Source organism: Molossus molossus, unplaced genomic scaffold (assembly GCF_014108415.1).
Source record: "Molossus molossus isolate mMolMol1 unplaced genomic scaffold, mMolMol1.p scaffold_m16_p_21, whole genome shotgun sequence".
NCBI classification, from domain to species: domain Eukaryota; kingdom Metazoa; phylum Chordata; class Mammalia; order Chiroptera; family Molossidae; genus Molossus; species Molossus molossus.
In genome coordinates this window covers 5,909,640-6,011,414 of record NW_023425357.1, presented here as the reverse complement: position 1 = coordinate 6,011,414, position 101,775 = coordinate 5,909,640, and the positions used below count along the sequence as shown (strand labels likewise).

At 52.2% G+C, this 101,775-nt stretch overlaps 8 protein-coding genes and 4 non-coding genes across 17 annotated transcripts in view; 3 read left to right on the top strand and 9 right to left on the bottom strand.

The window, feature by feature from the left end:
* The first annotated feature begins 1,005 nt into the window (after positions 1–1,005).
* On the top strand, positions 1,006–2,040 carry LOC118638861 (formyl peptide receptor-related sequence 4-like). The gene has a single exon (XM_036274990.1). The coding sequence runs from the start codon at positions 1,006–1,008 to the stop codon at positions 2,038–2,040; it is 1,035 nt and encodes a 344-aa protein (XP_036130883.1).
* A 9,359-nt stretch (positions 2,041–11,399) lies between these two features.
* Positions 11,400–15,414, top strand: ACP4 (acid phosphatase 4). Its single transcript, XM_036274057.1, has 11 exons — positions 11,400–11,501; positions 11,572–11,676; positions 11,750–11,836; positions 12,682–12,828; positions 13,091–13,189; positions 13,259–13,354; positions 13,967–14,099; positions 14,180–14,262; positions 14,674–14,804; positions 15,047–15,225; positions 15,299–15,414. Exons 1-11 carry the CDS (start codon positions 11,400–11,402, stop codon positions 15,412–15,414), a joined length of 1,278 nt encoding a protein of 425 aa, XP_036129950.1.
* A 1,760-nt stretch (positions 15,415–17,174) lies between these two features.
* On the bottom strand, positions 17,175–23,576 carry CUNH19orf48 (chromosome unknown C19orf48 homolog). 5 transcript variants are annotated; one of them, XM_036274079.1, is made up of 5 exons: positions 23,566–23,576; positions 21,643–21,913; positions 19,646–19,685; positions 18,801–18,839; positions 17,175–18,427 (listed from the first exon to the last, which is right to left on the bottom strand). In XM_036274079.1, the coding sequence occupies exon 5, from the start codon at positions 18,383–18,385 to the stop codon at positions 17,516–17,518; it is 870 nt and encodes a 289-aa protein (XP_036129972.1). In that variant the 5' UTR covers positions 18,386–18,427; positions 18,801–18,839; positions 19,646–19,685; positions 21,643–21,913; positions 23,566–23,576; the 3' UTR covers positions 17,175–17,515. The 5 variants fall into 5 exon arrangements, with proteins under 5 accessions (XP_036129972.1, XP_036129971.1, XP_036129974.1 ...); XM_036274078.1 differs by lacking the exon at positions 23,566–23,576 and having other exon boundaries at positions 21,870–21,914; XM_036274081.1 differs by lacking the exon at positions 23,566–23,576 and adding an exon at positions 20,128–20,319 and having other exon boundaries at positions 18,801–19,685; positions 21,870–21,912.
* LOC118639681 lies at positions 18,500–18,590 on the bottom strand. The gene has a single exon (XR_004961253.1). It is a non-coding gene; the product is annotated as a small nucleolar RNA SNORD88 (small nucleolar RNA).
* On the bottom strand, positions 18,911–19,001 carry LOC118639679. The gene has a single exon (XR_004961252.1). It is a non-coding gene; the product is annotated as a small nucleolar RNA SNORD88 (small nucleolar RNA).
* LOC118639682 lies at positions 19,772–19,861 on the bottom strand. Its single transcript, XR_004961254.1, has one exon. It is a non-coding gene; the product is annotated as a small nucleolar RNA SNORD88 (small nucleolar RNA).
* LOC118639683 lies at positions 21,983–22,073 on the bottom strand. Its single transcript, XR_004961255.1, has one exon. It is a non-coding gene; the product is annotated as a small nucleolar RNA SNORD88 (small nucleolar RNA).
* A 7,782-nt stretch (positions 23,577–31,358) lies between the features above and the next one.
* LOC118638859 lies at positions 31,359–39,407 on the top strand. The gene is made up of 5 exons (XM_036274988.1): positions 31,359–31,386; positions 34,862–35,062; positions 38,322–38,468; positions 38,818–38,935; positions 39,134–39,407. The coding sequence occupies exons 1-5, from the start codon at positions 31,359–31,361 to the stop codon at positions 39,405–39,407; spliced, it is 768 nt and encodes a 255-aa protein (XP_036130881.1).
* A 777-nt stretch (positions 39,408–40,184) lies between these two features.
* On the bottom strand, positions 40,185–45,418 carry KLK1 (kallikrein 1). Its single transcript, XM_036274097.1, has 5 exons — positions 45,373–45,418; positions 43,507–43,663; positions 41,910–42,196; positions 40,877–41,013; positions 40,185–40,340 (listed from the first exon to the last, which is right to left on the bottom strand). The coding sequence occupies exons 1-5, from the start codon at positions 45,416–45,418 to the stop codon at positions 40,185–40,187; spliced, it is 783 nt and encodes a 260-aa protein (XP_036129990.1).
* Positions 45,419–48,155: 2,737 nt separating this feature from the next.
* On the bottom strand, positions 48,156–52,809 carry KLK15 (kallikrein related peptidase 15). The gene is made up of 5 exons (XM_036274106.1): positions 52,770–52,809; positions 50,011–50,164; positions 49,452–49,735; positions 48,885–49,021; positions 48,156–48,308 (listed from the first exon to the last, which is right to left on the bottom strand). The coding sequence occupies exons 1-5, from the start codon at positions 52,807–52,809 to the stop codon at positions 48,156–48,158; spliced, it is 768 nt and encodes a 255-aa protein (XP_036129999.1).
* Positions 52,810–79,785: 26,976 nt separating this feature from the next.
* On the bottom strand, positions 79,786–88,401 carry LOC118638331 (kallikrein-5-like). The gene is made up of 5 exons (XM_036274071.1): positions 88,318–88,401; positions 86,356–86,614; positions 85,386–85,642; positions 84,410–84,543; positions 79,786–79,941 (listed from the first exon to the last, which is right to left on the bottom strand). Exons 1-5 carry the CDS (start codon positions 88,388–88,390, stop codon positions 79,786–79,788), a joined length of 879 nt encoding a protein of 292 aa, XP_036129964.1. The 5' UTR covers positions 88,391–88,401.
* A 6,838-nt stretch (positions 88,402–95,239) lies between these two features.
* LOC118638350 (kallikrein-6-like) overlaps positions 95,240–101,775 on the bottom strand; it is a 7,517-nt gene continuing 981 nt past the window's right edge. Inside the window, exons 3-8 of one of the 2 annotated variants that reach the window (XM_036274099.1) lie at positions 101,532–101,579; positions 101,022–101,178; positions 97,949–98,196; positions 96,667–96,803; positions 95,708–95,833; positions 95,240–95,558 (exon numbers count right to left, since the gene is read on the bottom strand). In XM_036274099.1, coding sequence (XP_036129992.1) covers positions 95,529–95,558; positions 95,708–95,833; positions 96,667–96,803; positions 97,949–98,196; positions 101,022–101,178; positions 101,532–101,571 — 738 coding nt within the window. In that variant the 5' untranslated portion in view covers positions 101,572–101,579 and the 3' untranslated portion in view covers positions 95,240–95,528. Of the gene's footprint in view, positions 95,834–96,666; positions 96,804–97,948; positions 98,197–101,021; positions 101,179–101,531; positions 101,580–101,775 lie in introns of both variants that reach the window. The other variant, XM_036274100.1, reaches the window with a different exon arrangement.

Sequence of the window (101,775 nt, the reverse complement as noted above, 5' to 3'; positions counted from 1 at the left end):
TGAATGTAGGAAACCATGTGCTTGTTTTAGGAACTCCAGAGTAGAAGGAAGGGAAGTGGTTAGCTATGAGGCTGGTGGTGTGGGCGGGGCCACAACAGATGAGGTTGCAAATGCCAGGCTGAGGGGCTCAGACCTCGACCTGGAGCGATGGGAAGAGAGCACCCAGGTGTACAAAGGAATCCTTCAGGTCACAGGTGGGGAAACTGAGGCTCACGCAAAGACCCTGCGTGGTGGCCCCTCTGATTTCCAGCAGGGTCCCGGCTCCCACTTCCCCTTCTTCCTACCTGTGAGCTGCCCCCTCCTTCCCACCCCAGGTCCACAAGGGAACACCCAGCTGCCAGCTCCTGCTCAGACACCCTGGCAGACACCTGCCCCCCAACTTCTGGTGAGCTCAGGACAACAAAGGAACAGCGTGGGTAAACGGAGGCCCACAGACAAAGCAGGACCTCTGTGTGGATCCCCTGAGTTAACATCCAGGCCTCTGAGGTCACACAGATGTGAGTTCAAATCCAGCTGGGTCTCTGCTTTGTCCGTTTTGATTTTGAGCACGTGAATCTCCCTCCCAAGCCTGTTTCCCTACCTGAGAGGTGGAGCTGGACTTGGCACAGCCAGGCTCCTGCAGTCCTTGAGGGTATAGGTCTCCTGAGGGAACCGAGAAGGACAAGTTCAAGGACAGATGGGGCTGCAGAGGAGGGGAGGGCCGGACCACCCAGGGTTCCACTCGCGGTGGACGGGCTGGGACTTCGTCCAGGAGTACTGGGGAGCCATGGGAGGTCTGTGAGCAGGGGAAAGGCAGCTCTTGAGTTATGCAGCAGCCAGGCTGGAGGTGGAGACTGGAAGTAGGGAGGCTGGGGTGGAGGCTGAGCTGGGCCAGGGCAAGGGGGGCAGAGAGACTCAGAGGAAGACAGTAGTGAGGGGAAGACAGGGAGAGGAGAGCACCTCGGGTTTGGTGGACAGGGAGGCTGTCCCTGAGATGGGGAACCTGGGGAAGTTTGGGGAGGACGCATGTGGAACATGCTAACGTGGAGGCCTGTGGGTCCCCACAGCACCAACCAGCCCATGGAGGACCCTCCAGAGACCCCACAACCGGCACCCCTTGGAGTCCTGTGCCCACCGGAGGCTGCTCTCTTCCTCCTCTACTCCCTGGCCACCCTGGCCTCCTGCCTGCTGGAGGCGGCCAGCCACGGCCTGGTGATCCAAGCAGCGGGGCCCTGCCTGCCTCCCCCACTGTCAGCTGCCTGGTTCGGGCACCAGGCTGTGACCGATGTCGCCTTCATGGTCCTCCTGCCTTTGATCCTCACCTGGACATGTTCCGGCTGGCCCTGGGGTGGTGCCTTCTGCCACCTGGACCCCGGCCTCGACTTTCTGGCCTTCTACGCCAGTGGCCGCCTGCTGACCCGGGCGGCCGCCGACTGCTGCGCCGGGCTGCTCTGGCCGGCCTGGGCGCTGGCCCACCGAGGAGCCCGCCGGGCGGCTTTCTGGGCCGGTGCGTTCTGGCTCTTTCTGCTGGTCGTGCGCGTGTGGGCCCTGCGAGCCCCGTGGGGCTGGAGGAACCGGGCCGAGCCTTATAACAGGACGTCCACCTGGGAGTCGCCCCACTTCTCCTCCAACCTGGCGCTGAATCAGCTGGTGTTTGGCTTTGGGGTGCCTCTGGGGGTCCTGAGTGCCCTTCACAGCCTCCTGAGGGCCAAGCTGTACCTGGCACGGCTCACGGGGAGGCCCCCGCTGCTGGGGGTGCCCTGGGCTTCGGGGTCCATGTTATTTCTCTGCTGGTTCCCCTTCCACCTGCTGCTTCTGGTGAAGCTGGTGGGGACGAGGAAGGCCCCGCTGGACATGGCAGAGGTCTGGGTGCTGCTCAGACCTCTGGGGCTCACCCTGGTGGGGGCCAGCGGCTGCCTCAACCCTCTGCTCTATGCGTGCGGGGACCAGGCCTTCAGGCAGCGGCTGTGGGGGGCCCTCTGGTCTGGTTGGGCAACGCAGATAGAGACCCAACCTTCCTGCCAGGAACTGAGGGAAATTTCTGAGGGGCTGGGACAGTGAGCAGGAGGGAGAGGGGGAGGGAGGGGTCCTGCCATCTGTTCAGTCTCTGGAGAATGTGAGAGATGGTGAGGTGAGCCCTGGCCGATTTGGCTCAGTGGTTAGAGCGTCTGCCTGAGGACCAATGAGTCGTGGGTTTGATTCTGGTCAAGGGCACGTACCTCGGTTATGGTTGGTCCCTGGCCCTGGTCGGGTTGTGCGGGAGGCAACCAGTCCATGTGGCTCTATCACATCGATGTTTCTCTCTGTCTCGCTCCTTCCGGAGCTCCTACTCTATCTGATGATAAATAGAAAAATATCCTCGGGTGAGGAATTAAAAATAAATAAATAAAAATAAAAGAGGGATGGTGAGGTGAATGGGGGGTAGGGGATAGAGACCCACATGGAAAGGGACAGAGACCCAGATATAGGGAGACAGGGACCCAGATGGAAGGAGACAGAGACCCAGAGACAAAGCAGGCGAAGTGGAAGAAGAGATACTGAGGGAGCAACCGGCACGATGCAGACACGATGGGCTCTTGTCGTGTCGTCACAGAGGCCAAGGCAGGAAGAGGAGGCGAGAGACAGGTCAGGCTGCTGGGAGGGACCAGGTGGGAGATGAGACAGAAAAGATATGGAGACACAGACCCAAAGAGACACAGAAACATTGTCTGGCCGGTGTGGCTCAGTGGTTGAGCATCATCCCAGGCACCAAGAGGTCACCGGTTCAATTCCTGGTCAGGGCACATGTCCAGGTTGTGGGCCCGATCCCCAGTGGGGGGCATGCAGGAAGCGGCCAGTCGATGTTCTCTCTCATCGATGTTTCTCTCTCTCTCTCTCCCTCTCCCTTCCTCTCTCTAAAATAAATAAAGAGAAAAAAAGAAAGAGAGAGAGAGAGACAGAAACAAGAAGAGCTCTGGGAACACCCAGAAGCGGAGCTGGCATTGGAGGGAAGGAGCGGCAAATGCGCGGGGAGAGAGGGGCAGGGACAGAGCCCAGTGAGACAGACGTGGGCCTGGACCTGAAGATGGAAATATACGCACAGGGTAGGAATGTGGAACTAGAGTCCCAAGCAATCCCGGGACAGCACAACTCCCGGATGTGGGGCCTTCAGGCCTGAAACAAAGACCCACGCACACCGGGACGCCCTGGTCCCCAAGGTGGACGGGGTAACACGGGCCAGCACTGGGCCTCCAGATCTCCCGGGTCCGCTGGGTCTTAGCTTCCACCTTCTCCTGAAATACGTGCACCTCCTAACCGGCCCTGCCCTGCGAACCATATTGTTTGTCTTCTTTTTTTTTTTGTATCCTCACCCGAGGACATTTTTGCATTTATCTTCAGGTAGAGCAGGAGGGAGAGAGGGAGGAAGAGAGAGAGAGAAACATCCATGTGAGAGAGACACATTGAGTGGCTGCCACCCACATGACCCCAACCGGGGCTGGGGACAAACTGCAACCGAAGTTCGCTGCCCTTAGCGGGAACCGAACCCGGAATTCTCTGGTCCACGGGCCAACGATCTAACTGCTGAGCCCAAACAGCGAGGGCATTGTTTGCCTTCTTTTGTGTTCAGACTCCCCAGTGTTTCCACACTAAGGGTTACTTTTTGTCTGTGGTCCGAGTCCCCTGACGTGTCCATGGAGCGACCTCAGAATTGCACTGGGCTCCAGGGGAGAGTCTCTCTCTGTCTTTGGAAACGCATCTCAGGGACGCCTCTGGACCGTGTCTGTGTGTTAGAATCTCCCAGGGAGCTTTTACAATCCAATCGATGGCCAGGCCCCATCCCCAGGTGTTGTGGTTTTAGCGGGCCAGGGCGGGGCTGGGCTCTGGGAGGTTCAAAAGCTCCCCAGGGCAACCCACGGGCCGCTGGGCTGAGCCCCATGCATCTCCAGTCTGTGTGGCTGCGCAAATGCAATCCCAATAGCTCCCAGGGGCCCGGGAAACCCAGCACTAAGTGGTGGAGAAGCCTGGGGGATGCGGACCAAGTTCTTTGTCAATAAATTGTTTTACAAACACGGACAGCCAAGACTCACACCAGTGGTCCAGCAGGAGTCTGATTCTATTCTGGGTGCCTCCTCCCTCAAGCTCCCAGTTATAGCCACCAAGGATGGGAGGGGAGATAATTGGGGGTGGGAAGGGGAAAGGCAGACAAACTCACACTGATAGGGAGGGATATCCAGGAAGCCATCTGGAAGGGCTGACTCAAAACAGATGGGAGAGGACAGGCCAAGAAGAGGGCACAGCATGTGTAAAGGCCCTGGGGCATGGCATTAAACAAAACAAACACCTCTGAGTTATATGTGGTTAAGGATATGCCATGGAGGGGGCTGGAGGGGGCTTAGGAGGTAGACACATTTTTTAAAATTTATTTTAAAAATATGTTTTTTAGAGGGAGAGATAGAAACATAGATCAGCTGCCTCCTGCAAGCCCCCCACTGGGGATTGAGCCCGCAATCCCCCTGGACATGTGCCCTGACCGGGAATGGAACCGGGACCTCTTGGTGCACGGGATGTCACTCAACCACACTGAGCCACACTGGCTGGGCAGGAGGTGGATGAATGTTTCTTTACAAAAGGAAGACTGGAGGAAGCCAGGTCACACAGCCTTCAATGCCAGGCTGAGGGGCTGTGACTCTTGTCTCAAGGGGACTGGGGAGCCATGGGAGGGCTGTGAGCAGGGAGGGAGAGGGTCAACTTTGGGTGTAGAAGCCGCCTGTGAGGGGTGGAGGAGAGATAGGGGGCTGGATCGAGGGGTTCGAGGTAGCCCAGGCAGGGAGGTGTGGGGGTGAGGTGGTGGAAGCATCAAGGACCCCCCCCCCCAATACTGGTTTTGCGAAACCCACTTCTCTCTAGGAACTGGACTCACTGCTGGCTGGGAAAACAGGCCAACACTGCCCCTATGTGGTGATTCCGAGCATTGCAAGCAAGGCCTCCTATAAGTAAGACTGTCCGAACCAGGAAGCTGGAGAATTCAAGAGCCAGGATTACCGAGTCTGCGGGAACTGGCCAAAGGATGGGTAACCCCTCCGCCGGAAGGGCAGTGAAACTAGGGTTCCAGCTCTCATCAGACTTTGCTGGGCCTTTCCTGGGAAACCCAGAATGTTTGGAGAGCCTATTAAGAACCACCTTCTCGGACAGACGGTCCTGGGAGGCTGGACGCTTCTGTAGGAAGGGGCATTGACAGGGGGTATGGAAGGTGGAATAGAAGTTTGCTAAGAAAAGAGAAAGATCTATTGCTGTGACAAAAAAGATGATAACTACGGGCTGTTTGCTGCTTGCAACTTCCATTCTTGTCTTGGATCTCAGGCTGTCCTTGCTGTGGCCTTCTGGGGCCCAGGGGACAAAGATTTCTTTATCTTTGTCTGATAAGAAAACCAGGACTCAGAGAAAAGGAACGACATATGGTGTACAGAGCCGTCTGTGTTGGTACCAGGTGGTGAATTGGCCCTACTATTTCTCTCCTCTGTGTTCTTGCACCCCAAGTTGGAATACCCTTCTCCCTCTCTAAGTACTTCTGACAGACTCCTGCTCATCCCTCAAAACCCAGATCAAATTCTGGGTCACTCACCGCAAACCTGAGAGTATGGGTCCTCAGCCCTTCCTTTCTCAGACCCAGGAGTCCAGGCCCTCAGCCCCTCCTCCCTCAGACCCAGGAGTCCAGGCCCCCAGCCCCTCCTCCCTCAGACCCAGGAGTCCAGGCCCCCAGCCCCTCCTCCCTCAGACCCAGGAGTCCAGGCCCCCTGCCCTCCTCCCTCAGACCCAGGAGTCCAGGCCCCCAGCCCCTCCTCCCTCAGACCCAGGAGCCCAGGCCCCCAGCCCCTCCTCCCTCAGACCCAGGAGCCCAGGCCCCCAGCCCCTCCTCCCTTAGACCCAGGAGTCCAGGCCCCCAGCCCCTCCTCCCTCAGACCCAGGAGTCCAGGCCCCCAGCCCCTCCTCCCTCAGACCCAGGAGTCCAGGCCCCCAGCCCCTCCTCCCCAGACCAGGAGTCCAGGCCCCCAGCCCCTCCTCCCTCAGACCAGGAGTCCAGGCCCCCAGCCCCTCCTCCCTCAGACCCAGGAGTCCAGGCTCCCAGCCCCTCCTCCCTCAGACCCAGGAGTCCAGGCCCCCAGCCCCTCCTCCCTCAGACCCAGGAGTCCAGGCCCCCTGCCCCTCCTCCCTCAGACCCAGGAGTCCAGGCCCCCTGCCCCTCCTTCCTCAGACCCAGGAGTCCAGGCCCCAGCCCCTCCTCCCTCAGACCCAGGAGTCCAGGCCCCAGCCCCTCCTCCCTCAGACCCAGGAGTCCGAGTCCCCAGCCCTCCTCCCTCAGACCCAGGAGTCCAGGCCCCAGCCCTTCTCCCTCCCACAGAGCCAGCCCAAGGTGGTGGGATGAAGCTGTTTGTGCTGATTCAGTCACATTTATTTGGTCTCAGAGGACAGAGTTATGGTGGGGGCAGAGGCATGGCTCTTGGATTAAGCTGTCCTGTTTCTTCTCATCGCTGAGCCTAAGAGAGGAGGAGAGACAGAGTCACAAAGAGAGTGGGAGAGGAGAGGCCAAGACAATAGCACGGGGACCAGACTGACGGAGATCCGGCCGCCACCTCGCCCTCTGCCAGCTCACCTTGTTGAAGAAGTAGATGGAGGCCAAGATGGTGAACACAGCAATGGCCAGTGTCACGTTCTGTGGGGAGGGCGTCAGAGGTCAGGACCCAGGCCCTCCCTCCCCTGCCCAGACCTCCCTTTTCGCACCCCACCCGATGGGTCCTCACTTCTTGAAAGTTCATGGCCATGGGTCCTCCGCTGTACAGTCGCTTCTCTACCCTCTGTTTTCTTGGGCCTCTGAGACAGAGAGGGGAGCTCGGCCACCAGAACCTCAGGGGGGTTGTCTAGGAGACCAGAATGGTGGCCATGGTGATGCAGAAGGGCATTCTGGGTAGAGGGGACATGGGGGCAGAGGCTTGGGAGACCTGGGGATGTGGGTGCGGAATGTCCTATGGAATCTCTGACCTTGGAATGAGGACATTTGAGACAAGAGAGCCCAGAGCCCCAACCCCACACTGAGGAGTTTGTTTCCCTTCACCGGAGGGTGCTGGGGAGCCATGGGAGGGCTGTGGGCAGGGAGGCACGGGGTCAGCTCTGGTGGCCGGACGGATCCGGGAGGAGCTGGGACAGGGCGCGCAGGAGAGGTGGCCCCGTGCTGTCTCCCCGGCAGTGTCTGAGGGTCACCGGGTTTGAGGGTGAGAGCGGCCATTATAACGATGGAAATCATGAGGGTGGCAGCAGCTTCTCCACCTCGGGGCCACAGGGACAGGGACGCATCTGTGGCTCCCACAGCCCACCGGCCATCCTGACTAGCGCGCTGCCAGCCCTCCTGTTACATTTTAAAAAATACATGTTTTATTGATTTTTAGAGAGAGAGGAAAGGAGAGAGAGATAAAAACATCGATGTGAGAGAGAAACATCTATCGGCTGCCTCCTGCACACCCCCCACTGGGGATCGAGCCCACAACCCAGGCATGTGCCCTCACCTGGGAATCAAACAAGGACCCCTCAGTCCACGGGACGACTCTCAGTCCACTGAGCCACACAGGAGGGGCTCCTGCTGCCTTTGTAGACGCTTAACTCTCTTCATGTTCATCATGGCTTTAGAACTGACCTCCAGGTTACTGGAAACACAGAGGAGAGAGAAACAAGGGCAGTCAACCCTCCTCACCCACGGAGCCCATCTTTGTGAATTCACCTACCCATTAAGAGTTATTTCTAACCCTCCGGTCGGTGTGGCTCAGTGGTTGAGCATCCACCCATGCACCAAGAGGTCACCAGTTCAATTCCCGGTCAGGGCACATGCCCAGGTTGTGGGCCAAATCCCCAGTGGGGGGCATGCAGGAGGTGGCTCACTGATGTTCTCTCATGGATGTTTCTATCTCCCTCTACCTCTCTCTCTAAAATAAATAAGTAAATAAACAAACAAATAAATAAATGAAGAAAAGTGTTCAATTGGAGAGTGCAATGCAGTTGCCCTGCTCAGAGCGGGCAGGAGGGGGCAGTGCCCCCGCTTAGCAAAGTGGGGAGCTGCTACCCCCCTGTCGGTGGTTGAATTGATGCCCCCAGAAAGATCTGTTCAAATGCTCACCCCGGGACCTGTGAATGTGACTTTATTTGGAAATAGGGTCTTTGCAGATCAACCAAGTTAAAACAAGGTCATAACTGGCGTCCTTGTAAGGAGAGCCACAGACAGACATGGAGACCCCCACGTGGTGACAGAGACAGAGACCAGAGTCACTCTACAGGTTCAGGTCCGGCAAGGATTGGCAGCAATGCCTGACGCCAGGGACAGGCCTGCGACCAACCCTACCTGGCAGCCCTCAGGGGGAACCAACTCTGCTTACACGTTTTTTTTTTTTTCATTTATCTTCAGACAGAGCAGGCGGGAGAGAGGGGGAGAGAGAGAGAGAGAGGGAGAGGGAGAGGGAGAGAGAGAGAGAGAGAGAGAGAGAGAGAGAGAGAGGGAGATGAGAGGGAGAGAGAGAGAGATGAGAGAGACACATCAACTGGTTGTCACCCATATAACCCCAACCAGGGCCGGGGACAAACTGCAACCAAGGTTCGTGCCCTTCGTGGGAACAGAACCCAGGACTCTCTGGTCCACGGGCCGACACTAACCGCTGAGCCAAACTGGCCAGGGCTCTACACTTTGATTTGGGATGTTTGGCCTCTAGAACTGAGAGAACACATTTCTGGGGTCTAAGCTGCCCGGTTTGTGGACATTTCTTACGGCAGCCCTGGCAAACTAATTCATACACAAGTCCAGGGAGTCAAGGGCGGGAGAGAGATCTGTGTGGCCCAAGCCTCAAGAGACAGGGGCCGAGACAGCCAGCACTGCATGTCCCTAAATGGCAGGTCCCAGGCAGAATACAGTGGGCAGGGGTCAGGAGAGTCCTGCCTGGGGGGCAGAAAGTGGCTGGGAGGGGTGGGTGGGCCTGGGGGGAGAACCCAGCCGGTTTCCTGTATTTCCCTCGGTGGGGGGCTGAATCATGTCCCTAAAATGCCCACTGATCCCACAGCCTGTGAATATGTTTCCTCATCTGGAGAAAGGGACTTTGCAGAGGCGATTCTGTTAAGCATCTTGAGATGTGGTCTGTCTTTTTAATTTTTTTTTCCCCTGTGTTGATTTTAGAGAGGGAGAGAGAGACAGAAACATCGATTGGCTGTCTCCTGCATGCCCCCCACAGGGGATCAGGCCTACAACCTGGGCATGTGTCCTGACCCAGAATCGAACCAGCAACCTCCTGGTGCATGGGTCGATGCTCAACCACTCAGCCACACTGGCTGGACATATCTTCTTTTTTATTTTTAATCCTCACCTAAGGATTTCCACTGATTTTTAGAGTCGGGGAGGGGGAGAGAAACACTGATGTGAGAGAGGCACATTGATTGGTTGCCTCCCGCATGCACCCTGACTGGGGTACGTAACCCAGGTATGTGCCCTTGACCGGGAATCAAACTCGTGGCCCTTGGGTGGGAGAACCGATGTTCTAACCACTGCACCACGCTGGCCAGGGCAGGGGCCTATCTTTCTTTATTCAGGCTGCTATAACAGAATACCATAGACTTGGGGCTTATAAACAACACACATTTATTTCTGCTAGTTCTGGAGGCTGGAAGTCCAAGTTCAAAGTGCTGGCTGATGAGGGGTCTGATGAGAGCCTGCTTTCTGGTCCACGGACGGCTAGCCTCTCGCTTTGTCCTCACGCGGTGGAAGGCGTGAGGGAGCCCTGTGCGGTCTCCTTCCTGAGGGCACTGATCCCATTCAGGAGGGCTCCACCCTCATCACCGAACCCCTTCCCAAAGGCCCCACCTCCTCACACTATCACCTTGTGGGGGGTGGTTAGGATGTCAACATGTGCATCTTTTTTTTTGTTGTTCAGATAGAATGGGAGGGAGAGAGAGAGAGAGAGAAACATCGATGTGAAAGGGACACATCGAGTGGCTGCCACCCGCACGACCAACCAGGGCCGGGGACAAACTGCAACCGAGGTACGTGCCCTTAGCGGGAACCGAACCCGGGTCTCTCCGGACCGCAGGCCGACACTCTAACCGCTGAGCCAAACCGGCCAGGGCAACATGTGCACCTTGAGGAGACACAGGAAGTGGGCTGACGAGGCATCTTTATGTATTTAAAAAGTTGACGAAGGAGCTAGCCTTCAGGATGTCACAGTGACCCCCACCGGGAGTTCAGCCCCATGTAATGACCCCGCTTCTGCCCTCATTGAATAGGACCTGCCTGTGCAAATGATAGATGAAGGCAAAATGGTGAGGACGACTTCTGAGGCTGAAGAGACATTGCAGTCTCTTGAGTCATCAGTCTGGGAGAAGCTGAGAAGCTGGCCATGTTGTGAGGAAGCTCGAGAAGGCCCGTGGAGAGGCCCATGTGGTGAGGAGCTGAGGCCTCCCACCAACAGCCATGCCACTGAGCTTCTAAGCGGCTCTTCCAGCCTCGGTCAAGTTTCCAAGGACTGCAGCCCTGGCCAACAGCTTGACTGCAACCTCTTGAGAGACCCCGAGCTAGAATCACCAGCTAAGCCACTCCCAGACTCCCGGCCCACAAACACTGAAAGAAAATAAATGGCTATTGTCTTGAGCCACTAAATTGTAGGGTCACTTGTTACAAAGCAATAACTAACGTTATTTAGTAGCTACTGCACACGACCCTGTTCTAACGTGCTGAAGGTATTGGAACACGTTGACTCCTCAAAGCAACTTTCAGAGGAACATTATGCTCTTTCTCAGTTTATGGATGAGGAAACAAAGGCACAGAGAGGCGTAGTAACTTGCCCAAAGTCACACAGCTTGCAAATGGTGAAATTAGGGTTTGTATCCAGCCTGTCCAACTCTAGGGTGGCTTTGGCCAGCTGATTCTTCACCAGAAAAAGGAAATCTCCATGAAGCCCAAGAGATCCTCAAAGAGCCCAAACATTTAAGGGGTGAAAAAAGAACAGACTGGGGTGCAGGGCCTGAGAGGAGAGCAGAGACCATGAGCCTGGAATGTGGGGTGGGGGTGGAGGTTTCCTTGCCTCTGTGCCCAGGTTATGCACACCTGGGTTCAAATCCCACCTTTGTCTGCCACTCACCAGCCGTGTTCCCTCAGTCAAACCCCTTAGCCCTTCCATGCCTCAGTTTCCCCATGTGCACAGTGGAGATGGTGATAGCCGTGTCAGCACTTCCTGGGGCTGTGGCGCAGATGAAATGGGCTAGTCCACGGGTTAATGAGGCTGGCGAAGGTCCCAGGGCAGCCGGCTCCCAGGAGGCATGCCGTGACCTGCTCTGGGGGGGTGCTGGGGGAGGTAATAGGCAGGTGGGGCTGTGGCAGAGACAGCGGCGGGCTGAGCTCAGCGTCTGGCTGCGTGGACATGGCCGGCCCAGGGTTTCGGGGCCACCCCGCCGGACCTCTCTTGCTCCTGCTGCTCCTGCCCCAGGCCCTGCCGGAAGGACCGCTGGTGTTCGTGGCTGTGGTGAGGTGCCCCGACCCCGGCCTGGGCCCTCGCCTCCCCCAGGCCGGCCCTGACCTGGTCCCCTCCCCAGGTGTTCCGCCATGGTGACCGGGCCCCGCTGGCCTCTTACCCCACTGACCCGCACAAGGAGGCAGTTCCTACCCTGTGGCCGAGAGGCCTGGGCCAGCTGACCTCGGTGAGAAGCTAGGGGTGGGCGCGAGGGGTGGGGCTGGGCAGGGAGGGGTCTGCTGAGCCTGCTCTGTCCCCAGGAGGGGGTCCGCCAGCAGCTGGAACTGGGCCGCTTCCTGAGGAGTCGCTATGAGGCCTTTCTGAGCCCGGAGTACCGGCGGGAAGAGGTACTGCCATGTTGACCTTCATCTGGCCTCCTGACCTTCCACCTCTGACCCCTACTGACTCCAATGCTCTGTTTGGGCCTCCACCTCTGGCCTTTGGTCCCCATCAACCTGATCTGCACTCTGTGTGATCTCTGAGCCCGAATCATGGACTAACCCACCTGACCTCTGACCCCATCCCAATCGGAATCACACCTTGACCTCTGACCTCTGACCTCCATCAATTCTGGCTTTATTTTCCGGCCTTCACCTCTGTCTTCTCACTTTCACTGACACCAAGCAGATCCTCTGACCTCTACCCTCTTCCTCCAAAACTTGATCAGTTCTGTCCTCGACCTTCATTGAGTCAACTTGCCCTTCTAATTCCAACATTTGACCTCTACCTTCGTCAAATCTGAACTTTCTTCTTCTATCTCCTCTACTGTCTTCTGACACCCCCCAGTTAGGGCCATTCCTCCTGACCTCTGACCTGTGACCCCTGATAGACAGGAACTGAACTCTGACCCATGTCCTCCATCCCGCTCTCCTAACCTTGGCCCCAGCCCCAGCCAGCATCCATTCTGATCTTCCTTTTCTACTTTCATGGGCTGAACTGACCCTCTCAATCCTACAAGCTCACCCGCCTTCTGACCTCCAACTGCTCCTGCCACTGACCTCTGACCCTTGATCCCAACTTCCAACCTCGAAGCTCAGACACTCAAATCTGCCCTGATAGTTTGACTCCTGACACCTGACCTTCGAGTCCAAGGTGAATGCAAAGCTTTGGCTTTGCCACTGCAGCCGACCTCTGACCGTGACCGTGGTCCCCATGTGACTGTCGCCCCTTCGCCTGCCCTCTCCCGCCCCAGGTGTACGTTCGCAGCACAGACTTTGACCGGACACTGGAGAGCGCTCAGGCCAACCTGGCCGGGCTGTTCCCCGAGGCTGCCCCGGGGCGCCCCGAGACCGCCTGGAGGCCCATCCCTGTGCACACCGTGCCCGTCACTGAGGACAAGGTCAGGGGACTGGACAGGGTCGGGGTGGGCGGGAGCACAGAAAAGGCAGAGAGCCCGAGGAGATGGCCAGAGGCTCGGCGAGGAGGAGCCAAGCTTGTTAGGGTGGCTCCCGGGAGCCTGAGTCCCCTGGGGCCCAGTTGTCCTGATGGGTTGAGCCATGGTTCCCAAGCCATGTGGACGGGCCCAAGAGAGACAGGGCCACACAGCCCCGACCCCTCCCTGAGCCACGCGGCTGTCCTCGCTGAGCCTCAGTTTCCCCTAGCTGCTGAGGTTCCCCATGCGCAGCTGTCCCCGGTACCGTGAGCTGCTGCACGAGACCACCGAGGCCGTGGAGTACCAGACAGCGCTGGAGGGCTGGGCGGTGAGCGGCGGCGGGCCGGGCGGGGGCGGCGGGGGAGGGCTGTGGCCTCACCGGGCCCTGTCCATGCAGGACTTCCTGATGTACCTGGAGAACTGCACGGGGCTGTCGCTGGTCGGGGAGCCGCTCCGCAGGGCCTGGAAGGTTCTAGACACACTGATGTGCCAGGTGAGCCCCTGCCTCCCCCCCAGCCAAGTGGTTCAGGGCACCTGGGTTCAAATCCCAGCTCCTTAGTGCCTTGGTTCCCCCATGTGCGCAGTTGGTGCCCGTGTGAACACCACCGGGGTTGCTCTGAGGATCGAAGTGGGTTAATCCACACAGTGCGCTGAGAGGGTTCCAGGCTGCACGTCTGCAGTCCCTCCTCTGTGGTTCTAAAAAGTGCCCCAACCCAAACCTGGCAACAGGGCCGACCGGCGCGATGCCTGGCACCCCCCACCCCCCGTGGGACCGTCTCTGATGGCAACGTGTGTGATCCAGGGCGGCCCCAGACCCTGCTGGCATTGGCACCATCCCAGGGTCTGAATCCTGAAGCGCCGCTGGCCCCAAGGGTCTCGCTGGAGGGCTTCTGGTCTGTGGAAGGACAGCCATTACTATTGATAGTTGTTACTGCCGAGCCTCAGCTTCCCGACCAGCCCCAGCCCGCAGGGGTTCCGGTGGGGATGGGGTGGAGAAAGGATGGAAGGTACTGCGGACAAGCACAGATATTGGGAAGGTGGGAGGGGACCGTGAAGAGCTCAGGACACCCCGGTCACGTTGTCCTCTCTCCCTGTCTCTCCCCAGCAAGCCCATGGTCTCCCCCTCCCATCCTGGGCCTCCCCGGATGTCCTGCGGACGCTAGCCCAGATGTCGGCTTTGGATATTGGGGCCCATGTGGGTCCACCCCGGGCGGCAGAGAAGGCCCAGCTGACAGGGGGTGAGGTGTGGGGTGGGGCAGCTGGGAGGCTGGGGCACCTGCCTCTGGAGGTTCTCAGCACCCCGTTCTTACACCCTCAGGGATCCTGCTGGAGGCCATTCTCGCTAACTTCTCCCGGGTCCAGCGCCTGGGGCTGCCCCTCAAGATGGTCATGTACTCGGCTGTGAGTCTTTGGGAAGGGAGGCAGCAAGTGCCCCGTGGGGGCCGGGACGAGGGGGATGGCAGTTTGGCTGAGGAAGAGCCGGGGGTCTGGATGGAGCCTCAGCCCACTGCCTTGGGTAACTCGTAGCTGCAGATGTATCACTAGAGGTGTAGTGTCTGGAAGGAGGGAGGAGACGGAGTTCTGAGAGAAAGAATGGCGCTCTTCTAGGACAGGCGGTTTATTGAGCTGTTGTGCATCCGTCTGCACATCTTTGATTGCCTGTAACTGTGGGCCTGCCTCTAGGGTGGGCAGATTTGGGGGGTGGGCTTCTAAGGGGTCTGGGGACATCTGGGAGGCAGCTGGGTGCGGGAGTCTAGAGCGCAGGGAAAGAGGACCTGGGGCGAGGAGCCGGCCCATCCTGATCTGCCGCAGCACGACAGCACCCTGCTGGCCCTCCAGGGGGCCCTGGGCCTCTATGATGGGCACACCCCGCCCTACGCTGCCTGCCTGGGCTTCGAGTTCCGGAGGCACCTCGGGGACCTGGACCCGGACGAAGATGCAGGGTGAGGAGGGAGGCGCCTGGGAATGGGTGGGGCGGAGCCCTCAGGAGGAAGGACGGGTGGCAGGCAGGGAACACAGCCTTGGCACCGGCCTGGAGAGGGAATTGGCCAGGGACGCCATCAGGAGGTGGACAGGTAGGAGTCAGGAGCTCGGTTCCTCCATCTAGATGCTCTTCTCTGGGTTTGAGGGCAGTGGTGGGGAGGTGGGAGGGGCCTGGGTGCCACCGCCTCCTCTCTCCCTGCAGGAATGTCACCATCTCCCTCTTCTACCGAAACAACTCTGCTGGCCTGCCCCTGAGCCTCGGCCTCCCCGGGTGCCCATCCCCCTGCCCGCTAGGCCACTTCCGACAGCTGACGGCGGCAGCCCGGCCTCCGGCTCTCGGGGTCCCCTGCCGCGGCTCCCGCGAGCCGGCCACCCCCACGGGTGAGGCCCTCAGCGTTGGGCTGGGCGTGGGCGGGGTGAAGTCCCAGCCTCACCTCTCCTGTCCTCCCTGCAGCCGCCGTGGTGCCCCTGCTGGCTGGGGCCGTGGCCGTGCTGGCGGCGCTCAGCCTAGGGCTGGGCCTGCTGGCCTGGAGACCCGGCTGCCTGCGGGCCTGGGGAGACCCCGTGTGAGCCTCGGAACTGGGCACCCCTTCCCACTGCTGACCCCGAATCCCAACATGTGTGCTCACCCGCTGCGCTGGTCTCCGTGACTTACTGTGCGCCTGTGCCCGGGGGGACTCGGAGGCTCCTGGGCCTGGAAGCCACGAGCAGTAGTGTGGGAGTGCGCACGAGTGTGCATCCGTGTGCACAGGCATGTACATGTACGGGGCCTGTGCACATACTTGTGGTTTGCGTGTAGATGTTGGTTTGAATGTTTCTGCACTCATGTGCGTGCAGCTGTCTGCATGTGTCGGTGCATTTATGCGTGACAGGTCCCTGTGCACACACGTGCAAGCCTGTGTTGGTACGTGTGTATGTGCCTTTGTGGGCATGTTTCCCTACAGGCACGATGGCATGTGAGCACACGTGGGAATGTTCCTTGTAGGTCCGGCACATGTGGTGAGCACACGCGATGCTGTGCATGTGTAACAAGGCTGAGCCTTCTCGGCCAGCCTGCTGGCCCAGTGCCCTGGAGATGGCACCACGAGGCCTCTGCTCCAGGGTTGGAGGTCAGGCCTGTCCCAAGGCTGGTCAGCACTGAACCTGAGGCTGTTACCCTGGGCAAGTGACTGGCCCTCTGTGCCCACATCCCATTTGGCAGAGCCAAGGCTCCCAACTCATCAGACCTCACGGCCTCTGAATCTAACCTCCAGGGACCAGCAGAGCAGGTGCAGCTGGGACCGTCCTCAGGGCCGCCACATGGCCATTTCAGTGAAATGTCAGACTTCAGGTCCCAGCCACACTGGTCAATTTCAGTTGCTCATCGGCCACACGTGGCTGGTGTGCTGGGCAGTGCATAACGCTCCCGGAAGGCCGAGAGGAAGCCAGCAGGCCCCGTGCAGCCCAGCCCTGTGCTCCCGCGTCAACCCCTCCCACCACGGGCTGGTACCAGGCTGTCTGGTGAGGTTTCCCTCTGCTGTGGCCTTACTCCACGTGCGGTACCATCGGGCAAATGTGTGAACACCCCAGATTGGAACACTGGGGCTAGTGTTGGTGCGTACACACCCGGTGCCCATTACAAGTGGTAGAGTCGGATGGTCAGAGGTGGGGAGGGCGGTGGTTGGGCGCCACTCCCAGCTACCAGGACCCCCTGGACTGTGAGGAAGAGGCCGGGGCCTACCCACTGCCCAGCATTGTGGGCAGATCATGCCCTGGGCTCTGAACATAGCCTTGTCAGGAGCACTCATCCCTGGGGAGCCCCCAGACACCCCACCATCCCACCCATCATTGCCCCTGGAGGTCACGGGCCTTAGAAGTGAAAGGCAGCCACAGCCCAGAAGGCCCTCTGCGCTTCTTGGTCCTGGGAAGACCCAACTGAGTTCTCTGAGGTTCCCTGCCCTGCTGAGCTGGGGCCCACGGCTGCTGGGCGGGCCTCCTGCCACGTCCAGACCCCTCCACCCGCCCCTCAAGGGTTCTGGATTTGGCTTCACACGGGGCCTCACCCACCACAGTCCACATGCGGTGATGTGCTACTTCAACCCCTACCGCCCCCTCGCTCCCAGTGGGGCTCTTGGCCCCAACATCCTCACCCAGACACTGGCCAGAGACCACCCCCGTGAGCAAACAGCAAGTCAGCTTTCAACGGGAAAGGCATCACAAAATCAAGAGAAAATCACGACAAAAAGAGCATCCTTAAGACCAAAGTGCTGTATATGCTTAAAGTATTAAATAACAATGATGAAAGAAAATAATAAAAACGGCATACACCTCATGCCGTGGGCCGTCCCCACTGGGCCTGTAGTGCTCTGGGGGCCCAGGGGGCAGAGGGGTGTTCACCCACTCTGCCATTTGGGCTGAAATGTGAGGCCTGCCAGGGTGTCTATGGAGCCACTGCGTGCCCGGTCAGCTTGCTCCCCTCCACCAGCTCTGGCCAATGATACCCATGGGGTGTCTAGGGGCAAGGACACCTTCTTCTTCTGGGCTCCTCAAAAACTATGCGGGGGTGGCCTGCCCACAGGATTGAGAGCAGGTGGGTATCCCTCCATCCATCCCGAACCGCTCAGGGGGCTTCGCGCTTCCCCCCAAGGTCCCAGCTCCCCTGGAAGCTGCGGGCTCCCGGGCTCCTAGGCTCCTAGCCAGGGCGCACAGGCGGCTCCTCCCCGCAGGCTTGGTCAGAGTACGGGGGCGGCGGGGGCTGCTCCTCCCCCAGTGCGCAGGCCGGGTGGTTGCGGCTGCGCGTGGCCTCTTTGACATAGAGCTCCAGGAGGACCTTGGTGGGCTGCTTGTCCACCTTCTCCTTGGGCACGCCATGGCTCAGGAGCCAGCCCAGGAGGTCCTTGCGAGTCGGGTTGGGCCCCAGCATGAAGCTGGCGCGGCCCGGCTGCCTGTGGCGCCAGAGCAGGCCGGAGTCTGCGATGGTCTGGATCTCCAGCACCGCCTCCAGCACCGTCATGCCCCTGACCAGCAGGCTGACCAGCGAGAACCGCAGCTCGGAGGGCGCAGCCGTCAGCAGGCGCCGCTGCAGGCCCTGTGTTAAGGGCACGTCCTCAGGTGCGGGCCATGGCGCCTGCTCGGATTCGGGGGGCGAGGTGGGCTCCCGGTAAATCCAGTCCAGCATGCCCAGCTCGCGCACCAGCTGGATGCCCTCCTCCACAGCGGTCCAGGGCCGGAAGGGCAGCTCGGTGGCCTCGAAGTGCACGAAGGACTCCCAGCGCTGGCGCCAGGCCTGCAGCAGCCAGGCGAGCAGCGTCTTGCAGCTGCCCCGCAGGCCCTTGCAGCGGTAGTTGAAGACGGCGTCGCGGGTCAGGTCGCCCAGCAGTGCCAGCTCCCGGGAATTCAGGGCCAGGGCTGAGCCGCCCTGGTCATACACCCTCAGGATCCAGGTGACCATGAGCTCGCCGGGGTTCTGCCTGAAGCGCCTTGAGATGGCCAGGAGCTCAGTGTACGTGTAGTAGCGCCCCCCCAGTGCCATCTGCGTAGGCGCCAGCGTGCTCTCAGCCATGGTCCCGCCGCCCTACAGGGGAGCAGCAGGGTGCCCAAAGAGCTGCGGACAGGGACACAGAGGTGTCAGGTAGGGGAAACAGTTACAGCCCCCCTGGGCTGGTGCATGGAGCTGGGGCCCCTCAGACCCCTGGGTGTCAAAGGTCCCAGGGGGCACAGTGTCCTCATGGGAGGTCGGAGCCCAGTGCTGGACATCATAGGGGCCCCCAAGCACAGCCTGACACAGAATGTCCCCCTGCAATGCCCCCAGCCCCTCCTTTACAAATCTCCCCTCCCCCGCTCCATAGAGTGACTGAAGATTTAACGATCGAGTGCTTAGAAGCATGCCTGGCTCAGCTTAGCTGCTCGGCACTGGCCTCGACACTGTCAGCATCGTCTCCACACTGTAAGTATAAACGGGGTGCTTCTGTTCTTACCGAGGGAGGGCCCGGCCCTTCAGCTCCTACAGGGACCACCTGCAGAAGGGGGAGGGGAGATCAGTAGGGTGCAGGGCACCATGCCCCCCATCCACCCTTCCCCAGAGCTGGGGCCCCTCAGACCCCTGGGTGTCAAAGGTCCCAGAGGGCACTGTGTCCTCAGGGGAGGTCAGAGCCCAGTGCTGGACATCATGGGGGCCCCAAGCAGCCCCCCTCCCAGCATATTTCTAATCTAATCCCAACTGCTCCGGCATGGACCTCCTTACACCCCCCCCCCACACCCCATGCCTGTACTGTGGAGGCCATAGAACTCAGGTGTGCAAGAATTTCAGGGGTTGCAGGGCCGAGTGTTAATGATCCCAGCCTGCCACCTCCCTGGGGACCCTCAGCACCATCAGCGGGGCACCCACTCTGGAGTCTCCACCTCAGCCAGGCAGACAGGTCACAAAGGACCACTCAGGTCAACGTGGCAGAGTAAGGATCAAAACCAACCTCCTTGGTTCTGCAGCCCTAGCTTCAGGGAAGAGGGGAACAGAGAGCACCCCAATGTGCAGAGATTACAGGAACGAGCCCCCTCCATAAGGAGAGGGGTGTGGGGAAACCAGAGCCTCTTTGTGCTCGCAGGTCCTCAGCTGCGGCCCAGGGACAAACCGCCCAGCTCACAGGGTTACTGAGGACTGAACCGACTGGCGCTCGGCACTGTCTGGCTCAGAGCGGGCGCTCAGCAGCTCTCTCTCATGATCAGTCACCACCATCTATAAATCTTATTCACTGGACCCTTTTAACATTAGAAACGTAACATGATGATTACGGTGTCAATGAGAGGGTGCCTCTTCTGTTCTTACCAAAAGGGGTGGTGGAGCTGTTGACTCCTGGACGAACCATCTGCAGACAGGAAGGAGTGGGGGAGGGGAAGAGGTCAGTGGGGCACAGGGCAACCACAGTCCCCCATGCACCCCTCCCCAGAGCCAAGGCCCCTCAGATCCCTGGGTGTCAAAGGTCCCAGGGGCACTGTGTCCTCAGGGGAGGTCAGAGCCCAGTGCTGGACATCATGGGGGCCCCATTGCCCTAGTCGCCCTTGTCATCCAGGTCCCAGAGCCACTTGCCTACAGCTCTAAGGGGATGACACAGACAAGAGCTCAAAGATCCAGACAGGAAAAACGACCAATATCTGGTCCCCAAGGTGCCAAGAAGAGGTAACCCCCACCACCCTCCTGATACCATACCTCCCACTGCCACCTCTCGGTGGCTTATCCCTGGGTGCCACTTCTTGTAGGACCTGCAGCAGCTGACCCAGCCCCACCGCTGAAAATGGGAATAGATTCACCTTGCAGACAGGCCACGGAATCCAGTGTGATGAAGGGGCGCCCCTTTGGCTGGCTCCAAGGCGGGCCAGATAAGCACACCCCTGCACCCGCTCTGCTTGTACTCAGGCCCGCTCTCCAAGCCCCAGCTCTGGTGAGCCCTGCATCGCTATTCCTTGCTCTGTAACCCAGGGAAGCAGCTGCACCAGAACCTTCTGAGAAACAGGGAAAGGTTACATGCCTGTTATCAGGACCCGAGGAGGATCTGGCGAATTAATCCTCAAAAGTACTTAAAACACGCCCTGGCTGGTTTTGCTCAGTGGTTAGAGCGTCAGCCTGAGGTCCAGAGACCCGGGTTCGGTTCCTGCTAAGGGCACGTACCTCAGTTGCAGTTTGTCCCTGGCCCTGGTTGGGTCGTGCGGGAGGCAGCCACTCGATGTGTCCCTTTCACATCAATGTTTCTCTCTCTCTCTCCCTTCCACTCTATCTGAACAAAAAATGGGAAAATGTCCTCAGGTGAGGATTTAAAAAAAAAAAAAAAAAAAGTACTTAAAACACAGCACATGCTCCCTAGTGTGAGCTACTATTTAGCAAGCAAAAATGCTTGCATCAAGGTTTTGTGCAGAAATACGCTGTCCAGAAGACAGAGACACTATTTAAATTTACATAAAACGTAAAAACCTAGCTCCCGGTTGCACCAGGCGCGTTTCAGGTACTCAAGATCACACACGGCCAGTGGCTATGGGACCGGACAACACAGAATAGAGCAGTTCTGTCTGACCAGGCTGCCTTAGAAATCAAGACATGTTCCATGACCCTCAGATCTTCCCAGGCCAGCTGTGGACCTTCTGCCTTCTTCTCCCCCCACCCTCCCCGCACCAGCTGGCACATCCTGTCCTCCACTTTCCCAGAAATTTCCTCTGGGAGGGTAATGATCCTGCAGAGAACACCTAAGGCGGGGAGCACCAGCCCTTCAGAAAGACAATTATATGATCTGGAACCTGAGCTCACCACAGTCTCCTCCCTAAAAGGTCAGCAAGAGTGGGAACCCGAACATACTTTCTGTCCTATTTCACCACAGCCAGTGATCCCTCCTGCTCCTGACATCCAGGGAACAGAGGCAAAACTCCCCTAGAGGGAGAACTTGCATCTCTTTGGATAACATGTATCTAGGCCTATTTTATGATCTAGGTCTTTGAAACACTTGTGAAACATTTGCCAGATACATCGTGTCACTTGAACAATGGCTGCTGTGTCAGTGAAGGGTAGCTGTAGAAACTGTATCAGTTTATGTGCACATTCCTGGGAAGGCAGCTCAATGGCTGATACACTGTATCGAGTCTAGACACAGCAGTGACTGTTAATGCTGGGAGCCATTCTGTTTCTTTTCTTCTGCTAAGTTTGAAAATTGGACTTCTGATTAGTCCCTCCTCTCAAACCCGAATACATGTATATTTCTTCCTTTCACAGCCTGTTCTTTCCTTTGAAGGCAGGATACATCGTGCCTCCTCACCCCAACAGTGAGAGGACAGACTTACCTACTCTTGACATGTGTCCGCTTCTACAAACACAGAAACTGAGGCGCAGGAGTCCAGTCACCTGACACCTCAAATCCACCAAAAGCAGAAGCTGGGATTTGTATGTCAATACTGGGCATGACTGTTAGCATATAAATTAGGTCCTAGGGATATCTGACGTGAAGTCACCCAAAACACAGGTGATTTTAGACCTGGGTGGGTCAGGGGGTGAGGGCAAGAGTTCTTACCAAGACGGGGTGGTGGCGGGTGGCCCCTCAGCTTGAAGAGACACCTGTAACACAGGAAAGACTTGGTAAGGGTAGGCAAAGAAACACTGGGTATCTAAAAAACATCAACACTAGGGCTCCTCAGACCCTCAAGAGTCAAAAGTCATGGGGGGCACTGTGTCCTCAGGGGTGATCAGAGCCCAGTGCTGAACATCATGGGAGCCCCAATCCCTCTGCAACCAGGCCCTGAGGCCACTCACCTTCAGGGACAGAGACCATGGTAACAGCAGTTAGAGATTGGGAAACATTAAGGGCGACAATGGCATTGTCATTAAGTACAAAATGTTATTTCGGGAACGCAAGTGGTAACTATTTTGGATGAAATAAAAAATTTACTTTCTGGGGCCTTGGCCTCGCTCAGCAGAAAGGAAACCCATATCTAAGACCATAAGGACCAATTAGCCCAGAACTAATGTTTAACTACTTGGGGTGGCTGTGTTAAAGTGGTTCCTGAAGGTGAACAAAGTCATTTGTTTTCTCTTGTTACCAGAAAAGGGACCTAATCCTGAGTGGGTCTACCTAGGGCCAGACTGGTAGTGTGTGGGTTCCTGACTCCATGCAGAAAAAGTTTCACAACACGAGTCCCAGTGAAAAGGGGGCCCTGGGGACAGGTTCAGGGGGTTTGCCTGAGGTGAACTGCCACTGCCCATTGCTGCCCTCCTTGCAAGCCTCCTGGGGTCCCTTGGAGTTTAGAAGATGCATGTCTGTGGGGAAAGAAAAGGAAAGGGTGGGCACCGGCCTCCTGGGAACAGAAGAGCTGGAACTTGAGGCTTTTATGTCTCTTGCAGGTGGGAATCTTAGGGAAGGGTTTCAACAGAATATTCCTTAATTTTCTAGGTATGCTCTTTGAGGGTCATGGTCTTCATTGACTGGTCAGTGTCAGGGAAGGGGGTTATCAGTCATTACAGCCGGTCCTGGTGTCACCAGCCTGGTCTTGCTGCTCTTCTGGATCTGGAGCTGAAATACAGCTGATGCCTAGAGGTTTCTAGGGAGGTGACCTTCTGTATCCGCTGTAAACTGCTCTATCACTTTGTTCAGCTGCCTCAGTTTCCCCATCCCACCTGTCCTGGCTTACTGGTCTGTCTCCTTAACACCATTCCTACCTGCTTCTCTGAAACAAACCAGTAATTCACTTAGAGACCCCATTCCCCTTTTTTCTTTGTCACTTCTGGGATCCTACTTCCCTGTCTTTGTTCCAGGTTGCAAAAAAAAAAAAATGCCGGCCACCTGGGATTAGAAAAAACGAGAGCGCTGCCCCAAGGAAAACACCTGTGGAAAACCTCAGAAGAACTCCAGGTCACACGCGCCCCCCGGCCCCCAAGAAAGACGGACAAGATGGCGCAGGCCTGCAACGTGGGCCGCAGAGATGGCGCAGCCAACCTGCGCTGCAGACGAAGCGGGGGCGCCAAGTGCCCCCCCACAGCGAGCGCCCCCAAAGAGCCACCACCGTCTCCTGATGCCCTCGTCCACCCAGCGGGGAACCCCCGGGCTCGCCTCTGAACGCGCTCGGGGCCACGACAAAGGCCGTGACCCCAACCCCGCGACGACGTGACCATCCCGCCGCAGCCCTGGGCACCTCCTGACACGCGAGGCCCAGATCCCAAAGCCCCCCGCGCAGGCAGAAAGAAGCCAAAACCTCAGAAGAAACTCACCCAACTCTTACTTCCGCCATAAACGTGCGCGGGCTGCCACGCGTCCCGCTTTATACTGCGCGCCGCTCGCGAGGTCCGCCCCGCGCCAGCCTGGGCTCCGCCCCGAGGCGTCTAGTTTACGCGCCGGTGCCGGAAACCCCACTTTGGTGCGTGGGGAAGGGACAGGTCCTGTTCCCATTAGAATCTTCTGGAACGGGACATAAGACTTCGTCCCTGGGGGCGGAGAATAAGAAGCAAGGAAATATCGCTGCCTGTTGTCCTGTCGTGGTCGTCAGGCAACTCTGTGGATGGCCTCAAGGGAGGGGCGTAAAGGGGAAGGACCCCGAGTGGGGGCGGGGCCAGAAGGGGAAGCAACTGGCATTGCCAGCGCGACAGCTGTGGCTGAAGGGGCGGGGCCGACCCAGATGAAGTCCCAGCCGCAGAGTGGGAGGCGGGTCCAGAGCTGAGATTGACAGAGGGCAGTTCTGAGAAAGCGCGCGAGTGGCGCAGAATGAGAGGCTGAGCCTGGGCACCCCGATCCGAGGCTTGGACTCTGGTTCGGACGGAGAAGGGGCTGGAGTCGTAGTCTCTCCGGTCTGAGAGAGGAGGGGCTGGGGACAGGACTCGGGGGCCCAGGCTGGAAGGGTTTGGGGCTCGCTTCCCGGTGTTTACATCGTCGAAGACCTGGAGGCTTGGATTCTTGGTAGGGTTGGGGATCCAAGGCGTGTCTTTCCACAGACGTGATTGTAAAACATGTTTTCAAAGATAAAAAATGAAACTAACGTATACCAAACCCATGCACCGGAGGTTGCCACTGTCAACAATTTGGTGTGGACTCTTTATGGCAACACACACACAAACACACACACACACACACACACACACACACACACACACGTATTCCTTTGTGTGAATAGAACACATTTTGTTTAGCTGATTCCCCTCGTCAAAATTTGTTTTCTTCCTTCTAGTTGGGAGACGCCTTCCATGAAGTCTGTAGTCCGAAGGGAAAGGAAGGGATGCAAACTCTTTTAGCAAAACGAGGCATTTCCTACCCTGTCCTCACGCAGAGTTAAGCAAAATCCTCACCGTGGCCACAAGATGGGCAGCGATCTGGCCCCTGGCCCCTCTGCGCTCGTCTCCTTCCTCTCCCTCTCTTGCCCAGGCTGCACTAGCACATTGGTTTCCCTGGTCTTAGAATCTGCAAGGACATTTGTACCTCAGGACCTTTGCATTTGCTGTTCCACACGCTGCCTACAACTCTTTCTCTCAATCTAACCTCATTGCTCTCTTCCTCTCTTGAGCTGGGATTCTGCTCAGGTGTCACCTTAGCATAGAGCCCCACCCCTTTGCTCTATATAACAGACCCCCTTCTTCCCAGACTGGTTTCCCTTACACTTTCTCTGTCCCCTAATATACCTAACTGTTGGTGGTCATATTATTTTGCTTCCCAGGTGAAATGTCAGTTCCATAAAAACAAGGATTTGTGTCCAGTTTGATCACTGCCATGGATCCAGTGTCTGACACATAGTTACAGCTCAGTCTGTGTTAAAACAAACAAATTTGAGCCCTGGCAGGGTAGTTCTGTTGATTGGAGTGTCATCCTGAACACCAAAAGGTTGTGGGTTTGATCCCAAGTCAGGATGCAATCAGTGAATGCATAAATACAAGTTGCAACCAGAGAATGCATAAATAAGTAGAATAACAAATTCTCTCTCTCTCAAATCAATCAATAAAATAACTATTGAAAAACAACACATTTGAAAGCTTTTTGTGGGAGACAAGAGGAAGGACTATGGTAGCAACACTTACAGGCCCATACTATGGACCAGGTGTGATGTTAGACTCTGCCTACCTTGAAGTACTATCATTATCCCCAGACAAGGACATTGAGACCCAAATGGCTTCAACACTTTGCCACAGGTCACAGAGCTAGTAAGTGGTTGATCTTAGACTCAAAAGCTGGCCGCTTAACCACTGTGTGAGAGGGAAATGGGGGGTTTCCATGATGGAACTATGCAGAGGGACCCAGGTAACGATATAACTCTGTACTTGAGTTTGAACCCTACCCTGTTCAGTAAATGACTCTCCATTAGCCCCAAACCATCTACAAAAGTCTGCTACATACAACAGCCTTAAAAATAAATAAAATAAAATAAATTAGGGAAAGAATGGGATCCTATAGGGGGAAAAAAAAAAAAACACTTTAAAAAAGAATAGCCTTGTGTTGGGGGGTTTGAGAAGAAGAAAGAGGAGGTGGTGGCAGGTAAGGGTTAGAGGTGAAGTGTAGGTGCAGGGAGAATTTGCCTCAGGAGGGGCAAATTATTAGGGAGTCTCAAAAGTAAAAGATGAAGCTCAAAGGGCTTGGGAAGAATCAGCTATTCAATGAACAGGGATTGAGCACTGTCTGTATGCCAGGAACCAACCATTGGACCAATTCTTTGCTAACCTTGTGCCTCAAATCTCTTTCTCTTGAGTTCCTGTCCTCACCTCTGCCCTTCAGTCCCATCTTCTAACCCAGAGGGCCTAAGGGATAGCCCCAGGGAGGGATGGCAATTCCACGAAACACTTACAAGGTACTAAGCCAAAAGGATATTCTGGGCAAAAATATAGATTTAAAAATACTGATTAGTAATTCGAGTGGGGGAGACTCAGAGGGGACTGAAAAGGGACAAGAGTCTTGGTGGGTGTGGGGGCCAGAGAGCAGGGCTTTTGGTGACTTGGCAGGGATCTGTGGGAGCAGGCCAGAAGTAGGGTCATTCCCATGTCCTAAGTCCAGATGGCCTGGTTTGCTAGGATGGACCAGAAATTTATGTAGTTCAGGTAGAAAAAAAAACCTGGGGGAGGAAGAAAGCAAAGGGAATGAGATATAGAGTTCATCAGCTCAACCTTGACCCCAGTCCTCTCCCCAAGCCCAATTACACCCCCTACCCTGTCCCCAAACCCATCCCTAAACCCAATCTCAACCCCATTTCCTACGCTGTCCCTAAACCATTTCCAAATCCAATCCCATCCCCAATTCCATCTCATCCCCTACCCTGTTCCCAAGCCCACCCCTAAATTAAAACTCAACCCCTTCACTTACGCTTTCCCGAATCTCCACCTTCAAACCCAAACCTAAACTATCCCCTACTCTACCCCCAATCCATTTCCTAACCCAAACCCAACCCCATCCTCATCCCAAACTCTTTCCCACCCAGTCCCTATCTGTGTCCCCGAACCCATGCCCAAATCCAACCCCATCCCAGCCAAGACCAGTCATCAGGAAGCAGAAGCTGCCAATCCATGCCAGGTAGAAGCTGCACCCCAGCCTGTAGGTCATGCCTTCCTGCAGGTATTCATGGGCCTGCATCAGGTAGAACAGGATACCCAATATCATGTTGGCCCCTGCATGAGTACAGGTGTTAGGAGGCAGGGCAGCAGGTGTGTGAAGACCCCTGCCCATAGTTTTGTAGCTGCCTGGCTCTTGCTCATTATTTTCCTACTTTCTTTTGCTTCCCTTTACCTCTGCTCACAAGCAGGATAATAGGCTCCTGACAATGTCATGGTAGACAACACTGAAAGTGCAAATCTTGGTCTTTTAGTTGGCAGTGGGGATGTCGAAGACCACAGACTTTGGGACCAACTGACTGGAGTTCTTAGCCTCTGCCTCCCACCTTAGGGATGCACTCCATTTCCCTGAGCCTTATTGCTCCCATCTGTAAAGGACATAATCACAGGGACCATCTCCTTGTTGTCATGAAGAGTTATTGAGATTGACACATTTGCTGGCACACAGTGAAATAAATTATTATCATTACACTGGGTCTTTAATTTGGGGCTTCTGAGATATTGGATAAGGAACTCTGTCATTCTGGATATGTTAGCTGCATTTTGAAATGACATGAATTAAAGAAAATTTATGAAAAGAAAAGTTTTCTTTTTTAGGTAGTGGATGGAATACTGGATACTTTCTTATATATTAATTTTTAGAGAAAGAGGGAGGGAGAGAGAGATCAGTTTGTTGTTCCACTTAATTATGCATGCACGTGTTCATTGATTGATTCTTGTATGTGCTCTGACTGGGGACTGAACACACAACCTTGATGTATCAAGATGATGCTCTAACCAACTGAGCTACCTTGCTAGGGCCTGAGTAATTTTTTCTTTATGCTATTGAAAAAAATATAGGAAATAATTTCCATTTAATTAAAAAGTGGAAATGGGCGGAAATGATTTTCTTATAGAAAAATGTCCTCATTTAGATGACATACAACAGGTGTTTTCCATCCTATGTACCTTATATTTAAACAATTGGGAAGAGCTAATAGACCAACTAGACAAATAACATTTGCTAACAAGGAAATGGGAAGTTGAGTGGTCTCCCTTCTTGGCCTGACTATCACTCTCCAAAAATGTTCTCCTGATGCAACTGAAAGTTGTGGTCAATTACTAGAAAAATTTCCAAATGAAAGTGCTCCCCACGGCCTCCTTTTCTAAAAAGTGTGATTTGGCATGCAAGTGAAACTCAACTATTCTAATAGGAATATACATTTTGAGCGGGTGGGAGATAAGGACATGTACAACAGCTATCATTGAGTACTGACATTTTCTAATTCAGTCCTCATGACATCTCCACATGGTATAAAATGTTAGCCCCACCCTACAGATGAGCAAACTGTGGCTCAGAAAGGTTAAGTAGCTTGAACAAAATCACAGAGCTGGTGGTCGTGGGGAGATGGGATTTGGCATGGGGCTGGAGCTGGAAATGAAGTTGGGTACTGGGCAGAAGTTGAAGTTGGAGTGATAAGGATGGAGGTTGAGATTGAGGCTAGCGTGACTGGAGCTAAGGATGGATTGGAGTTTAGTAAAACGATGGAGTTGGGAATGGGTTAGGCCGCGTTTGAGAGTGAGGTTCACGAGTTATTGGGATGGGTTGCAGTTGGATGTTGAGATTTGTAAAGGGTTTGAGGATGGCTTGGATATTGGAGAGAAAATGGAGTTGGAATGGGTGTGGAGATGCACCTGGACATCATGGAAGGAAGGTAGGTAAGTCTGAGATTTGTTGGTGATGGAGATGGGAAGTAAAGTGGGGACTGGTATTGGGGCTGGAGAGGGGGTTGGGTTGAAAGTTGATATATATATTTTTTTATTGGGATGGATTGGAATATAGAATTTGGATGGGGTTGAAGGAGAGAATGGGGGTGGGTTGGAGGGTGGTGGGGAGAGTTTGGGTATCGTGGTAGTCAGTGGGCAAGGTACACTTTGTCTTGGTGTCCCTAAAGGAAGGACCTCAGAGCCATGCCTGTCAGGATGCTGATAACGATGCCGGAGAAGTCCAGAATGGACAAGTTAGAGCTGGTGAAGAAGATGGTGTCTATGAGTACAAAGCAGACGCAGAAGCCGGTGATGGTGGCAATGAGGAGGAAGGCCCAGGCAAAGTCCAACAAGTCTGGGGAAAGAAAAGAATCAGGAACACCAGGATGAGTATCATGTAGGTGAGGATGAGCACAAGGCAGTGAGGATGGTCTTGGGACAGCGAGGACCATCCCAGAGGACAAGCCAGGGGCAGTAAGGATCATCCCAGAGGAGGCAGAAAGGGGTCCCTGGGACAGAGGAGAAATTAGACCCAGGAATGGTGTGTCTAGGGCAGGCCTTACAAGCATTCTTGTCGTGCTCTTTCCGGCAGGAGATGTCAGAACACCGCACAAAGAAGATGGTGTTGATGGGCATGGTCAGGGGGCCAGCAGGGTCCCCAGGGGGTGTCAGTGGCACCTGGAAGTGCATCCAAGGCTGGCCCAGAGTAATGAGGCTGATGATCATCATGCCAGCTAGGCTCAGCACCAGGCTCAGCTGGCGGCTGATCTTCTTGGCCTCATGCAGAAGCCGCCTGCCTAGGGGCAGCTGGGATTGCCTGCGTCTATGCCCATCCTGAAACCTGCAGTAGATCACCCACCACCAGCGTCAGCACTGAGTCCAGCCACCCAGCCCAGCCACCCTAGGTCCAGCTGCCAGACTGTCCCACCCAGTCTAGCCTTCAGACTCCATCTTCCCTATGTTCATCCTCTATTCCCTGTATCCCCCAGGTCCTGTCTCCAGGCTACCTTGCCTCCAGATCTAGCTTCCAGGCTACGCCACCCCCAAATTCAGTCTCTAGATGGAGTCACAGGTCCAGCCTCTGTGCCATGCGCTACCCAAGGCCCACCTTCAGGTCCAGCTTCTAAGCCCCGCCACACCTAGGTCCAACCACCAGTCTCTGAAACACCCACCATGTTTCTGGTCCCTGACCTTTGACTTCTGCTCCTCGCCTCAAATTCTAACCCGGAACCTGGCCTTTTGCCTGGACTTCTGCCCTCACCCGTAAAAACTGGTCTCCGTGGAGCTGTTTGTCGGTATGTTGTCTAGAGAACTTCCTCTGAATTGGAATTTGTACAACGAGTCTTTGAAATTCTCCTGGGAGTTCCAGAGAATTGATTCCATGCTTTCGATACTAGCCTCTGGGCTGTAAGTAATTGAAGGGGGAACATCCACATTGGCCCGAACTGGTAACTTGGAGCCTTGAAGACCTGAGTGGTGACTCTCGGTTGATGACAGGTCATCTTGGAAATTGATGTTACTACTGTAGGCAACGGATTCTATACTGGTCAAGGGGACGTGGGTAAGTAGACAAGGCTTCTGGGCACTTAAGCGGCGAGTTTGGAAACCTAATGGAATATCTTGGTTATTGGAAGAGGAACCGTAGGAAGCTGGCTGTGTGTCTTGGCTAATTATTTGGCTACTAACACCAAAGGATGGCATCTCTTCGATACTGACCAGGGGAGTGTGGACAAAGGATGGAGGTTCTTGGATGCTGACCCGGCGAGTGTGGATAATGGGTGAAGGTTCTTGGATGCTGACCCGGCGAGTGAGGCTACTGGCTGGAGGTTCTTGGATGCTGACCCGGCGAGTGAGGGTACTGGCTGGAGGTTCTTGGATGCTGGCTCGGTTTGTGAGGGTACTGGCTGGAGGTTCTTGGATGCTGACCCGGCGAGTGAGGCTACTGGCTGAAGGTTCTTGGATGCTGACCCGGCGAGTGAGGCTACTGGCTGGAGGTTCTTGGATGCTGACCCGGCGAGTGAGGCTACTGGCTGGAGGTTCTTGGATGCTGACCCGGCGAGTGAGGCTACTGGCTGGAGGTTCTTGGGTGCTGACCCGGCGAGTGAGGATACTGGCTGGAGGTTCTTGGGTGCTGACCCGGCGAGTGAGGATACCAGCTGGAGGTTCTTGGATGCTGGTTCGGCGAGTGTGGACAGAGGGTGGATGTTCTTGGATGCTGACCAGGTGAGTGTGGACAGTGGGTGGATGTTCTTGGATGCTGATTCGGCGAGTATGGGCAGTGGGTAGAGGTTCTTGGATGCTGACCCGGCGAGTGCAGATGATGGATGGAAGGTCTTGGACACTTTCCATGGGACTGTGGGTAACTGATGAAGGGTCTTGGGTCTCATCTTGGGTGTTGTTGGGATCTTCTGGAAGGAGATCTGACTGGCTGGTCTGTTGGCTAGATTGGGGCTTCTGGGACATGTGGAGGTGCCGGGCAACAGTCCCCAGCTGCACTCAACAGCCTGCCAACTGCCTCAGCTCTTCTTTCCAGGCACCTCTATGGCTACCTGGAAGCTTGTTGGTCTCTCCTGGGGTTCAGGCGTTGTCTCTTGAGGTTTGAATATCTTTGTCCCTTCTTCAGTGCTTCTTGGTCTCCCCTATTGTTCAAGGCAGGCCGCAGGGCTTCAGTCTGGCCTGTAACTGGGGGTGGGGGGAGGTTCCATGACAGTTGGAGGGGTTCCAGGAAGTGAGGACACTGGCCATGGACTCATCCATCACGTTAGACCTGTGTGAGTGACATGGGGTCTGGGCAGGGTCAGGATTGGGTCACGAAGAGGTCAAAGCTGGATTAGAGAGGTGTCAGGACAGGGCAAGGGTGGACTGGGGGCAAGGGAGCAATCTTAGGGTGGAGACAGCAGGGTGAGAGAAGGGTTAGAATGGGGTCAGGACTAGGTAGGGCTGGGTCAGCAGTATCTCTGAGATCAGTTCTTACAGTCTCTAGAGACCCTAAGGTCTGAAGTTACAAGTCCCTTTCCTACCTGCCCCACCCTGCACCCCTTCCAGGGCCGTCTCTGAATCCGTTTCATACCTTTATTTAACGCCTCTCCTTTTCCCTGTCTCTCCTGGCTCCCTTTCTTTCTTTGTCTCTGTCTCTCATCACCTTTCCCTAAGGCCTCAGGGACCCAGAGAAGATGGGGCTGTTCCCTCCCCTCGAAGTCCTACAATTCACAGCTTAAGAAGGGCTGGAGAGGGGCCCCCGGGGGTGCAGGTGCCCCAACTCGTACGTGCAGCCTTTCCCGTCAGGAGTGAGGAAATTGTTGCAAACTGTTTCCTTCATCCTTTCCTTTGTGATGATCTTTTGAAAAACAGGAATGGGCCAAAAAGGTGAAGGGATTAAGAAGTGCAAATTGGTTGTTACAGAATAGTCAAGGGAATGTAAAGTACAGTATAGGGAATATAGTCAATAATATTTTAATAACTATATATGGTGTCAGATAGGTGCAAGATTTATTGGGATGATCACTTATTAAGTTATGTGACGTCTAGCTAGTCACTGGGGTGTACATCTGAAACTAATATAATAATGTGTATCAACTGTGATTAAAAATAAAAAATGATGGAAAAAAAGAACCAACCAACCACAATAATAAAAATTAAAAAAAAAAACCTGTTCTGGCTGGTTTTGCTCAGCGGTTAGAGCGTCGAGCCGCGGACCACAGAGTCCCGGGTTCAGTTCCCGCTAAGGGCATGTACTTCTGCTGCAGTTTGTCCTCGGCCCCGGTTAGGGTCTTGTGGGTGGCAACAACTCCATGTGTCTCTCTCAGATCGATGTTTCTCTCTCTCTCTCCCCCCCCTTCCACTCTATCTGAAGATAAATGTACAGGTGTCCTCGGGTGAGGATAACAAAACAAAACAAAACAACCCTATCAACCTTTATATCTTTAATTACATGACTACCCATTTAACAACTCTATACCTCTGTTTCTTTATCAGTCAATGGATTTGTTATGAGAGTGAAACAGGTTAATAGCATGTAAAAGCACTTAGAATTCATTGTGATAAAAATCTGTTGGTTTTTGTTGTTAATCCTCACCAGAGGGGAGATATATATATTCTCACCCGAGGACATTTCCTCGTTTTTTTGTTCAAATAGGGTGGGAGGGAGAGAGAGGAAGAGAGAGAGAGAGAAACATCGACGTGAAAGGGACACATCGAGTGGCTGCCACCCACACGACCAACCAGGGCCGGGGACAAACTGCAACCGAGGTACGTGCCCTTAGCGGGAACCGAACCGGGGTCTCTCTGGACCGCAGGCCGACGCTCTAACCGCTGAGCAAAACCAGCCAGGGCCTGAGGATATTCTTTTGCATTCATTTTTAGAGTGGAAGAGAGGAAGGGGGGGAGAGAGAGAAAGAAAGAGAGAGAAAGTGAGAGAGAGAGAGAGAGAGAGAGAGAAATATGGATTGGTTGCCTCCCACACACACCCCAACCAGGGTCAGGATTGAACCTATAACCAGGTACGTGACCTTGATGGAGAATGGAACCCATGACCCTCTAGTCCTTGGGCCGACACTCTAACCACTGAGCACGCTGGCCAGGGTAAAAAAACTGTTGATTTTTTTACTCTTTACAGATATTGATTTTGATTCTAAAAGCTTCTTTTCCTATCCCCCGAACACCTCCCTGAGTTCCTGACCCGTGTGCCCAGCTTCCTCTGAGGTCCACATTGAGATGTACCATCGAAGAAGAGAAAGGAGTGGCTATTACTGGGCCCCATTAATGTCCCCGTCCACCTGTTTCTTCACACATTCATGCACGACTCCTTTTACGTGAAAATAGCAAAGGCTGTGTACCAGGCGATGGGGGTACAGCAGGGAACACTAAAGATTTGTCCTCTGTCCTCATGGAGGTCTGTCCAGGAAGACTGGTAGGAAAAAAACCCCAGTAATATAACGAATGACAAGGCCGTGAAGAATTGCACATTGGCCCTGGTAAGAGTTGCTCAGTGGGTGGGCCATCAACCCCCGCACTGAAGAATCACAGGTTTGATTCCCAGTCATGGGCACATACATGAATTGCGGGTTTGATCCCCATCCTGTTGGGAGCATGTGCAGGAGGCAACTAATCGATGTGTCTCTCTCACATCAATGTTCCTCTGTCTCTCCCCTTCCCTCCCTTCTACTTTCTCTTAAAAAATTTTCTTTTCTTTATTGATTTTTAGAGGGAAAGGGAGAGAGAGATGGAAACATCAATGAGAGAGAACATTGATTAGCTGCCTCCTGTATGCTCCCCACTGGGGATCGGGCCCACAACCTGGGTATGTGCCCTGACCGGGAATTGAACTGGCGACCTTCTGGTGGGTCACCACTCAACTACTGAGCTACACTGGCCGGGCCCTTCCACTTTCTCTAAAAATCAATGGAAAAAGTATCCTTCAGTGAGGATTAAAAAGAAAAAAAAAAGGAATTTCCCATTGTACTCTAACAGCTGGGTGTAACTGAGGCTGGGTATGGGGGCGTGTCAGGAAAGGAGATGAGGAGGAAGTGAGTGGAGGAAGTGACACTGGAGCTGAGGGTGAGTCGGGCAGTCTGGGCAAAGGTGGAAGGGGAGAGTCCCGGAGAGAAGAAACAGCCAGAACTGTGTGGAGGTGCCCAGGTAGGAAAACTCTTGGTGTTTGGAGGAAACTTGTGAAGTCTAGTATGACCAGAGGTAAGTGAGCGGGGGGGGGGGGGGGGGGGGGCAGGTTGGCAGGATCACAGGGCCTTGGTGAATATGGGGTGCAACCCGTGTTCACTCTTTTTGATACCGTGGGTCTTGTCCTCGTGAACATACTTTAGAACCCGTGTCACTGTTGTGGGTGTCCTGGGTTGGGATTTGCGACAGCGAAGGAGGTAACGGGATAAGGTTGAGAGTGGGGATGGTTCTAGGGTTTGGGGAATAGGAACTGGAGGATGGGGTTGAGCTTGAAATGGGGTTTCGGGTGGGGGATGAAGTGGGCATGAGAGTGAGAGTCAGGAATGGGGTTGTGTTTGGGGTTAAGGACAGAGAATATTGCGGATGGCACTGGGCCGTGAATGGTGCTGGATGAGTCAGGAACAGAGATGGGGATGAGGTTGGGATCAGGTTTGGGTGGAAGGGGTTTGAGAACGGGGTGAAAGGTGAGGTTTGGGTAGGGATGGAGGATGGCTGTGGTTGGGGTGAACCCTAGGATGCAACAGAGAGATGCAGGCTGATCCCAATCCCCAGAACTCGATTCTTCCCCAGTGGACCCAGACTATTTCTGGGAAGAGGACAGAAAGTTCATCCTGCGGGGCTGGTCCCTCGTCTTCAGCATCCTTGCCACCCTGATGACGTTCAGCATAGTGGATGGGCGTATGGTGTACCTGACAGGCTCCTACACCGGCTACGTGGGACTCTGGACCAACTGCAGGAGGCACCAGTGTCCCAGCTTTGGCGAAGTCACTGGTCAGTGGGGCCATGAACAGGCATGGGGCATTCTGGAGGGGGCTCTCTGGAGATTGTCAGGGGCAGGGATCTTTAGGCGTCCTCCGGGGGAAATCTTTACCATCCTGAGAAAAGGTCTCTTTTGGAGAGTCTCTGAAGGCCTTGTGAGGGGGTCTCCTGGAGTTTTTTTTTTTTTAATCACCACTGAAGAGAGAAAAGAGCTGATACATTTCAAAAAAACTTTTCCCTTTATTGATTTTAGAGAGAGTGGAAGTGAGAAGGAGAGAAAGATAGAAACATCAATGAGAGAGAACATTGATTGGCTGCCTCCTGCATGCCCCCCACTGGGGATTTGGCCCACAACCTGGGCATGTGCCCTGATGGGGAATCGAATCGGCGACCTCTTGGTGCATGACTTGATGCTCAACCACGGAGCCACACTGGCCGGGTTAGTTCTCTTTTTAAAAGCAAATCACCATTTATTGAATGCTAATATGAATGTACATAGCTTTATGGTTGGCATCTAAAACAACAACAACAATAAAAACCCAAAAAAACAAAACAGATTACAAAGGTGTTTGCTTTTTATTTTATGATGAAGAAATTCAGCATTTTTAGGGAGTTTAATTTCTCCCCTTTGCCTCTGTGACTTTACTGACTGCTTCTCAGCTCCAGGAAGCTCTTCTCCCTCTAGATTTTGGGTGAACATGCAATTCTGATTTTGGGGGTGGGGGTGTTTGCAATTTTGGTGGGTGGTATGCAGGCAGCACAGGTCTCTCCACAGGTCTGTGAGAAGCCTGTGGAGGAACCCATGAATTAATCAAGCATCTTCAGGTCACAAGGGACAGAAACTAACTTGAACTAGCTTGAGTGAAAAACCGATGCCCCCTCCCCCCAACTGCCAAAGGCTGGGAGATGGAATGTTCTCAGGCATGGCTGAATTCAGGGGTCCAAGTGATCACATCAGGCATCACTGTCTGTTTCCAGGCTACTTGGATTGGCTTTATTCTCAAAGCTTCATGGAGTGGCAGCCGGGATGTAGTGAGGAAAAGAAATCATTCTAGATGCGTCAGAGGAAAGTAACTCTGGATAACTGGTTTCATGGGTAACAGAAGAACTGAGAAGCCAAGTAGGGAACGGTGAGGCAAAGCAGGAATTAGCAACTCAGGAAATGACTGCACCCCTAGAGCAGGACAGAGAGGAGGTGGTATTAACAGGGCTCAGAGGCTGGAGCCATCTGGAGGGTATAGCGGTGGCCACTATCACAGAAGACATGCGGTGGCTGCTGAGGCAGAGAGACAGGTGGGGGATACATATCCTGGCTTGTCCCCTCCTCCCAGAATGATGCTTCTGCCATTGCCTCCTGTTAGCCAAAGCTGACAAGCCAGTGAACAAAGGAGGCTGGGCAATGTAGCCCTTGCAGTGCAGAACAGGGAAGGGTGGGGAATGGAGCTGAATGCAGACCAACTAATAACTGGCAGAACTGCTAACAACTTGGGTCTCAAGTCCAGCAGGAAAGAAATGCAAAAAGTTCCCGTAAAAGCCCTGGCTGGATGGCACCCACACCCCCAAGCGAGCCTGGTGGGCCAGAGCAATGCAATGCACTGATTGGCTTATAAAAGGGGCTGAGAGTGGGGAACAGGTAGGAGGGTGAAATGCATGGTGGGAAGGTAAGCCCTAAATGTCCACTCTGTCTGAACAAACACAGAATGGGCTGGTCTCTGGGATGATGACAGCCAGTGTCACCTCAACTCTCCTTCTCTGTCTGCCTTTCTTTTTTAGTTTTAGTCTCTCAGGTCTCTCATCCCACCAAGGAGGCTGGGAGCGTGGCTCAGGCAGCTCCAGGCTCATACTGCTATAGACTAGGAGGGAGAGCTGTCCCCGACAACTTCTTTTAGAAAATGTCTCAGGCCCGGCCGGTGTGGCTCAGTGGTTGAGCATTGACCCATGCACCAAGAGGTTGCCAGTTCGATTCCCAGTCAGGGCACATGCCCAGGTTGTGGGCCAGATCCCCACTGCGGGGTGTGCAGGAGGCAGCCAATCGATGTTCCCTCTCATCGATGTTTCTATCTCTCTCTCTTTCTCCCTTTCTCTCGCTCTCAAATCAATAAAGAAAAAAAAAAATTTAGAAAATGTCCCAGGGCAGAGCTGTGAACATGTGCTCACTTTTGGGCCAATCAACCCCTTCTGGGGCATGGGGCACTATGATTGGCTCAACTGGAGTCACATGACAACCTCTGAGGCCCACCCAGAGCACAAGGTCTGTCTTGAGAAGCCCTCAAGGTAGATTATGTGATTGATTCAGAGATCACCATTGCTATCCTGTATACAGGAGTAAACTTTTGCTTGCTGGTTAGGTGTTAGGGGCGGAGAGTTTGCCAGAAACAGAGCACATGGAGTCTTAGCTCATTTGGCTGCAACAGTCTTGCACTGTTCAAAGGCAGGCAAAGTAGGAAGGGGCTAAGAGGAGAGATGTAATTCTCAGAAGGAGCCGAAAGCCTTATTGAAACTGTGGTTCTGCAGTGAGTGTGATGACATCTTTCAGGTACACTAATTTTAGAGTATTGTTAAGTTCTTTTTTTTTTCTCTTGGTGTGTGTACATCTGTGTGTGTGCTCTAGGGGATGTGGGCAGTGATGTGGAGAATGGGGTGACATTGGGGAGGTTCTGGGGTGTGAACGGGGTCACCGGGGGACCTAGGAGTGTGAGTTGGAGAGAAGTAGAAGGACCCTGAGATGATTCGAGTGTCTTGGATAACTTTGAGGGTGCTTTTGGATGTGTCTGGGGAGTGATACTGAGGATATTGCAAGTTGCTGTGGGACATCTTTTGGGAGTGTGAGTAGGGTGACTTTAGAGGTGTCTGTGGGGGTGACTCTAGAAATGATTGAGATGATTCTGTGGAGTGACCTTGAGAATGTGCCTGGAGGTGATTCAGGGATCATCTGTGGGGTGACCTTGGTGGTATGATTATGAGGGTGTCTGGGGTTGACTTTGGGGTGAATGGGGGTTGATTTGGGACAACTTTGAGGGTGTGAGTGGGGATGATTTTAAATTTACAGGTGCCCAGGTGCCTTTGTGAGTGGCAGTGGGTCATTCTGGGATTTCTAGGAGGTGACTTTGGCGATGAGAGTGGGCGTGACTTTGAGGGTGTCTGTAGTCAAACCGTGGGGGTCCTTTGAGGGTGCTGTTCATGGGTGTCAGTGGGGCTGCATTTGGAGGTTGACCTTGGAGAGTGTCCGGGGATGACTCTGGGACAATCCTCCTCCTGCCCCCACCCCCAGTTCTCATCCACATGAGCATGGGCTTCATGATGTTGGCCCTGCTCCTGTATGTCATCCTCCTCCCCGTCATGGGCCTCTCCTTCCGGCCAGTCTTCCGCCGCCTTAGCAAGACTGACCTTGTCTTCAGTGTTCTCAGCCTCAGCACTGGTAAGTGTTGGCTTGGGGGAAGGGGTGCCCTCCCCATCCCGGCGTCTGTCCCTGGGGCCTAGGAGTGTGAGTGGGGGTGAGTTTTTGTCCTGCAGGCTGCCATCTTTGTCCTGCGCCTGGGTCTGTCTTTGAAAGTTTCTTGTGATCTCTGCCTACTCTCACGGTTCTCCGTTCTCTGCCTTTCTCAGTTGGGGTCAGTGGGTGGAGGATCTTCCAGGTATCCCTGTCGTGTGTGTGTGTGTGTGTGGGGGGGGGGGGGGCTCGTGAGAGGTTGTCCTGTCTCCTCTTTTTGGGGGTTCCAGGGTACCTGTCTAGTCTTGTGTCCATCTCTGGCCCCACCCAAATGCAGGGCTCCTGATTATTCTCAGCATGACGCTCTTTGTAGTCAACTTGCGGATGCTGCACCCCAGGCCACAGATATCCTACCTGGTGACCACCTACCTATGCTGGGGCGCCGGCGTCTTGATGCTATGGACCGGTGAGGGCGGGGCCTCGGAAAGAAGGGGCGTGGCCTAGGCAGGGCAAGGGGCGGAGCCCGGGAAGAACCCTAGGCTGGGCCTCGGGTTGGATGGGGGCGGACCCAAGGGGAGGTCGGCCTAGAGGAACGGGGCGGGGCCTATGGCGGGGCTCGGAGTCCAGTGGCCCACCTAGCCCCTCCTCCCCAGGAATCCTGAACTACTTAAACCACGTCGGCCTGTGGAGCCGCGCGTCGGAGTCCTGGCATCGGCAGATGAGCTATCGCCGGAGGGCCACGCGGCTCAGCTCCCTGGGGCTCATGAGCAGACAGCAATCAGACGCAAATCCCAAGCTAAAGATGAACCAGCCCGGTTTACTCCGGCACGAGGGGACCCCCGCCCAGCCTCTCTAAGCACTTGTTTCTCAGACACTGCGGGGCTCGCCCCCCTCACAGTGGTCACGCGGAAATCAGACCTAGGTTGAGGGCCCACTCCCTAGGAACATGCCACGCCCTCCCAGGACTGTTGACAAAGCCCGGACCCTCAAGCTTGGGCCCACCCTTTGCGACTCTGTTCCGGTCCACTGAGTCCTCACCCTGCCCCCACCCCATGAATCAGACGGCTCTCCCTCTGGTTATGCATAGCCGGTGGGAAGGGTCCTGTGGGTGTGGCCCCGCCTTCATCCGAGCTAGGCCACGCCCCTACCCTAGCTAGGTCACGCCCCTGACGTCCAGCCCTCGCAAGCCCCGCCCCAAAAGCCACGCGTCATCGTCCTAACTCCTCCCCCTTCGGAGGGCCAGCCCAGTCCCTGGAGGTCTATTCCTGTCTACTGGTGAACAGGACCCTACTCAGCTTTTGATGTAGCCCCACCCCAGGAAGGTGTGGCTTGCAATAGCACCTCTCTGCCCCTTTCCTGGCTACCCCGCCACAATAAAGAGTGGGCTCCACCCAGGCTCTCTGAGTCCGAACTTCCATTGCATCCTCTCCCTTGGGGCAGGGTCAGGCCCAACTTGTGCAAACCAATCCGGAGTCCCTGCCTCCGTTCTCTGCCTGTTTGTCTACACCTGTCTCTGCCCGTCCTTCCCCTGTCCATTACTGCATGCCCCCCTCCGTGAGACTGGGGGGGCTGTGCAGGCTCCAGCCTGGCCCTGGTGGGTCCTGGCCCAGGTGCTCAGGGTCTGGGAGGTCAGATGACACCCAAACATGATGCAAATTTGATGCACATTTAGTTTTAATGGGGGCAGGGACAGGGCAGAGACATTCAGGAGTGGGCTGCCATGGTGTCCTTGATCCAATCAAGGAGGGCTATTAGTTTGGTGAAGACACCAGGCTTATCGGGCCGGGCACAGGGTGTGTGGCCCCATGACGTGATTCCTTGAAGCATGCCATCGCAGATCAGCGGGCCGCCTGAGTCACCCTGCAGCAGGGAGAGAGGAACACGGTGAGGTCCGCTGAGGCTTCAGGTTCTGCCGGCAGACCTGTGCCCAGCTCTAGGGAAAAACAATTGTCTCCGGAGTCCACTCCCAGAAGAAGGTGGGCAGGATTCCAATAGAGGGGACAGCGGGTTGAGTTCTAGACAATGAGGGTGGGACGTCAGAGTCCAGGTTCTGTATGGGGGGTAGGACCCAGGAGTACGGTCCCTGCAGGGAGGAGAAGTGGGATCCATCTACAGGACCCTCCCACCACAGGGCTCATCTCAGATATCACCTCTCAAGCAGCTTTCTCTGGCTGGACTGTGAATATGTGTTAGGAGGAAGGAGATGCATGGGACACCCGGACGGGTGTGTGGGAAGGAAAGGGTGTGGGAGGGAGGGAGCTGGAGCAGTGTGGGGGGGGGACTGTGCTATATCTGGGCAGCCTTGGAGACAGCTGCTTGGAGAGCTCTCAACCCCAGGCCAGAATCTGAGTCCCCTCCCCCAGCACTCTGAGGCCCAGGGGAACAGGTTGGCTCACCGAGCAGGTGTCCTTGCCACCCTTCAGGTGTCCAGCACACAGCATGACATCTGTCACCTTCTCGGGATGGGCTTTGGCACACTTTTCGTTGGGCAGGAGTTCGAGGTCCACACACTGGAGGTTATCTGGGAACTTGACTACAGGCCAGGAAGAAACCTGACTGCAGCCTATACCACCTGGCTCCTCGGCCCTCCTCCCCCAGACCAGGAGTCCAGGCCCCCAGCACCTCCTCCCTCAGACCCAGGAGTCCAGGCCCCCAGCCCCTCCTCCCTCAGACCCAGGGGTCCAGGCCCCCAACCCCTCCTCCCTCAGACCCAGGAGTCCAGGTCCCCAGCCCTCCTCCCTCAGACCAGGGGTCCAGGCCCCCAGCCCTCCTCCCTCAGACCAGGAGTCCAGGCCCCCAGCCCCTCCTCCATCGGACCCAGGAGTCCAGGCCCCCAGCCCCTCCTCCCCCAGACCCAGGAGTCCAGGCCCCCAGCCCCTCCTCCCCCAGACCCAGGAGTCCAGGCCCCCAGCCCCTCCTCCCTCAGACCCAGGAGTCCAGGCCCCCAGCCCCTCCTCCCTCAGACCCAGGAGTCCAGGCCCCCAGCCCCTCCTCCCTCAGACCCAGGGGTCCAGGCCCCCAGCCCCTCCTCCCTCAGACCCAGGAGTCCAGGTCCCCAGCCCCTCCTCCCTCAGACCCAGGGGTCCAGGCCCCCAGCCCCTCCTCCCTCAGACCCAGGAGTCCAGGCCCCCAGCCCCTCCTCCCTCAGACCCAGGAGTCCAGGCCCCCAGCCCCTCCTCCCTCAGACCCAGGGGTCCAGGCCCCCAGCCCCTCCTCCCTCAGACCCAGGAGTCCAGGCCCCCAGCCCCTCCTCCCTCAGACCCAGGGGTCCAGGCCCCCAGCCCTCCTCCCTCAGACCCAGGAGTCCAGGTCCCCAGCCCTCCTCCCTCAGACCAGGGGTCCAGGCCCCCAGCCCTCCTCCCTCAGACCAGGAGTCCAGGCCCCCAGCCCTCCTCCGCCCCCAGGTGTCTGGGCTCCGGGCTGGCATACATGGATATGGTTCAATGCTGCCCCAGCCAGAGGCATAGCAGGTGCTCCCCAGTTGGGGCGCCTCGGTGGGCAGGTCCAGGACCTTCACGGCGTCTGTTATCTGGGCGGGCTTTGTCAGGCGGAGCAGCATGATGTCGTAGCTGTAGTCTTCTCCTGGGTAGGTGGTGTGGTTCTTCAGGAAGCTCAGGTTGAACTGAGGGTGTGGGAAGCTCTCACTGACCTGGACGTACTGTGCTGTGTCTTCATGGTCAAACAGGTTGTGGCGACCCAGCCAGAGCTGGTAATTGCTGGGGAGAGAGGGGGATGAAGGGGATGAGCAGAGAGGAGGGGGAAAGGGAGATGGGGCAAGGCAGCATGGGGGTGAGTCCCAAAAGAGAGAAAAGAGAAACAAGAGGAGAAACAGAGAGAACGTGAAAGATTCAGAATCGTGGGGAAAGAGACGGCGAGAAAACCACAGGATGCGACAGTGTGGAAGCCTTATCCAGGGGCAAAGAGAAAGGGAGTGAAGAAGAGAACTTAAGAAGGTACAGGCAACGGCGCAGAGAGGGAGACAGAGAAGGAGGGAGCAGCAAGGAGGCACGATGAGGAAGAGACAGAGTCGGAGAGAAACAGACGAACCGAAGAAGCAGGAGCGGAAGAACAGAGGGAGGGAGGAGAAGGGGAGACAGACCAAGGGAGGAAGGGCTGGAGGAAGTGAAGAGATAAATGAGAAATGGGAGCAGAGGAGGCCAGAGGGTGACAGAGCCTGAGGGACCCAAGGGAGTGAGGACAGGAGGGGGCGGGGCTGGGGGAGGGGCCTGTGGCCAGCTCAGCAGCAGCTGGGGCTGTGGGGCCGGTTCCCCAGCAGGCGGGGGGCCTGGCCCCCAGCCCAAGGTCAGCGGCCCCCTTCCCTTCCAGCACCCTTTCCTTCCTCTTGTCAAGTCCTCCCTCCTCCAGGGCGCTCACCCAGCTCCAGCTGCAACCAGCCCTTCCCTGTGTGCCCCGGGGGAGGATGGATTGTCCTGGAGGGTGGGGCTGAGTATGTGAGAAGCCCCCACACATGTTGGGGACAACCCTTTCTTTCCTCTGGGGCTCCCCTTCAGTCCCATTCTGGGTCGGGGTACACAGTAGTGATGGGGAGAGGGAGTAAGGCAGACACACACACACACACACACACGCGCACAGACAGAGCAGAGAGCTGGAGGGTGAGCCACACAGGGACAGAGATGGCAGCAGAGTAACCCGGAGATAGACAGAGTCAGGGAGAGACACAGAGACATGGAGACAGAAAAGAGAGGGAGCCAGAGACAAAAATCACAGTCACAGAGATACACAGCAGAGCCAGTTACCACGAGACAGACAGGACCGAGGAAGACAGAGAGACAGTCATAGGAGGAGAGACAGAGACAGACTCAGGCAGCCGTGGGAGGGTTCCCTGGGGTCGCCCTCTCCCAGCCCTGCTTCTCTCCTGTGACCCTGGACCACGACCTTCCTTTCTGCCTTAGGTCCCCTACCTCCCTTGAGGTTGTCTGAGGGGACAGTGCTAGCTGCCGGTCCTGTGGCAGCACAGACGCCCCTGCCCCAGACCCCGCTGCCCCAGTCCCCCACCCCTACTCACTCGTTTATGCAGTGGGCAGCTGTGAGCACCCACTGGGGGTGCACCAGGACGCCCCCGCACTGGAACTGGCTGTAGTGATACAGCGCCGCCTGCCAGGGTTGGGGATCCTTACACTCCCAGCCCCCTACAACCCGGGACTGGATGGGGGGCGCGGCGCCTGTGGAGAGGGGTTGAGTCAGGGTGGTTAGAGGGGCCAGCAGGCCTGGATGAGGAGAGGGAGCTGGGCTAGGGACACACAGGGACAAGGGGACCGAGGACCAGGGTCTGAGGACATGGGCAAGGGGTGTTGGGAAGTGCCCAGAATTCTGAAGGCTCGGAGCCGGTGGGTTGGTGGCTGGTCCCAGGTGGGGAGCCCTTACGGTGAGAGCAGAGCCAACACCATCAGGTGTGGGGCGTGGGCTTTGTGGGTGGTTTGGGGTCTTGGACGGCGGGGGGACAAGAGGCTGTGGGTTTTGAGAGGGGAAGCCAATGTTAAAGGTCTCAAGAGAGCAGCTCAGAGGCTGGGGAGAAAGGCGGAGGGTCCAGGGGCGTCCAGTCTGATGAAATGGTTTGGGGCTGGGTTCTCAGGCCTTCTGGAAAGGGTGTGGATTTGGGGAGTCAGGTCTAAGAGGCTAAGAAGCGCACCTGAGAATTGAGGCTGATGGGGGTTCCAGGTTGGGAGAATTCTGGGTTCCGGGCCAAAGAGGAGCAAAAAGGGTACAGCTGGGAGAGGGAGCCTGTAGGGTTTGTGATGCTGGAAACGGGATGGCGTTCTAGGAGGGGGGGGCCCTGGGACAGGGTGGGGGCCAGGCCTGGGAGGGGGTCTAAAGGAGGGAGAGCCTGTGATAGTCATTCTGGGATCAGGTGGTTCTATAAAGACGGGGTCCCAGTCAGCGGGTACTGGGGGACCTGGGGTGCCTTGGGAGCAACGCCAGGACAGGAATGAAGAAAGAGGCATACCAGGGGCCACGCAGCTGTGGGAGGACAGGGAGGACCCACGTGGGGTTTCTGAACCCCACGTTGGGGTACTTGGGTGAGCTGGGAAGGCATTGGGGATCCTGGGGAGGGGTTGTCCCTGAAAACCAGGGCTGTGCAGCGGCACAGGGGGGAGGCAGGTGGAGGGGGGTGCAGCTGGGGAAGGATGGACATTCTACAAGGAAGCAGCTCTGGATGTGGGGGTTCTGGGTGCTTCTCCCGGAGGAGAAGGCTGGGGCTGCTGGATGGTGGTCCCTGGGCAAAGCATCAGGGAAGAAAGATGTTTACAGAACCCCCATAGCAGGATGGACTGCCCACCTGGTCATGGACCAGAAAGTTTGTTTTGGAAGAAGCAGAGGTGCCTGATGGAATCTGGGGGGTGTCCTGGAAGGATTGGGGAGACCAGATGCCAGAGACTGGAGGATCCGGTTGAGAGCAGACAGCTGGATGGGAAACATCTCCAGGGAGGGGTAGGATCTGGGGACTCAGGTGCCCGACTATTGGGCCAGAGAGATCTGGAGGGATAATTAGGGGTGATCAGGGTCCAAGGGTCTGGTGATATTGGGGGGCTCTTTGGAAGAGTTGGAATCCCCCAAAGAGAGACTGAGGTGGCCCAGGATGCCCCCTTGGTAACGGGGCTCAGGTGGGATCTGGGTGGGGAAGAGTAGAGTGTTCTGGGGGTTCCTGGGAGGTGGCAGGACCTTGAGGGGGAGTGAGGACTGTGGGGAAGGTAAGGAGGAAGAGGGGCTGGGAGAGAGAGGGAAGAGCCTGGTGCCCTGAGGGTTGGAGGGGCACAAGCTGGGGTGCTGGTGGGAGGGAAAGGACTGATTATGATATTATATGGGGGGTGGGGGTGAAGGCAGCATGAGCGTCAGGGCCGGCTCCCCTCCCACATCTTCCCTGCTGTCTTACCAGTACGGGCCAGGAACAGGGCAGAGCTCAGGACCAGGAACCACATGGTGGAAGAGCTGTCCTGGGGCCGGCAGGTGGTGAGCCTTTAAAAGCCCCTAGGGCCCCGCCCCCGCCCTGCTGGCCCCTTTCCTGCCGCCTGGGGGCTGGACACCTCCTCCCACCCCAGGGCTGCGGCGGGATGGGAGAATGAGCACCTGTTGTCCCATAGGCCCTCGACTGGGCTTGCGCGGTCAGACAAGCCGTCCTGGGGCCCAAGCCAGTCAGGGCCAGGAGCTCCTGGGGCTTGTTCTTGGGGACAGAGCCAGTAACGATGTGATAGGCAGTTAGACAGACATAAGCAGGGCAAGGACAACGGGCCAGGTGCAGAAGGTCACCCCCGGTGTAGCCTTTTTATCTCTTCTCCCCTAGCAGATCGCTGGTCATGAGGTTCGACCCCCTGAACTTTTCCTCCCTGGAGAGAACATCTAGGCCTCAGTTATGTGTCAGCTCCAGGACCAGAAAAGCAGCAAAACCAGAGAAGTGATGCTCTGGCTCACGTCGGGACCAGCTGCATTGACTAATGACCCCCTGCCCCGCTGCTGAGCAGTCCGTGAAGACTATGACCCTGAAAGGACACACCTGGGAAACTGATGACTATGCTGCCGAAACTCTCCCCCAAGACCTCGCCTAAGATTCCCCACCTGCAGAGAGGGAAAAAAAAAGCCCTTAGGATGGGGGACTCAGCCCTGTGCTGTCCCTCTGGGGAGCACATCCTGCGCCTTCCCCTTCCTTCTCTTCTTCCCTCTCGGGCCTGCCTCTCCTAAACTCTGAGGGGCCCTGCAAGACTTGCAACCAGGGGAGCGATAGGCAGCGGCAGCTCATCCCGGGCTGACCCCCTGCACCTGTCTCCAAAGCCCCCTTTTCTCTGACTTCCCAGTGAGCTAGGCAGTACAACCTAGGCTCTCCTGTTGCTTCTTCTATGCTAAGCCCTCCCTGTCTCATGTCCACAGCTTTATTATTATTATTATTTTTTATCATCCTCACCCGAGGACATTTTTCCATTTTTTGTTCAGATAGAGCAGGAGGGAGAGAGAGGAAGAGAGAGAAACATCGACGTGAAAGGGACACATCGAGTGGTTGCCACCCGCACAACCAACCAGGGCCGGGGACAAACTGCAACCAAGGTACGTGCCCTTGGCGGGAACCGAACCCGGGTCCCTCCAGACCACAGGCCGATGCTCTAACCGCTGAGCCAAACCGGCCAGGGCTCATGTCCCCAGCTTTAATGAACGTCCCGTCCGAGTGTGCTTTTGCTGCGGCCAATAAATTCTTACTGGCTTTGCTGCGCTTTGTCTTTTGACTGACACCTTAGCCGAGGTCTCGTCGTCTTGCCGGTAACAAGGGTAGGTGGGGGAGTGAGTGGGAGCAGAAACAGGAGTGGAGAAATCACTGACCCCTCAATACAAAGCCTGATATTTCTGAACCCCAAGTAAGGCCGCATACCCCAAGACCCAGTGCACCTTCAAACACCAACGTTGGGGCTCTGATTTCCTTCTCCCCGCACTGCTTGGAGCCAACACGCCAACTTCTCAGCTTCCAGATGCCCTCGAAATACACGCTTTGGCTTTCAGACCGCCCAGATCCTGCATTCCCAGACCCAGGATCCAGGTCCCCAAATCTAGTGTCCTCTCATAAAATCTTGGGGTACCCATTTCAATTCTAGCACCCCCTGATCCAGGAATACAGAGTTTCAGTGGTCTCCCTGAATGTATTCCCTGGCATTTCAAAATTCATTGTTCCCCCAAGCAATGTTGGGAACCCATTACCCCTCCCCCGACTCCTTGTTCCCCAGATCTGGAGGCTCAAGGTCATGTCCTCCAAAGTCTCAGGAATCCCGGACTACCTGCCTTCCAAGGGTAAGGGCATCCTCGTCACAAATTCCAATGTCCCCTCTCCCGACAGAATCGATAGGTCTCAGGGGCCAGAGTTATGTACTTCAACATTTAGCAACCTTGAAAATCGCATTTTGGGGATCTCTGAAGAGAATACAAAACTAGATTCCTGCAGCCTCCATGGTAAACCCATAGGTCTGACATGTTCTCTTGGCTCTTCAGCAAAATCAAAGCAGCTCTCGGGGTCTTAGCCTCTGCTGTAGGTCGGCAACCTGCCTGTGGAAAGGAGAATATTTGCCATGGCTACCAGGAGGCCCCAAACTAAACCTTGAAGAAAAAAAAAATGAAGCCATTCTTGATCATCTAGTGCATGCTGGGTCCTTTCACTGGGGTCCAGAGATATAGGGGTCCAGTGCCAGGCCCTGTGTGAATTAGTTCACGTGGATTTCCTCATTTAACCCTATGAGGTGAGCAATACGAGGATCCCTGGTTCCCAGATGGGGAAACCGAGGCTGAGCGAGGTTGAGTCTTTTGCTCAGGGTCACACCCCTGACCCCATGTGTTGAGTGAATGGAGCCCTGCTTCAGGCTCTTTCTCTTCCCCCAGGGACCAGGGCAGGAGGTGCACAACAACCGTGCACATTGGATCTGGGCCCCCCACCCAGTCTCTGGTTCCCAGGTCCCTTCTTCCCCAGAAGAAAGTCACAGAAACTTTTTCAGAGGAACGTGCGTCAGTGCTGTTATCTTGGTGCCGAACAGGTAACCTTGAGCACCTCAGACAGGACAAGCCCTTGGCTAACATCGGGGCCCTGGGCAAATGGGGTCTTTGGGGGATGACTCAATTCTGTCCCGCGTGAGGATGGAGTGGCCCAGGAGAGTCTGCTCAGTCTGAGACACAGGGGTAGGCCAACAGTCAGTTCCTCTTCATGGTGTTTCTGATCCACTCCAGGTAGCTGCACACTTTGGTATAGACACCGGGCTTGGTGGTAGTGTCGCAAGGGACATCACCCCAGGACACAATGCCTTGCAGGATGCCTCCACAGACCAGGGGTCCCCCGGAGTCACCCTGCGGGGAGAAGGGGAAGCTTGAGCGAGAAGCTTCAGATCTAGTGTTCCCTACCCCCATCTAATCACCACTCACAGTCTCGGTCAAAACCCACCCCCACCCCATCTCAACTCAACACAACCCAGTTGAACCCAAACCAACCCAACCCCAACTCAACACAACTCAGCTAACCCACGTCCAACCCCAACCCGACTCTACCTCTTTCCCATTAAAAATCAAACCAGACCCACATCCATTGCCATGTCTTTTGCGCCCTAAATAAAGTTTACCCCGTCCCCAATTCAACTTCAACATATTTCCTATCTAACGTCAAACAAACCCATTCCCATTCTCAACTCCAGCTCATGCCATCCCAACCCGACCACCTCATCGTCCACCCCAAACTCAACCCCAACCCCAACCCACCACCCTCTTTAACTCCAACCTCACCCCCATTCTAACTCCATCTTCCTGCTCCATCCCCAGACCTGTCCCCAGTATCTTCTCTGGGTCAAAGCGAGCAAGCACACCTGACCCTAGCCCAACTCCCAAACCTGTCCCCTGTTGGTTTGGGCATGGTCCCCTCTTGACTCTGACCTCACAGGAGTCCGTGCCTCCGCCTTCCACACCTGCACACACCATGGTGCTCATCAGGTGCCCTGGATAGTCCTTGTTACAAGATGCGGTTGAGATGATGCTGATGTTGGCGCAATGCAATGTGTCCGGGAGATCCACTGGGGAGGACAGTGAATGTGGAGAGAACACATACATTTTCAAGCCCCGTGCTCTGGCCGGCATAGCTCAGTGGTTAGAGCATCTGCTTGTGCACCAGATGGTCTGGAGTTCTATTTCAGTCAAGGGCATGTACCTGGGTTGCAGGTTAAATCCCGGGATCCCCAGCCCTGGTTGGGGGCATGGGGAAGGCAACCAATCCATGTGTCTCTCTCACATCAATGTTTCTCTCTCTCTCTCCCTCTCTCTCTCTCCTCCTTCTTCCTCCCCTCCACTCTCTCTAAAAATTACTTGAAAAAAATATCTTCAGGGGAGGATTCACAACCACCACAAAACCAAACAAAACATGTTAGGCCTTTTTTTCCTCCTCCCAAGAGCCCTGGAGGATAGGGTCCCTGGAGGCCCGACATCCAGCTCCAACCTTTCACGCACCTTGTGACTGGGAGCTTCCTGTGCTCCCAGACTCATAATTAGACACCAGGCCCCAGCCGGACACCACGCAGGACTCGCCAGGTTGGGGGCAGCGCATGGGCAGCGACACGGGGCGCACTTGCCGGGAGAGGCGCGCGGGCCGCGTTAGCCGCAGCAGCATCAGGTCGTGGAGATGGGTGCGAGCCACGTAGCCCGGGTGCGAGACGACGCGGGAGACTGTCCGCAGCTGCTCTCTGCCGTCGCTTTTGCGGAGGTTGTGCTCCCCCAGCCGCACCCTCAAGTTGCTGAGCGGGCTGGGATCATCCGCGAGTGGAGGGAGGAGCAGACGGAAGAATCAACCAGCGGGCAACCTGGGGCCCCTTGACGCTTCGCAGATCTAGATGCCCCGTTAGCCTGGCCTCAGAGCTCCTGCCTTCCAGGGACCCAAGTGTCCCTAGGCACCCCACAGGCGGAACTCGGTCCTCAGGCTCCAGCTCTTTCCTCCCCAGGGTCCGAGCTTCTCAGCTCCCCAGACCCTTCCCTCCGCGCCCCCGCAGCCCCCGGAGCCCTGCCTTCATACCGGGTCTGGCAGTGGGCTGCGGTCAGCACCCAGTAAGGGGAGACGAGGGAAGCACCGCAGTTGAAGCGTCCACGGTCGAACAGGGCCACTTGCCAAGGCTGGGAGTGGGGCTCACACTCCTCACCCTTCAGCACCTTGCCATTGTTCTGCGCCGCTGGGAGGGGAGACGGGGGGGGGGGGGCGGGTGTCAGAGTCCTTTTCCTAGCACCCCACACCTCCCCTGCACCCTGCCCTCACTATGTAGTTTTCACCTGCGCCTCCCCAACTTCTTACAGATTTTTACGCACTGCCTTCTCTCTCGCTTTCACGACTTTTTCTTATTTTCTCCAGAACGGTGCCCCTGTCCCCGGCCCCCGTGCATTTCCCACAGGACTCTGGGAGACAGAGGACAGGGAAGGGACCAAAGGGCAAGAAGTCCCCTGTCATTGAGAGTGGAGACAAGGACACTGGGTACAGTCTGGACAGGTGGTCACTCCACTCAAAGTCACGAGCTGTCACAGACCTCAAATGGATGACACACAGTCTTGGCTGCAGAGCCTGGACATCTCAGCCAAATGCAGTGTGTCATACATACAAGGTCACAGACATGACCACGCAAGGTCACGGGCAAGCAAACCGGCATGTGGCTCTTCCACAGGTGGGAGCGGACACGGGCAGCACTTGAAGCCGGAACACACTTGCGCACATGTGAGTTGCAGCTTCGCGAATCACAGTGTAAGGGGTTCATATGTGGGTAGGAATATGGACAATTAAGACGTGGGCACGTGTGTGAGTGCAAACACACACACGTTCACAGACACAGGTTTGCAAACAGAAGACCCAGACTGGGTCTTCTTGCACATGGGATCTGGACATACAAGGTGGGGTCTTTCATAAAGGTACATGTGGAGACACACTGATATGTACTCAGCATCCCCCCTCCCCCCCCGGCAAAACTTGTCCACAGACATGGGTCTATAGAACCGTGGTTAAATTCCGAGTGATAGAGTAGCCCCCACCCCCACCCCCACTCCCACTCCGCATCCAAGCATATTCTCTGTGAGACTCTGAGCAAATCATTTGACGTCTGTGCCTCTGTTTCCTCATCTGTAAAATGAAATTGTTATCAGAACTGAACAGGTGTGTGTGTGTGAGAGATGCCTGACATATTGTGACTGCTTCATAAATATTAGTTACTTTAAACAAAGGACTCGCAGACTTATTTATGCAGACATAACGTGTGGATGTTCAGATTGTGGACGTGAATTTAGCCAAAATAAGTCAAATGTATGACTGGACCCAGATAAAGATAGTCAAGGTCAAAACTGGGACTCATCCCCAAGGCACTGTGTGGAGATTCAAACACTCAGATGTGGACCCACTAGGTCATCTAAACAGGGCAACATCTGGACATGGGTCTGGGTATTCAAGGTCAAGGACATATAGCCGGGGACACAGGCAACCAGGACAGGACATATTTATCCATCTCTAGATCAGCACCCATGTCAGTTGCTTGGTGTTCAAAGTCACTCATCAGGATGTGGACACACAGAGCCTTGGACCCCCCCCCCCCCCATAGCACCATGCACAAGGGCATCAACAAAGATGTTTCAAGGTAACAGGACCACGACCCCCTACATTGGGCACATGGATATGTCCCCTCAAGGTCACAGCCAGGCACACAGTTACACTCACACTGGGGCAGGGTTTCACAGCCAAGACCAAGTGCCCACACTCTGCCCACTAGGGTTGGGAACCAGGCCAAGAGCCCTGGCAAGGTAGGGAGAACTCAGATGAGGTGGACAAGGGGCTTAACAAGGGGAGGGTGGGGTTGTCCTTCAGAGAAGGGCAGAGGGTGCCGGCTGAACAGCTGGGCACCGAGGCCGCACCTGGTCAGTCCAAGCCGGAGGAGGGCGGAGGCCCAGCCGGGTGCAGCAGGCAGGCGGGAGGAGGGGAGGAGAGAGCACGGACAGAGCCCAAGGGGACGCTGGCAGCAGGGGTGAGGGGAGGTTGTAGGGGCCCCCAGGGGCGAGAGGGGTCATGTGTGTGTGGGAGTTAATGAAAGTCCACCCTCGACTCCTCCAGGGTAGAGGCATCAGGTTACAATTAATTTCTTCATGGGTGGTAGATGAATATGTTCTGGAGTTTCTCCTGCCACCTTGGGTCACCTTGACCTAGTGGCTGCGCCCGTCTGAGTCGCAGCCCCCTGCTCTGTCGAATGAGGCCAGTAGCCCACTGCACAGTGCTGTTTCCTGGGTCAGAGGAGCGTCCCTAGTGCTGAGCGCCGTGCCTGGCCTGGCCTGGGCACCAGGCAAAGCCGGCACACCCTGCAGGGCACTCCCCTGGGCCGGCTCCTCCGAGCACCCACACATCTGTTGTTACCTCCACGGGACACTTTGGTTACCTGTCGCAGAGGCATTATGTGACTAGAAAGTGGCAGGGCCTAGAGAGGTGAAGCCATTTCCTCAAGGTCACACAGCCGGAAAGGGGCCCCCTCAGAACTCAAACTCAGGTCTGTGACACCGCAGGGCTGTGTCTGTTGTCATGGGCTGTGAGGGGCTCCACGGGGCATGGACACTGACAGCTGTCGCCCGTGGAGTGAGGACTCAGAGGTATCGCCAGGTGGCCGAGGTGGGGCGGAGGTGAGAGAGGAATCATCAGATGGTCTCTGGGTAAGGGAGGGGCTGGCGGATTGCGGGGGCCCGGATATGCTCGGGATGGGGGAGGGCTAGGGGGCACCCCACTCCCACGGCCCCCCACCTGACCTGGGCCCTCCTCACCTGCCGAGGTCAGCAGGAAGGAGAAGATGAGGAACCGCATTGTGCAGGAAGGACCAGGGCTCTGCCGAAGTCTGGCGAGGGGAGAGAGTAAGTAACCCGGGTGAGGCTGCACCCTCTTGCCCCCATCTGGAGCCCTCCAGACACAAACTGATCCTACCAGCTGCTTAAGAAACTTCTTCTCTCGCCCTGGCCGGTTTGGCTCAGCGGTTAGAGCGTCGACCTGCGGTCCAGAGAGACCCGGGTTCGGTTCCCACTAAGGGCATGTACCTCGGCTGCAGTTTGTCCCCGGCCCTGGTCGGTCGTGCGGGTGGCAGCCACTCGATGTGTCCCTTTCACGTCGATGTTTCCCTCTCTCTCTCTTCCTCTCTCTCCCTCCCACTCTACCTGAACAAAAAAATGGGAAAATGTCCTCGGGTGAGGATAAAAAAATAAAATAAAAATAAATAAAATAAAATAAAAAAAAAGAAACTTCTTCTCATCATCCTCGTTCCCCACCCCCATCCCCAGCCTGCTCTTTCTCCCGGCCGGTGTCCAAAGAATCTGCTGTTCCTCCAGGCATCAGGCACCAGGCATCAGTCACCAGGAAAAACTCCCAGGTGCCCTTCTAAGCCTGTCAGACCCCAGCACTGTTCTACCCGCCCCTCGATCTCTCTCCATCTCCAAGGCTCTGGCTCAGGCACATTCTCTCTCCAGACCCTGTATCCAGCTTCTTGGGTTCTCCGCAATCCGCCCTCCCCCTGCCTCAAGTTTGTCCTTCCGCTGAAGTTCCCAGCCTACATGATCCCACAGGGTCTTTCTGCACCTTGAGTTGACCATGTCCACTCCTGCTCACAGCTCTCATGAATCTTAGTGTCCCCAGGATAAAGTCCCAGGCCCCCAGCCTCACTTTTGAGGACATGGGTGCCTCCTCACATTGCAGCCTTTCTGGTTGGGTCTCTCATGACCCAACCCTCTAGACACAGAAGCGGATCCTTCCATTTTCCTTCCTGCAATTCCATGCCTCCGTGCCTTTGCTTGGGCTGTTCCTCCTTCTAGGTGTGCCCTTCCCCTCAAGGGCCACTGCCTCCCTGAGGCCTTTTCTGACCCCCCTCCCTGTCAGTGGTGTCTGCCTCCCCCACCAGACTTAGAACTCCCTGAGGGGGCCACCAGCTCTGCCCAGCAACCTTCCGAATTCATCCCCCAAATTCATATTTCCCTCTGAGGCTCAGCCCCTTCTTCAGGAAGGCCTTGATGTCTAACCCTTGTCGCTTCGGAGCCTCACAGCCCAGATCCCCAGGAATGCTCAGGGTGGGTTCTCCTTGTGTCCCCTGCTCTGCCCAGCCTGGGGCCTGGCACATGACATGCCTCAGGGAGTTGCTGAGTTGACCTGAACCTGTGATAACTCCTGACTCTGTTCTTGGCTTTGGTTCAAGGACTTTCAGGGACATCCTCCGGATTCACCCCATCTCCCTCCCCTGCACCCCTCCCTCCGCAGGTCTTTCTTGCGTCTCCAGGACATTTTCTTGGTTCAGGTTCAACTTGGGATCCCAGTAAAGGACACATGGACCTGCCCGGGTGTCCTTGACACTCAAGTCCGTCAGGGTAGTCCATGTGTCTCTCTCAGAGCAGACTGTGTCTCCCCTCATCCCCCTGACTCCTGTCCCAAAGACCTTACCCCCTCCAGATCCTCCAGCAGCAGCTGGGGCAGCTTGGATGCCACGAGAAGGGGAGCAGGCACCCGAACGCCTGAATTTATAAGCTTGTAGCCCCACCTGGGTCCGGGGAGGTTGGGGAGGGTGGGGTTGGAGGCGGCTGAGACTCAGCTTTACGGGCTGGACGCCTAGGTGGCTGGTGGGGTGGGGGGTGAGGCCAAATAAACATTTATTAGGCTGAAACTTTGGTCTGAGTCTACAAGGAGGAATTTCCCCACCAGGAACTGCTTCTCAAGGGGGAGGAGGAGGCAGGATGCAAGAGTTGAAAGTTGGAGATCACAATGTAGAGCCAGGATTCCAGAGTCTGTAATCTGGAGTTGAGATCTGGAGTGTAGAAACTGGAGTCTCGAGTCATACTTCTTTTTTTTTTTATTCTCACCCGAGGACATTTTTCCATCTTTTGTTCAGATAGAGTGGGAGGGAGAGAGAAGAAGAAGAGAGAGAGAGAAACATCGACGTGAAAGGGACACATCGAGTGGCTGCCACCCGCACGACTAACCAGGGCCGGGGACAAACTGCAACCGAGGTGCATCCCCTTAGTGGGAACCGAACCTGGGTCTCTCTGGACCGCAGGCCGATGCTCTAACCGCTGAGCCAAACTGGCCAGGGTTCGAGTCATACTTCTTGTGCCTGGAGTAGGGCTCTGAATCTTGAATTTTGGACCTGGATCTGGAGTCCCAACTTGGATGCCCCAGTTCGGAATTCTGAACCCCCAATTCGGAATCCTGCATCTTTGATTTCTGATGCTAGGTTCTGGTTCTGGGTCTGGGTCTCTAATTCTGGATCTTGGATTTCGAATCCAGATCCCCAATTCTGGACCTGGAAGTCTAGACCTCTCAATTCTGGGTTCTGGGTCTTCGATTCTGGACCTGGACCTCTGGCTCTAGATTCTGGACCCAGCTTTCTGATTGTGGGTCTTTGATTCCGGTCCTCCAGTTCTGAACTCTGAATTTTGGGATCTGGAGCTGGGGATTCATGCCCTGAGGTCTGGAGTGTGAATTCTGGAGCAGTTTGTGTTCTGGGGTTTGGGTCTGGAATCTGGATTCTGGAGTTGGGCCTTTGAGTGACAAGTCTTAGCGTTGGGTTCTAGATCCTGGGCCTTCGAACCTAGTATCCAAACTAGAAGTCTGGAGTCTAGCATTTGCGATCTAAGACTTGAGGTCAGAAACCTTCATAACTGCTGTGTGAAGGCCGGAACCTGGAGTATGAGTGGTAGGTTTTGGGTTTTGGAGTTTTGGAGCCTGGATCCTAGAGTCTAGGTCTGGATTCTGAGATTTCATTGGGTTCCCTTTGGAATGTGAAGTTTGGAGTTTTCAAGCCACATGGTCTATTTAAGAGGCGAGACATGGGCCTTGGATGCTATGATTCCCAGACTCGTAGACTCTTGACTCTGGAGTATGAATTTATCAACCAAAAGACTGGCGTCTTTATTCTGGATTCTGCAGTCTTGACTCTGGGTTTTGAGGCTTGAAATGTGGATTCTGCTTTCAGGAGGCTGGAGATCATCACTAAGGAGACACAAGGCTTTGAGAATGTGAAGTCATCTCACAGTGTCTCGGAACCCTAAGCAACTGGGCCCTGAGCAACTGTCTAGAGGCTGGTTTAGCTCATTGAGAAGGCACAGAGAGCGGGAGGGACCGACCTCCGATCACCCAAGGATGGGACGCATAAGCTCGGTCCCTCTCCATGTCTGGAAAGCCATCACCTTTCTGGGAAGGTGCTGCAAGATGGGGGCTTGCTGTTTAGATCAGTGGCCAATGTCTAGGGGTCCCCGGCCCTTGATTTCCCCACAGATAACATGGGAGAAGGATGGCATCTAAATCCCCATGTACAGCGGAGGCTGACATCAAGAGTTTGCTGGGCAGCTCACTGGGAGGGCGCCCACCCCCCCCAGCGGTGAGGTCTGCGCCCCTCTTCCCTCCCATTCTGCTGAGTCAGACCTGGGTGATGGTGTCCCTCCAGGACATCTCCCCATATGTTCTTCACCTTAACCACAGCCCAAGCCCCGCCCTGTACCCTGCACCTCCTCCTCTCTGGAGTCTTTTGTCAACTTTGGTGGTTCAGTCACCAACCAGGCAGGTCTCCTCCATTTGACCCTGAACTCCGCCTGCCTAGGGTAGCCACCTGATCCTGGGAGGCCCCTCTCACTCACTGTGCCCTAACTCATTTCTCTTTCTCCCCCAAACTTTCCTTCCATGTCCCCCATCTTAGGGACAGCCCCACTGTCCACCAAGTCATGTTGCGACCTCCGCCCCAGCCGCCCCATTCTTCCCTCGTGCCTATAGCCCAAGGCTCCCCAGCCTTGGTCCCTCCTGCCCCTGCTTCTTTTTCTCCTCTCTGTCCCCTTGGCCTAGCTGCAGCTCAAGTGTCTTCCTATGCCTCTGAACCCGCATCCCGGCCTCCTCCTCGACCTCTCACCTTCCCGTCCATTCCCTCCATCCATCACCAGGTGGCCTCAGAGAGCTGTCTACACTCAGAGCTGACCCCGCCCCTCCGTGGTGACTCCTCACCGGCCCGGACAGGTCCCTACCATCAGCCTGCCATTTGAGGTCCTTGGAGATCCCCCTGTCAGGACAAGTCATATCTTGAGCCCTCTTCCTCCAGAGAGACAATCCCTGGAGGGGATGGGGGCCCAAACTCCCGGGTCAGAGGGAGGAGAGGTGAGGAATCTCTCCTGCCTGGTTTCCAGCCTAGTCTGGTCTGCAGACTACGGCTGGTGTGTGGACCTGGAACTCCTGCCCTACGTCTTGTGTGTCTGAACCGAGTCCCAAGAGAGCAAAGAGGTCAGTTATGCTGTGCCCTGGGGACTGAGGGGCCCGGGAGCTGGGAGCAGTGCTGAGCAGAAACAGCATGGGGTCTAACTGGTGTGCTCACAGGCTCCCTCTGGCGGTGGTGTGGGGCAGACTGCAGAGGTGGCTTGGTGGTGGGTGGGAACGGTATTAATCAGGTTGGGGGGAGGGAGGCGGGGAGAGGGTTCTACTCCCAATTCCTCTAAAGCGAGCCGGCAGGATTTGCTGACCGAGAGCAGGCGGGACTGAGAGGCAGCAAGGAGTCAAGGATGATCCTGAGTTTTCACCTGAGTGATAGCCGAGTAGCTACATTCTACCCAGCCCTACCCCACTACGTTCACAGGGGCCCCCACCTCCATCCTCACCAAGTCCACTTGAGCCCAGAGTGTTCACTGATCTGCTTCTCTTCCATCGCAGGGTTCCCCAGTCTTCCAGTCATTCAGCCTTCCTCTACTCTCCCTCATCAACCCTCCCCACACCTGGTGTCTCCTGTGCCCTGACCCTCACTGACGTCCCTTCCATCCTCCTGCTCCAACTCCAGCAAACCCTCAGCATAGCCTTCTTCACAGCCTAGCAGTAGAGTCCTCCTCTCCGCTAGAGGGCCATCTGCCAGATTGTGCTCCATGTCGTTAATGAGGCTTTTGCTGTCATTGGTCTGGACTCCTGGAGGCGGAGTCAGAGCACAGAGGGGAGGAGTCAGGGCTCAGTGAGTGGGGTCAGAGCTCAGGGGCGGGGTCAGGACCAAGAAAGTTTCAGAAAGCTGAGGCATGGACAGTCTCCAGCTAAAAGAGTGATCACTTGAGCTCTGGCTGGGTAGCTCAGTTGATTAGAGCATCATCCCCATATAACCTAGGTTATGGGTTTGATTCCCAGTCAGGGCACATACAAGAAGCAACCAATGAATGCATCAGTAAGTGGAACAACAAATTGATGTTTCCCTCTCCCTTTCTCTCTAAATCAATAAATAAAAAATTTAAAAATTGTTTACAAAAAAAGAGTGACCACTGGGGACCCTTCTCCCCCCACCTCATCTCTTCCCACACTCAGACACAGAATTTCAAAACTCACCCAAGTGTGTACATAAGACAGAAAGCAACAAACAAACAAACAAACTCATAAACACAGAAAACAGTATGGTGGTCACCAGAAAAGAAGGGGCTTGGGAAGTTGAAGAGGGTAAAGGGGGTCAATTATATGTTGATGGCAGGAGACTAGACTTTGGGTGGTGAGCACACAATGCAATATACAGATGATGTATTATGAAGGTGATGTATTATGGAATTGTATACATGAAAGTTATATAATGTTATTAACCAATGTCACCCCAATAAATTTAATTAAAAAATAACTTGCCCAAATGCATACATCATCTCACATTCATATTCTTTTCCGCTCCAGACTGGTCCTCTTGGTTCATGCAAGAGTGATGAGCAGTCTGCCGGCCCATGGGGTCCTCCTGTGGATCTGGGGATGTTAGCCTGGGTCTGTCCTACCTCCTCCTCACTCCTTCTTCCACTGTCTCCTAGGTGATGTGTGAGCAGGAAAGGGCTGCAGAAAGCCCACCTCATTCTCAGCTCTGAGATTCTGCCCCTGAGACACAGAGACAGTCAGGAGGAGAAGACAGAACGTATCAGCAGCAGTTAAGAATAGTGGCAGCAGTGGGAAGATGGAGTGACGGTGACAAAATAAATCAGAGAGAAAGAAAGACTGAGTGAGATTCAGGAACACGGAGACTAGGGTAGGGAGGAAGAGAGAGAAGGAGGGAGGGAGGGAGGGGGAGAGAGAGAGAGAGAGAGAGAGAGAGAGAGAGAGCGCGCGCCAGGCAGGAGCAGATGATGGAGAGTCAGCAGGAGGAGAGAGGAATGTGGATGGATGCTGAAGATACCAAGGGAGAGAGGACAGAGAAAGAGAGATTACTGAGCCAGGGAGAGGCAGGCTCGCAGGCTCGAAGGTGAACACATGGAAAGACAGAGACATCAGAATCTCAGAAGGTGAGTTGTGGGCCAGAAAGACACAGGCTCCCCCATCACTCACTCACCTGGCTGATCTGGGCTGGGCTGAGCTCCAATTTTCTGTCACATCCTGAAGCCAAGAGATGCTTACAAGCATCTCTTTCCAGGGATGGTGGACACATGTATTGGGCGTCAGATGCTGCAATATTTCTGCAATATTTCATTGCACACAATTCCTATCCACCTCCTAGACCCCATCAGGGCGCTCAGAACATGGCTTGGAGACAGACATTTGGAGCGTGACTTCTGACCCAGAGCCCTAGGCTGCCCTCACTTTCAGCCAACACTGAATTTTTCATTTTTGGGGGTCTCCCCACCTCCTTTGTTTTAGGCTTATGCTGTTATTTTTTGTTTAATAGCTTGATTTGTTTATGTTCACTTATTCTTCTTTTCACACATAATCATTTGAAGCTAGAAATCTGCTGCTTCCCACACATTTGGCTATGTCATATTTTTATTTACCTTTCACTTCTAAGTATTTTAAAATTTCCATTATAAAATTTTCATCCATTTTCCCCCTATTATAATTTCATTTTCATCATGAATTATTTAGGCAAGTGGTTGCATTTTTAACTTCTGAGAGTGTGGGTATCATGTCTACATGCTTATTAAAATTTTATTTATTTTAATTTTTATTGTATGCATCGGGTAATACAATTATACAGGCTTCGGGTATGCAATTCTACAACACATCATCTGCATATTGTAGTCTGTGCTTACCACCCCAAGTCAAGTCTCCTTCCATCACCATTTATTCCCCCCCCACACCCTTTTCTATCTTCCCCAACCCCCCCTTTCCTCTGGCAGTCACCATACTGTTGTCTGTGTCCATTATTATTTTTTTCTTTCTTTCTTTTTATTTTTTATTTTATTTTATTTTTTAATCCTCACCCGAGGACATTTTTCGATATTTTGTTCAGATAGAGTGAGAGGGGGAGAGAGAGAGAGAAACATCGACGTGAAAGGGACGCATCAAGTGGCTGCCACCCACACGACCCAACCAGGGCCGGGGACAAACTGCAACCAAGGTACATGCCCTTAGCGGGAACCAAACCCGGGTCTCTCCGGACCGCAGGCCGACGCTCTAACCGCTGAGCCAAACCGGCCAGGGCTCTTTCTTTCTTTTTAAAAATCATCACATGAGGATATGTTTTTATTGATTTTTAGAGACGAGAGAGAGAGAGAGAGAGAGAGAGAGAGAGAGAGAGAGAGATGAGAGAGAAACATCAATCACTTGCCTCCTGAATGTATCCCAACCACAGATCGAACCCAACACCTGGGTATGTGCCCTGACGAGGAATCAAACAAACCCTCAGCTTTTTGGTGTATTGGACGACGCTCCAACCAACCGAGTCACAGCGGCCAGGGTTCTTTGCTTCTCTTAATTCCAGTGTCTCAATGTTTCTTCCAGTCTTTCCCCTCGTCACTACTGTCCTGTGTCCCCGTTTCTCACAGTGTGTCCCTGTGTGTCTCTCCCCCTCCCTTCTCTCTCTCTCTCTCTCTCTCTCTCTTTCTCTCTCTCTCCCAGGATCGCACCCTCCCACCGCCTCCCTCATCTCTCTCAAAGCAGGAGTCCCTTCTGTCCTGTCCGCCAGCACAGAACTTGCCGGGTGGTTGTCGCGGGGCACAGGTGGCATTGCAGACGGCAGACACACCACCGAGGCACTGGCGCGTCGGAGCCCTATGGACAGGCTGCCTGGACTGCAGAGCGCGGGTCAGCCCCCCGGGATGGGCGGGAAGCCCCTAGAGAAGGCAGACACACTCACATGCATGAGCTCGCCATCCGGCAGCTGACCCCAGCCGGACACTGGACGCAAGACTGCCCAGGGCCCCGGCACTGGGAGGCAGGCGACGCTGATGTCCTGCGCGGTGTCAGATACGGGCACTGGTTTTCTGCAACGTGATGAGCATGACGTCGCCGGCCTTAGATTTCTCGTGCTCTGGGTGTTTTATGATGAAGTTGAACACGATCATCGGGCTATCTGGTTCTCTGTGAGCCTTAAGACTGTGTGGGCACAGCCGGATGGTGAAGGAACTGAGGGCCACCGGGGACAGGGGAGTTTTGTGGCAACTGTACTATTATCTTTATTCTCGCCCTCAACCCCAACCCTTACTCAACCCCATCCTCCTCGTTAAGAGCTATTTAACCGTGATCTCAAATCCTCATTCACAATGAATAATCCGGGCACAAGAATTGGCCTTAGTGCACCAGCGACTGAGCAGCTGAGCTGAGATTTCAGCCCAGGGTTAGGGTTTTCCAAAGCCACAGCTCCCGCCTCCCTCGCAGAGCCTGATATTAGGCCCCTCCCTTCAGCTAACTTGACCTCCTAGTCCCCCCAGGAACTGTCCCCTCTCCCATGCCACCCCGCACCCACCCTAGAAACTGTGTGTGCTACAGAGCCGGTTGAGGAGGCACCGAGACGCCCCGCAGCTCAGCTGACTTCTGGAACAGCGCCGCCTGCCGGGGCTGCGAGTGCGGAGCGCGGGCGAGCTGGATAAGACCTCCTGGGGGCGGGGTCTCGAAGCAGGGGGCGTGGTCAGAGTGGGGGAGAGGCCACCGGGTAGTGGGCGTGGTCAGAGCCTCAGGGGTGGAGTCAGGGATTCTGAGGTCAGAGTCAAAGCTCTGGGGTCTAGAATGGGGAGGCGGGCTCAGGAGAAGGACCAGCTCTCCTGGGGCGCCGGGTCCCTGTGCAAGATTTTAAAAAATGGCAGGGTTGGGTTCCTTGGGGGTGGGTTAGGGCTCATGAGGTTAAAATTGGGGTGCAGGAGGCAGTAGGGGCACTTGTCAGGAGGAGGGTTTCAGCTTTGTGTCTGTCACACCAAACCCTGGACTCACATGCCGAGACACACACACACACACACACACACACACACACACACACACACACGCACACACACACACTCCCCCCGGCGTGCCAGGCTCCTGCACTGCTCACCCCAGGTGGCAAAGGCAGGGGTAACACAGCCAGACGCTCAAGGAGGTAGTGTCACTCTCAGGGACGCTGGAGTCTTGCCTTCCCCAGCTCAGCCTCCTCCACGGTGGCACCAGCTTGGCACCAGCAACAAGCCAGCCCCCACACAAACACCGTCCTATTGTCCTGGGGCATGGGCCCCTAAGGGGTCGAAGGATTGATGACCCAGGAAGCAGGCACGGATTTCCAGCAGGGGGTGACGACCCTAAAAGCACAATCTCCCTTTTAGTGGCACCCTGAACTCCCCCATCCTCACAGAGAACTAGAGAGACACTCCTAATTAGAAAGCGAGAGACCTGCATGGGGAGGAGACGCGGACGCACAAGCTCCAGAGACTGAGCGTCACAGTGATGAGGAGCTGAAGGGAGCGCCCATCACAAGACTGCCCAGCTCTTAGAAGTGGTGGACGGGGACCACAGGATGCGGGGCTGGCTGGCGGGCTGCCTCTGGGCTTCTGGATTCTGTGCTGGCTGGGCTCCTGCTGCTGCCTCTCTCAGGAGCCCCTAGGGCCTATAAGCATCCCTAGCTGAGCTGGTCTGGCCCCCACGGCCATATTCCTGGGCTCAGGTGTTGCAAGCTTCCAGCTCAGTGCTCCTGTGCTGCTAGAGAAGGCAGGAGTAGGAACCCAGACAGGAGACTCCGGACCCCCTTCTTTCTTGGTTATCTATCTATCATCTATCTATCTATCTATCTATCTATCTATCTATCTATCTATCTATCTATCTATCATCTATCTATCTATCTATCTATCTATCATCTATCTATTATCTATCTATCTATCTATCTATCTATCTATCTATCTATCTATCTATCATCTATTATCTGTCTATCTATCTATCATCTATTATCTATCTATCATCTATTATCTATCTATCTATCTATCTATCTATCTATCTATCTATCATCTATCTATTATCTATCATCTATTATCTATCATCTATTATCTATCACCTATTATCTATCTATCTATCATCTATCTATCTATTATCTATCATCTATCTATCTATCTATCTATCTATCTATCTATCTATCATCTATCTATCTATCCATCCATCTATCATCCATCTCTCTCTCAATCTCTATCTCCTGATCTCTTGATTTTTATTTCTCTCCCTTATCTACTCTCTCATCTCATGTTTTATCTCTCTCATTTTCTCTCTCTCACCCCTGGTTCTCCCCTCTTCCCCTTCAGTAAATGTTTATTAAATACCTATTGTATTTAGGCATCAGGGCAGAGATCTGACTTTCAAGGAGGAAGTGGTACATAGAACATTCCCTGCCCTTTTATTTCTCTAAATACTAGAATTTCTGCTTCCAGGAGAACCAAATCCAAGGTAGTATAAGCAATGATGGCAAAGGCTACGTTTAGTGCTTCCTAGTTCCTGTCCCGGTGCCCATGCACAGGTATATGAGTAAGCCTGCCATGGGTTCCTGACCATACATGGAACATTACATTTTTTTTTTAGTTGACACACAACAGTATGTTATTTTCAGGTGTACAACCCAGTGGTTAGACATTATGTAACTTACCAAGTGATCACTCCGGTAAATCTAGTACCCACCTGGCACCATGCATAGTTATTACAGTGTTATTTTTAAAAGATATTTGTTTTTTTATTGATTTTAGAGAGAGAGGAATGGAGAGAGAGAGAGAGAGAGAGAGAGAGATAGAAACATCAATGAGAGAGAACATTGATTGGCCACCTCCTGCATGCCCCACACTGGGGATCGGGCCCACAACCTGGGCATGTGCCCTGACTGGGAATAGAACCGGCGACCTCTTGGTGCATGGGTCAATGCTCAACCATTGAGCCACACTGGCCGGGCGACAGTGTTATTGACTATATTCCCTATTCTGTACTTTACATTCCTTTGACTATGTTGTAACCACCAATATGTACTTCTTAGTCCCTTCAACTTTTTCACTCCCCCCACCCTCCTCCCATCTGGCAACCATCAATTTGTTCTCGGTATCTATGAGTTTGTTTCTGTTTTGTTTGTTCATTTATTTTAATTTTTTAGAATCCACATATAAGTGAAATCATATGATATTTGTCTTTGCCTGTCTATTTCACTTTACATAACACCTTCTAGGTCCATCCATGTTATCATAAGTGGTAAGATTTCCTTTTTCTTTTTTTTATGGCCGAGTAATATTCCATTGTATATATGGACCACATCTTCTTTATCAATTTATCTACTGATGGACACTTAGGTTGCTTCCATATCTTGGCTACCGTAAATAACACTGCAATGAATATAAGGGTGCATATATCTTTTTGAATTAGTGTTTTGGATTTCTTTAGATAGATAAGTCAGTTCTATTTTTAAATTTGTCCTGAGTTTTTTATTTCTTGAAAATAACCACCTTAAAATAATATCTCCAAAAAGACATATTTTGGGGGTGGAAAAACCCCGTTTTTCCTCAGTCCTGCCTTAGAAACTTTGAATAACAAGTTTTCCTTTCCAGGAGCTAAGTTAGTAGCTTGCTCCATTTTCCATAGAACCAATCATGCCGTTTTGAGAAAAGGTCAGTTCAGTTAAATAGTTGTGTCTCATTTGAGGAGGTGGTGATTCAACTGGACTCTCAAAGTTAGCTCTAAATTGTGTACGCAAGGGATCAAGTGTTTAATAAGAGGCATTTCTGTGGAAACAAAAGGAAAACAAAGGCTAATGATTGGAGCAAACCAAGTTTCTGAGTCTAGGCAGCTGCCAGTCAAGATTTCTAGGTATTAGGCTCAACGCTTCTTTTGCTGTTTGAAATGTCACAGATAATGTCACTGGGCATTCAGACAAACGTTGTTAGTGGCTCACACAACATTAGGCATGGAGATTGCTGAAGCATGAGCTATTGGGGTGACTTCTCTAATGTTCACATCAAGTCATCTAGCCACAGTTTGCAGGGGTTCAGGAAAAAAGGCCAGTTGTAGTTCTCCTCTCTCTCTCTTTTATTTTTGTGTTGCAAGCACTTTATTATTTATTTATTTATTTATTTATTTATTTATTTATTTATTTACTGTGGTACGTGCCCCTAGCGGGAACCGAGCCTGGGACTCTCTGGTCCACAGGCTGATGCTCATCTGCCGAGTCATACTGGCCGGGGCCAGTTGTAGTTCTCAATGACTCTGTCAAATGTGGGAGAAAAATTGGAAACACTAGTTTTAAGAGGTACAGCCAAATATTTTAGGAAACTAGGAGAATTCGGGACCCTGTCCAATTTACAGATGATACAAAACCTCAAAGACAATGAACTGAATGAGACGCTAATATCCACAAGTATGTATTATAGTTTCTAATGAAACATAATTTTCCTCTCCAAAATCAACCTCAGTTTTACCAAAGATAGCCAAATTAAGACTTTATTTGCAAAATGAGTCTAGTTCCAATAAACGTGGCCTATTTATTTCTACAAGTACAACAGGAACAGTAATTGGTCATACAATTTTTATTTTTCAATGACAATTTACATTCAATATTATTAAAGCTTCTTTGCTGGAATTTTTTGTAAGGACCCTCCAGATAGAACTTCAAATAGCCTATTGAGCCCTGGCTGGTGTGGCTCAGTTGGTTAGAGCATCGTCCGGTGCATCAAGAGGTCATCTGTTTGATTCTCCGTCAGGGCACATGCCCGGGTTGCCTACAAGCGAGTATGGGAAGCAATTGATCGATGTTTCTCTCTCTCTCTTTTCCCCTTTCTCTCTCTCTCTCATCAATGAAAAAATATCCTTGGGTGAGGATTAAAAAAAATAATAAAGAGCATACCCTCGGGTGAGGATTAAAAACAAAAGTAAACTCCCTCATTAAAAATTTTATATTGATTACATGTTGCAATGATCATCATTTGGTTATATTGGGTTAAATAAAATACACTACTAAAATTAAAACAAAAATTTCACTGTGTCTTTTTCCTTTTTTTTAACTGTGGTCATTAGAAAATAAAAAACGACATGTGCGGCTCACGCTATATTTTGATTGGACTGGGCTGATTTGGAGGAATTAGGAATCAAAGATTAACAAAACAAAAACTGCTTAAGGGGTATTAAGTTGTCTGAAGCGAAAACTGGTAGAAGCACTTTGTAAATGGCTGTGGCAGGGGGCCAGGGAGAGTTTTTTCCCCTGCTTACCTTGGTACCAGGAATGTCTCTGATCGGTACGATCGCTGTAGACACAGCAGATCCGCGTCTGGGCTGCTGTGCAGTAGCTAGCAGCTATCGGAGGGACGTGGAAACCTGACCTGAAAGACTTCTAATCGCACTCCGAGTAGAAGCTAGAACCTTCCTCCTTTGTACCTGTTTGACCTCATCTCACATCCTCTCCTCTTCTCTTGCACCTGGCCCACCTGCCTACTTGCTGCTCCTTAGATCTGCGAAGCTTGTTCCCGTCTCAGGACATTTGCACTAGCTAAATCTTCTACCCAGAATGCCCTTTGCCTGGCCAGTGTGGCTCTGTTGGAGCACTGCCCAGTGAACCTGACTGTCAAAGTTTCGATGATCAGTCAGGGCACACGCGTAGGTTTCCGGTTCGATCCCGGATTGGGGCTCCTGCAGGAAGCAACTGACTAATGTTTCTCTCTCACATCGATGCTTTTCTTTCTCTCTCTTAAAAAAGATGGATTGAAAAATAGATAAAACAAATTCAGCAACACCGTGAAGGGGTATTATGGTATTCACCTTGGGTATCATGGACCCAAGAAATGAGAAAATACAGTACATAGAACTCAATTAAAAACTCAGTCTCGACTTTATCATCTTAGTTTAACAAATTCAGCTGCCAATTTGCTGATTAAAAGGTAGATTCTTGCCCTGGCTGGTTTGGCTCAGTGGTTGGAGCAACGACCTGTGGTCCAGAGAGACCCGGGTCGGTTCCTGCTAAGGGCACGTACCTCGGTTGCAGTTTGTCCCCGGCCCTGGTTGGGTCGTGCAGGTGGCAGCCACTCGATGTGTCCCTTTCACGTCGATGTTTCTCTCTCTCTCTCTCTCTCTTCCTCTCTCTCCTTCCCACTCTATCTGAACAAAAAATGGAAAAATGTTCTCGAGTGAGGATAAAAAAAAAAAAAAAGTAGATTCTTCTCTTGAAGGGAAATGCCACCATTTATATTTCCTCCTTGAAAGGGGAGGGGAGGGCCTTATCCCTTCTGGTTCTTGTTAAACTAAAAATACAGAGCCAACATGGAAAGGCAACAAATGTTTATTTGAGATCAGACTTGCCATAAGGGCACACAGATTCACGCAGAAGCCCAACTTGTGTCCCAATTACAGAGTGAAGGCAAGAGGTTTTTATGAGAGAAAAGGAAGGGAAATAATTACATGAATGGAAGAAAGGAGTTTCCAGAGGTGCTAGTCAGCTAAGTTACGCTGTCGCTCTAAGTGGCTGGCTACTGACTCCAAACAGTGTTAGTAACCATCAGTCCTGGGGTCAGGAGGGCTCCTTTCCCGGTAGCTCTACAAAGAGGTGATTGTAAGACAGTATCGGTTTGGCCCCGCCCACAGGCTGTTTTGCCCAATTCAAACATTCCAAAGGTTCAAGGGACAAGAAGACAAGCAAGGCGATTCCTTTGGGGTGGTGGTTCCGGCTCTTTTAGAAAATGGCTCCACTTAGGTTTTCACATTCCATAAAAGGAACATGTTTTCTGCCCCCTTCTGGTTATGGAGTAAAATTCATTGCTATTCAGTTGGGTCTGATCCGCAGGCAACCCATAGACAGCTCTTGAACCATCTGGCCTGCTTCACGGAGTCTGGCATTTAAAAAAAATTGTGGCAAGAACACAACATAAGATCTATCCTCTTAACACATTGAAAACATCGTTGTTGTTGTTTTTTTGATCCTCACCCGAGGACATTTTTCCATCTTTTGTTCAGGTAGAGTGGGAGGGAGAGAGAGGAAGAGAGAGAGAAACATTGACATGAAAGGGACACATCGAGTGGCTGCCACCCGCACGACCCAACCAGGGCCAGGGACAAACTGCAACCGAGATACGTGTCCTTAGTGGGAACTGAACCCGGGTCTCTCTGGACCGCAGGCTGACGCTCTAACTGCTGAGCCAAACCGGCCAGGGTTGTTGTTGTTTTTTTAATCCTTACCCAAGGACATACTTAGAGAGAGAGAGAGAGAGAGAGAGAGAGAGAGAGAGAGAGAGACAGACAGACATCGATGTGAGAGAGAAGCATCAATCAGCTGCCCTCCACATGTGCCTTGATTGGGAATCAACCTCAAAACCTGGGTATATGCCCTGATTGGGATTGGAACCGGCAACCTTTTGGTGCAAAGTATGATGCTCAGCCAACTGAACCACTCTGGCCGGGTTTAACACATTTTTGAGTGTGCAGTACACTACTGTTAACCATAGGCACTATGCTCTACAATAGACCTCTGGAACTTATTCATCCTGTATAACTGAAAGTTTATACCTGTTGAATAGCAATGTTCTATTTGCATCACCATTTATTCTCTGGTTCTTTGTGCTTGAGCATTTTAGATACTTCATAGAAGTGGAATCATGCAGCATTTGTCCTTCTGAGACTGACTTATTTCAATCAACAGGTTGTCCTCAGGATTCACCCATGTTGTCACACATGAAAAATTTTTCTTCTTTTTGAAGGCTGCATAATATTCCATGGTGTGAATATTCTTTCTCTGCTTATCCAGTGATGGGCACTTGGATTGTTTCCATACCTATCTATTGTGAGTGATGCTGCAGTGGACACGTTTATAGAAATAAATGTCTCTTGGAGATGCTGATTTCAATTCTTTTTGATAAATACCAGAAGTGGGATTGCTGGATTCTATGGCGGCTGTATTTTTAATTTTTCTTCTTCTTCTTCTTTATTTATTTATTATATATGTTTTCGTTGATTTGTTTTTTAGAGAGAGAGAGAAATATCAATATGAGAGGAAACATCAATTAGCTGCCTCCTGCACGCCCCTTACTGGGGATCAAGCCTGCAACCTGGGCATGTGCCTTTACCAGAAATTGAACTGGGACCTCTCAGTCCATGGGATGATACTCAATACACTGAGCCACAGCGCTCAGGCTATTTTTAATATTTAAAGAAACCTCCAGCCCAGCCAGTGTGGCACAGTGGTTGAGTGTCCACCCATGCACCAAGAGGTCGCCAGTTTGATTCCCGATCAGGGCACATGCCCAGATTGTGGGCCCGATCCCCAGTGGGGGCATGCAGGAGGCAGCCAATCGATGTTCTCGCTCATTGATATTTCTCTCTCTCTCCTTTCCTCTCTCTAAAATCAATAAAGAAAAATATTAAAAACAAAATATAAAATAAAGGAAACTCCAGACTGTTTTCCAAAATGGCTGCACCATTTTACCTTCTTACCAACAGTGAATAAGAATCCCAGTTTTCCACATCCTCACCAACCTTTGTTATTTTTATTTTTTATTAATTTTTTGCACTAGCCACCCCTGCAGGTGTGAGGTGATATCTCATTGTGGTTTGGATTTCCATTTCCTTGTTGATTAGTGATGTAGAGCATCTTTTCATACACTTAGTCACCATTTCTATGTCTTCTTTAGAGAAATGTCTATTCATGTCTTTTGCCCACTTTTACATCAGTTTATTATGATTTTTTTCCCCATTGAGTTGCTTTTAGTGTCATATCCAAGAAATCATTGCCAAGACCAATGTCACAAAGTTTCCCTCTTTGTTTTCTTCTAGGTGTTTTACAATTTCAGGGTTTCTGTTTAAGTCTTTATTTTGAGTCGATTTTCTGTATAGTGTAAGATAAATGTTCAATTTCATTCAAGCATCTAGTTTTCCCAATACCATCTGTGGAAGAAACTATCCTTTTCCTCTTGAATATTCTTGGCACCCTTGTCAATGATCAATCGACTTTTTCTTTTCTTTTCTCTCTCTCTCTTTTTTTTATCCTCACCTGAGAACATTTTTGCATATTTTGTTCAGATAGAGTGGGAGGGGGAGAGAGAGAGAGAGGAACATCGACGTGAAAGGGACACATCGAGTGGCTGCCACCCGCATGACCAACCAGGGCCGGGGACAAACTGCAACTGAGGTACGCGCCCTTAGCGGGAACCGAACCCGGGTCTCTCTGGACTGCAGGCTGATGCTCCAACCACTGAGCCAAACCGGCCAGGGCTCAATCGACTTTTACTGCATGGGTTTATTTCCGGGCTTTTGTTCTAGGCATTAAAAAAATAATAATAAAATAAAATCAGCCACCAGCACTGAAAGATCAGGAGAGTTTAAGCTTCTCTTGAAAAGGCAGTGAAATCAGCCTTCAGAGTCCACCATCAGCAGGCTCCCAATGGCCACCGCCCTGGGAGCATTCTGTGGTTCTCTGTGGTCCACACCCCGTCTGCTTCCCTCTTTTACATCACCTGCCTGGCTCAGGAGCCAGAAGAGTTCCTGACTCCGGTGGAGAAAACAATGTGGAGGCACAGACACAGAAAGACATAAAGAGATCAGAGGGAAAGCAAGCCCCAAATAACAACCACAATAATAGTGATACATGACTGTCATGATCATACAGAGCAGTTACTTTGTTTCGGGGACTATTCTATGTTCCTCCCCAAAGTCAGCTTAATACCCTCAACAGCTTATGAAATAGAAACTATTGCCACGCCCACGTTAGAGATGAACAAATGAGGCACAGAGAAGCGAAGAGTCATTTACAAGGCCACCAAGTAAGAAAGGGTGAAGTCTGGACCAAGGACTTGCGCGAGAGTCTGTGTGCATCACGTCATTTCTAGTTAATTTTTTGAATGGGTATTTCCCCCACATTTTACGAAAGTAGATATGTTTATAAAAAAGGCATAGAGTGCCCTGGCTGGTTTGGCTCAGTGGTTAGAGCATTGGTCCGTGGACCAGAGAGACCTGGGTTCGGTTCCCGCTAGGGGCATGTAACTCCGTTGCAGTTTGTCCCCAGGCCCTGGTTGGGGTCAGGTGGGTGGCAGCCAGTCGATGTGTCTCTCTCACATCGATGTTTCTCTCTCTCTCTTCCTCCCTCTCCCCTTCCTGCTCTGTCTGAAGATAAATGCAAAAATGTCCTCGGGTGAGGATAAAGAAAAAAAAAAAGGCATAGAATAATAAAAGTCCATTGTAACCCCTTCTGTCCTGCCCTCCTCTTCTCTTCTCTTCTCTTCTCTTTTTTATCCTCACTTGAGGACATTTTTCCATTTTTTATTCAGATACAGTAGGAGGGAGAAAGAAGAAGAAGAAGGAGGAGGAGGAGGAGGAGAGAGAGAGAGAGAAAGAAACATCAATGTGAAAGGGACACATCGAGTGGCTGCCACCCGCACGACCAACCAGGGCTGGGAATAAACTGCAACCGAGGTACGTGCCCTTAGCGGGCACCAAACCCGGGTCTCTCAGGACCGCAGGCAGACGCTCTAACCGCTGAACCAAACCGGCCAGGGCTGCCCTCATCTTTTCTTAAAAACATAACAAGTAGCCCTGGCCAGTTTGCTCAGTGGTTAGAGCATCGGCCTGCGGACCCGAGAGTCCCAGGTTTGGTTCCCACTAGGGGCACGTACCTCGGTTGCAGTTTGTCCCTGGCCCCAGTTGGGGTCATGCGGGTGGCGGCCAGTCGATATATCTCTCTCACATCGATGTTTCTCTCTCTCTCTTTCTTCCTCTCTCCCTCCTGCTCTATCTGAAGATAAATGCAAAAATGTCCTCAGGTGAGGATAAAAAAAAACATAACAACTAGAATATGTTTCTTGGGTCATCATTAAGGGTCTTGTTGCACACAGAAAGCAAGTGCAGAGATGCGTTCTTATTTTTCTCCTGCCTTTAGCCGCCAGGCTGGGCTCCTCGCAAGTAATGTGTCTCCTGGTGTTGAGAACACTTCCTTCATTCTTTAAAATTCTTTTCTCTGTTTTAAGCATCAGAGACCTGTAATGCCTGGTTAGTTGCCAGGTTTGCAAAACACTGCTTAGATGATGACACACGTTTAAAACAATGGCTGGTGTGAAAATGACAGATGATTCATAATTATGTTTACTGCGGTCACGCTTGTTGCTGGGAAGTCTTTTAGTCTGGGAGAACTCAGTGAGTGGCACCCCCCCCCCCCAGAACGGTGGAAACAGAGCCAATAAGATCAAATAAAAAAATACACATAGGAAGATCGAATATGGCCATAGCTAATGTTTCTTGAGCGCTTCTGATGTGCCAGTCACGTGCTTTTTAATTATAACGTTTTATTTTGAAATAGTTCAAGCTCACAAGAGTTGCTCATATAGCCCTCACCCAGCTTCTCTCGGTGATAACATCTTTCACAACCACAGTACATTGTCGGAACTAGAGAGCTGACATCACAATGTTATGAACTCAGGTTAATGATCTTATTTGAATTTCACCATCTCTCTCTCTCTCAACCATCACTACAGCTAGAATACATGGCCACAATAAACTTTTCTTGTGTTATTCCATAATAATCATAATAACTACACCCTTCCCCCATCCTGAAACCTTGACAATCACTGGTTTGTTCTGCATGGCTATAATCTGTTACTTGGAGAATATTATAGAAATGGGATCATACTGTATGTATCCCTTTGAGGTTAGGGGGTTTTCCACTCCTCATAATGCCCTTGAGATCAAGTTGTCACATGTATCCATTGTTTATTCTTTCTGTAGACATTAACAAAATACTTTGTATATTTACCCACTGTCATTTCACGAAAACCTGAAGGTTATAGGTTTTGTTAATAATTCTATTTACAGATGGGAAAATCCAGGGTGGAGAATCGAAGTAACTTGCCTAAGGGCACACAGTAGGTAAATAGTAGAGTTGGGGAAGAGGAATGGGGATTTAATGTTTAACAAATATGAAGTTTTAGTTTTGCAAGATGAAAACATTCCGGAGGTCTGTTGCACAACAACGTAAATGTACTTAACACCACTGCACTGTACATTTAAAAAATGAACAGAATGGTAAATTTTATGTTATATGCTTTTTTTTTTTTTTTTAATCACACTTAAGAATGAAATGTTTAAAAAGACTCCCTGCTGCTTGAGTTGGTTACAGAGTTTGCGAAACATCGTTTGGTCGATTGCATAAGTCATGAAACAATGACTAAATGTGAAGACTAGTGATGACTCTCTTAATTGTTATCAGCGGAGGTAAATGACATGGCCCTGAAGCTTTCTCTGGCTTATTTCTTAAGATGCATTGTTTTAAAAGCTATAAACACTCAGCACAAATGTATAATTGTGAAGTTGAACAATTTCACTCATCTTTGCCGTCTGCCCCGGACTGGTGTTTGGGTAGAGTGATTTCTTGATAATTTTTCTTTTTTTTTTATCCTCACCTGAGAACACTTTTCCATTTTTTGTTCAGATAGAGTGGGAGGGAGAGAGAGGAAGAGAGGGAGAGAGAAACATCGACGTGAAAGGAACACATCAAGTAGCTGCCTCCTGCACGACCCAACCAGGGGTGGGGACAAACGGCAACCGAGGTACGTGCCCTTAGCGGGAACCGAACCCGGGTCTCTTTGGACCTCAGGCTGATGCTCTAACTGCTGAGCCAAACCGGCCAGGGCTTGATAATTTTTTTGAGACCCAAGTCCAAATACAAAGCTTTGTTGGATATTATATTTCATTATCTTTGAAACAACCCCATGAGGCTATTATTCTTGCCATTTCACAGACCTCTAATAGATAATAATGTTAAGATTAATATCCAGCGCTTTGGCTTTTGTTGTTGTTGTTAATCTTCACCCAAGGATATTTTTTCCATTGGCTTTTTTCTCTCCCTCTATTGATTTTAGAGAGAGAGAAAGGGAGAGGGAGAGAGAGACAGAAATATGTATGCGAGAGAACATCAATTGGCCGCCTCCTGCATGCCCCCCACTGGGGATTTGGCCCACAACCTGAGCATGTGTCCTGGCTGGGAATCAAACCGGCGACCTCTTGGTGCATGGGTCGATGCTCAACCACTGAGCCACACCGGCTGGACTCCACTGACTTTTAGAGAGAGCGGAAGGGAGGAAGGGAGGGAGAGGAGAGAGAAAGAAGGAGAGAGAGAAACATCAATGTGAGAGAGGCACATCGATTGGGTGCCTCCCGCATGTACCCCGACCCAGCTGGGGATGGAACCTGCAACCCAAGTACCTGACCTGTAATTGAACCCACAATCCTTCGGGGTTGCTCCGGCAGATGCTCTATTCACTGAGCTACACCGGCCAGGACTTTCCTCTTCTTATAAAGACACGGTTCAGGGTCCACCCTTCTCGAGTATGACCTCCTTGTAACGAATTACATCTGCAATGACCCTATTTCCAAATAAGGTCACATTCTGAGGTCCTGGGGATTAGAACCTCAACATACTTTTTTGGGGGGGACACAATCTAATCCTCGCCCTAAATTATACCTGTCCAAGCTCCATCTGGAGAACAACGATACCTCCTGAAAGTGGTAGAATATTTCTCCGCACCAGCTCTGGGGCAGGTGCTGCGCATGAGGTGGAATGGACATCTCTGCATTCCAGGTAAGGCAGGTGACCCTTCCATGGGTAGAGAGGTCAAGTTACTTGCCCGCAGTTAGCCTGGGAACAGAGAACCCCAAACGTCGCGCCACGCCTACGGCTTTCCCAGGGCCCTTCTTCCACGGGCCTCACGGTGGCGCCAGAGAGCAAACGGTGGCTCCCAGGGCCTGGCGTTTAAAACTCCTTTCTTTGGGGCATTTCTCCAAGTTGAAAATGCACGCGAACCACCGGCGTATTTTGTTAAAATGCAACACCTGATTCGGTTGGTCTGAGGAGGAGGCGAGAATGTTCGCTTCTAACAAGTTCCCAGGGGATATCTGGGCTCGGGACTGGGGGATGGGGTTGGGGGGTGGGGGGGCTCTGGAAGTGAGGGGAGAGTGAGATTACCGTCAGCAAAGAATCCTCCTCTCTCCGGGACTGCCCCCCTTAAAACTCCCACCCAGGAATCCGTCCTCTCTCTCACGCTCTGACCCCTCACCCCCGCCCCAGTTTCTCTTTCCACCTTCCTAAGTCCTTCAGAACGTCTCTCCATGGTTCTCAGTCTCTCTCACTCTTTTTAAAACTCCCCCAAAATGCAAGCTCTCTCTCTCTCTTTAAGTGTGAGACTGCCTTTACATCGCTTCTAGTCTCTCTTTCTTTAATGCTCTCAGTCTCTCTCTTCCCTCCTCCATACTCCCCCCCCTCCCCCTCCCTCCCTCTCCCCCAGCAGCTTCCGCCGTCCCGCCCTCTGGCCCTGGGTCCCTAGAAGTGCTTCTGTTGGCTCCAGTGCATTGTGGTTTCAGGCAGAGGCTCAGGACTCCTACTGTGCTGATTCACAGCCCGCTCTGCCCTTCCTAGCTGCAGAGATGGAGCTAAGTCCTCCCAACCCCGCTGCCCCTCAGCCTCCTGACGGGCTGAGAGCCTCCTTGTTGAGAACTGTCAGGACTTGGAGAGATGAGGTGTCTGGCACTCAATAAATGGTAACTGTCATCATTATGATGATGATTACCAATAAAAGGTAACCCACAGCCAGCCTCTTGGTAGCCAACAATTAGACACTCATCTGGTGTGTGGAATGCATGTGGAAAATACTCCCACTGACAAAACTGGGCCACTCCCTGACCTCAGTTTCCAGCCAGGATCAACCACCCTAACAGCGAGGACACCGGGTGGAGGACACACAAGTTTTCTGAGTCACACCCCATGCATGACACTTATCGCCCTTACTTGGGGCCTCTCTGAGATTCTGAGCCAATTCTGTGCATTTGGGGCTGGGGGTGGGGGTGGGGATTGAAATCGAGTGAGAATCAGCCACATGTGAGAATCAGCCCGAGCTGGATTAGATTAGGTGTTCATTTAATAAATCAGGGATATAAAATAATATCAGGAGGTGATCACAGGGAACTGCAACACACGACACATAATGCACAACACACCCACACAGCTTCCCTAACCCTGCATGGGGGCCCAGTCCTAGGACATAGGCCTTGCAAAGTGTGGCTTGAAAATTTTACAAGCTTATGGTTCTCCCCCCCCTTTTAAAAATTGATTTTAGAGAGGGAGGAAGGGAGAGAGGGAGGCAGAGAGAGAGAAACATCAACATGAGAGGGCTACATGGATTGCTTGCTTCCCCAGGGGAATGAACCCACAACCTAGGTATGTGCCCTGACTGGGAATCAAACCCATGACCTTCTGGTGCACGGGAGGATACTCCAACGAACTGAGCTACACCAGCCCAGCAACAAGCTAGTGCTTTTACTCCCTCTAGGCCTTAGGTTCAGAGGTCGAATATCATATGCATCATTATTATTACTGGTTTATTCAGAATCCTTCTTTTCTTTACCTTCCCTTCCTCCTTCTCTCCCTCTTTCCTTCTTCCCACTCTCCCCCAGTCTCACAAAATGTGTAGTGTGGTTCTGAGGGCCTGTAATTTTAATTTATGTAATTGGCATTAGATGATGTATTTCTTATTCTAAGTCACTTCTCAAAAAATGCTGTGTGTTAAAGATCCATCCACGTTGCTATGTTTGTGCATCTACCCCATGGTATCAAACTCCATGGTGATGCCCACACATTTGCCCAACAACTGCCCCAGGGATGGGGACAGATGGCTGCCAGCTCCCAGCCACCACAAAGCAAGCACACTGCCAGGCTCGTCCTCGGAAGTGTTTCCTCGTGGTTGTGTAAGAAGTTCTTTGGGAAGTATAGCCAGGAGACAGATTGCTGAGTCACAGGGTGAGAGTCATCATTTAACGTAAATCAGAGGCACCACACTCACCCCAGTGGCACCTAAACAGTCTAACACCTGTGTATCCCTGACCACACTTGACACTGTATCTCTGCAAGTTTCCCCGCCTGTCTGGTGCAAAGTGATCTCTCCTCGTTTCCGTCACATTTCCCCGCCCATGAACGTGTTTGCACCTCGCTGCCTGCGCTAGCTTTCGGGGTTCTGCTTCTGCACGTCGCCTGTTCATATCCTCTACCCACTTCCCCACAAGGGTGTCCACCCTTTTAAAAAAATTTTATTCATTCACAGATGCTTCTTGCATCTTATAGGTTCTAGTCTCTTATCTGTTTTTCACATGACCAGTGACTTCTCCCTTTCTGACAAATGCCTATTACCCTCCTTTAACCCCAACTCTTAATTAAAAAAAAAAATTACTTTTATTGTTGGCAGTATTACTGATGTTCCCCATACCCCCACTCTGTCCCCCTCCACCAGGCGCCCATCCCACCCCGGGTCTTTACCACACTATTGTCTGTGTCCATGGGGTATGCATATATGCAAATACATCTTTGGTTAATCTCTTCCCTTTCTCCCCATTGCACTCCCCTCTGAGATCTATCAGTCTGTTCCATGCTTCCATGTCTCTGGACCTATTTTGTTCATCAGTTAATTTTGTTCATTAGATTCCACATATAAGTGAGATCATGTGATATTTGCTTATTTCTGACTGGCTTATTTCATTTAGCATAATAATCTCCAGGTCCATCCATAATGAGGAAAAGGGTAGGAGATCCTTCTTTTTTACAGCTGCGTAGTATTCCATTGTGTAAATGTACCACAGCTTTTTTATCCACTCATCTACTTAGGCTGTTTCCAGATCTTGGCTATTGTAAATACCGCTGCTATGAACGTAGGAGTGCATATATTCTTTCTGATTGGTGGTTTCGAGATTTTTTTAGGATATATTTCCACAAGTGGGATTGCTGGGTTATAAGGCAGTTTCGTTTTTAATTGTTTTGAGGAAACTCCATACTGTTTCTGACAATAGCTGCACCAGGCTGCATTCCCACCAGCAGTGCACTAGGGTTCTCAACTCTTAATTTTGACATAATCAAACCAATCATTCTTTGGTCCTAGGATTGTGCTTTTGAAGCCCTGAGAGTCATTCCCTGTCACAGAGATACAAATATATCTTCCTTGATTTTCTTCCATTAAGTTTATAGTGTATCTTTTACACACTGACCTTTTTTTTGTGTGTGGTACGTGCCCCTAGTAGGAACCGAACCCGGGACTCTCTGGTCTGCAGGTCGACACTCAACTGCTGAGCCAAACTGGCCAGGGCTACACATTGACCTTTAATATAACTTCATGGGTGGTATTACAAAGGAATCTAGGTTTATTCACTTATTCAAAATGTTTATTATTTCACATTTATATATATTTTTTCAATTATAGTTGACATTCAATATTATTTTACACTAGTTTCAGGTGTACAGCATAGTGATTAGACATTTATGTCATTTACAAAGTATTCACCCCAATAAGTCTCCCCACCTGGCACCATACACTTATTCCAATATTATTGACTATACTCCCTAGGTTTATTTTTCTCTACCCAGGAAGCCAGTTTTCCCTGCACCATGTACTAAGCACACTCTTCTTTCATTCGTCTGGGTTACAATTTTATCAGATTTTGTATAAATTACATAATATTATATTGAGTTCTATTGGGTCTCTTTCTGAGCTCCTTTTTCTTAAATCCTCACTCAAGGATATGTTGCTGTTGTTGTTTTTAGGGAGAGAGAAACATTGATTGATTGCCTCCCGGACTAGGGATCAAACCTGAAACTCAGGTATGTGCCTTGACTGGAAATTGAACCAACCACCTTTGGTGTATGGGACACTCTCCAACCAACTGAGCCGCCCAGCCAGGGCCTGAGCTCCTTCTTCTGTATCATCAATCCAGTTGTTTGTTCTTGCGTTAACACAATACTCTTCAAAAAAAAAACACCTGAATCGTGTTTGGTAGTATGTCTTAATGCCTAGTAGGTCAAGGAGCATATTTCTTGCTGCGCCACAGCCCTGTTCTCTCCCCACTTCCATCGCCGTGCAAGAAATGCACAGACCCTCTCCACCCTTAGTAGAAACTCCTTACAGACCTCTGTCCCCTCCTGGCTCCGGAGTCGGCCTCCCTCCTGGGAAAGACACACACAGGAAGAGAAAGTCAACCCACCCGGGGAAAATGTGCGCAAAGTCTCAGCTCAGCTTTACGTGGCTAGAAACTGGATTTCCCCATCATCTCCTCTGTCTGCATCAGCACCCTGAAAACCAACTACTGCAGCTCAGATCCTGGAGGGTTTGCTCTGCTTCCAGACCCGATGTTGGGAGTCCACGCTGCGAGCAGGTGCTTCGAGCACGTCACCGCAGTGCAGGCTTTGTGGTCCCATCTTTATCCTGCGGCTTTTCATCTTCAGGGTGCAGAGTGCCTGTCTGGTCCACCTCCGGGCAGCCGCATTCCAGGTGAGAAGGGGGAGGTCCAATCAGAAGCCCACCCTTTCGTCAGCCAAACAAAAACTTCCCAGGAAAACCCACCCACTGGGTTTCAGCTTATATCTTACTGCTGAGAACCAGCTCGCGTGGTTGCCCAGGTGTAGAGTGAGTATCTTTATCTGGGTCACCTGCCACCCTGAGTAATAGTTGGCCCAAGAGGGAGAGATGTGTCCATTGTGGAGGGAGGGAGACCCTGGAAACTCAGGAGGCTGGAGGTCAACCTCCTCAGCATCCTGGAGAAAGAATGGGGGTGGGGTCTGGAAGGAGCATCAGGTCCCTGCAGGGGTGAGGACTTGCAGGGGGTGAGGGACAGCAGAATGCTGGGTCCCGGGATGGCTCATGAGTTGGCGCGGATGGTGTCCTGGATCCACTTGGTGAACTTGCAGAGGTTGGTATAGACACCGGGTTTGTTGGGCTGAGCGCAGGGAAAGTCTCCCCAGGATACGAGGCCCTGTAGGGTGCCGTTGCAGACCACGGGGCCCCCAGAATCACCCTGCAGGGGAGAAAGGACAGCGCAGAGAGAAACAGAGGTGTGAGGAGGTGGCGAGAGGGAGACACACAAACGAAGGAGCAGGGCAGCAAGAGATAGACACACAGAAAGGGAGAATGTGGACAGAGGAAGAGACAGAGATAAAGGGGTGGGGGTGGGGGGCAGAAAGAGACAGAGAAAATGTTAACATTTCACCCTACATCCAACTTTTGTCCCTCTGTACCCAACCCCAATCTCTTCACCGTCTGTTTCTCTCATAGATTCTCCCCTTCCTTGACACCAATTCGTTTTGTACTTAGACATCACTTTTGCTGAGAGACCGTCCTCGGCCCCTGGAAGACAGTTTGACATTGGGGCCGGTAATTCTTTGCAGTGAGAGGCTGAGCCGTGTATCGCGAGATGTTTAGCAGCATCCCTGGCCTCTGCCCACTAGCTACCAGTAACTGCCCTCCTGTCTCTCCCCACTGTCTCCTGCACAGTTGTGATAACCAAAACACCCCCAGGCATTGCCAGGTCCCCTGGGGTGCAGACTAAGCCCCCGTAAAAAAAAAAGTGTGAATGAAAAGGGGCTATCTGGCAAGTCTGACAAGCTCAGCAACGGGAAGTAACCACACAGATGGTCTGATCATGAAAAAAAAATCCGAATTGAGTAGGTCATTGCAGGAAGTTGTTTTCTATAGGACGGGTTTAGCCTTTACCTTGAGCAAGCCCTGCTCCTTGTTTTTGTGTATCTTGAATAATAACATATTTTAAATGTTTTTTTTTTTTTTTTTTTTTTTTATCTTCACCCGAGGACATTTTTCCATTTTTTGTTCAGGTAGAGTGGGAGGGAGAGAGAGAAACAGAGAGAGAGAAACATCGATGTGAAAGGGACACATCGAGTGGCTGCCACCCGCACAACCGACCAGGGCCGGGGACAAACTGCAACCGAGGTACGTGCCCTTAGCGGGAACCGAACCCGGGTCTCTCAGGACCGCAGGCCGACGCTCTAACCGCTGAACCAAACTGGCCAGGGCACATATTTTAAATGTTTGAATGAACTCCAGATCCGCAGAGATGAATAACCTGATACTGGGAAGAGACGACCCCAACGCGCCTCCTTGTTCTTTTACCCACCTAGCTCGGCAACTGCGTATCTGAGATGATAATTAGCCTGCATCCAGATGTAAAAGAAACATCTCTCTCTCCGTGTTACTTTGTATCCAATTCTAGGGATCCCCAGCCCTTTGCTTTCTCCCACTTCCTTAATCTACCACCAATGGATATCATGCAACCTTCTTTACATCGTCCCCCTTGATTCTAATAATAAAATAAATGACCAGACCGCCGTTCCCCGGAGCATTCTCTCAGTCTTTTGGGATTTTGCTTCTGGGTCTGTCTCACATAAACGTTTCAAACCTGTCTTGAGGTTTGAAACTTCTTTCATGGACAGAACTGGCCCCTTGGGCTAATTTGGGTCGCTGATCCTTGATTCTCCACAGCTCCCTGTAACTACCCTCCTGCAGTTGCCACTCTTCACTGCAGTTTATTATTTATGTTTATGCACAATATGAACACGGACACAGAGCCTGGTGTCAATTATAAGAAGGCCTAAGGTCGGGCTTCTTTCTGCATTAGCAGGCACCATCTTAAAGCAAAATAGTCTCGCTCCCTGGACCTCTAAATTTCAACTCTCTCATGGCTTAATCTTTCCCACTATTTTTAGTTCATTCAATATTTCTGCAGAGTTTCTCTGGAGAGGCTGTTAGTTAAGTGCACTGAGACTTGGCTCCTTGTCTGTAAAGTAGAGCTAATAATAACAGCACTAAAATAAGCTAATCAGCTGATGTATGTGAACGACTTATAACAGTGTCCAGCAATTAGCCACTATCATTATTATCCCAGTTATATTAACATTGTTGTTGTTATTATTTCTTGCTTTTAATGGTCAAGCCCACATGCTGGTGTGAAAAAGCAACTTGTAGTCTGGAAAACAAAACAAAACAAAAAAACATAACAAACCCCCCGAAAAACAAAACATCCAAAACACAAGGTATTTAAGCTTGGCTGGAGAAAGGCTAAATGGTTTAAAATGCTGGCATTCAAAGTAGATGTGTTTTTGTCTGATAACCCCCAATCCCACCCCCAGATATGTGTGCTTCCACTGGTGAGTGGGAACCGATTTGAAATTGGGAGACCTGGGAAGCTGTTGCAATGGTCAGGTTTGAAAAAATTTTGGGGGGTGTGTGGTTAAGAGCTTGATCATTTATATCCCACTAGAACCCTTGGGGGCCTGAATACAGTTTAATTTTAATTTTTGTCATCCTCAATAGATATATGGCTTCCATGAGAACATAGAGAAGCTCTGTGCTGGGGAATCAAGAAATATTGTTGAACATTGACTCCCATCCATCTCTGTGCCTCAACTCCTACTGGTCCCCATCATTCCTCCAAACACTGTCCCCGAACACACTGGCTTCTTTCTGTTCTTTGAATCAGCCGGATTCTTCCCTGCCTCAGGGCCTTTGCACATGCTTCACTTGCTCTTTAACTTTTGAAAGCTGGCTCCTTAGTGTCATTCGGTCCCTACTCAAATGCCACCCCTTCAGGAGGCAGGCCCGCCCAACCACTGTTTTGAAAATTGTCCCCATCACTTGCTCTCATAAAATTATGTTTTATTTTTCGTATAGCCCTGAACCAGTCTCTGAAATTACCCTATTTATGCAGTTTCTTAGCCATTTTTTTTTTTACCTTTTTGCTCCTCTAACCCTTTCAACAACAAGTTTATTATCAATCTTCTATATAAAACATTCTTATTTTAAAAATATTTTTTATTTTATTTTTTTATAGAAAGAGGAAGGGAAGAGAGAGAAATAGCAATGTGAAAGTGAAACATCGATCAATCAGCTGTCTCCTGCACACCCCCTATGGGGGATCAAGCCTGCAACTGGGACATGTGCCCTCACTGGGAATCGAACCAGCACCCTTTCTGTGCATGGGACGATACCCAACCAACTGAGCCTCACTGACCAGGACAAATATTCTTCTTCTTTTCTTCCTCCTCCTTTTTTACCCCCTCCTCTTCTTCCTCCTCCTGCTCCCCCTGCCCCTTCCCCTTCTCCTGTTGTTGTTGCTCTTCTTCTTTTCAAACTACCTAGGATGGGTTTCTGTTTTTTTGCAAGACATCTTACTAGCACTTGTCAAAAAACTTTCATGCTACAAATTGTATGGGAACAAGACACTTAACTGCCATCTGCTTGAAATTTGCCGAAATAAATCGGCAACGCTGTGATGTCTATCACGTGAAGGGAGCCCCTTCAGATTTGACCTCCTATGCAGCGCACAACTTGTCCAGCCACATGGCGTAGCTCCGTCTTCTCTCTGGGTCTGTGTTGTCTTACGCAGTAGCCACGAGCCACAGGGGCCGTGGAGCACGTGAAATGTGGCTAGCCCAAACTGAGACATGCTGAAAAACTACGCACACATTGCCTGCCCTGGCTGGGTTGCTCAGGTGGTTGGAGTGTTGGTCGGTACACCGAAAGGTGGTGGGTTCGATTCCTGATCGGGGCCCACACCTAGGTTTCGGGTTTGATCCCTAGTCAGGGAGCATATGGGAGGCAACTGATTGATGCTTCTCTCTTCCTCCCTTCCTTTCTCTCTAAAAATCAATAAAAACCTATCCTCAGGTGAGGATTAAAAAAAAAAATATACACACTGGCTTTCAAAGACTTACTATTAAAAAAAAAAGAATGGCCTGGACAGTGTGGCTCAGTGGTTGTGCATCAGTCCATGCACCAAGAGGTCGCCAGTTCAATTCCTAGTCAGGGCACATGCCCAGGTTGTGGGCCCAATCCCTAGTGGGGGGCATGCAGGAGGTGGCCAATTGATGCTCTCTCTCATCGATGTTTCTATTTCTCTCCCTCTCCCTTCCTCTCTCTCTACAAAATCAATAAAGAAAACAAACAAATAAATAAACTAGCCCCATCTCTGCCTACTTGATGTATTTCATTGTACTTTCTGACCTTTAAAAAAGAAGTAAAATATCTCATTTACAATTGTTTTATATTAATTACATTTTGAAATGATGGTACTGAGATACACTGGGTTAAATATAATAGACAGGGTGGGCAAAAGTAGGTTTATAGTTGTGAGTATGCAAAACCGTTTATTCTTGTACTATTATTTATTGTGGTATTTCCCATAAGAACAGCTGTAAAACTCCTTTTGCCCACCTCTGTATTATTAAGATAGTTAATTTCACCTGTTTCTTTTTCTTTTCTTTTTTTTTAAAATATTGCTACTGGAAAAATTTTAAATTACGTGTACCCCTCCCATTATTATATTTCTACTGAACAGTACTGTTCACAGTATGAGCTTTGTGTCCTAACAGATTTGGTCATCGCTGGATTCTCAGCACTGAGCCAGGTGCCAGGTTCCAGAGTCAGTACTTAGTACGTATCTGCTGAGTGAATGGGGACATCTCAGTTCTTACCTGGCAGGAGTCTCTGCCTGCTTCGTCGCCAGCACAGAACATGGTGGCATCTATCTGTCCTGGGTAGGCCTCCTTGCACCTTTCGTGACTGAGCACGGTGATGTTCAAGCACTGGAGGACCTTGGGGAAGTTCACTGTCAAACAGAGACATGCAGAGTGGGATCACCGTGAGTGGCGAAGACAGGGAGGGGCAGAGTACTCAGACAGAGACAGGGAGAAGACAGGCACGGGTGAGCATCAGAGGGACCTGGAGCCCTGGCCGGTGTAGTTCAGTGGTTAGAGCATTGGCTCGTGCATCAAAGGGACACAGGTTCAATTCCTGGTGAAAGGCACGTGCCTGGGTTGCAGGTTCGATCCTTGGCCCCAGTTGGGGTGCCTGCAGGAGGCAACCAATTGATGTGTCTCTCTCACGTCGATGTCTAGATATCTCTCTCTCTCTCTCACTCTCTCTCTCTCTCTCTCTCTCTCACTCACTCCCTTCCACTCTATCTAAAAATCAATGGAAAAAAATATCCTCGGGTGAGGATTAACAACAACAACAACAACAACAACAACAACAAAATATTCTCCAGTGATGACAAAACAAAACAAAACAAACATAAAAGAGGGACCTGGAGCCCTGGCCAGTGTATGGGAAGCGATTGATATTTCTCTCTCACATCAATGTTTCTCTCTCTCTCTCCCACTCTCCTTTCACCTTCCTCTCTCTCTATTTTTTTTTATCCTCACCCGAGGACATTTTTCGATATTTTGTTCAGATTGAGTGGGAGAGAGAGAGAGAGAGAAACATCGATGTGAAAGTGACACATCGAGTGGCTGCCACCCACACGACCCAACCAGGGCTGGGGACAAACTGCAACCAAGGTACATGCCCTTAGTGGGAACCGAACCCGGGTCTCTCCAGACCGCAGGCCGACGCTCTAACCGCTGAGCCAAACCCGCCAGGGCTCCTCTCTCTCTAGACCTGGACACTCACCTTGGGGACTGCTGGTTGTTCCCCAGCCGGACACCAAGCAGCTGGTCCCAACACTTGGACAGTGGGAGGAGATGTTGACAGGCCTGACATTCTGACTATCGAGGATTCTTCGGTTCAGTTTGATGAGCATCAGATCATTGGAGTGGCCGGGGTGGGAGAAGCCAGGGTGGGGGATGGATTTGATCCCTTGGAACAGCTGCTGCCCATGTTCATATGCGGGTGACAGGGAATGGTGGCCGAGACGGATTTTGAAAAGTCTGAGGAAGATGGTGCAGATCACCACTAACCCTGATCCCTACCCCCATAGCCAATGCCTAGTCCCAACCCCAATGCAACCTACCCTTAACCCCAGGCCCAACATCATCTTTATCTCCAACCCCATGCCTATCCCCACCTCAACCACATCTCCAGTTCATCACCACTCCACCCCCAACCCCCACCTGGATCCTTTCCCCATACTGAAACCACCCACAGATGCATCCTTAACCCCACATTTAACCATCCTCAACCTCAAATCCAACCACCTCCAACCCCACCCATAACTCTAATCCCAACCCTATCTCCACTCCCACATGTATTCCCCATATTGCAACTCCATCCCAGTCCCCACCCCCTTCCAGTTCTAGAGCCAACCCTAATTCTATCTCCATCCCAGACCATCAGCGGGTGCATGCCTGTCCCCATTCCCAACCTCAAACCCAACTCTAACCCCATCTTTAATCCCTTGCCCACCCCCAAACCATCAACGTATGCACTGCTAACCCCATCCCCACCCACAACCCTCTCCCCAGCTTAACCCTGTGCGCACCCCCTCTGTTCCCCAACTCCATCTTTAATCCCACCCCCAACTCTACCTCCTCTTGCTCCACCATCGTCCCCAACTCATCTCCCGCCAACCTCTCCTCCCTGCCCCCTCCGCACCCCGCTTCCTCCAGTCCTGTTCAGCCCCCCTCAAGGAGCCCCCACTCACTTCTTCCGGCAGTGGGCGGCGGTGAGTAGCCAACGTGGGTCCACCAACACCGCCCCACAGTAGAGCTGGTTGGGTTTTAGCAGCAGCGCCGCCTGCCACGGCTGGGAGTTCCGGTCGCAGTCGGTCCCATTGACAATGCGGCTGCTATCGTTCTCCCGGGTGCCCTCTCTGGCCCCAGCTTCGAGGTGCTGGGTGCTCCCAGAGGTCTCCACGGCAGGGGAGTTGTCGCAGGAAGCTCCGTTATTTGCAAGAACAGGCTCTGGGTGCAGAAAACAGGCGGGAAGGCACTCGGGGGTGGAGTTTGGACTCAGAGGGTGGGTGTTAGACCAGCCAGGGGATGTCTGATTTCTGAAGGGCCTTTATATAGAAGGAGCAGGGCCAGGGATTTAGGGGCGGGCCAGGGCTCTGGAGGTGGAGCTTGGAGAATAAGTGCAACCGCTGGGAGGGGGCGAGGTTTAGAATTCAAGGGCAGTGTCCAAGCTCAGTTGGTGAGACTGAACTCTACCTGGATCTCAAGATTCTTAGGAGTGGTTAGAGCTTAGTGGGTGGAACCTGGGAGGGTAAAATTGGACAACATCAGGGGTGGAGCCAAGGGTCAGGGGGTGGAGACTGGGGATAGGCCAGAGAACAGGGCTCGAAGGGTAGGACCTAGTTTCGAGAGAAATGTTGTCAGGTCTCAGGGAATGGGGTCAAGGCTGGAGGCGCAGAGGTCAGAGCCTGGATGTGGGAGGGGCTTGGAACCTCTTAGGTAGGGCCAAGGCCAGGGTCACATGGGGGAGTCATTCTATAAAGAGCCCTGAATTTGGGAGCGGAGGTGGGGCTGGGTTCTAGGAATTGAGGGTAGGAGGTGAAGTCTGGCAAAAAGGGGGAGAGTCTTAGAGGTTGACTAGGGTGGGCACAACGCAAGGGTCTCTGACCACAGATGTAGTCTGCACTCGAGGGGTGGTTGAGGAAAAGGGTCCGAGTTGGAGCAAGCAGGACCAGGAAGCCAGCTCAGCTTGTAGGGCCCCCCGTGGAGGGGAGAACAGAGCTGTTTTTCTGCATTCTCAGACCCAAAGGTGCTTCCTGAATGCTGGTCCCACACACAAATCGAGTCACCGATACCCCTCACCATCACCCGCCCACCTGCAGTTTGTTCACTCATATGTGCTTTCTGATGACCCAGAGGAGAGAAGCTTTATGCACACACTCTGAGAAATACGCACACAACAGCTGTCGCAGACAAGCACACACACACAGGTACACAGAGACCCATCATCTCTCCAGGGACAGCTACACACACCGCTCAGTCTCGTGGTACACACACTTTCTAGGCACGTTCAGTGGTTAGAGCATCGGCCTGTACACCAAAGGGTCGTGGGTTCAATTCCCAGTCAAGGGCATGTACCTGGGTTGCAGGTTGGATCCCTGGCCCTGGTCGGGGTCGTGAAGGAGGCAACCAACTGATATGTCTCTCTCACATCGATGGTTCTCTCTCTTTCTCTCCCTCCCCCCCTCCCTTCCACTCTAAAAATCAATGAGAAAAATATCCATGGGTGAGGATTAACACGACAAAACAAAACTGATTGCACTCAGTGGACCCAGCATGGCACACGTGGTACTGTTCACCTTCACATAGCCACTGTCTCCGAGGGACAGCCACTTCTGCAGACTCAGTCGGTCAAGGCAGGGACGGCAACTCCACACAGCTGCACTGTCACACAGACGGCCCGCACAAACATGGGGTCACATGCGATCACCCGCGCCTAGGGCCTGAAGCAGGCAAACGGTCCGTAGTAGAGCCACACAAAGCCTTGCACCAAGCGACCATTACACAATCATAAATGCAGACGTGGGCTCACATTCTCCCAGTCCAGGAGCCGGTCACATGCAGCCCCCCTGGGACAGGCACTCAGTGCTACACAGAGCCCCCCACAATTCAGGCACAGTTAGCAGGCACGCACATGCAGGGGTTCTGGTTACCTGTCACCCTCAGAAGCAGAACTGTGATCAGGGCACCGACTGTCCACCTCCAGAGGGGTCCTGCTGTAGCCATGGTCACTGCCCCTGGCAGGGGAGGACAGAGAATGGGGAGGTCCCAGTGATTATGGGGAACCCTTACCTGCTTCCTTCCCTACTCTGTTTCCCGGGGCAGAGAGGGACTGGGAGGAGGAGGGAGGACAGAGCGACCAGAGCCAGACGTGGGGACACCTCGCCATCGCTGTCCCCCTCACCTAGCCTCACCTGCGCGCGTCCCCCAGGCAGGGGTGGGGAGCCTGCTCCCAGCTCCGCCGAAGACTTCTCAGGCCCGCGCCGTCCTGCCGCCGCCTCCTCGTCGGCTCCGGGCACCCGACCTGGGTTATAACCACCCACTGCCGCCTGGGGCGCATTCCCGGGTAGTGAGGCGCCCTGCCTGGCCGCGGCAATCACTCCTCCGGCCTCCCCTCCATCCCGCCCCCAGAGCACCCCCCACCCAGTTCCGAAAGCCACTCCCTACCTCCCTGGCCCCGGGATGGGGAGGGTCTCCGCTCTGGGGCGCGCAGCTCGGCGCGAGGGTTTTCCTTTGTTCCCCGCGCCGCCTCTCACCCTGCGCGTCATCTTTCCAAACGTTGTCTCCGGGATTGCAAACTCTTCTGCCTTTCCTTCTCCCTCCTTTTGCTTCCTTCTGAATGGTTTCCGAGTCTCCTTCAGTATAAGGCGCTCACAGAGCATCACCCTTCTCTGTCTCAACCCCCCCCCCCCCACCTCGGAGCAAAGATCCCTGTCTCTCTGGGTCTCAACGTGTCTGTTTCTCTGACCCTCCCACTATGTCTTTCGGTGTCTCTACATCTCACTTAAAAAAAATTTTTTTTATTAATTTATTTTTGTTACAGATGTTTCTCCTTTTTTTCTCCATTGACACCCCCCCCCACCCCGTCCCCAGCTTTGTTGTCCATGCCTGTCCTTTATGGGTACATGCTTTTATCTGTGTCTCCATAATACTCTCTTTCATCCTCACCCAAGGATAGTCTTCCATTGCTTTTTAGATAGAATGGGAGGGAGGGAGGGAGGCAGAGAGAGAGAGACAGAGAGAGGGAGAGAGAGAGAGAGGAACATCGAGGTGAGAAAGACACATCGATTTGTTGCCTCCTGCACAACCCTGACCAGGGATCAAACCTGCAACCCAGATTTGTGCCCTTGACCCCAAATCGAACCTGAAACTCTGGTCTGTGGGCTGATGCTCTAACCGCTGAGCAAAACCGGCCAGGGCAATCCTTTCTTTTTAATGCTTCTGAATACTTTGTCAAATATACCTTGGAATTCTAAAGTCGGCTTCATTATTATTATTTTTTTAACAGCTTTATTGAGGCATAACCGAGGTCCAAGAAACCGCATACTTAACATGCACCATTTCATGAGTTTTGAGACACACATGTCCAATCATCACCACCATCAGGATAGCATCTTCTTCACCACAGACATTTCCTTGTGCCTCTGTGACTTATTAACCTCAACACCTCTGGGTCTGTCTTTCCTCCCCATGTATCTCTTCTCTGTGACTTAATTCTTTTCAACCTCTCTCTCTGAGTTTCTGTCTTTGTATTGTTCTCTCTCTCTGTCACTGGCTCTGAATATCTGTATCTCTGTGTCTTTCTGTCCCTCTGTCTCCTCCACCCAAGAAGACTCAGGCTGCTTTGCCAAGGGACCCCCAAAACCTGTTTTCCTGCCCTTCCCCCTGGGCAGGGGCTAGAGAGCAGAAAGGGGCAGGGATCCAGTCTGGGCTCCCCCGCAGGTGTGGTGTCCCAACTGCACAGCCAGGCGTGGGTGAGAAAGTTGGGCAGGACCACATGTTGCTGAGGAAACATGCCAAGAGGCCAGGCCAGGGGCTGGGTGGCTCTTAGCCTTTTGAGAAATGGGGCACTGGGTGGGGAACCCAAAAGGTGGCTTCTCCCTCTCTGGTCCTAGGCCGCCTGAGGTTGCCTCTCCTGACCTCTTCTCCATCCTGGCATTTTCTGTGTGCCTTCAGCTCTCTGTATTCGTCTCTAACTGTGACTCCAAGTGTCTGTCCCCACTGTGTAAGAGCCAAGCACTCATTCAGCCTGTGCATGCTGAGCACCTGCTGTGTGCCGGACTCAGGTCTATCCATGAACAAGATGAATGAAGATGCCTGGAGATGCTGCCCTGGTGGAGGTCACATTCACTGGGGGAAAACACCCGCAGTCCCACTCACTCCGGCACTTGTTGAAGAGGTTTTAGAGCCCTTGAGGCTGGCCCAGTGCACAGGGAAAAGTAACGTAAAAAATAAAATTCTGGTCCGGCCAGTGTGGCTCAGAGGTTGAGCATCGACCCATGCACCAAGAGGTCACAGGTTCGATTCCTGGTCAGGACACATGCCCAGGTTGTGGGCCAAATCCCCAGTGGGGGGCATGCAGGAGGCGGCCAATTGATGTCCTCTCTCATCAATGTTTCTATCTCTCTCTCCCTCTCACTTCCTCTCTCTCTAAAATCAATAAAGAAAAAAATAAAATAAAATAAAATTCTGAGGTTTATTTTGACTATTACGACACATATTTCATGCATTAAAGTGACACACTCAGAAACCTGGTACTTTCTTAGTCTTTTAAGTTTAGCTTGCAAAGCTTTTCATTCTAGATTTCTTAACACTCTTTTTTTTAAAAAATCCTCACCCTAGGATATGTTTTTCTTTTTCTTTATCCTCACCTGACGACATTTTTGCACTTATCTTTAGATAGAGCTGGAGGGAGAGAGGGAGGAAGAGAGAGAGAGAGAAACATTGATGTGAGAGAGACACATCGACTGGTTGCCACCCACACAAACCCAACCAGGGCCAGGGACAAACTGCAACCAAGGTATGTACCCTTAGCGGGAACCAAACCCGGGTCTCTCTGGTCCATGGGCTGACACTCTAACCGCTGAGCCAAACCGGCCAGGGCATGTTTTTCATTGATTTTTAGTGAGAGAGAGAGAGAGAGAGAAAAACATCGATGTGACAGAGAAACATCAATTGGTTGCCTCCAGTACATGCCCTAACTGGTGTTAGAACCTGAAACCTAGGTATGTGCCCTGACTGGGAATCCAACCTGTGACCTTTCAGGGTACGGGATGATGCTCCAACCAACTGAACCACCTGGCCAGGGCTTAATGCACTTTTATGAATTCTTTATTATTATGTTTGGTCTAATTTACATGCTAAATATCTTCAAACATCTTATACTCTGTTTCTAAACCAACATATTTAATCTCTTTGGAAAGTCCTTCCATTATTAGACAAACCTCTCCACATTAAAATGCATTCATCCACCTCTGTATATTACATGTACACATGTGATCAATGTTGCATTTTTTCTAATCTCCCAACACTGGATAGGAAGTGGATGTGAGTCCAACGTAAACATCGAAGGTCAATGACACGTTCGAAGCTCCAGTCACAAGGATGTCCCTAGGACAAGTAAATTTCTCTTAAACATACAAGCACCATAAGTACCAAATGTGCAAAGATTCTGATTCAAACAAAAAAATTCATGTGAAAGACTGGGCCTTTACATATTTCTCTGCTCGCCTGGCTGGTGCGGCTCAGTGGTTGAGTGTTGACCCAGGCACCAAGAGGTCCTGGTTCGATTCTCAGTCAGGGTACATGCCCAGGTTTTGGGCTCGATCCCCAGTAGTGGGTGTGCAGGAGACAGCCAATCGATGTTGATGCTTCTCTCTCTCTCATTGATATTTCTATCTCTCTCTTCTTCTCTCTCTCTCTCAAAAAAAAAAAAAAAAAAAAGAAAGAAAAAACATTAAAAAAATAAAAAATATTTCTCTGCTCAATTGGAAAGCACGTTGGAATCGAAAGAAGATTTTCATGGAGTGAGGAACCCAATCCTGGCACCAGCCTCCTGGTGCTCAAATTCTGAAGTGGTCACCTATTATCTGTAAGGCTTTGGGCCAACCCTGGAGCCTCTTGGAGCCTCAGTTTTCCTCTCTGTAATTAGGGAACAATAATGGTACATAGCCCTAGTTGGTGGGCTCAGTTGGTTGAGTGTGGTCCCATGCACGGAAAGGTCACCAGTTCAATTCCGGGTCGGGGCACATACCCAGGTTTTGGGTTCAGTCCTTAATCGATGTTTCTCTCTCTCCCTCTCCCTTTCTCTCTCTCTAAAAATCAATAAAAACACATTTTAAAGAACATTTATTATTAAAAAATAATAATGGTACCTAGCTCTCAGACTTGCTGTGAAGATTCAACGAGTTAGTAAATAGCCCTTAGAACAACGCCTGGCCTGTGCTAAGTGTTTATTGTTATTGTTGTCTGTTAAGGAAGACGATCAACTGAAGTTGATTTTGTTCTGGCCATTGATTAGGTTCTCTCTGGTGATCCTGGTGGTTTTACTTGTGGTTTATAACTTGTAGAAGGGGTTGGTCAAGGCAGGCCCAGTCTCTTCCCGGGACACAATATTTCTTTGTCCTCGTAAAAGTCAACCACTGCTTCCTATCCCATCCCTTGATAAAATTTCCTATTTCCTTGGTTCTTAAGACCTTTTTCTTCAATTCTGAAGACCTTTGGAATCGAGGGACTCTGTTCTTTTCAAATACCTCCTTTGTCTTGGGACCACATTGCTCTTCCATCAAAAATGACACAGGAGCTTGGCCGGTGGGGCTCAGTGGGTTGAGCCTTGTCCCATGGACTGAGAGGTCCCGGTTCTATTCCAGGTCAGGGCACATGCCTGGGGTGCGGGCTCCATCCCCAGGAGGGGTCATGCAGGAGGCAGCCGATCGATGTTTCCATCTCTCTCTCTCTTCCTCTCTCTCTAAAAAAATCAATAAAAACGTATTAAAAACAAACAAACAAAAAATGACACGGGAGCCCTGGCTGGTTTGGCTCAGCGGTTAGAGCATTGGCCTGCGGTCCAGGGAGACCAGGGTTTGGTTCCCGCTAAGGGCAGGTACCTCGGTTGCAGTTTGTCCCCGGCCCTGGTTGGGTCATGCGGGAGGCAGCCACTTGATGTGTCCCTTTCACGTCGATGTTTCTCTCTCTCCCTCCCACTCTATCTGAACAAAAAACAAAAAAATGTCCTCGGGTGAGGATTAAAAAAAAAAAAATGACACAGGAGTGCCCCAACCAGGTGGCTCAATTGGTTGGAGTATTGTCCCACACACCAAAAGATCATGGGTTCGATTCCCAGTCAGGGCACATACCCAGGCTGTGGGTTTGGTCCCTGGTTGGGGCGTGTACAGGAGGCAACAAATTGATGTTTCTCTCTCTCTCAAATCAATAAAAACAATCACTCAAGTGAAGATTAAAAGAGAGAGAGAGAGAGAGAGGATTGATTTTGAATGTCGTCTATGGTGCAGTCACTCTGTTTAATGACCTCCAATTTCATTTTACTCTGTCCTGGGCGAAATAGGTTGCATTAAGTATTTGTGAAACAAGTGGATTATCATCTCCCATCCTCCCTGTTTCTAAACATTTCTTCGCTCTTAATCCCAGCCCCATGTGGGGCCTCTAGTTTCTCTCTCTCTGGGGAGCTACCATCGTCCCTCTCCCCTCCCTGGGAGGACACATGGCTTAGATGTTATCCTGTCTTCCTCAGAGATGGTGCAGGGGGTTGTAAGAGGAGAATACCTCTCTGAGGACGGGCACAGGCCTGGGGCTTGGGGACAGAGGAGTGTATATCAGTTAGGGGTCATGTGTGGTGTATGTTGGTGGGAGAACCCCAGAAAGTGTGCAGAAGACTGGGTCCTCACCCAGCTGTCTGTTCCCCTCCTTTCTATTTTTGTTCCTCAAAAAGTATCCTCACCTGAGGATATTTTTTTCCATTGATTTTTAGAGAGAGTGGAAGGAAGGGAGGGAGAAAGAGAGAGAGAGAGAGAGAGAGAGAGAGATTGATGTGAGAGACACATTGACTGGTTGTCTTCTGTACATAGCCCAACTGGGGCCAGGGGCTGAATGTGCAATCCAGGTACATGCCTTTGACCAGGAATCAAACCCATGACTCTTTAGTGTGCAGCCCGATGTTCTAACCACTGAGCACACTGGCCAGGGCTGCTCCCCTAATTTCTTTGAGGGCCTCCAGTCTTTACTCCTTCCTGCCCATCCCCCCACCTCACATGGGCTCTAATGAGATATTTCTAATAATGAAAGCTGACCCCATCCTTCCTTTTTTCAAGACCCTCAGGATCAAGGCCAGCTTCTGCTTGGCATTCAAGGCCCAGCACCGTCTTCCATTGACCTACATTTCCAGTCACATCATCCACTTCTCCTGCCTCAGACCCCAGCCTGCACCATCCTGAGCCACTTGCCATCTCCGGGGCACACCAGCTCTTCTCACACCCCCCCCCCCCCCAGGCTTTTCTGCAGGTCTTTCCCTTTATGGGAATACCACGCATCCAAGCTTCTCCATACAGTAAGTTCATGTTCAGCCTCCCTTCTCCAGTCCTCCCAGCCCTAGCTCCAGCTCAACCCTCATCTCGTCTCCATGTACCATCCTCCCAAACCTCCTTTTGACTGCCTTTCGATCTCCTACCTGGTCCATCCTACACATGTCTCCAGTGCTGCTCCTGCTCACAACCCTTCCATGGCTCCCCATTACCCTGAGGAGAAAGTCTCAGCCTCTTGATCTGGGGTCTGAGGTGCAGCTGGTCCTGGCTATCCTCACCCATCACTCTTACCTACACACGATGGTCTTCCAACCCTCTTACCTCCCTGCTTTTGGCACTACAAAGGGGGTTTATGGGAGAGGGGCACCCCTGAGGGCTAGCACAAGGTGGAAGAGTCAAGGACCTCTCCCTGGAGGAGAGGATACACCCAATTAGGCTGTTAAAATGACAAAGAATATCTGGGTTTCAGAGCGGCAGAAGTGAGAGGAGAGCAAAAAGCGTCACCAACAACAAATTCACACTTTATTGAGCAGGCAGGCGTGCCTGAGACCTTGACGCGTCCCAACGACAGCCACCGGCTTTTGAGAAATATACTGTTATTACCCCTATTTTTGCAGACGAGAGTCCACACAGAGAAGGAAGGCACTTCCCAAGGGTACATGCACAGCAGGCGGCGGAGCTGGGATTCTAACTCAGATTTTCCAGACTTATGACCACTCTTCTGTAGGAAGACACCAAGCCCATGGGATAATCAGGGAGAGAGGGCTGCTTGGAAGGGATGTTCCTGTATTCTCTTAGTGGTGGGGGCAAGACCCCAGCCTGTGCCCCTACTCACTTCCAGTGATGCACGGATGGAGCTGGGGTAAAATCAAGCAGAATTAAGCATGAAGGGTTGGATCTGGGCAGGTGAGGGGAAGACAAGGTCTTGATCAGAGATATTTTAGAGCCAGTAAGTGGGGATCGAGGTCACATGTCAGAGTTAGTTGGCCTGAATGGTTTTACGGACCCATTGGCCATATCTGCAGACATTGGTGTAGACCCCCGGCTTCTCCTTGGATCCACAGGGGACGTTACCCCATGATACAAGGCCTCGGAGACGGTTTCCACACACCAATGGACCCCCAGAATCACCCTGTGAAAAGGAAAGAGAGAAGAGTCATAAATGCAGGGAGAGAAAGACAGAGAGAGAGAAGGAGACACAGAGACATGCAGAGAGGGAAAGAGAGACATTCAGAGATGGAGAGAAATACTTGGGGACAGACACACACACGCACACACACACAGTCACAGACAGGGAAATAGAGAGACCAAGAGAGACTCAAAAGCATGGAGAAACAGAGAGGCATAGAGAGAAAAAGAGGAAGAGAAAGAATAAAGGTTAAGAACAGAACAGGGCCAGACAGGGCAGGAGCTGAGGGTGTGTGTGTGCATGCCCTTTCTTTTCATCCAGCTCACTGTGAATCACTTCATCTTGCTCGCTTTCTCCTTATTGGCTGGCCCAAGTGTTTCACAGTAAGTTTTGGAGAGATCCAATGGACCATAGTGGAAGAAACCCACATTAAAGGTATTTGGGAGTGGGGATGGAGCCTCTTTCCCCAGCTAGTGTCCCCCTCCTCCACAGCTTGGCCATGTGTGAGCAGGACCTGTGGGGGCTCTGTTTGAGGAAGGACAGTCCCTTCATGCCATTGGCTTCTTTACTGTGTTTCTCTGGTTCATGCTCTCTCCATCTCCATCCTTGGCGGCATTTCCTGTCTCTGCTGGATGTCCTTCTATGTCTGTCTATCCTTGACTGTGTCTGTGTGTGTCGAATTGAATCTCTCCCCCTTTTCATGCCTCATAGTCTCTCCCAGCTTATCTCTGTAAAGCTCTGTTTGGGTTTGTGTGTCTCCCTCTTCCTGTCTCTGTCTGTGTTTTCGTGTCTCTGTCCTTTGCTATACAACTGGTGTGTCCCATTATTGGCCTCACCTGGCAGGAGTCCTTCCCGAACTCCTCATCCCCAGCACACACCATGTTTTGGGTGATCTGGCCAGGGTAGGCCCTCTCACAGTCCTCATGAGATACCAGGTGGACATTTGCACACTGGATGGTGTTAGGATAGACACCTGTCGAGAGAAGGGGCCGGCTCACTTCACAGCCCATCCTTCCCACATCTTCCCCAGCTACCATCCAACCCCCACAAGTCCTCCCTCCTCTGTTGGTTCTTGTTTCCCACTGGTTCCCTTCTCCTTATTTGTCTGTCATTCTTAAGACACATTTCCATCAGCTCTGACTCCTGATTGGTCCCTCTTTACGTCCTTCTTCCCTCCCACTGGCCTGTCTTCCTCATTAGTCACCCCTTCTCCATGAATCCTCATTTCCTGTTGGTTTTTCCTTTCTCTTAGGTCCTGCCCCCACTTCTTTCTCCTCCATAGGTCCCACCTTCTTCAGTAGTTCCAGCTGACTTCCAGACTCTCCCTGGATTAGTGACCTCCATTATTTGTCCATTGGACCATTCCTGCTATTGGTTCATCCTGATTGGTCACCGATGGACCATTAGTCCTTTCCTAACTGGTCCTTCTTTGCCCATTGGCTCTTCCTCCTTATAGGCCCTTCATCCAATGGTCCATCTCCCTCATTGGTCCTTTAATAAATGGCTCTGTTCTCCCCCATTACTCTACCCTTCCATTGACCCTTCATCCAATAGTCCATTTTTTTTTGGCTCTTCACTTACAGGCCCATGTCAATGATTCTTGCTGATTTATTGGACTTGTATCTTCCTCTAGTGACTCCTCTTGATTATTCACTCTTCCCCAGTGGTCCCTCTTCCATTAGCTTTCTCTACCTGTTCATTCTCTCAATTCACATCCTTCAGATGGCTTCCCTGCTTTATTAATATCTCTTGTTTCATTAATCTCATCTCCACTTATCCCTTCTTGAACATCAGTGCATTCTGATTGGTCCCTTTTGACAACTGGCCTCCTTCCTGATTGGTATTTCCCCATTGACCCTCCCCCACCATAGACCCATCATCATCTTATGGCCCATCCACCCATACTATTCACCCATTGGTCACTTTCTCCATTGGCTACTCACTCATTGGCCCAACTCCTATATTTGCCTTCCTTCCCCATTGACCTTCCACCCAGTAATACACTACCTAATTGGTCCTCACCATTGGACCACCTTCATCTTTGACCCTTTACCCTTTGGTCCACTTTCCCCAAGACCTATCACCCATTAGCCTGCTCATTGCCCTTGTTCTACTGACCATTTGATGTCTTGCCCCAGCCTAGAATGTGGCAGCTGCTGTGGTTAGCTGAGCAGTCTCTCTCCAGGGTCAGAGGCTGGATGCGTTCAGACAGTTTGGCTGGGCGCTTCAGGCGTAACAGCATGATGTCCTGGTCATGAGTATCAGCATTATAGCCAGGGTGGACCATAACCTGGACGACAGAGCTCTGCTCCTGGAAACTCTCTCTTTCATAAATGTTATGCTTCCCCAGGTAGACCTGAATATTCCTGGGAGAAAGGAGGTCTGGGTCTCATCTTTAGCCCTTGGGCTGCAGATGAGACTCCAGATGGGCTGCGGTGAGAGGTGGGGGTAGCCTGGTACACCATGAGCTATATGGCCTGTTTCCTTCAGTCTTCCCAGCCCAGTAAATGACAATTCTATCCTTCCAAAACAAACACAGAGACTATCCTTGACTCTTTATTTTATGCCTCACATCCAAGCTGTCCAGACATCCTTTTATCTTTCCAAAATATACCCAGAATCTGACCACTTCTCACTGCCCCCATTGCTACCATCTTGATCTGAGAAACCATCATCCCTCACTTGGACTACAGCAGTAGCTCCCTTACTGGACTCCTTGCTTCTGCCTCCGGCTCTCTATAGTCTATCTTCCACAGAACAGCCAGATATTTTAACAACATAAGTTGTCCTGTCCTTAGTCTGCTCATAATTCTCCCATGACTCCCAACTCACTCAGAGTAAAGACCAAAGTATTCACTATGGCCTACATGGTCCTGCCAATTACCTCACAAGTATCTCCTCCCACTATTACCCTCTCTCTTTCTTCTACAGCCACTCTGGTTTCCTTGCCCTTTCCTTAAACACAACAGTCATTCTCTCACCCCAGGGCCTTTGCACTGTCTGTTTTCTCTGCCAGCAACTATTTTTCCCAGACATCTGCATGGTTCACTCCCTGACCTCCTTCAAATGTCACCTCCTCAGTGAGGCCTTCCCTGGTAACCTAATTAAGATGTAAATATCCACCCCAACAGGTACTTCTTATCTCCCTCTCCTGTTTTTTTTTTTTTTTCCACCAGAAAACCTATCATTATTATTTTATGTATAATATATGCGCTGTTAAATATTTACTTGTTTTATTGTCTCTCCTCCTACTATAGCATCGGTGCTGAATAGAACTGTCTGCAGTGATGAAAATTTCTCTGTGCTGTTTGATCCAGGGGCCACTAGCCACAGGCAACTACTGAGCACTTGAAATGTGGCTTATGGATTTGGAATTTCATTTCATTGTTATTAATGTAGATTTAATTAGCCATATGTGGCTGATGGCACAGCTCTAGAATATCAAGATGGGATTTTTGTTTTGTTCAGATACAACATTCTCAGTGCCTAGATCAGTAATGGGAACATGATGAGCATCCAATAAATATTTGTGAAATGGATCAAAGAGCCACTGTCTTGCTCAAAAGCCTCCCGTAGCTCCCCATTACCCTCAGAATACAGCCCAAGTGTCTCATCCCACCATTCTCTGCCCCCTGTGAACTGGTAATACTCCAGATTGTTCTTACTTCAGGGCCGTTGCCCTTGTGTTTCCTCTGCCCTAAATGCTCTTCCCCAACTTCCCTTGGCCATGCTCTCTCGTCTTCCATGCCTCAGCATGCATTTCATCACATCCACCTACAGTAAGTACTCCTGCTTTTTTTTTTTTTTCTGGAGAAGCCATTTTTGTTCTTCCTCTTTGCTGGACTTAGGGTAATTTGTAATCGTATACATTTTTTTTTGAAGATTTGTTTGTTAAGTGTCTTTCTGCCCCTATGACCCAAGGGCATGACTGTCATTAACTCCGGAATCCCCACTGCCCAACTCAAATCTGGCCCTTAGTGGGTGCTCTCAATCAATGGGCCCTGCATGAATGAATGAGGATGGTGGGAGGGAGGCCAGTTTTCTCTGAGCATGGGGAGACCATTCTGGGGTCCTTGAGTCCGCGACCTTGCATGACAAGACCCCTCCCCCAACAGTGAGGTGAAGCATCTCCTGCTTTCCACACGCTTGAGTTATCCCTTGTTAATTCTCTGGGCCTCAGTTCCCTCATCTGAAAAATGGGACCAACAGGCCCTTATTGTGGGAATTTCACTGCTTCACTGGGGACCTGGCCCAGAGGTAGTTCTGAACAGCTGTTGGTAATCTAACTTGCGGTTTTTAGTGCCCTGAGGATTTGTCCCAGGCCCTCTCTGCTCCTCTGTCTAGGCCCGCTTTTTGGGTGATCTCATCCTGTCCCGTGGCTTTAAATACTACTTGCTTGCAGATGACGCCTTCATCTTTACCTCCGGCTCTGACCTCTCCCCTGAGCGCCAGCGGCCAACCTGGCATCCTTCTTGGATATCTCCCAGGGATCTCAGACTCATCTTGGCTACAGCAAAATGCCTGATATCCCACTGCCCATAGCCAAACTGCTTCTCTTTCTCTCTCCTCCGACTCAGCGAAAGACCCACCGAACACCCAGGTGTCCACGTCAACTACTTTGGAAGTGAGCCCTGCTTGTTTTCATTCCCTCCCATCTCACATCGCCAAGTCCTGCTGGCTCGGTCTGAAAATGACTCCCAAGATTTCCAACTTCCGCCCATCTCCACTGCCAGCATCCTGGTCCCAGGCATCACTGTATCGTGCTGGACCATGGCGACAGCCCCCACAGGCATCTGTCCATCTCCTCTTGCCCCGTCCACCTTCCACAAGGTAGCCAGAGTGCTTTTAACAATGAAATCAGATCTCGCTGCTTCCCAGAGAAAAGCTCTCCAGCGCCTTCCCACTGCGCTTAGCACTGAATCTGTATCTCCCTACGGGGCCCTGCATGATCAGAGAAGGTCAGTTCACCAAAGCAGCAACTCTGCTTGTATTGCTTACTGCTGGATCCCCAGGGCCCCAGACAGTGCCTGGCATATATTTAATGCTTAATTAAATATTGGCCAAATGAGATGGGTTATCAGATGGCCTCGCACTGGGACGGCGGAGATGTGTGTCATTTCATGCCTGAAGTCTGCAAGACGTTGGTGGGGTCTAGTTGCAACCACTCCCTGTCCACAGTGTGGGAACTCACGTTCTTTTGCAGTGGGCAGCCGTGAGGACCCATGATGGGTGAATGAGGACGCCCCCGCAGAGCAAGTGGCCGGCGCTGTAGAGAGCAGCTTGGTAGGGGTGAGACATGCGATCGCAGGGTCCACCTTGTAGCACCTTGTCCCTCCTCTCTGCCTGGACTGAGGAAGGAAGGTTTGAATCACAGAAAGGTCTAGAGACAGCAGCCGGTCCACCAGGGTGAACCCAGTCCTGTCTTAATCATGAAGATTATCTGCAGCCCCACCCCCAGACGTATCCATTACCATCCCCAAAGCCAACCCCGTCCTCTCCCCCATCTTCACCCCACCTCCCGCCCCCTTCCCTGCCTGCACCCCCCATTCCTCACTTAGCCGCCAATGTGAACGGCTTCCTCATTCCAAAGCCACCCCCTGTCCACACCTGTGTGGCTCCCATCTCCAGTTCCAATCTCTGCCCCATCGGCAACCCCCACCCTGTCCCCAAACCTCCTCGTCCCCCTCCCCTTTCTTCCCACCTGTGGCGGTCAGAACCAGGGCTGCAATCAGCATCTCCATGGTGGTTCCTAGGAGGGGAAGCCAAGAGCTCCATCAATCACTGTCTCAGACCTCACCCAGGCCCGCCCCCCTTCTCCCTCCTTCCTGACCCTTGACTCCTGCTCTTCATCCAGCCTCCTGATTTCTTCTCTCCTACACCCCCGTCTTCTCCCTGAGGGTCCCGTGGAGGCAGGTGCCGGTGGGAACCCAGCACTGCAACTGTTG

Excerpts from the sequence above, each read along its gene's own strand:
- LOC118638861 (XM_036274990.1), top strand. The coding sequence starts at position 1,006 with ATGTGGAACATGCTAACGTGGAGGCCTGTGGGTCCCCACAGCACCAAC.
- ACP4 (XM_036274057.1), top strand. The coding sequence starts at position 11,400 with ATGGCCGGCCCAGGGTTTCGGGGCCACCCCGCCGGACCTCTCTTGCTC. Across the intron at positions 11,837-12,681 it reads CGGAGTACCGGCGGGAAGAG|GTGTACGTTCGCAGCACAGA; the intron begins GTACTGCCATGT and ends CTCCCGCCCCAG. Across the intron at positions 15,226-15,298 it reads CGAGCCGGCCACCCCCACGG|CCGCCGTGGTGCCCCTGCTG; the intron begins GTGAGGCCCTCA and ends TCCTCCCTGCAG.
- CUNH19orf48 (XM_036274079.1), bottom strand. The coding sequence starts at position 18,385 with ATGGCTGAGAGCACGCTGGCGCCTACGCAGATGGCACTGGGGGGGCGC.
- LOC118638859 (XM_036274988.1), top strand. The coding sequence starts at position 31,359 with ATGGACTCATCCATCACGTTAGACCTGT. Across the intron at positions 35,063-38,321 it reads CAGCTTTGGCGAAGTCACTG|TTCTCATCCACATGAGCATG; the intron begins GTCAGTGGGGCC and ends CCCCACCCCCAG. Across the intron at positions 38,469-38,817 it reads TGTTCTCAGCCTCAGCACTG|GGCTCCTGATTATTCTCAGC; the intron begins GTAAGTGTTGGC and ends ACCCAAATGCAG.
- KLK1 (XM_036274097.1), bottom strand. The coding sequence starts at position 45,418 with ATGTGGTTCCTGGTCCTGAGCTCTGCCCTGTTCCTGGCCCGTACTG. Across the intron at positions 41,014-41,909 it reads CAGCATTGAACCATATCCAT|TCAAGTTCCCAGATAACCTC; the intron begins GTATGCCAGCCC and ends CCTGGCCTGTAG. Across the intron at positions 40,341-40,876 it reads GTGGCAAGGACACCTGCTCG|GGTGACTCAGGCGGCCCGCT; the intron begins GTGAGCCAACCT and ends TCCCTGCTGCAG.
- KLK15 (XM_036274106.1), bottom strand. The coding sequence starts at position 52,809 with ATGCGGTTCCTCATCTTCTCCTTCCTGCTGACCTCGGCAG. Across the intron at positions 49,022-49,451 it reads AGGAAGCTCCCAGTCACAAG|TGGATCTCCCGGACACATTG; the intron begins GTGCGTGAAAGG and ends TGTCCTCCCCAG. Across the intron at positions 48,309-48,884 it reads GAGGCACGGACTCCTGTGAG|GGTGACTCCGGGGGACCCCT; the intron begins GTCAGAGTCAAG and ends TTCTCCCCGCAG.
- LOC118638331 (XM_036274071.1), bottom strand. The coding sequence starts at position 88,390 with ATGGCTACAGCAGGACCCCTCTGGAGGTGGACAGTCGGTGCCCTGATC. Across the intron at positions 86,615-88,317 it reads TCTGCTTCTGAGGGTGACAG|AGCCTGTTCTTGCAAATAAC; the intron begins GTAACCAGAACC and ends TTCTGCACCCAG. Across the intron at positions 85,643-86,355 it reads GCCGCCCACTGCCGGAAGAA|ACTTTTCAAAATCCGTCTCG; the intron begins GTGAGTGGGGGC and ends CATCTTCCTCAG.